Source organism: Vicia villosa, linkage group LG5 (assembly GCF_029867415.1).
Source record: "Vicia villosa cultivar HV-30 ecotype Madison, WI linkage group LG5, Vvil1.0, whole genome shotgun sequence".
In the NCBI taxonomy this organism is placed as follows: Eukaryota; Viridiplantae; Streptophyta; class Magnoliopsida; order Fabales; family Fabaceae; genus Vicia; species Vicia villosa.
Window position 1 is genome coordinate 150,107,177 of NC_081184.1, and position 144,179 is coordinate 150,251,355.

The 144,179-nt window shown below is 34.9% G+C and overlaps 8 protein-coding genes, 3 long non-coding RNA genes, 1 other non-coding gene and 2 pseudogenes across 23 annotated transcripts; 8 read left to right on the forward strand and 6 right to left on the reverse strand.

Annotated features, from left to right (window-relative positions):
* The first annotated feature begins 2,658 nt into the window (after positions 1-2,658).
* On the forward strand, positions 2,659-7,196 carry LOC131603141 (uncharacterized). Its single transcript, XM_058875403.1, has 4 exons — positions 2,659-2,971; positions 3,099-3,213; positions 5,909-6,077; positions 6,796-7,196. The coding sequence occupies exons 1-4, from the start codon at positions 2,747-2,749 to the stop codon at positions 7,013-7,015; spliced, it is 729 nt and encodes a 242-aa protein (XP_058731386.1). The 5' UTR covers positions 2,659-2,746; the 3' UTR covers positions 7,016-7,196.
* A 3,086-nt stretch (positions 7,197-10,282) lies between these two features.
* On the forward strand, positions 10,283-18,969 carry LOC131607771 (uncharacterized). Of its 2 annotated transcripts, XR_009285406.1 has the most exons (5): positions 10,283-10,686; positions 10,777-10,829; positions 10,972-11,009; positions 18,099-18,730; positions 18,923-18,969. XR_009285406.1 is itself a non-coding variant. In XM_058879731.1 (4 exons), exons 1-4 carry the CDS (start codon positions 10,338-10,340, stop codon positions 18,397-18,399), a joined length of 741 nt encoding a protein of 246 aa, XP_058735714.1. In that variant the 5' UTR covers positions 10,283-10,337; the 3' UTR covers positions 18,400-18,868. The 2 variants fall into 2 exon arrangements, 1 of the variants encoding a protein (XP_058735714.1); XM_058879731.1 differs by lacking the exon at positions 18,923-18,969 and having other exon boundaries at positions 18,099-18,868.
* Positions 18,970-22,270: 3,301 nt separating this feature from the next.
* On the reverse strand, positions 22,271-22,350 carry TRNAL-CAG (transfer RNA leucine (anticodon CAG)). Its single transcript has one exon. It is a non-coding gene; the product is annotated as a tRNA-Leu (tRNA).
* Positions 22,351-24,439: 2,089 nt separating this feature from the next.
* Positions 24,440-31,637, reverse strand: LOC131603142 (protein LNK1). 8 transcript variants are annotated; one of them, XM_058875411.1, is made up of 9 exons: positions 31,477-31,627; positions 29,465-29,533; positions 28,998-29,097; positions 28,559-28,915; positions 28,091-28,448; positions 26,170-26,922; positions 25,330-25,478; positions 24,828-24,963; positions 24,440-24,733 (listed from the first exon to the last, which is right to left on the reverse strand). In XM_058875411.1, exons 4-9 carry the CDS (start codon positions 28,903-28,905, stop codon positions 24,644-24,646), a joined length of 1,833 nt encoding a protein of 610 aa, XP_058731394.1. In that variant the 5' UTR covers positions 28,906-28,915; positions 28,998-29,097; positions 29,465-29,533; positions 31,477-31,627; the 3' UTR covers positions 24,440-24,643. The 8 variants fall into 8 exon arrangements, with proteins under 8 accessions (XP_058731394.1, XP_058731393.1, XP_058731392.1 ...); XM_058875410.1 differs by having other exon boundaries at positions 29,350-29,533; XM_058875409.1 differs by lacking the exon at positions 29,465-29,533 and having other exon boundaries at positions 31,477-31,637.
* Positions 31,638-33,778: 2,141 nt separating this feature from the next.
* LOC131607772 (uncharacterized) lies at positions 33,779-36,553 on the reverse strand. Of its 4 annotated transcripts, XR_009285409.1 has the most exons (7): positions 36,360-36,553; positions 36,050-36,111; positions 35,858-35,959; positions 34,776-35,759; positions 34,535-34,678; positions 34,240-34,423; positions 33,779-34,152 (listed from the first exon to the last, which is right to left on the reverse strand). It is a non-coding gene; the product is annotated as an uncharacterized LOC131607772 (long non-coding RNA). The 4 variants fall into 4 exon arrangements; XR_009285407.1 differs by having other exon boundaries at positions 34,240-34,678; XR_009285410.1 differs by having other exon boundaries at positions 34,240-34,678; positions 34,776-35,652; positions 35,858-35,974.
* A 10,972-nt stretch (positions 36,554-47,525) lies between these two features.
* On the reverse strand, positions 47,526-52,643 carry LOC131603145 (uncharacterized). The gene is made up of 3 exons (XR_009284247.1): positions 50,724-52,643; positions 49,129-49,188; positions 47,526-48,332 (listed from the first exon to the last, which is right to left on the reverse strand). It is a non-coding gene; the product is annotated as an uncharacterized LOC131603145 (long non-coding RNA).
* LOC131603144 (auxin-induced protein 15A-like) lies at positions 49,816-50,371 on the forward strand. Its single transcript, XM_058875412.1, has one exon. It carries the CDS (start codon positions 49,901-49,903, stop codon positions 50,180-50,182), a length of 282 nt encoding a protein of 93 aa, XP_058731395.1. The 5' UTR covers positions 49,816-49,900; the 3' UTR covers positions 50,183-50,371.
* Positions 52,644-52,688: 45 nt separating the features above from the next.
* On the reverse strand, positions 52,689-52,741 carry LOC131608309 (U6 spliceosomal RNA; annotated as a pseudogene).
* A 49,417-nt stretch (positions 52,742-102,158) lies between these two features.
* Positions 102,159-102,211, forward strand: LOC131608310 (U6 spliceosomal RNA; annotated as a pseudogene).
* Positions 102,212-102,256: 45 nt separating this feature from the next.
* LOC131603146 (uncharacterized) lies at positions 102,257-105,799 on the forward strand. Its single transcript, XR_009284248.1, has 2 exons — positions 102,257-104,176; positions 105,131-105,799. It is a non-coding gene; the product is annotated as an uncharacterized LOC131603146 (long non-coding RNA).
* Positions 105,800-113,435: 7,636 nt separating this feature from the next.
* LOC131603147 (pentatricopeptide repeat-containing protein At5g18390, mitochondrial) lies at positions 113,436-115,344 on the forward strand. Its single transcript, XM_058875414.1, has one exon. The coding sequence runs from the start codon at positions 113,520-113,522 to the stop codon at positions 114,891-114,893; it is 1,374 nt and encodes a 457-aa protein (XP_058731397.1). The 5' UTR covers positions 113,436-113,519; the 3' UTR covers positions 114,894-115,344.
* Positions 115,345-118,075: 2,731 nt separating this feature from the next.
* On the forward strand, positions 118,076-119,040 carry LOC131603148 (uncharacterized). Its single transcript, XM_058875415.1, has 2 exons — positions 118,076-118,463; positions 118,753-119,040. Exons 1-2 carry the CDS (start codon positions 118,136-118,138, stop codon positions 118,866-118,868), a joined length of 444 nt encoding a protein of 147 aa, XP_058731398.1. The 5' UTR covers positions 118,076-118,135; the 3' UTR covers positions 118,869-119,040.
* Positions 119,041-122,614: 3,574 nt separating this feature from the next.
* LOC131603149 (heavy metal-associated isoprenylated plant protein 45-like) lies at positions 122,615-124,053 on the forward strand. Its single transcript, XM_058875416.1, has 3 exons — positions 122,615-123,191; positions 123,493-123,565; positions 123,652-124,053. Exons 1-3 carry the CDS (start codon positions 123,186-123,188, stop codon positions 123,846-123,848), a joined length of 276 nt encoding a protein of 91 aa, XP_058731399.1. The 5' UTR covers positions 122,615-123,185; the 3' UTR covers positions 123,849-124,053.
* A 6,522-nt stretch (positions 124,054-130,575) lies between these two features.
* Positions 130,576-132,709, reverse strand: LOC131603150 (serine/arginine-rich splicing factor SC35). Its single transcript, XM_058875417.1, has 8 exons — positions 132,553-132,709; positions 132,401-132,479; positions 132,234-132,313; positions 132,084-132,150; positions 131,833-131,904; positions 131,305-131,514; positions 130,996-131,212; positions 130,576-130,883 (listed from the first exon to the last, which is right to left on the reverse strand). Exons 1-8 carry the CDS (start codon positions 132,626-132,628, stop codon positions 130,878-130,880), a joined length of 807 nt encoding a protein of 268 aa, XP_058731400.1. The 5' UTR covers positions 132,629-132,709; the 3' UTR covers positions 130,576-130,877.
* Between the last annotated feature and the right edge of the window lie 11,470 nt (positions 132,710-144,179).

Below are 144,179 nucleotides of genomic sequence, written 5' to 3' on the forward strand. Positions count from 1 at the left end.
GATTCTTTAGCCATTCTTCCATATGTGAATCTTATGTTGGCTTAATCAGTTAAAATTCCGACATTAAGTCTTGGAGTGTCTAATTAATAGATAGCAGAAGTAGAAAGGTAAATCCCCGCTCCATCAAGAACTGAGTCAAATCTTTTAGTCTAGGCGCCTTCATTCATGATATCATGAAATGCCTACATCATCAAATTAAGCATTAGAAGCAATTTTAAGAATCATAATCAATCGACAAAAATATAAAAATAACACTGCAAAAGATTTAAAAGTATACACAGTTCATTAACGTAAATTGGATCATTAATTCTAGCTTAACCAAACATAGCAATAGGGAATTGAATCAAATGATATTATGTTCACGAAATAACCAAACATCACAATGCAATACTGACTTTAGTGCCGATTCAATTAAACTTTCTAAACACTAATCATTTAACTACTATAAGTATTTCAAACAAAAACTATTTTTATAAATTGAATTTAGGTTTTACATCTCAGACTTAATAAGTTCTCGATAAGTAATCACTTCTATAAGCATATATCAGGGTTTTTTACCAAAGAAAAAAACAAAGATTTCATTTGCTGATATAACTTAGAAATTAATCCAATCCATATATATATATATATATATATATATATATATATATATATATATATATATATATATATATATATATATATATATATATCAAATTAAATCCCGTAAGCAACAAATTATGAGAAACATTAAATATCATACCCCATAAACATAATATGTATAGAATCTATCAAAAACCATCTCGTGTTGCGATCAAAAAAAAAATCAAAAACCATCTCGTGGCACTTAGACTTCAACAATGTAAAATACTATCATTTTCTTGCTTTGCCTAGCTTGACCATCAACAATTTCAGGTTTCTCAATTTCCTCACTCATCGATTCGCACTTCAAAAGAACCGAAAGTGATATTGTTTAATGTTGTTCACTCCTAGTAACTATTGTTAATTCCCCAATTTTACCAAAGATGAAAGATACGAAAGAAATGTGAAATAGGAGAAGAAATTTGTCCTATTTATATAATTGAAATCAACAGAAATCAATAGAAATTGAATTGAATTACCTAGAAAATTGAAGAAATGACATTGATGATGAGATGAACTTGCATTGAGAAGCTCAATTTGGAAGTGAACCGGCGGTGTTGTTTGAATTCACGGGTGGAATTGTAGGGTTTGTATTGGAAAACCAATTTGGAAGTGAACAAATTTATTTGTTCTCACACTCCCAAATAATTAATTTATGTATTAAGAAACTAAATTGGAGGGTTTTTTTAGAGAAAATGGGTGATGCACTGACAGTGTAAATCAATCAATCACACTCATATATCCAATTACACCACACTTTTATTTTAAAAAAGTTTTAATGACATGGCAGATTACTTGTTTTCTATTGAATGACAGTGTAAAACTATTTTGCATATCCATTAAACTTTTTTTTTTAATGTTTTCAAGGTCTAAATTAATCAATTATTATTAGTATTAATGAATAATTAATAATAAACAATAAAAATAGTAGTTCGGAACAATAAAGAAATTATTCAATAATAAAAAATAAAGAGATTACATTAGATTATGTGAATCAGTCCGATTTTTGTTTGTTTCCATGGTCAATTAATGAATAATAAATCATAAATAATAAATAATAAATAATAGTAGTTAGAAATTAGTGAAATAATTAATTAAATAATAATAAAATAATTAAAGTTAATTATAGAAAAATTACTATTAATAGCAAATTTTAAAATGGTAAGGCTTTTAAGAAGATGACATTTGACAAACTTGCCAAAGAACTCTTCTTACTTTATTATATATTGTATAATAATATACCTACTTTACACTTCAAAAAGGTTAATGCCTCAATTAGAGTTATTCACATTAATTTACATCAATATACTTTTGTGAAAGACAAACTAAAAAAATAAGAGAAACTTTCATTGAATAAATATTTAACTAAAACTTTTTTTATTAATAAATTAATAAAATATTGCTAATAAATTATAAAAAAATCTAAAAAATATAATTAAAAGAAAATTTCACAAATCTATTTTATTCTAAATTCTAAATAATGGTGTCAAACATTAAATAAACACAAGCATCTATCTGCTAGAATTTATTGATGACAATATTTTTTTAAAATATTTTTAAAATTCAAATAGTTTAAAATCATATATTATTATATGTTAAGAATACTTAATACACAGATGTAAAAGAGAATGAGAATATATATTGTTTTATCTTTGAAGATATATTTTTGTGTGCAACATTACATATATCTAGGAGTAGTATTTATACTGCTAGAATTTCACTATTGTTGAATATTCTCTCTGGCCTTATTTATAAGCAAAAACTCTCTTTTTAGGTTCATTGAATAATGAATGTTACTTGTCTTTTACATAGACTAGATATATCCATTATTCAATGAATCTAAAAAGAAAACTTTTACTTATAAATCAGGCCGGATTAAATGCAATGATACATGCTACCATGCAAAGTTTAAAAAATTTATAGATAAAAGATATCCACCGTTCACCCTATATTTCAAAATAGTAATAATAATAATAATTACTTATTATTATAACATTATACTATTTATTAGGACTCAGGAGTATGATTTATTTTGAGTTTTTCAGTTGTTGATATGACATAGTTACCCTTGTTATATGGTGGTGACATTGGAAGACTGAGAAGTGGTTACTAGGGTTCAGTCGCAATGAGCTTGTCTCTCATTCAAGGCTATTCCTCTGCCGAAGAAGACGAATCTCACCAACCTCCCATCCATGATTCCGACACCGACGACCAAGAATACGCCGACCAAAACGCCGGCGAACCCTCCGCCGCGTCCCATCCATCTTTAGGAGATAGATCCATCTTCGATCACCTCCCCCCTCCTCCTTCATCTTCCGGTCTTCCTTCTGCATTCGACGCTTTCTCCGAAGTAATTTGCTTGAAATTCGATAAATCCTAAAAAAAATCGAAGTTTTATCTCTTTTTTCTCTTGTGAAATTTGAATCTTGCTTCTCTTAGTTATTGAACCTCTTGTTTTTTTTTTTTTCTTAATTGAGATTCCAGGACCACCTCAATTCCTCAACAATAGTGTGGATGAGTTCAATCCAGCAAAAGAGGCTGATCAACGAGGCTCAAGGAGGCAACGCAGGGAGAAGAAGGATTTACCCACAGGTATTCTATCATTTTTCTTTTGTATTTATTTATTTGATTTCAACTATGCTTTTGTATTTCTGAGTATGAGCTTCTTTGGATTGGTTTATATAAGGTTATTTAGGGCCTGTTTGGATAATCAACTTATTTGTAACATAAATGTTTATTGAAATAAGCGTTTATGAATAAGCTTCTATAAACTATTTTTGTTACAAAAGATAAAAATAAATTTAAATTGTTTTATATTTGCTATAAGTTGTTTTCATAATTTATGTGGGAGAACTTATATAAATAAGTTAAAAATGACGAAGAGGCTCTTATGAGAAGTATAAAGTATATGACATCCAAATTGATAGTAGTTGAATCGCGTAGTTTCTAGAAGTCTTCCATCAAATTTTGGGTCCCTTAAAGTTTCTTTAGCTTCTCTACGATATCCACTCCAAAAGAATCAAGAAACCCCACTCATCCAAATGTCAAAGAAGGCACTAGTGCTTCTCCTATCTGATTTGCACCCAACAAATTTAGAATTAAAATACCTTACTAAACTATAAATTCCCCCTTTTTAAATACAGCAAACCCATCCTAGGTGTACTAAATAGGTACCTAAGGGTGTTTGGCATCTTTTATGTGAAAATTTGATACTTTGCACATATCTCTTTTCTATCCCATTGTCTTTTACTATGCGCTCTATTTTATTACTTACCTGTTATATCTCCTATTTCTATTTCATTATTCTCTCCTCTATGTTCAATTTTGAAAATCCTGCATGATTAAGTTTTGACCGGTTTACTTTACGGTTTTGTTGGTAATAAAAGCTTAACCACCTTGTTAGAAACATCATGCTTAATCTCCATGACAGAAGCAACAGCATAAGCCATATGACATAAGTTTGACCACCAAAACTATACCTCAAAGTTTAACCACTTACAAAAGCACAAAGTAAACAATAAATGTGAACAAGAAATCCGAAAATGAAATTAAACAATAATCAAGAACAAAGATCAAATGGAAAAGAACAAAGAATGATACATATGGGTGATCTAAACGGAAAAGGAAATTAGAAATGAAATGAGAGGATTTTCTCTGAAAAAAATTAGGAAAGGAAAATGAGAATGTGATTAGTGTTTAGAAACTGTGAAAAAGAAAAAACTGAAATAATGAGAGTTGGATCTTCTCGAGAAAATGTAGCGGAATTATACTTCAAGGAGTTAACCAATGCTTTAACACTATGTTGAGAAGCATGTCATCCATGGAAAGAGGAATGAAAAGCTTACAAATATATTTTATTCATGATTGTAGGAATGATGCAAAAATGAAAAAGGAAGGCACAAACAAGTCCACCCATATGACTTGTATATTATGTAAAATTGGATACCAACTAACGAGCATTCCTTACTGTATTTTCAAAACTTATACATAAACGCTTATACTATAACCTGCAAATTAAACTTTGTATACAAACATTTTTAGGGTTTGGACAATGTATGTTGTGTAATACTATTAATTTGTATTGGTATGTATGTTGCTATTACCCTGTAAACCCCACATTAGTTTATCTGAATGTAAATATATAATCCTTAAGAACCGTAAATATAATTCTCATTAGTTGTTCTTATAAGCAAACTGCCGTGTTCAATGTCTGAACTTATATTAGGATTAGAGTTGGATTTTTATATTCTCAAGAACTGTTGTGCCTGTCTGCCTTCGGATTTTCAATGACGTCTTTGGGTTTTACTCTTGTTATTAAGCATGAGTTCATTTTAATATGGCGTCAAACATAGACCTTCTTCCTTTTGTCAATGTAGCAAAATTTTTATGGTTACCGTTGGCTTTTTGTTGCTCTTATAGATGTATTGTGGTGTAGAACTAACTTGATGGATACCAATGTAAAGTTTTGGCTATTTTACCCTTGATTGCCAAATTTTTTACCAGAATAAGTTTACCTACCAGGCTTGGTTTTGGATTGTATTACTATTAAAACTAATTAGGTTCCCATGCTATAACTATGGGGTAATTTGGTAATGATGTGTATGAATGGGGGGATATAGTTTCCAGCTGAGCAATTGTTCCTGAAAGAAAGTTGTGCTTATGCTATGTATCACGAAGTAAAAATTAATCGGTTAAAGAAAGACATGTAAATGATTTATATTTTATATTGTACTTCTACCAAGTTGGTTCAGACTGCAGTAACTGATCATTCCATAAGTCACAGAATCACTTTCTGTAGTATAAAATATGCATATTAGATTTTCCATATGCTATGCTATTTGTAATTGGTGTGACTCCTCAAATCTTGGTCATGGACGGTGTTGGGATTAAAGTTCATAAAATCTGTTTATGATGCTTAAAAGCTCATGTACTTGATTTTCAATTTACGATATCTTTTACAGATGTTACTTTCTATTTGCATAGGTTGGGATGATTTCTGATATACAATAAATAAATCGCATAACTGTTCATCAAGTTTAAAATTTAAGTAGTATTGCTTTTCAGTACAAAATGCTTATGGCTTATGTTGCTTAAGCTGCTGCTGATATCTTAAATGTACTGATACTAAGGAAAACAACTAATGGGCAGTTAGAATATTTTTATGAAGAATATTCTATTAATTCTTATTGGGTCAAACCCGATGCAACAATGTCAAGTTATAGTGCGTATTTCCGTTCTTTTTGACTTGAGTGTTTAATATTTGTCGACCTGGGTAAATCTTTGATAGGTGCTGTAGTAGAGGCAAAAGCTCAACTAGTTGGGATTCACGAGCGAGTAAGAAGTGACATCAATGGTGGCCAACCAGCAACACCAGCTGCCTTGAGCACACCAGAAGTTGTTAAGCGGGTGCCAACTGCAACAAATCCTAATGCTGAAGATGCTGCAGAGCTTTTGAGGTATGCATTATTCCTTTCTAAGATAATAGTTAAAGGACCTGAATTTTATTTTATTTTTATACTCTAAACCCAAGTTGTATGCATGTAACTCCTATGCTATTTTTGCAGCAGGTATATCTCCCAATAGGTGTTAATAATAGGAGCTTTTAAAATACTCCCTCCTTTTTTTATTATAAGTCGTTTTAGACTTTTCACACAGATTAAGAAAAATAATAATTGTTGTATGAAAATGAGAAATTATGAGAGTTTTTACAAAATTATCCTTCATTAATGACATGTGAAAGATAAATTTATATAATTGAAATGAGAGAGAATAATAAATATTTAAGGATATAATTGGAAAAATAGCATTAATTATTCATTGGAATTGTAAAACGACTTATTTAAATACAATTTTTTTTTTCAAAACGACTTATAATAAAAAACGGAGGGAGTAGATAACTAGGAGCTTCCCCTTTATTTTTATAGCCGAGTTGCCTGCAGCAAGCAATATAAGCAATTTTTTACTAACATGTAATACTATGGATTTAATTCATTCGCCATCAATGTAAAAAGTTTTTACACTGACAACCAACGATTTCTGTTAGGTTATTATTAAGAAAAAAAAAAACTTTATTATAACCTCTTTTAAAGTTACACATATTTGGTTGTGGTGTAATTATTGACAATGTGTGGAAATTAAACTCTAATAACATTTTGTTTGTTACTTTCTCTATAGAATGTGCTTGCAGTGTGGAATTCCCAAGACCTACTCCAGTGCGCGTGGAATGGTCTGCCCTGTATGTGGTGATCGGCCTCCACCGGATCCAAATGCAGAGTCAAAGAAGAAAGGATCAACTATAAAAGATAAGGAAAAATCTAAAAGGATGAGGGGTCAATCATCTCATGCAAGTTGGAAAAGTGAAACAGAGATGCAGTTAAGGCAACATTTTGATTAGCATTATCTGTTTGTACTTGTAGGCTAGGTCTCCTTTGTATAATGTGACAACAAGTTTGGGACTATGTTGTTAAATTAGCAAAGTTTGTTGTTAATTATGTCAACCAAAGGAAAAGATCCTACATATGACCGGGCTTTATGATTAGATATTTTTTAATAGTGATTGGAGTTAGATTTTTTTTGTTGCTCTCTGGTATCCGAACAAGAGTACCAAATGTCACGTTGATAAATTTGTTACTTTTAACACTTTCAGATGTTTTGTCCAGAAAATCAGGAGCTGAACTCTTACCCCAATTATTAAACAATGTTCAGAAGGATTTACCTGACAAAATATAAGCTTTTTGGTCTAATTTAATTGGGAAGGAAAGGAAAGTTTGTTACCGGTGCTGATCCAACACTAAAACAAACCATATATTTTAAAAGGACCATTCAATAAGTTCCTAGTTTATGAAAAACCCATAGACTATCCTTGACCGAAAGATGGTAAACATTCTCATTAAATTCTGATTTTTTTTTTGTTAGAAGTAGAAGGAATTCTCAGATTCATTCCAAGATTTCTTAATTCTATCTCAATTTTTTTCTCCAAATATTTCAATTATGTTTGAGAATGAGTTTTTTTAATATTATAAGTATAAATAATTTAAACTATTATTGTTGATAGATTTTAAAGAGAAATATGCTCTGTTTGTGTGAAATTTATAAATAAATATTCTATATTTCTTTTAACATAAAACTCATTAGCAATAGAGAAAAAACGGGAGTGTGTGAGAGAAAAAATTGGTATGATATTTAAAATATAGATCCATTTAAAAATAGTGTCCGAAAGGTAAAATACATTAGAGAATTTTCTTCCTGACCTCTATGGGGGTGACCTCCAGCGAAATTTTAAACTTGCCCCTGTTTTGGAGATGTATCTCCGAAGTATTTTTTTTATAGATTTTTTCAGACTTCTGAAATACATCTCCGAAATGCATGAAAATTCGGTTTTAACAGTCAGGTATTATTTCGGAAGTACATTTCTGAAATAATCTGAGAAAATTTTTTATCACAAAATTTCAACCCCTCTTCACCTCCTTCCTCGTCACTACGAGTAAGGATCCACTCCATTTCCTAAAAAGAAATGGAGGGTCCATTACTATAGTTTTGTGCGTATAAAGTTAAATAAATAATAAATATGTGTCACATGTCTTAGAAATACGTGTAATATACACATAAAACTATAGTAATGAAAAAGAAATGGAGTTTAAGAAATGGAGTGGATCCTTACTCCGTCACAACCAATGCGAATAACATCAGCATCTTCATGCGACACAAAATACTCTTCATTTGGCTTCCCTTTTTTAGAGCTCAAACCCATAACACTTTTTCTACCCTTAGATTTCAATGAACACGAGTCAGGAAATAAAAGATCACCATTATCATCATCATCATAAATACAACCCTCAAAACTGTTCATTTCACAATCTTTCAACCCTCCTTCACCACCAATATCAACAATATTTCCACTTTGTTCCTCATTTTTAACATCAATGTCGTCAACCTCATCAGCATCACCATCAACATTTTCTACTTGTTCAACACATGCCTCAGAAAGTTTCTTATCGGAATACTTCAACCCCTCTTGATCTCCTTCCTTGTCACTGTCAATGCAAATAACATCTTCATGCAACACAAAAGGCTCTTCATTTGGCTTTCTTTTTTTAGAGCTCAAACCCATATCACTTTTTCTACGCTTAGATTTCAACGAACACGCACATGAGCCATGAAATAGAATACTACCGAAGAGTGGAACATTCCTACTTCGAGTACGACTCGAAACACCAGCCATTGTGACAAACACAAGAACAATAACAAAAGAAGAAAAAAACTTTAGCTTTGTATGGGTTTAATTGGTGTCAGTTTACCTTTGCTTGCATTAGTGGAGAGAGAGAGAGAGAGAGAGAGAGAGAGAGAGAGAGAGAGAGAGAGAGAGAGAGAGAGAGAAAGTGGAATAAGACAGAGCGTTAGGAATGTGATGTGATGAGATACTTTAAGAATGAAAGAGAGAAAGGCATGTTGGTAAGAGTACTAAAAAGAGAACATAGAGAGAGAAGGAAGTATGGCGCCAAAGAAGAAGAAGAGGAATCAATCAATCACTCAACACCAAACAAATTATACGCCCGATTCAAACTGACCGACTGTTGGTTATTTTGTGCAATCAATCGTGTTGGAGTGGGTGTCGGGTTAATTTAGTTGTTTAATTTGAATATTATATGGTTGTTTCGGTCGGACTCGGATAATTATTTTAGATCCGTTAAAATTCGAATCTAACCGAACTCATCGTCAATTACCCGTGTTTAACAATATGTAATTTTAATTTTATGTAATGTGATGTTTATAATCTTCATGCTTTAAATAAATCGAATCGTTGTTGTTTGTTATTTTTTTCTGTATCAGACATTATTTCGGAAGTACATTTTTGAATTCTTCTAAGGGGAGAAAATCGGAAATGCACTTCCGAATTCACCTATTTTTCTGGAAAATCAATTTATTTCGGAAGTGCATTTTCGAAACCATATTTTTTCTCATGAAAAGGTGACTTCGGAAATGTTTTTCCAAAATTTAGGGACATTTTGGAGTTTTCGCCGCAGGTGACCAAGAAAATTAGGGGGTGGGGGGTAGGGGTGTTCGCGGTGCGGTTTGGGCGGTTTTGAAGAAAAAAATCATCCGAACCGCAAGAGAAAAAATCGTGCAGTTTGGTTTGGTTCGGTTGTTTTTTTAAAAAAATCCGAACCAAACCAAACCAAACTAATACGGTTTGGTTCGGTTCGGTTGGTTCGGTTTTTTAAAAATATTTTATTGAACCATATAAGAATATAAGAGAGTAGAGGTTATAGAAAAATAGGGAAGATGTATATGGCAAAGAAGGCGCGATAATGCTATTAGAGATTTGAGAAGATCAGGACTAAAATCATATGTGTAAGGATGAGAAAATTATTCGTAATCATAAGACTAAGGTATAATAGATTTAACTTTGGGTTGGATGTGAGTTAAGTAAATTTAGGTCGTAACATAATGCGGTTTGATTCGGTTTGGTTCGGTTTACAAAATACAAACCGCAAACCAAACCGAACCATGCAGTTTTGTTAAAAGATGACCCAAACTAATGCGAACCAAATGCAGTTTTTTGCGGTTTTGGTTTGGTTTGGTTTGGTTTGCGGTTTTCTATTGGGTTGGTTTGGTTTTGAACACCCCTAGTGGCGGGTGAGGAAAGAAATTCTCATACATTATTACCTAATAGAATAGATAGAAGATGAGGAGTGAGAAGGTGCTGAAACTCATTCATGTTCATCTCTCAAATGTGTGTTGTTCACAGTCCCTTCACTCATGTTCCCAACAATCATAATTCACTCTTCAGAATTTCATCTCCAATAACACTCCACCACCTCTCCAAGGAACCAATCCCCAAATTAACATTCGCTTCTTCTTCTTCTTCTTCTATTCTCCACAACGTCGTCGTATCTAGCAATGAACGAGATTCGAAGGAAGACAGTGAATTTTTTGATGAAAATGAACAACATTTGAAGGAAGAGAATGAATTTGTTGAGGAAAAAGAGAGGACCAGAAGAACCAGAATAGGACTTGCTAACAAAGGAAAAGTACCTTGGAACAAGGGAAGGAAACACACTGCAGGTACTATTTTAGGGTTTAGGGTTCATTTTATCTTATTATTACTATTTATACCTTTTTTCTGTAACTAATTTGTTGCCAATATTATTGCAGAGACCCGTGAGTTAATCAGGATTAGAACATTAGAGGCTATGAGGGACCCCAAGGTGAAGTCAAGTAAGGTTTTTAAAATACTGTTGCCGTCGCGATTTCGGTGTCGCGACACTGATTGTGGTCGTCGTGACTACAATTTCTCGTGACTAATGATTTACTTTCAGTGATTTATTATGTTCCTCTAAAAAATTTCAGGTGAAGAAGAAGATGAAGGGGTTTACCCGTTCTCATAGGTAAACTGTTAGATAAAGCTAGGTTAAATTTAGATCTAAATGGCATAAAAAGAAATTGACATTAAACAAACTTCAGTTTTTCTTCATACCATTCAAAAGCACAAACATACAATATAAATAGTTAGGGTTAGACCCTCTAATTGGGCTAAGACAGCAAAAGGGCCCAAAAGCAACAGCCAAAAACAAAGTTAAAATAATACTATCAGCACCTATTTAATAGTAAAAGTCTTTAAGTAAAACTGAAATCTTCTTTTCTCTATTGGGCCTGCCCAACTTCTTATCAATACTCATGGGCTTGTTGAGAACCTTGTCCTCAAGGTTCACACTAGAAGAGTCCAAGTGCACAATTGTCTTGTTGGGCCGCTGGGAAGGTGGGTCGGGTAGGTCTTTGGACGAATTAGGGTTTGTGTAAGTCTTAGTGGGACACGTGTTGCTACTAGCTGCTGCCGCTGAGATACCATTGGGATACAGCTGTATATGGGCTGGCTTTTGAACGTTGGGAAGCAAAGCATAATCACGTGAAAGATCTCCTCGAGCCTTGTGTTTTTTTGAAAGTGCAGAACATGTGGGTCCCTTTGGTACTTGATAAGGTTGAAGTAAATCTGTGGAACTTAAAGACTTACGTATCACAATCTTTTTTTCGTCCTTCTCTCTCTCAGTTTCTTCAAAACTACTTTTTTTCTCTAAAACGTTTCTCTCTTCCTTTTCCAAAAACATAGAAGCTGTTTCCTTTTTTTCATCCTCACGATCAGTCTTCTTGCCAACCACCAGCAATGAATCTCCATCTTTAGTGGTTGCAGTTTCGGAAGCATGAAGATGGTGACCCGAAGGTAAGAGATCCCTCTGTTTGTTACTTTCTGAGTTTGTTAAAGGCTGTGATGCTAATGTCTGTTGTCTATTTTGTAGGTTCTCATCATTAGGTAACAAAGAGCTGTCCGGATCTGTAAGAAACGGAAGAGTGTGGGACGGAGGAAGAGGTTTAAAATTATTCATGGGGTCATTTCCGAAATACGGTCGCAGCAAAGAAACATGGAACACTGGGTGCACACGAGATGAAGAGGGAAGGTCTAGCAAGTAAGCAACTTGGCCCACTCTTTTAATGAAGGTGAACGGTCCACAGAAGCGGGATGCAAGTTTCTGTGAAGGGCGTTTCTGAACAGTTTGTTGACGGTACGGCTAAGCTTCAACAGAACACGGTCTCCAACTTGGAAGGTAACGTCGCTCCTTTTTGTGTTTGCTTGTTTTTCCATCTGGATCCTACTTTTCTGAAGGTTTTCATTCAGAGTTTTGAAGATCTGTTGCTTTTGTTGCAGGATGTCTCCAACTAATGTCTCCGAGGTAGATCCGTTGACATAGTCTGAGATAGATGGTGGGTCGCGGCCGTAAAGAGCTCTGAACGGTGTCATACCTATAGATGAGTGGAACGAAGTGTTATACCAGTACTCTGTGTGATGAAGAAACTTGTACCACTTACTCGGTTGGGAACTGACAAAACAACGAAGGTACGTTCCAATAGATCTGTTTATGACCTCTGTTTGACCATCTGTTTCGGGATGATATGCTGTACTGTATTTTAATATTGTGCCTTGTTCTTTGAAAAATGTTTTCCAAAAAGTACTGAGGAACAGGGGGTCCCGATCTGATACAATGGACTTGGGCTGGCCATGAAGACGTGTGATCTCCATTGTGAAACGCTTTGCCAGATCTTGTGCTGAAAAGTGAGAAGGCATTGCAATGAAGTGAGCGGACTTTGTGAGCCGATCGCAGACGACCCAGATGGTGGTGTGTCCAAAGGAGTTAGGCAGTTTGGTTATGAAGTCCATTGAGATGTCTTCCCAAGCTTGTTTTGGCATAGGTAATGGCTGCAATAATCCTTTTTTTTTTCTGTGTTAGGTATTTGTTCTGTTAACACACTTTGCACGTCTTAATCAAACTCTTTGCTTCTTTGTATATTCCGGGCCAACTGAAAGAGGTGGAAATACGGGCTAGAGTGGCTTTGAGACCTGAGTGTCCAGCAGATGGGGTAGAATGAAACTCCCAAAGAAGATGAGTCCGGATCTGTTCTGTTTCAGGTACGAAAATTCTGTCTTTGTAAAACAGTAACCCTTTTGAAAATTTGAAGTCTGGATGAGTAGTGTTACTGAGTAGTGTCCTGACTGTTTGTTTACCTCTTTCATCCTTTGCATAAAATTTGCGTAAACTGGAGATGATGTCTGGAATCGGTGAAGACATAGCTAGCAAGGTGGGCGTATCAACACTGTACTTTCGGCTCAGAGCATCGGCTACCAGATTGGATTTACCAGGTTTGTAAAAAATCTCAAAGTTAAATCCTTGTAGTTTTGAGGCCCATTTCTGCTGTTCTGGGGTTTGTATTTTTTGGAGCAACAAATTGCGTAAGCTCTTTTGATCAGTATAGATATGAAACTCTTGACCAATCAGATACTGACGCCACTTTTTTATGGCTTCTGTTACAGCGAACATTTCTCTAACGTAAACAGAAGCTGCCTGCATTCGAGGACATAACTTTTTGCTGAAGAAGGCAATGGGATGACCATCCTGGGACAAAACAGCACTGATAGCCACGCCTGAAGCATCTGTTTCCACTATGAATTTCTTTGTAAAATTAGGTAAAGATAGAACCGGCATGTCAGTCATTTTTCTTTGTAGTTCTGTAAAGGCTGCAGCCGCCTCTGTACTCTAAACTAATTTAGTGGAACGCAACAAATCGGTGAGCGGAGCGGCGAGAGAGGCGTATTTCTTTACAAAGCGACGATAGAATCCGGTAAGACCTAAAAATCCTCTGAGTGCCGTGAGTGTGCGTGGCTGCGGCCAATCTAGATTAGCTTTGATTTTTTCTGCATCTGGTGCCACTGCGCCCATTGAAATGACATGACCTAGGTAATGAACTTTAGAAACTGCAAACACACACTTTGACAACTTGACAATATAAAAATTGGTCATAAGTAACTGAAAGATAATCTGCAAATGAGCAAGGTGATCAGAAAAATTAGTGCTGTAAATTAGGATGTCATCAAAAAATACTAAAACAAATTTTCGCAAGTAGGGCCGCAAAAGATTATTCATTGCTGATTGGAAAGTTGATGGTGCGTTAGTCAAGCCAAAGGGCATGACCAAGAATTCATAGTGTCCGTCGAAAGTACGAAATGCTGTTTTATGTGTATCCTCCGATGCCATTCGGATCTGGTGATAACCTGAGCGTAGATCTAGTTTGGTGAACACTTTTGCTGAACCGAGTTCATCAAGTAATTCATCTATGGTGGGTATTGGGAATCTATCTTTAACGGTAACTGCATTAAGGGCGCGGTAATCCACACAAAAACGCCATGTGCCATCCTTTTTTTTTACTAACAGAACCGGTGATGAGAATGGGCTGTGACTAGGTGTAATTAGACCATCTTTTAACATGTCATCAATAATGGTGGTCATAGCAGTTTTTTGGGAGTGAGGATATCTGTATGGTTTTACATTAATAGGGGCAGTGTTGGGAAGAAGGTTAATGTGATGGTCATGGGTTCTGGGTGGAGGAAGGCCAACATGGTTTTGAATTTTTTTTGAGAATTTGTGAAGTAGGTTGGAAAGTTGAGGGTGGGTGTTTTTGGGTAAGTGTTCTAGCGGGTTGGGGTGTGGGGTAGACATAGATGTGGAAGTGGGCTGAAAAAGCATGAGATGTAAAGAAGCAATTGAATTTTGGTGGATAAGTTGTTTAAGTTGGTGAAAAGTTGTTTGTTGTGGGTTAGAGAAAGAATCCCCTTGGATTGTCATTGGGTAATTTTCGTGGTTGAATGTAATTGAGGGCACTGAGAAATCTGCTTGAATGGGCCCAAACGTCCGCAACCATGCCATGCCCAGAACGACATCTGCCCCTTCTATTGGAAGCAGATAAAATGGCAGACTGAACTGTTTTTCTTGTAGGATAAGTTTGACATCATTACAAATTCCCTCGCATTGTAGATGGGAACCGTTACCAACCATCACTGAAAACTGTGGAATTGGGGTAGTAAGAAGGTTAAGATGATGGGAGATTCTGGGTTGCAGAATATTATGTGTGCTACCCGTATCTACTAGAACCATTACTGTTAAGCCACCAATTAAACCTTTGAATTTAAGTGTTTGCGGAGAGAACTGACCCGTTAAAGCTTGGGTGGATAGTTGAAAATAAGTGTCTTCTGCTTCTGTCCCCATTACAGCCTCTTGTTGTTCGTCAACCAATTGAGTGTCTTCAATAATTGTGTCATCACATAATAGAATTAAGAATCTGCCCGTAGCACACCGATGTCCGGGAATGAACTTTTCATCACAATTAAAACACAATCCTTGGGCTCGTCGTTCTTGGATTTGGGTTTGAGACAATTTTTTAATGGGCAAGTTGGAAGGTTGTTGGGTGGAAGGGCTTTTGGGACAGAATGTGGATTGGGCTAGAGTATTATATGGGTGTTTTTGGTTTGGGGCAGCAGATGGGGTAGTAGTTGATTTGTGATATGGGTTAACAAAGGGTTTAGGGAATTTAGGCTTAGAATCATTAAGTTTGGCTTCAATCAATTTAGCTAACCCAATAGCTTGTGAGATATTCGTGGGTCTTTGAATTGCCATTTCATTTCTAATATCAACATTAAGACAAAAAATAAAGCAATTTAGTATAGCATCTTGTGGCAGGCCCACCACTTGATTCCCAACTGTTCAAATTTTGTTTGATACTCAACCACTGTTCCTTCTTGCTTTAACTTAAACAATTCTGCTTGATGATTGTCATAAGTAGATGGGCCGAAATGCAACTCTAAAGCTCTTGTAAACGAGGCCCAATCAGATAATAAATGACTATTATGCATCCATTTAAACCAACTTAAGGCATCATCTTTCATGTAAAAGGATATTAATGATAAACGATTTTCCGGAGGCATATTATAAAAATTAAAAAATTGCTCCGCTTGAAATAGCCAATCAAGAGGTCCGGAACCATCAAACATAGGTAATTCGAGTTTAGGGGTACGGGCTGTTGGTAATGGTGGTATATGGGAGAGATTGGGATAAGAGTGTTGGGAAGGAAATTGTGAGAATGGGGGCTGTTGGGAAAAAGGTATGGTGAAAGGTTGAGAGGAAGATAGAATAGTAGGAATAAGGGGGTATGGGACGAAGGGTGATGAGGTGGGAGGATTAATGTAACGGTTAGGTGTTGGCTGGGGGTGTGTAGTTGAAAACGTTGCAGAATTTCTCAAGGGTGTGTGTGTTGGTGACAGATTGTGCAAATTAGGTGGAGGAACCCTAAAATTAGAATATAGGTTCTGTATCATACCTGAAGTGACTGCTGTTCCATGAACAGTATTTGAGGTAATCGGAGGTACTGTTCCGTGAACAGTAGCGGACCCAGCAGTGGTCCCGGATCCGTGAACAGTAGCGGATCTGCTTGTTGTGCCTGTTCCGTGAACAGTAGCAGAAGGGGTAGTAAGGGTTTGCTGCAGCTCTTTTTGAAGAGAAATTTTGTGAATGGCAGCCATGAGGGAGTCAAATCTAGAGTCTTCCACACTTTTGTCATTATCAAACCGTGTTTGGAGGTTGGATAATTCGGTAGAGATTTGGTGGAATCTTGCATCCATTTGCTTTTGTGTCTCTTGCATTGCATTGTTTAGGTTTAAGGTAGTGATTTGAAGAGCTTCTTCTAAAATTTCTTTAGAAGAAGGGTTGGGTGGTTTAGGGGGAGCCATGGGAGGGATGAGAGGAAGGAGATGAAAGCACCAATGTTAGATAAAGCTAGGTTAAATTTAGATCTAAATGGCATAAAAAGAAATTGACATTAAACAAACTTCATACTTTCTTCATACCATTCAAAAGCACAAACATACAATATAAATAGTTAGGGTTAGACCCTCTAATTGGGCTAAGACAGCAAAAGGGCCCAAAAGCAACAGCCAAAAACAAAGTTAAAATAATACTATCAGCACCTATTTAATAGTAAAAGTCTTTAAGTAAAACAGAAATCTTCTTTTCTCTATTGGGCCTGCCCAACTTCTTATCATAAACACCATTCCTTCAATTTGTAACAAGTATTACAAAGGCAAACATTCATTACAATATTGTTGCATAAAGAACTCATCTAGATATCAAACTATTTTTTGCATAGTTGAGTAGAGATAAAACTTGTGTCTCTCCTCTATTGATAACTATCTTGCTGGGTCTTTTCAATCTACCAATCTTGCTTCTCAAAATAAGTAGGTGATATTTTATTTTTGGGTCAAGTAGCCTAGTGGCTACAATTCATCTTTTAAAGGTGAATAACTGGGATGTCGCAAGTTCGAACTTGCGTCCCTGCTTCTGATGTCCCCACACAACTACCAACTGAGTTGATTTAACAAGACCGACTACATAGGTGATATTTAAACGAGTTTAATTGTTTAGATTTAAATGCGTGTGATAGCAAGATGAGTTTAGAATTTTGGGTTGTTGATAATGGACACCGGGATTGTCAAAATTATAAATAAATAATGGATATAGGGAGATAATTCAAATGGCCTAAGAAGGTTTTCAAATACCTTTTTAACATAGTAAGTTTTGAGAGAATTGGATTGTAGAGCTTCAGGAGGTGTAAGTATTAGATTATATTTGTCAATTGAATTGATAGATGAATCAGAATTTATGATTGAGTGAATGTGAGTTAACATTTATGTCTCTGGTTTGGAGTATGCAGATCAAAGCAAAATGGGAGAAATGAGAATTTGTTATTATGTCAAAATAAGAATGTGCTTTAGAAGGGGTGATATAAGAAAATGTGTGATTTGGCACAAATAGAGCTCATGTCATGTGTCATTAGAACGGTGCGCTACTCTGATTTAATATATAGATTTTACTAAGGAAAAGTGTTCTATTCTAATATTATATTTGTAGACAGATATTGTTCATTCTGTTGCTCTCAAAGTCTCAATTTCCCTGAAAGATACTCTAAAGTAAAATCTTCACTTGTAAATATTTTCGAAAAGAAATTTTAAGCTTTTTTTTATTAAAATTCTTTGGTCTGAATATCAAATGAATATAGCCAATGACAATTCATTTTCCAATCTATTATCAACCTTCATGCAGTGAAAAAACCAAGGCAAAGATAAGTTATTCGCAGAGTCGTGTATGGCATGAGAAGAGACGTGTATGGCATGAGCAGCTGAAGTCAAAACGGGAAAGGGAGCTATTATTCCTCTTATGGAAACAAAACATAGCAAATGCAGCCATGAAAGGAGGGAGTGATCAGGAAGAGTTAGATTGGGACAGCTATGATAAGATAAAAGAACAATTGGAGCTCCAGAAAATTTTACGACCAGAGGCAAAGAAAAAAAGAAAAGCTGATGGCAAAGAAACTCATTCAGTCATGGACGGAAAACATAGCTAAAGCAGCCAAGGAAAGAGGGAGTGGAGAACAAGAACTAGACTGGGATAGCTTCGGAAAGATAAAAGAAGAAATGTTTCTCAATAAGCTTCGGCGTGCTTCAGAGAAGGCAAAAGCCAAAGAGATTGCAAAAATAAAAGCAAAAATAAAAGCAAAGAAAGAAGCACAGATAAGAGCAAATAAAAGGGTAATTCTTACTCAAAAGGAAAGAGATCTCCGAGAGAGGACTAAATCAAGAGAGAATAAAAAGAGTCAACCATACAAAAATACAAAGCAAGACAAACATGCCTTGGAAGCTACTCACAAATTCAAACTTGGCTCTAAATGAACTAAAGTAAGCATTCATTATTTCCTCGTTTATTTATTGTTTTTTATATAAATGTTACCTGGTGTATCAATTAAGAAGAACAGTAATGTAACTATGGGAGAAAAGGGAGATTACTATTAATTAAAGTGGCACTAATGTTGATATATCTGTCTTCTTTGCTACTAATGACAATATTTTTTTTTAGTTTCCTGTCTTCAGAATCATGTTAGTAACAACATCAGCAGTGAAGTAGCTGAAAAAGGAGAAGCTCAACTGATATCACATTTCTTGCATTCTAAGTTTTAACTAACTACTTATGTGTGTATTTAGTTTGCATCTTGTGACTACGTAGTTGACGAGTCTATATGTAGACTGACAAACTCGTCTGATTGTTTAATATCATGATATATGTACTTAAAATCTATAATGCTTATGGAAAATTTGGTCTTTTCTTTTACCTTCAAATGTTGTCTTATTTCACTTATTGGCCAAAATACTCAAAATACTGTGGCCTATAAAATCTAGTTCTAACATAGCCTCGTATAGTTATTCTCATAGTTAATGTATGTTTATTTTTGTTGCTAGGGGTGTATTTGATGCCTCACATTTGGCCATTTTCCTGCTATTTTGTTGCATTTTGCTTTTCTTATTGGAGCTTGCAATAGAACACTAAACTATGCCTCTGAAAAATAGTTGTGCTCCAGTTAGTGAAGCAACATACATGAAACACGAGTTATCATGGTGAATTGACTATGCAAGGAGATAAGATTTTCCAAGAGCCAGTGCTTTAGTCCCTTTTAGGTCAACTTTTTGTAATCTTTAGGTTTTTTACGGCTAGATAGTCCTCATGTGCCTATAAAACTTGAGTATCAATGGAATGGTCAAATGCATCCTTTCATCCTTTACGTTTTGTCATAATAACATTTTGTTTTTTTAGTATTAATGGAATGACCAAATGCATATAACCTTGAGTATTAATGGAATGACCAAATGCATCACACCGGAAATTTTGAGTATTAATAAAATGGCCAAATGCATTCCCACCAGAAGCATGCTGACATAAAGGATGATCTTTCTTCATTTATGTTGGAAATTTTGAGGTTGTTTTTTGTGCATTATGAATTTTTTGATCTTACTAACATGTTCATATCTTCATCACTTTAAAATTCTTTGACTTCTTCAACTTTCAACAAGACGATTGAGCTCAATTTCCTGCAGTTTACCAAACAAAGTAGCAAATTCTTAGAAGACAAGTCTTTAGGCTGCGGTTTAAGCACATGAAAACATTGTTAATTAAATCCTTATTTTGAAAGTTGTACCCAAAATTCTTAAGTGATTAAAAATATGAATGAACCGTTTTTTTCTTCATATCTTGAGTATTTTCTTCATACATATTCTTGTTCCAACATTTTTCAATCTTTCTCATAACTTTTACTCCACTAAATATAAGCTTAGCGCATCTCCCAACTTCTACGTCATTACATTCAAGTCAAGATCATTCATCTCTACCATTTGATAGGTTTCTCATTTCTATACTTTTTTTTAATTCTTGATGCATGCATTTCTTATATAGGTTATAGTTCATGTAAATAGGGTTGTTATATTTGTTTTGTCCTAAATTGGATTTGGTAGGAACTTTGAACAATTGAGGCATATGATTCGTAATACTCTATTTTTGTTTTTGTTTTGGGTTCGTGCAACTTAAATTTTGAAATTCAGATCCTTAGTTCAGATTAGGGGTGGCAAAACGGGCCGTGGCTCGCCGGACCGGCCAGCGCACTCGCCCTCCATAAAATGGCGGGTTGGGTTGGGATTTTAGGCCCGCAGCCCACCAAAACCCGCCGCCCGTCAATGCTCGCCCCTCCGAAACTCGTCGTCCGCCAAAGCCTGCCTCGCCTATTCGTTCAGCCTATTCCGCCTTAAGTCCGCCATTTTTTTAGTTACTTCTAGTAATTCTAATTCTTGATGGTTTAATTTCTACATTTATTTGTAAATATATGCAATTTTTTTTTTAAAAATAATATTTGTTAAAGAGATGTTTTATAAAAAATTGTTTTAAAAAATAAGTGAAAAAAAATTGAAAGGTAAAAAAGTATTAATCTATTAAAAGATATAAAAATAAATTAATAAAAAATTAGGCGGGCGAGCTTGATTTTTAGGCCCATTTTGACTTGTCGGACAAGCCCGTCCCGCCTTTTTTTTCACGGGCATAAGGCGGAGCTGGCGCAGGGCGGAGCTGACGGCCCGTTTTGCCACCCCTATTTCATATAGTAAAATCTGAATTTATCTGTTTTGTATTTTCTTTGTTAATCTGGCTCGCTATTACATTATTTTCGCTTATGATATGCATTTTCTTGTTTGATTATAAGAAAAGTGACTGACGACCAACAAAGAATGAGACATAGTAGAGCAACCCAACATGCTTCAGTGTGCATTTTTATATAGGTTATAGTTATGCTACATTAGGTTACATGTAAATAGGATTGTTATATTTGTTTTGTCCTAAATTAGATTTGGTAGAAACTTTGAACAATCGAGGTATATGATTCGTAATACTTTATTTTGTTTTTGTTTGGGGTTCGTGCAACCTAGATTTTGAAATTCAGACCCTTAGTTCACATAGTAAAATTCGAATTTATCTTTTTCATATTTTCTTTGTTAATCTGGTTCGCTATTACATTGTTTTCTCTTACGATATGCATTTTCTTGTTTGATTATAAGTAGGGATGAGAATAGGGCAGACCGGCCTACAGGGGCCTATAGCCTAGCCCGTTTAAGGTCAGGCCAGACCAACCCTATTTGATAAAAAGGACAAACTTAGGCTTTTATAAAAGCCTATTTAATTACATAGGCCAGACTTAGGCTATTAAAATATCATATGAAGTCTTATAGGCCGACCTATATATATATATATATATATATATATATATATATATATATATATATATTAGAAAAAAAAGCTAAATAGGTTAGTCTATATATGCATATATAATAGAAAAAATATAAAATAGACCGGTCTAAATATTCATATATAGACCGACCTATAAGGCTTCTTAAGTAATATGAATTAATTGAAAACCTTAATGAGAAAAAGGCTTTTAAATAGGCTTTCAGATCAGGCCAAGCTTATAAAAAGGCCAAGCCAGGCTGAAAAAAGAGCCTATAATAGATCAGACTCAGGTCTTGTAAGTTTATGGCAGGTCAGACTCAGACCTTATAAAGCCAAGCCTAGCCTATTCCCATCCCTAATTATAAGAAAAGTGACTGATGACCAACAAAGAATGAGACATAGTAGAGCAACCCAACATGTTTCAGTGCGCATAGAGAAAGATATACTCTCACTACCCATAGTTGGAGAATCGTCATTTACTAATGAAGTATCGTCTTCACGGGTACATGTATCTTCAGCTCAATTATAAAGCCTCCATTGGTCTAATACATGTTGTTAAGATTATTAGATCACTCTAGAATCAGTAGATCTGAGGCATTCAACGAGATTTTAAAAGATGATATAGAAAATAAACAAGCAATGACATACCATGCAATGAATGAAATGCCTAAAAATATTGACAGCTGTGGGATTTGAACCCACGCCCTTTCGGACTAGAGCCTGATTCTAGCGCCTTAGACCACTCGGCCAAGCTGTCTTTGATGTCTTGGTCCCTTAAGGTTGAAGATTCATTATTCAGCTTGAAAATTGTATAAGTTCAATATCTAATAGCATACATATTTGCTACACTAATTTTATTATATTTATAATTAAAAAAAAAGCTTTTCTGGATTAAAAAGGCTAAGCTTGTGACATAATTAATGTGACAAAAATACTGCATTTTTTATGGGATGGTCAAAATCAAAAGTGTAAGAAACATGATTACCACATTGAGGGATGGAGAAAATTTGTTAACCGATCCTACTAATTTGGTTGCACATGCAGTCAATTACTCACTAACATTTTTTGTTTTGCAGGTGAAGTTCATGATTCAAACTTGATTGATATTATTCCTCCTTTGGTTGATGACTTCATGAATGCTCTACTCACAACTATTCCCTCCATATAAGAGACCACTGCTGGAATTTTTAGTCTTAGAAAGGAAAGTGTCTTGGGCCCTGATGGTTTTAGTGGAGTATTTTTTCCAAACATATTAGAATATAATCCAAAGTGATGTCTCCAATGCATATGGGAGGTTTTCAACTCTGGATGGATACTCCCCAACTTCAATGCCAATATTATTATTCTGCTTCCTAAGACTAGTGTTGCTGACTCCATGGATATGTTTGATCTAGCTCTTTCATCTGGCAGTCTTACTTTCAAATATGCTTATAACATCTAAGTCTTCCCATTTTATCATGCTTGACTAGGCCAATTTCATTTAGAATTTGGATCTTCCTCCGTCAAAATTATTCATGGTTTGGCGCCTAATGCATGGCAAAATGTCTCCTGAAGTGTTCTGCTAAAACTTACATTCACACTTTCTTTCAATGTTCTTTTGCTTTCAAGCTTTGGCATTAGCTTGGCAAATCTCTCAAGTCTTCTCTTTTGATATCTTCTATCGATGATATCTGGATTTTTTACAACAAAAGTCGGTCCTCTCAAGGTTCCTTGATCTTAAGACAACTATTATTTTCACCGTCTCTTCAATTTGAAGTATTAGAAATTTGACTAGACATCAAAACAAAGTTCCTCATCTTCATTCAAAAATTTCTAATATCGTTGTTCAAATCATAATGGTTGGTAATAAAACTTTGCTCCTATCATCTTCTTTGATAACGAACTTTAATCTTCTCAAAACCTTCAAATGAACATTCATCCGTGCTCCCATGGTGAAAGAGGTTCTTTGGAAGCCTCCAATTTAGAATTGAAGTGTAATTGTGATGGTACCCTTACTCAACAATTTAATGGCTGTGGGGCATCTTTAAAGATATCGAAGGCAACTTTATGCTTGCATTTGCAAATACAACTCTTAGTATCACTTCTTTACATGTTGTACAGTCTTTAGAGCTATAAATATTAGTAGGAATAAAGCATTGTGTAAGCTATGGATTAAGTGTGATTTGTTTAGCAGTTCAGACTTTTTCAAAGGACATCATGGTGCCTTAGCAACTTCGAAACCATTTGAATCATTGTAAAAATATCATTGCAAATATGTCTTTTGTATCTCACACACATTTAAGAGAAGAGGATTCTTGTGCGATTTTTTTCCCTAACATAGAGCACATTTCTCCTATAAATCGAATATCCTCTGCACGCAATTACAAAGACTAACCCTTGAATCGGGAAAAACAATAATAGGTGACAAAACTCTATATCAAAAAATTTAATACAGCTACATACCCATAGTTAAGTTCGTACCCGGAATCTCTAATTAAGTTGGAAGAAATCTCTACTATCTCGCACTCTTGTTCATAAGAGTATCATATGTATGCATACATGTCTTTAATGCTTCAAATTTGTTTGCAATTTCATTCTTATCCTTAAAATTAATTGAATGATACTAGAAATATGAAATTGACAAAATCTCAATTTGAAATTAACCCTTAAAACACTTCAGCGTCTAGTTGGAGAAAGGGGAACTCTGATTAGGCAGCACATTTGAGCCAACTAAGTTGTAGATAATTGAACTATATATAATTTATCGAATCAGTTCCAAATTTCCTTGTTGTGCCTCTAATGGCAGTCTCAGCCTCTAGAGTTGAGGGCTGCCTGCTCCATAGTTATCACCCCCCAAAAAAGGTGTCTACATCATATACACTACCTTATATAAATTATCAGCCCAATTTACATTAGTGTAATGGTTATCAATGCAAAAACTGAATCACTAAAGGATCTGAGTAAGCCTCAAATAACTATATATACAATATGATGACTTAATTGAAAAGAAGACAGTGTACATCAGACTAGCATCAATATAATAAATTCAGTTGATCAGTATGTGATACCCTTCAAGATTTATTTTCTACTCCGGCATCAGATTCTTCCTGACAAACCTGTTTCTCAGTAAATATTGGTGGATTGGTCGCCGATCCGTGTATCTAGTTAAACCAAAAAAATGAGACTAGTATCAGAAAAATAAACTATCTAGTTCATTGAAACACTCATGCAATTTCATAATTCAGAAATGCATACCATGGAACTGGATTTTAAAGGTACATTATCACTAAGAGGCAACATTGATGAATCTGAGGGCCTATGGAACAGCAAGTGAGCTATAGACCGATCAATGGGATTTGTAGTAGTTTCCATGTTCACCAACCCCGGACACCTGTATATACAAATAGGTGTCATTACACTCTTCGATGAATCGTGGTAATTATCTTTTGATCTCAAAATGCTTCATTTCCAAATCATCAATATTTATCTTTTCACTCTGTCAAAATGAACTTCTACAAAAGCAGAACATGAAACTACTGCTCAATATTATGTTGCATCAGCATTTCAATGTTAGATTTTTGGTTCCTAGGTAAATGAATGTGATTTCTTATTCACATAATTAGCTATTGTTCTCCTAGGTGCATGAATAATTATACATATTCCAATGTATTTATTTATAATTCCAACAGATATGTCTATGGTTGTTGATTACTAACTACGAGAAATATAAAAGACAGATGAATGAAATAAGCCATACCTGTTAGAATCCTGTGTCATTACTCCTTTTGATGCTTCAACATCATTGCCCATTAAAGCACTTGCAGTAGCATCAATATGTCTTTGGTCAGCACTTCTGGCTAAGCGGTACAGGCTGTCCCTTATGCATAGTTTGACTTTAACATCCAACTGCAATCAAGGAAACTACATGTTTACAAAAGTACATTATGAATTTATAACCAACTGAGTGAAAAAAAATTTCAGGCTTCAGATTATGGTGGCCATCCATATAAACAGGTGTTGTGGCCTATGGGATGAACACTACGAATATAGGGATACAGTAAGTGTCGGTGTATGGCAGCTGGTAAAATCCGCCAAGCTATAACACCCTGGCAGAAATTTGACAATATTGGTAGATAATAACTATAACATGGAAATTGGATTTTCTAAAACAAGGGGTGCACTGTAGAAAAAGTATAGTTATAGTAGTTTATTTGAAGAAAGTAGATAGAATTTAACAATAAAAAGTAGTTATAGTTATAGACTTATAGTAATTACCGATTAAAGTGATTTTCTAAATAATAGTTTAAAAGAATAATCCTCACTTTAGAGTAGTTAAATCCAGCACAGAATAACTTTTCCCCCAAAAACTGGGCCTTACTCTGAATTCTAAACCATTCATAATAAAACCTCCTTAAACCAGATTTGGTAGATGCCTAATGTGCTGTGTTTTAGGAGCACCATATTTACAACACATTCATATGGCAAGCATAGTGACAGAATAAATGTTAACACAATCTCGAAAAGAATGTTAATCATTGTGAAGAAACTGAAATCAGAACACAGGATCGAAGAATAACATCGCAAAAGATTCCAATACCTGATCCAGGACCTGTTGCAACTGGCAAAAGCTAGCTGCTTCATGTGAAATTCCATCCAATGCAGAGCTCATAGATGAACTTTCCTGCACATTTGATGACTCTGTTTCTGGTGAAAATCCTTTGCTAACTCCCCCAACTTCACTATGGCCTTCTTTCACATTTTCAAACTGACGTCCTACCTGATGAGCTGAACCTGGACTTTTGAATCGCATAGAATTTTGCATTTTTTCACTTTTGAAACCCCTACTCGTAACTTTTGCATCATTGTAAAGATATTGATTTTCTTCTATATAATTTGTTTTCAAGGCAGTAGCCTCCAAAGGATTACCATGAGAACTCTCCATGTTTGATGCATATGATGGATATTCATCGTGTTCAGACCTTGATCCAGACGAGGCAGGGAGGGGGGTATAATTTGAAGTCTGGCTGCAATCTGGGTGCATTGCGGGAGTTTGCATCTGTACACAACCCAAAGAATCAGATTCCATGTTTGGTCTTTGTTTGTGAATGCTACTCTGGGAAGTGACCCCACTAGACGAGGCTCCATAGGGTTGCTTCAGATTTGCATGTTGCTCCTCGTGGGTATAAGGATGATCAGAATCCCTATTCTGGGAAGTGACCCCACTAGAAGAGGCTCCATTGGGTTGCTTCAGATTTGCACGCTGCTCCTCGCGGGAATGATCAGAATGACCATCTTTTAGAAAGCTATTTTTTCTCTTTCCCGCTGATTGCTTTAACAGTTGCCCTTGTATCTGCCAAACAACGAGGCTGTTCATAATATGAAATTCAAGAGACAATTTCTTTCTGTTTATAAATACCCCTGAATTAAATAGACTGGACAGTTAGATCACTTTTACCATAAAATAAAACACAAACCCAATGAGTGGTACAAAACACCAAAAATATAACAGCTGAAATTGAATAAAGGTCAAGCCCAATATTCTACTTTAAAACATAATTTACATAAAATAAAAGATGTAATCACTTGATTGCTGTCAAAAAATAGTTATCACTTGATCCCATTGATGAACTATATTATGCAGCAACTCTAATTAGGATAAAAATGAATACATCACATATTGTCTCCATAATTAAACTTTTTTTTAATCCAATGGAGTATCCATTTATACTATTGTGTTAGAACATATAAACTATATTTCAGACTAATTTAAAATGACTTAAGACTAAGTTACATATTTCCTTTATAATGATCTGCTTCCTTATTTAATTATGATTAGAAGTCCTATAAAAGTATAAATGATGACTATTGTCTTCTCTTCACATAACATCACTTTTATCTTTCTTTTCCTCCTCATATAGACCTCCTCCATCTAAGCCTCTATAACATCAAAAGTAATAATTCTACTACAATGCATAAATTCTGGCATCGTCAGTTATATCATTGAAATGTCAATATTGATTAGGTCTAATGCAACATTGGTTTGTTCAAATTCTGCTATGCTATGGCAACATTGATTAGGTCTAATGCCATACGTGTAATGCCAGAAATAAATCTATAAATTCAAAGGCTTCAACAATTTTAACAAGTTTAAAGATAGATCTTAAACTTATTATGCAACATTTATATGAGGTTCATTTGGTGGGTGCATATCATAGAGCAATAGTGGTTTGATTGAATTCTGCTATACTATGGTGTCACCATTGCTACTATTTGACAACATTGATTAGGTCTAATGCCTTCATCATAGCGTACATGTACTGCCAGAATTGAATCTATAAATTCAAAGGCATCAAAAATTTTAACAAGTTAAAAACTGAACTTAAATTTATTATGCAATATGTTTATGAGGTTCATTTTAAAAGAATCCCACACAAACGGCAACTACGTATTTTAAAAGTGACAAATGCAGAATCCAAATTAAAATTTGAATCTTCTAAATAAAATATGGGATAGCCAACCTTTTGTTCAGGCATCAAGTCATCCGTAATACCCGATTTCATGTCTGATTCCCCAAATGTTGATAGTGAAGTAGGAACCACGTCAAGATCAACCTCCATTTCACACCTCAGTTTTTTATCAAAAGGAGATGATTTTTTGTCACAATCAAGAATTGGCAGACCTTCAACATTGTCCTTCAGATCCATATTATAATCTGATTCTGATATACTTTTCAGTGGACTTGCATCAGCAGGTGAAAACTTGAAGTCAGATTTCAGGGCATCGCCAACAGTTTCTTCAGTTCCATGTGATGATGAGAGCCAGCAGAATTCATCTTCATTATCTAGGCTCCCCATTCCAAAAGTTGAGTCATAATTTCTGCAATTTTAAAAACTAATATTCAGGTATTTAGGGTAATCATTATGAATTGACTAGTAACTCATACAAATCAAGTGGTGAAAAAACTTCTGTCGAGAGAGAGATCTTACAACATCATCCTATCAACATCTTCAAAGTTGTCTATGTCAAGCCATCTATCAGTATCAAGAAAGCTAAGCTCATTGTCAGGTTGAGATATATGATTAATTGAATATTGAGACACACTATCATCCTCCAACAAACTCTTGTTTCCTAAGATACTACCATTTGCACAAAGCTCACAATTGCTAGACTCTATATTGCTGCCCTTGAAACAACGATCAGACATACTTGGTGATGCTGGCCTTTTCTGTTCTTTGCTTGAGTCACAATTACACGGAGAAAACAGATCTTCAGGTTTACAAGACCATGAACCCTTTTCCACCATTCTTTCTTTCTGGTTCTGATTTGGGAGCATTGCTCTTTACCTTGAGTACAATAGCTCCTCAGGTAATCGGCAGTTTAATGTTACTTTTGATACAATATATAATTCATGAAGTAATTTCTTACTATCAGACTGTATTGCAAACTGGTCCTTAAGTTTGTCATCAGCGTGGAGCACTATCTTATCATCCGTTTCAACAAATTCATCCAACACATTACCTTGAAGCTGTAACACCAAAAAAGTTTAGAAAATTACTTGCAATAACTTAGCATCAAGAACATAATAAATCCATGCACACATATCATCAAAACCATTAAAGAGAGAAATGCAAGTTTTCATTGTTTCCCAAATTTCAATATATTTTAGAGAGAGAAAAGCGACTAAAATACATGATGGGATAAAAACATTTATCCTTCAATGAAAAATATTCGAGTAATATATTTCTAAAGCTCACAAGAAATGATTTTGATATCATACCAAACAGCATAATTCAACTTCTTAATTTGTGGAGTGGCAAACTAGTGAAAATTTTACGGAAACACCCTTGCATAAGAGCCTTTTGAACTTGAAGGATGGAGAATGCATAGCCTACCTACCTTATGTTGAAACTCATTTAAATTTCATGGAAGAATGAGATAGATAACTATCAAATTCACACCCACTGCATTGGAAATTTAAAATAGAAATGATCAATGAAACAAAAAGCAAATGTTGGTTGATTCACAACTGCCAAAGATTACTAAAATATAAAGTTCAATAGGAAAGGAATGCCCACACTATTTATTTATTTTTGAAAGGTAAAATATTATATTAAATAAAGAGGGGAAAATAGCCCATCAAAGTACAAATGTAATCATATAGTACAAGACGTACCAAATGAAAACACTAGATAAAAAAAAATAGAAACGGATAACGAAGCAGCGAACAAAAAACCGACCACCGGCAGAAGAAGAGAAGAAGGGAAACAGTAATAAAACACATTGTACGAGCCCCACTCCAAAAAAGAAACCAAGTTCAAGTCAACAACACCACCATCAACAGATCAGCAACCACCAAGAAAAGAACTCAAACCACAGGCACTCCCAGAGCAGGCCAAAAAATCTCGATCCGCTATTGGTTGACTCAGAGGATAGGGTTCTGAAGTCATACCAAAAAAAATACATGAGTTCCTCGATGATCTACCCAAAATCCATTTCCAAACTAGAAAAATATTTTTTCCTCCACTTCTTTCACGTTTGTCGAATAACCAGAAAAGATAATGTCATTTCAATTCCTCCAAACGGTCCAAATCACATCAGGTAAAATCATAGCAAAAATCCCCTAGTCTTCGACCTCTTGCCTAAAGAGAGAAAACTCTGAAAAAGGAGACTGTGATCCCTAGGAAGAACTACCTCAACCACTTAAAGATCCTATACCACACAATACTGACTAAATCACAAGTGACGAACAGGTGGGAGACCTACTCTACCAAATCACTGCAGAAAGGACAGCAGATATCATCGGGATCAACAATCACTTTTCTCTTAAAAAGATTTAGCCTACATGGAAACCTATCAAGTGCAAAGAAAAATCAACCACTTTAGAAGGAGACCTAATTGTTGAGAATCAAGTGTGAGGAAGAAGTCTCACATTGATTAGAAAAGGGAAGAATGAACACTTTATAAGTGAGAGAACCCACACACCTATAACCTTAAGGTTTTGGGTGAGTATGTGGTGTGTCTCTCACAAAGTGTGTCCCAAATATAAAATGCTCTCTCGTTGAACCCCATCTTCCCATTGACCCATCTTACCCATCGAAAACAACCTATAGAGGACTGTCCCCAATCCAAGAGTCTAAATAGAACCTAATTTTAAGAGGACTGTCCCAAATCCAAGAGTCGAGGTATCAAACCTGATCCCATTTTCTTAGAGATACCATCGGCAAATCAATTAGAAGAATCTTCTTCTTTTGAGCCGAGGAGAGACACTCCTTTCCACCAAGAGGAAGTGTTTCCTGAACCTCCACCAAGACACTCCTTTCCTACCACCTTTTGTTCAAGAAATACAATACCCACACATACCCATATTTTTTTGGAACTTGGCTCGAAAGTCACAAAATAGAGCTCAAATTATTTTTCTTTCACCATCCCAACAAACATAAAAATTATTTTCAGTGTTAATAAGTTCTATTCTAATAATTACTAAAATTGAAATGGAATTTTTACATAATTTACACCACCAATTATTACAAATGAGTTGAATAAAACAGTTATTTAACTAAGGAAATTCTAATTTACAGAAGAAACATAACTTACTTCCACCCTATAATTTGCTATAAACCATCAAAATAAAACAAAATCACCACGTCAACTGTCAATAATAAATAAATAAATAAATAAATAAAAAGGATTATCATAAAAATAAGAAAAAATTAGCCACTGTCTAATTTAAAATTGAAGCATGAACTATAACCTTAAAAATAAAAACTAGCATAGAAATTTCTTAGATACAAACACAGTAAGTTGAAGATCTAGAACGCAAAACTACGTTCAAATCGTCATTTAGTAGCTCTCAGTCTCAATCAGTTGCATAATTTAATAAGAAAGAAAAGAGCAAGGAACGAACCTGAAATTAGAAGTAGGTTAATCTAATTTTACAGTGAGATTAGAGAGAGGGTTGATTTTGTGTTGAGGCTGGTTCTTCTGCATCGTTTTGATGAGTTTCTAGATGATTCTTATTCCATCGAAGCAAAATTTTATTTTTGTTTATTAATTTGATTGATTGATTAATTAATTGAATTAATTAAGAAAGTTGTTTTGAAAGGTATGAAGGTGGAAGCGACGCGTGGATACGAGAAATCGTGGTTCGTGGATGGGAGTAAGCACTCAGATCCGATCAGTTGCGGCGTTTTCATTCGTCCACGTAGCCCTTTATGATGGTGATTTTGACACGTTTGAAGGGACCACTGCGCCGCACCCTACCTCCTATGCATTTTTGTTTTTAAATCCTAAATCTTTAGGAAAGAAATTAGCTAAAAATTATTTTTAATTAAATTATAATAAATTGTAGAGTGTCATTGATTAGTAAAACAGCACTCTCTCCATAACAATTTATATTTCACATTTATCTAAACTAGTAACAAACCCGTGCGTCCGCACGGGTTCTGGTATGGGACGCGCATTTGTTTCAGATATATATTTTTTAATAGAAAAATGTCTGGTACCTGTGAAAAGTAATAATTGAATGTATAGAAAAACGTATGATACCAGTGAAAAAATAATAATTGAATGTATTGAAAAATGTCTGGTTCCCGTAAAAAAATAATAATTGAATTTATAAAAAAATGTTGTGAAAAAAATAATAATTGAATGCATATAAAACTTTTTGGTACCAGTAAAAAATAATAATTGAATGTTTAGAAAAATGTCTCTACCCGTGAAAAAATAATAATTGAATGTATAGAAAAATGTCTGGTACCAGTGAAAAAAAATAATAATTGAATGTTTAGAAAAATGTCTGGTACCCGTTAAAAAGTAATAATTGAATGTATAGAAAAATATTCGGTACCCGTGAAAAAATAATAACTGAATGTATAGAAAAATGTCGGGTAGCCGTTAAAAAATAATAATTGAATGTATAGAAAAATATCTGGTACCCGTGAAAAAATAATAACTGAATGTATAGAAAAATGTCTGGTACCCGTGAAAAAATAATAATTGAATGTAAAGAAAAGTGTCAAGTACCCGTGAAAAAATAATAAATGAATGTATAAAAAAATGTCGGGTACCCGTAAAAAAAATTAATTAAATGTATAGAAAAATGTCTGGTACCCGTAAAAACATTTAGATCAATAAAAAATTTAATATAAAATATGTGAATAATTAAAAAGATAAAAAATATAATAAAAAATAAAAGCTAAAAAAATTATGATGGAATGTCATGACATCAACTCATGACATGGCGCCTGCAGAACTGGAAGAAAGATTCAGTTTGTACTTAACAGATACAGAATATTCTATGTGAATATTATGTAATCCTATGTGGCGCATATTATGTAATCTTATGCGTTTGTACGGGTTCTGGTACGGGACGCGCATTTGTTTTAGATGTATATTTTTTAATAGAAAAATATCTAGTACTCGTAAAAAAAATAATAATTGAATATATAAAAAAATGTCTGGTACCTGTAAAAAAAATTGAATGTAAAAAAAAAATCTGGTTCCCATAAAAACATTTAGATCAATAACATTTTTAATACAAAATATAATTTTGTTATAAAATATGTGAATAATAGAAGTAAAAAATGTAATAAAAAAATAAAAGCTAAAAAAATTTTGAATGAAAAAGTATGAGAAAAATTTTAAAAAATCTTGTAAATATAAAAAAGAAAATAATATTTAAAAATATGAATAAAAGGTAGGAATATATATTAATTCCTATATAAAAACATTTATAAGGAACTGATTGGCAACATTGGTGGTGATGTGAAGTTGGCAATATCTCATGATAATTATGTATAGATTTTTATTATTATTTTTCTTTTTTTGTCTTTTTAAAAGGAACTGGTTATTAGAGATTAAATCCCTAACTTCCAGAGTAATACTTATCATGAGGTGGGTTGGTGAGAGAAAGAAAAAGATGTTCAGTAAATGGTTTTGTTGCTAGGTTAGTTTACTTATCCAAAATGTGACATGAAAATAATTCGGTTATACTCTACAACTCACAAATTATTGATTGAGTTTAGACCCCAAAAATGTCGCAGGGAAACTTTATAAATAGAGTGCACAGCAATTCACAAGTTTAATTTTGTAGATTCATCCTAACTTTACAATTCAAGAGGGAGTATGGATAGTTAAATAATGATCCTAAACAGAAGTAGAAATGTGACAACGAAATACGTCACCAAAAAAAAAAATTGAAAGGTAGATGAAAACGCAACAGGATATTTGCATTCAACTATCACACAGACATGGTCAAATTAGTTTCATGGTACTGGTCCCCCAACTACAGTAAATACAAATGTTCTAGAGACAATGATACATATATTATATCCTACTAAACAAATATATCAGAAAAAGAATTATAATACAACACTTTAATGTCTTAGTAGATTGGAGATTCATCCTACAAAGTCATGCAAAAGTTGCCCTGCAATAAAATCCCTCCCAAACTGTCTATTCTGCAACTGAAAACCACTTGCGACGTTATTATACTTGTGAACTGCAAGAATGTAACGCTGAGCAGCAATCATGTCGAATGGCTCGAACAATCCATCGATTAAAACCATCCAACACAATACCTCTGCAGAGTACAACGACAATTTAAAACCATCGATTAATAGTACATATGAATAATAAGAGAAGGTCAAGTATCAAAGTATGGTCTTACGTAGGAACGATACGATTCCGGTCCCAACAGTGAGGTAAACAAACAACAATGAGAGTACGGTGTGGATCAGTGTTACCAAAGGCATTGATAATTCTGCCAAGGATAAGAGTCATGATAGGTTGTGACATTCCATTAGCAATGGCAGAGATATTACCAATGATCATCAAACTCACATCAACAGCATCTGCAAAAGTGAAGAGTTTGTAGAATGAAACTTTTTGGTTGGTTTTGTTCTCTCTTCCATTATCATCAACCTCAGTATTCAGTGTCATTACTATAAATTTCTGTCATATACCTTCACAACCACAGATCCTGTTTTCACATCAATAAGGATGAATAAATTCAGAGTTGAGTTCAATGTATTTGCCCTTCATGATGTAAGCAGAACCACCCTTAAAACCATACAATGTGCTTCCTTTTGCTCTATCTTAAAGGTAATCTAAAACCAAAATGAAAATGAATAAATTGAAATCCAACCACTTAAATTTCCATAAATGTTGACTAATTCTATTGAATTAAAAACTATCCTTACTAACCGAAAATTCCAGAAATCACATTGTGTCCTCCAGGAGCTTGACCACCGGACAAAACCACGCCAATCTTCAACTTCTGATTAGGCATAACAGTATCAGAACCACTCGGCACCAGCATCGCCGACGGTTACCCGAACAGGTTTGGAAACAATGCAGTAGAAGTTACCAATGGTTGTCAACACCTGATCGCCATAGCTATCAAGATCCATCTTAGTACTGATTTTCATTAGTAATCAGCATATATTACCGAGCAAATTTCGCAATAATATTGAAGACATATCGGTAAGAAATAGACAAATTATGCAGCGACAAACCAAACTTTTTTCTCGCTAGATAACATTGAATTACATGGATCAAACAACTTCATGCTAGTCCCACCACCATGTTTTATATATATTACATCAGACACATTCCTTTGCTACCAGTAGGAGGTGGCCTTGGAACCTGACATGCTTGTGATAGCCATTCATTTTGTAAAGAAATAATTTCCGCACTATTTTTGACATTTAGAGTAGGCCTTCAGTAATTCCTTGCATTGGTTAGAATAAAGTAAATATAGAATAAAGTAAATATTGGAAAGTCTTAGAAGCCACGGGTAATTGAGAATCAAATTCAGTGAATCATATGATAGTCATGGATCTCATGGAGACAAAACAACTTTAATGAATATACATCACCATAAACTCCTTTGAATACATAGCGGCTTTACATAGAAACAAAATACCATATTGAAATTGTGTGCTAGGCTACATATTATATCTCTCAATTATGGTTCGAATACAATAAGATTCAAGAGTAATTAGGGGAGGAATTAGGAGCTAACGACTTGCCCAAAACCTAACAAATAAGTCACAATGGTACCAGAACCCAAAAGCAGCTCCTGCAACATAAATAAAAGGCATATTATCTCACCTATCCACTTACCAATTAGTATCTCTAACAAAACATCCCCAAATTCGTATACATCACTTTTCACATACAAATGACCTGTTTCATTGGCATAAGAAGATTAACTTAGGGTTCCAGTCACCATGCTTTCAAATACATTTAAGAAGGAATTTAGAGGATGTTTGTAGTGACAATACCTGTGGAAATGTACTCCCGGGAAGTATAGCCACATGTTCCTACAATCTGTGCTTGATACATAAGTGCGATCATCAGAAGGAACAGATTTGGCCAATATGGAACTGACATTAGTCGCCCTACGGTGGTGTTAGCTCTATCATGTTACTCAACATTCATCTATAATTTATGGACTGACAAGTAAAGTACAATACCTTCCAGCACTTTAATCAGTAGTTGTAATAGCTGATACATGCTCACCACCTCCAAGAACCACCTACAAAAGAACATATGTAAAGGAATAGAGAAAACCATACAATAACTTGAAAAGTATACCCTGAATAAATGTAAAAAACAAATAAGATTTTCATGCAAAACTGTCAGCAACAACAACGGTCTCGCAAAACATGAACAGAAACAAAATTGAATCATAGTAATGTTGAATGCTAGTAATTAAGAGTGAAAATAATGTGTTATTAAAATTGTCCATTTAATATTATAATATATGAAATAAATAGTCCATACTTTCCTCAAAATCCTGCCTTTGGTATGTTCTACCAGCAAGGGAGAACTCCTTTTCCAGACAGTCTCGTGCTAAAACTCTTGATCTTTCAATTCTTTTTTCTGCACTAAATTTTCACTCTTGATCTTTCAATTCTTTTTTCTGCACTAAATCGTAACCCAAAATCAACAGATTAAAATCACAATAATGGCCCAGATGCAAAAACAACATCAAATCACTCATCATTTCATCAACAAACCGATTCAAATAAAAAATTCTGCAGCAGCAAACATCACAAAAACCAATAGATGAAAAGCCAACAACATGCTTGATAACATATATATCATAAGATACATATCAAACGATATTTTCAATTGAAATGTCACTAATAAACTATTGAAATGCCACAATTCAGATGCATATATAACAATCAATTAGCATCAAAGTATATAACAATGCATTGATATCAAGCATTCAACACTATTCATACTCATAGCAGTCAACATTTTACATTTCAGATGCAGTAAGTACTATTATAACTGAACTGAGGTCAATCAGTATAACTTGTGTGTTATCATTTGATAAACTAAATTTCCTATACGAAAGGAAATAAATTACCACATGATTCAGATGGAGTTTCAACCTCTTTGTTGTCCCTATACCGCGAACTCGTTCTCCACTCTGCATAATACACAAAATTCAAACTGAGACATATCACAGAAAAACCAAAATGAACATGAATCCTCATTCATCACATAAGACTCGGTCTAAACGTGAAACCAAACATACCCAGAATTTTCCTAAATCCTTTAAACGATTAGATGATTCTATATATTTTTAACAACGGGAAGCACCTTACCCGGAAGCACCTTGCTGCACATGATTCTATATATCTTACCCAGAAGCACCTTGCTGCACATGACATCCCCACAAAGCCAGACCAAAACCCCCTACACCAGACAAAAGTAACACATTAGATGATTCTATATATTTTTAACAACGGGAAGAAAAATCAAAACTGGTGAGATCCAAATAATCAGAAAAATCAAAACTTTACGATGGATATGTCGTCGCAGTGACCGTACAACAGATAAAACCCCACAAAAACACAACACTGTATATGTCAAATGAAACAAAGTCCCGTAACCCTAATCCCATAAAAGGGTCGGATTTGGAAAACAGTCCTGTTAATGAGAAATGACAATGGATAAGGTTAAAAATCATCAAGAAAACAGCCGCAGAGCAAAAACAACCAAAACCCTAGTTCATCCCAACACTCATAAAAAAACCTAAACAATTTGTTCATCATTTTCCTTAAAATCAAAACCCTTCAAAATCGTGAAAGAGGAGGAGAGATCAAGAACAAAAACCAGAAATACCTCACCCGTGATTCAGAATCGTTGATGTCCTTAATTTTTTCCATCGGACGAGCCATGCAGAGGTTGAAGATAGAAGATGGAGAGGTTGAAGATGGATGAAGATGGAAGGTGGTTCGGATTTCAAATGGCTCGTGTTTTGGAGAAAGAGGAAAAAGATTGAGGTAGATAGAAAGAGTGTAAGAAAACCTGTTGAAAAGACTATGAGAAAGCCTTTGAGTATGGCAGAGGGTATAATTGTGGAACCCAAGAAATATAGCAATCTAAAAAGATTTTGATTATTATATTTAAAAATTCGAAAAGGGTTTATTTGGGTCTTGCAAACAGAATCGATGGTTTTCAAAAGAAGAGCAACTAAGGTGTCCATGTGGCAGCTTGGGGAAGAAGAGGGGCAGTATGGTCTTTTCCAGAGCAGTTAACTTTCTTATATTGTAGATGAGCAGTTATTCATTTAATTATTAATTATATTGTATAATTTATCTCTAATATAATTATTAATGATATAAAAGTGTATTTGAATTAATATAACTAATTAAATTAAAAAGTATTTTTGATATGATACGCAACATTAAAACGGACCGTGGCCCGCCGGGTCGGCCCCGCACATGTCAAAAAATAGCGGGTTGGGTTTAGATTTTAGGTCTGGCGTCTGTCAAAGTCCGCTTTTCCTCCAAAATTCCCTCTTTTTTAGTTAATTCTAGTAATTCTAATTCTTGATGATTTATTTTATATATTTATTCGTAAATTATGTAATATTTTTTAAATAAAATTAATTAAAAAGTTGCTTTTATAAAAAATTGTTTTAAAACATAAGTGAAAATTTTAATTAAAAGGTAAAAAAACCTATTAATCTATTAAAAAAATGAAAAAATAAATAAATAAAAATAGGCGGGCAAACCCGCCGCCCACCAACCCGCCATCTTGGCGGGGCGGACATGATTTTTATGCCCATTTCATTTGGCGGGCATGCCCGCCCCGCTCGTTTTTTGGCGGGCTTAAGGCGGGGCGGGCGGCCCGTTTTGCCACCCCTAACTACACGTATAGAGTAATTATTAGACTAGAGTAATTATTAGAGTATTCATTTTTTTAGGTTATAAACATCGGTTTAGTCCAGTTCGAGTGTTAGTTCTGGCATCAAGTAGTTCCAGCCCCTCCCGATCGTAGTTGCGGAAAACAAATCGTGGTTCTCCTTACGAAGTTCAGCGTCAATTCACTTTGATACATGATATATCAATGTAAAATTTGTTAGACATAAATAAAATAATACATTAAACTGATGTATTATTTATTAGACAAATTTTCATCATAACGTAAATATGTTTCTTTGGGTTTTCAAGTTCAAAGCTGCAAATTTAATTCAAACATCTCTTTATTTGAAAAATAATAATAACAATGTGGGATGACATACTAATCTCAGTGAGTTCTTGATCTAAAACTTTGAATCACTCACTATCATTCTATCTGATTCAAGGTACAACTTGTATAATACATCAAGGTAACTCACATAGCTTACATAACCCAAACTCGTCTACCAAAGTAATCATTAATCTTCCGTAGAATCCAAAGAGGCGTCAACAACCATATAACCCCTAGATAACCCACCTGGGTCACGACCCCCTACGATTTATCTCATAAGCATAACCTCTAGATCTTACTACCACTTACAAGATATACACCATGTATAATCCTTTACATTTGAGTATAGAACCAGGAGCGTAACCATCCCATATAACTCGTAGGCCATGGCCTATACAGATAATACTCGATTATCAAATGTGGCGTACAGATCATTGACCGTCCAACTATAACTCATGAGACTCCACTCTCGGGGGAGTTATACGTTATGACCAGGATAACTCTCATCCAATCAAGGTTAACTTCTCGACTCACATTCTAAGGTCAACAATTCATTACTCATGAACTTGACTTGATTATAGGATAACATTATATCCAGAAATTGGAATATCGGGAATAAGATCCATATTCCTCTACTGGCTCTATTGAGACAACTCAACATGTCTTACGACTGGATTGTGGGATAACACCATATCCACATTACCGAACCACCAAGATAAGCTCCATATCCTCCCATGAATAATTTAATATTCATGGGAACATCATAATAATCACATATTCCTCTATCGAGGATTGTCTTGATACATCGCATATCATCCAATTAAGTTATTGGGATAAATCGCATATCCTTCAGTAAGTCCTCAAGATGATCGCATACCCTCCAATTGGATAAATGGGACACATCATGTGTTATAAATTATTAACAATAATTAATAATATGATCGTGTTCCAAAATGACAAGAAAAATATGCTAGTGAATTTGAATTTTGAATTCGAAAGTTAGCAATACTTCATGAAGTGTTGCAGAATGAAAACATGCAACTCTTGGTAAATGTTGCAGTAGGCCAAGCATTATAACTTTTGAAAAAAGGGATTGTTTCACCAAGGGTCGCTACCTCGTGTAACAATACTAAAGTGACCTATAAAAACCTCATTCCAGATTCAGAAATTCACAACAACAAATACCGCATATCCTCTAAAATAAATTCCAGACAGTACTCTTTGCTACATTTGAGTTTTCATTCGTCTTGTGCAAACTCGAGAAGGAAGAATTATCCGAGCTATTCATGCATCTAAACTCTAAGACATTCAATAGTGCTTGAAATACTATAAGGAAAGTGTCTCATCCACGATTCAAGCCCGGATCCGTTCAATTTTAAAGCGTTAAATAACATCATGTACATGTGATTATAATCCACTATCGCACTGGACGTCTCCATGCATTCACTTTGACATACTAAATGTCATCTTACGATTGTAACTCTGTTGTCGTTTTCATCCATGTATTATATCTATAATAATACATGTAGGACTCTCGCATCGACTATATTCTAGGTATTTACCTTACTAGTTGTGAGATATTGGATCAAACTCTAATATGGTCGACAGATTGCTTCTTGGTTCGACAATTCGAAAAGTTCATAGCATGTCGTCGAAGTCTATTCTCATGTTGTAGTCGAAGTATGCTAGGATTGTTAGCATATCGAATTGGGACTGTTTGTTATGCCCAATTGTTTAAATTAGCTTGTTCTCTAGGTTAGCTTGTGTAATGAGGCAGTGTGAAAAAGCTCATTAGTTTAGTGTGTTAGTTTTCATATAAATAGCATATTAGTCTCTCATCATTGCATAATGCAAATTCTAATTAGGGTGAGAGATGTTATTTGTTAGTTTGTAATACTTGTAATCTCGTTTCAAAGAGAAAATAAAGAATAGCATTTTATAATCAATTTATTGTGTTCTTCTTGCTTCCTTTTTGGCTACCCTTGTATGTTTCTTGTCGATAAAGAAACTGATTATACTTTGTTATTTCGACATCATTTTCGCAACAAATTGGTGCAGTGAGTGTGGAGAAGATGTCGTCAACAAAGTATGAAATTAAAGAGTTCATCGGAGTGAACGATTTCGGTCTATGGCGCTTGAAGATGAAAGTCCAACTGGTTCTGCAGGGTTGGTTAGAAGCGTTAAAGGGAGCCGCAGCCATGGACGTTGCGTTAACGTAGAAGGAGAAAATGACTAAGGTTCGACAGGTTTTGAAGGAGACAATGACAGCGAGTTTCTGGTCAAAACTCGAAAGTTTACTCATGACTAAATCATTGGTCAATCGCCTCTACCTAAAGCAAGCTCCGTATTCATTCAAGATTAGTGAAGACAAAATCTTGGCTGAAAAGTTGGATATGTTCAACAAGCTGATTCTTGATCTTGAAAATATTGATGTCAAGATCGATGATGAAGATCAAGCGTTATTGTTGTTGTGCGCTTTACCATGTTTTCATGCCCACTTCAAAGAAGTCCTCTTGTATGGAAGAAAATCTCTGATCTTTGAATAAGTTCAATCATCCTTGTGTTATAAGGATTTGAACGAATGAATGGAGCATAAGCCATCTTCGATTGGTGAAGGTCTGTCGATTAAGGCGGGATTCACAAAGAGAGATGGCAAGTTCGACAAGAAGAAAGGTAAGAGTCAACAGAAGTCTTATAGTGGTCATGCACCTGGTATTCGATGTTATCACTGTAAGAAAGAGGGTCATACCAGAAAGGCATGCCCTGAACGTCTGAAAGATCATGGAGGAAAGGATAATGGAAACACAACCATTATTCAAGATGATTTCGACTTATTTGATGTTCTTCTGGTTTCAAATAGCAACTCGAGTAAGGAGCGGATTATGGATTCAGGTTGTATTTGACACATGACTCCAAACAAATACTTGTTCGAGGAACTATGTGATCAAGATGGTGGATCTGTACTGTTGGGAAACAACAAAGCTTGTAGGACTAAAGGTGTTGGATTTGTGAGATTCAAGCTCCATAATGAGTTAATAAGGTTATTGACTGAAATCAGATATGTACCTAATTTGAAGAGAAATTTTATTTCTCTTGGTGAATTCGACAAGAAAGGATATGTTTTCCAAAGAGAGAAAAGTATCCTAAGAGTCATGAAAGGGTCGAAGGAAGTCTTGAGAGGCGTGAAGAAACAAAACTTATATACCCTTGAGGATGAAGTTGTAAGTGGTTATGCAGATGTTGCATCCACGAAACCTTTATCGAAACCTTTATCGAAGACAGAAATCTACTGAATGTAATGAACATGTTATTCATCATAATATTCTTTCATAAGTAAATGAAAATGTTTTCATCTATATGTAAGGACAATCATGCTCAACATATTTAGTTGGTGCAATACTTGTCATTTCTCTAGATTGTCCACTTTTGTGATTTGTGTTCTTTCAACAAAAACTCAAATACAAACAGTAGTAGATCACCATTCACAAAACTTTATATTTACTTCCTAAGATTTTTCATAACTAAAACTTATATTAAAAAGGTTTTTGGCTCAACCATATATTTTAAATCGTTTTAAATGTAGAAGTATGGGATAAATTCATCTCTTAAATAATGAAGAAAACAAAACTTGGGTTTCTATCCTTTTTTTTTAAGTCACCAACAATTGACCAGTCATTGTTCTCTATGTCTGCTAAACTAATTTATAGAATAAACTATCATACATAATAATAAAGCAAAATGAGTTTTTGGGCAATTTTGACAAGTGTCATGCTCATATCAATTCTCATGTTTTACAAACTTTCTAAAAAAGGAAATCTTTTATTTAAATTTTTTTTAATTATTTATATTAAGTTTTTTTATTTTATTTATTAATTAAAGTATATGGAGGGATTCTTGATACACTCAATAATAAAATCCTATTTTACTGCTTCCTATTTATTATATTCCAAATTCCAAATATTCACATATTGGTTACTATATACGTGATCTCTAAACCCTTGAAATTTGATATTTTTATTGAAAATAATTACAACCCTTGCCATTCCTCTACACTCATTAAATAATTTCAAATAACTTATTTAAAATGCACCGTATTTTCTCAAAGGAAGGGGAAACAACATTGGAATGCTATTCATTTCAATTTTTAAAGCAAACAGCTGAAGCACTCATGTGTGGTCTCATTCTATTTCCTTTCTTTCATCTTCCCCATCCTCTACTATAATGAATTCAAACAATTTCCAATTTTTTTATTCTTCCAAGTAATTTTTGATTTCAAGTAGTGGGGTAACTATAAATTGATAATCTGTTTTTCTTTTTACCTATTTTGATTTTCTTTTCTTTTAATTTCTGTTTGATTTTGTATATGTTTTGTGAATGAAGTTCTAGGGTTTTGTTGTTTGTGTGATTCGTTTTTTGTTTGTTTGATTTGGTGTGTTTTTTTCTTCAGTAAGCAGGATTATGATTATGGGGCGTACGGAAGTTTGGTAGGGGAAATTGATTGAAGGGGTTCACGAAAATATCAAAATCCTTCAATCTGTGAAGAATTAAATCTGCGAAGAATAAGGTGAGTTATATGTAGATTTTTACCTTTTTTAACAAAGAAGAGTGCTTACTTAGACACACTTTGATTTTTACAATCACATTACAATATGAATTATTTTTATTTATCGATTACTAATGTAATAACATGGTTTTCTAAATTTTACTAATTTTTATCTGCTTGATATTATTTTGCAATCAGTTGTGGAACACTCTATCTGCAGGACTGATCCTCATTCCCTCAAGTATGGTAACATCGGTGCGGTGATTACAATGATTACAGTGGGTAGCAAGAACGGATTTGATCAAAAAATGGGACAGAGAAAGAGTCGTACCGATATATATTTACTTATCTACTTTAATTTGTTGAATAACTTTTATTAAAATTGACTCAAAGAGAACCAAAACAAGTTAAGATCAAAATTTGGTGATTAGAAGTCGAATTTGGATGCATGTTTTCAGGAGAAGATGATAGTTCTTTGATTTTAGTTCTACATACCTTATGTGTTTCAATCCTGTTTTGATTTTTGTTATCTGAGTTAATTCTGCTTCCGTCAAAATTTCTATGTAAATGCAGAATTCTCAAGCAAAAGGAAATGTCTATGTTGTTGAATCTAATCCTATTCCTCTTCTAACTCCATACAAAATGGACAAATTCAATCTCTCTCATAGGTATTTCTATCTTTATACATAACTTTACAATTATGTTAATTTAACTGTTATTTACATTATTTGTCTTTGGGATTCAGGTTCTCATTCATATGATTTTTGCAAGGTATGTGATCATTTAAAAAAAAACGCGTTCCTTGATGGTACAACGATGAAGAAGATTGAAATCCAAAATATCCATAAGCAATATTTGTTTTAAGATTTTGGTGAAATGCTTGAAAGGGAATCTAAAACTGATAGGCTTGATGGTACTTTTCGGTATGACAAGATTTGATTATTTTAGTTTTTTTTATAATTTTTTTTTATTATATGTGAAGGATAATGGAGATGAATATGTGAAGGGTAATGAAGATGAAGATGGAAGTGAGACATAAAGATTTAAAGGAGATTCTGAATTCAATTAAGGAGATCAAAAAGTTGTTGCTAGAGATCAAGTGGCTGTGATGCTTGAGATTGTGGATTACTTCTTTGTTTACTTCTATTATTTCTTTCATTTTTTATTTTTTTAAAAATAATAGAGACTTTATGTTTTATTTTTTATTTTTAAAAAAATAAAATAGTTTTATGTTTAATGTACACTTATTTTCAATTTTCAATGCATCATGTTCATTGTCTTTGTATGTTTCAAAGCAATGATAATAAAAAACTCGATTAATTCATTCCTTTTTTTTACCTTATTCCTGTTTTACATTTCAATTAACATGTAAAAATGTTTATATAATAATAATGAGTATAAAATAATTTAATTGTGAATAGAAAAAATAAAAATATATTTATTACCAAAATTAGAATGAGATTAATTCAGAAATAATGTGTCACTATACGGTCATTTATGAACCATTAAAGGTTATAAATGAATGACCATTAAAGATTATAAATGAATGTAATTATAAGTGAAATTTATTGGTGTTATTTTATTTTTTAAAATTTTGTTTTGATTTAAAACGGGAAATCTTTTGACTAGATCATTTTGCATCTATAAAAATTGATTCAATCAAAATGATTTTTTAATAAATTTTTAAATAAGAAAAATACATACTTGATGAAAAATCATATATGATATTATGATATGATACAAGAAAAAAATTAAATTAACTTAACTCCTTCTAATAAAAAATCATTTTGCTTCTATAAAATTGATTCAATCAATTTAGTATGATTTTAAATCTAACAAATAATAAAATGATAGTATTCACACTACAAAATGCTACAAATGTTTATTTTTATTAAAAAGGTATGAGATATAAATGGTGAATACACAAATTTCTTATAATAAAAAAAAATACAAATTTATCATTTTTTTCAATTTAAAACATCACCAAAAGATAGTGAATAAATTTTCAAAATTAAATGTCAGGCTCTTCCACAATTTTGTTAAAAAAAAATTATACCTCACTCTATTTAAAAAAAAATGAATCTTAATATGATATTTCTAAAAATCATATTTATAAATGAACAAAACTTAGGTACAATTCTATACGTATGGTTCTTACTATTTTCCAATAAAAATATTCCTAAATTTTGTCCTTTATAAATTATATTTAATTACTTTTAAAATGCATCTTTTATGACTATAAGACAATTTAATTTACAAATTAAAAATTACACCTATTAATATATCTACGATATTTTTGAAAGATTAATAAATAAAATAATTTTATTAAATTTATTGACCTTTTCTTAAATATGTGAAAAAAATTACTTTATAATAAGAAAAAAGAGTACATATTTTAAAATTATAAAATACAAAGACAGATTCTTTCATAGTTTTGTTAAGAATATAATTTATATTATTTTAAATTATTTAATTCATATACTCTTTAATAGATTTTTTTATGTCTCACTTAAAAATAAATAAAAGACACAATTAAATAAAAAATAATCAGTCAAAATAATTGTTATTTACCATGGACGGTTCTTTGTAGTTTTTTTTTTGTTTTTTGGTTTTATTTTAAAAGATTTAACTTTTTTTTGTAGATTTAATTTTGTTTTTGTTTTTTTATTTATTTTAATTTGTTTTTTATTTAGTTATAGATATTCATTAATTAAATATTAATCAGTCAAAATATTTTTTTTTTGCCATGAACGGTTCTTTGTTTCTTTTTTAGGTTAAGTTTGTTTTTTAGTTATTTTTAAATAAAATAAAAATTAAATATTTTTTTAAATTATTTGTTGTTTTTATTAAATAAAATTTTTAAAAAATTTAGTTAAAGAAATTTTAATTTTTTTTTAAAGAATGGGGTGCTTCTTTCCCCTTTTGTAGGATAGTTTCTATTTTATTTAATTGTTATTCATTTAATTTAATTTTATTAATAAATTTTAATTATTGATAAATAAATGAATCATAATAGTTTTGAATTTGGTCTTTTACTTTCTTTTAAAAAAATAATAATCAAACTTTTTAGAACCTGAGTGCCCCTTTCCTCTTTTGGTCTTTTGATTAATAAATAAGAAATGTCCAAATTATTTTATGATTTAAAAAAAAAATTAGTTAAATAAACTTTTTATATATACTATCAATAACAATAATATTTTATCTTCTTTGAATGCATGGAATTTCGCAAGATTTGGTTTGCCATTCTCCAATGGTTACATATAGATTGTGAGCCTAAACAATGGGATGAAGAAGTTATTTGGCTTATGTACAAGACCAAAGGCAAAGGCTGGAGGGCATCTCTTCTCAAATTAGCTTCTGCCGAAGTAATCTATGGTGTTTGGGCTCATCGTAACAAGAAGATTTTTGGATCTCCTAATGATACTTCTCAAACTATTAAGACAATTATTGACAGAATAGTTTATATGGGTTGGAATTGTAAAGGCCTTAAACCTCAGATTGCTAACCTTATGATTGGTTAGTTAGGTTTATTTTTTGTCCGGTTTGCTGTTGGATCCTTGTGATCGCTTTGTATTCACTGTTTTTAGTAAATAAAAGTCAATTATTTCCAAAAAAATAATATTTTATCTATACAATGATGATCTTACTATAAATAAAATTTGTAAATTATAAATATTTTTTTTACTTAAAAAATATTTAACCCGTGCCTCGCACGGGTCTAAGTACTAGTAAGAGTTAAATTAGAAAATGCCAGTGTATGAAACATATCAAAATTAATTGTTGAAGAAAATTAGAGATGTCTTAAGCCTGTCTGAATCATAATAATAATGTCTTTGCAACGGATTAAAAATCAGTAGGTATTCTTGTATGTGCATATTTACTTTCATGTTGGCAGAGCTTCTTAATGTGGGACATACATGTAATTACATTCTCAAAGACCTCTAGACACTATCATGTGGTCTCTTGAGAACTATAGTTTCCAACTAAGAACTAAGTCAAGAACAATAAATATTCACAATTCATAAATAGTTTTTTAGTTTATGGATGATATTTCTCAAAATTCTTCACTTAAGATATCAACATTATGTGATCAAATGTGAAGATAACATGTGCCATGTTTGATGCATGTCTGAAAAGAAATGAGTAGGCATCATACAAGCATTGAGTTATGAGCCTTTCATTAAGAAGGAGTGGTTGGCACTCTATCGAACTAGTCGATCTTTGACAAAGGCGTCTAAGACAACACCATGTGATCTCTCATCTCATGGCCCCCATCATTAACTAAATAATTTCTCTAGCAAAGGTATTTCAAGAAACTCTTGGAAACTATAAATATAGTGTCCTCCTCAAAACCATCACAAATCACTCAAGCAATCAAACACAGATACATTTTTCTTACATCTGAGAAATTCAGTTTTTTCTTCAAAACATTTGATATGGGTTTTCGTTTACCTGCAGCTATTAGACGGTCATCACCTAGCAGTATCCAAACATCCTCAAAAGCATTGAATGTGCCAAAGGGGTATCTTGCAGTGTACATCGGAGAGGAAAGGAAGCGGTTTGTTATCCCCGTGTCATATTTGAACCAAACTTCATTTCAAAACTTACTGAGTCAAGCAGAGGAGGAGTTTGGATATGATCATCCAATGGGCGGCCTCACAATTTCTTGCACGGAAGATGTTTTCTTGCATATTACTTCTCGCTTCAATGTGCAATAGATCCTACAATGAAGGATACTGACATAGATTAGCAGACATTTTGTACAATAGTCATAATTTTTTACTTGTAAAGGTTTTTTTCCCTTTCCTACCTTTGGAATGGGTTAGAATGTCCATCTGAACGAAAAGTTCAGAAAGAGATTATTTGTTACTAGTTTTCTAATCATAATGACACAATATATTCAACAACTCAACTCAATGGTCTCCAATATGCTTTGCGTATAAATTATAAATTACAAACTGGTGATTCTTTGCAAATTTCTCAGACAGACTTAAGCTTACAAATTTCTTAGATGACTTAAGCTTCTATCAGCTGCTTCTTCATCTAGGCAGAGCAATTAAGCTGTGATAAATTTTAAAAAAAAAAAAAGCTCCTTCAACTATTCCAACTTCTGTGAGATTCAATCATCAACTTACATGAACCCGGCCTTTTAAACCCTAAACTCTACAGAATATATTACCGTTTGTACTCATTATTTTGGTCAATTTCTCTTTAACTTTTGCAACAAGGATGCTGCAAAAGAACTGTATAATCACTCTAGGGAAGTTTTTTCTTTTTTTTTTTACTTTTAGCAAGCAACATAATTCATTTTTGCACTGAAGCATGATAATTCAAGTGACCACTTTTTTCTTCTACTTTTTTGTAAAGAGACTGACTAGACAAAAAAAAATTGCAGACTATATGTTTCAGGGGCTGAATTGCATGACTAAACAAAGAATGTATTAATATTATAGATGCACAATTAATTAGATTCTAAAACAGAAGCTAATCCCATCAAATAATAGAATTCAGATTTACCACTTCTTAACCCAATTTTGGAAAGTCTCCCACTGCCAGTTCTCTGGGTTCAGCTATAATCTACAAATAGAATAGATGTAAAAGAGTTTAAATATTCAAATATCCATTCAGAAAATGCCAGGGTATGTAACCATCGGAGTTAATTGTTCAAGTAAATTTTAGACATTTTAAGCCTCTTTAAAAGATAATAATAATAATAATGTCATTGCAATGGTTTCAAAATGAGTAGGTTTTCTAACCTGTGCATATCACTTTCATTTTCAAAGTTGAAACAGCTTTGTAATGTGGGACGTAACTTTAACTCACTGCAAACTCTTAAGAAAGACCTCTAGACAGTTTCATGTGATCTCTTTTTACTGTTAGTGTATGACCGATAATTTTCTCATAATTCTTCAGGTCATATATCAACATTAAGCTTTGTTGTCAATAAGAAGAGAACATGTGCCATGTCTGATGCATGTCCGAAAATAAATGAGTAGGTATAGTCCAAGCAGTTGGTTTAAAATTAGCCTTTCATTCAGAAGGTGGGGTTTGCACTCTTATTGGGCTTATTGATCATTGACAGAGGCATCTAAGACAACACCATGTGATCTCTCATCTCATGTCCCCCATCATTCAAAAATCATTTCTCTAGCAAAAGGGATTTCAAGAAAATCTTGGAAACTATAAATACAGTGCCCTCCTTCACTACCATCACAAACCACTCAAGCAAATAAACTCAGATACATTTTTCTTCCATCAAGAAATTCAGCTTTTTCTTCAAACATTTGAAATGGGTTTCCTTTTACCTGCTGCTATTAGACGGTCTTCACATCGCAGTATCAAAACATCATCAAAAGTATCAAATGTGCCCAAGGGCTATGTTGCGGTGTACGTCGGAGAGGAAATGAAGCGGTTTGTCGTCCCCATTTCATACTTGAACCAACCTTTATTTCAAAACTTGTTGAATCAAGCAGAGGAAGAATTCGGATATGATCATCCAATGGGTGGCCTCACAATTCCTTGCAGAGAAGATGTTTTCTTGGATATTACTTCTCAGTTCAATAGCCTATAAATCTTACACTAAAGGAGGCTGGCATAGATTAGCATAGAAATTTTGTACAATAGTCATCATCTAGATTTGTATAGATATTTTTCCTATTCCTATCCTTGGAACTGGTTAGAATTGTCCGTCTGAATGACAAATTCAGGAAGAGATTATTTGTTATGACTTATTCCTAATCATAATGACACAATATATTCAACAACTCTATATTCGTCTATTTTTAAGCTATAAATATAAATATAGTTTTCCTTGGTTTATTATAATGATGACATAAGGGTACTACACGCTGTAACCAAAATCTAGCTCGAATGTTTTTGCAAATTTCTCTAACCTAATAAAACAGACACACGAAATCGTTGATAAGCTATCTTGTATCTAAGCTCACGAGTCACATGTTTACATGTCTTGAGTTTTCTTCATCTAGGCAGAGCAATATTTATGGTCTAACATATAAGAAAGCTCCTCGAACTATCGTCATTTTGTATAGCACGTGATAGAACATTGGAAGCAGGTCAGTAGAAGTGAAATGAAAATGAAAAAAGAAACATACCAATAATTTTGTATGTTGCATTTTTCCTTTGATGTTTAACGAAGGTGGTAGAGACGGAAATCGCAAGGACCTTCATGTGTACTCAATCAGCAGATGCACTCAGTTAGAGGCAACCCTTTACTTTAAGCTCCTAGCATCCTCCACCATTCATAAAAGTGTATATTATTATGTATTTTTCTAATCAAAAGATTATCATGAAGACATGAACTGCTTGCATTGGAGTATTCACTTAAATTAAAAATATACTTTTAGTGAAGAGACTAACTAGACAATAAAAGTTTCAGCTCACATGTTTCGGGGGCTGAACTGCATGACTAAACAGAGTCTGCTGCATGACTAAATAGAGTCTGCACATAGCATGTATTAATATCATAGACACACAATTAGTTAGATTTTAAAACAGAAGCCAATCCCATCAAATTATGAAAAGTCTCCCACTAACAGCCATAATCTACAAAAAGAATAGTAGTAAAACATGAATTTCAAGTATCAAATAATCTCATCTCATTTAGAAATTTGAAAGTTCCTAAAGGCTAGAAACTCGTCCAGTCTATGCAATGATCTCTTGATTAGCCTGCTGTTTCCTTGTATATCTTATCGGTTTTAAACGGAGAACTTGACATGGTCTGATACTTGAAAGCAGCAGTAACCTAGTTTGGCACTTATTCATGGCTCCTGATACTTGAGTAGGAAAAAACGTCGTGCCTTATCCTACAAGCTAATTATTCCTAAGAGAATTTCATGAATTAAGAAGGTTCTACTGGCTAATTATTCTTATATGCAGAAAACAAATCATTGGACAGCGGAGTTGCTGCTAGACATATTCAGAAGACTGCAGATATATAGGACTGTTGACTTGAAATTGAATATTCAGAATAGCATATTTTTGTTACTGGTAGTTGTGGGTCCAAACTCCAAACATATACTTATCTCTTTTTGGAACTGTTGTTCAATTGCTATGTACCTTCTGGTCAGCAGCATGACTAATGACCAAGCCCTCTATATGTGTTCAATGTAGCCTCCCTAATATTGAAGATTTGTAGCCAACTAACCATTATAATACACGCTAACAAGAGAATTATTGGTGGGTAGCTATATACGGGTATTGAAGCGCATTATCGATATGAAGAGAACATGTGACATGTCTACAAAAGTATGAGTAGCAAATTGACTTCCAAGTGGTTAATCCTTTTATTGAGAAAGTGATGGAGAGACATTAAAAGACAATAGCATGTGGATCTCTCATCTCATGGACACCATTCTTTAACAATAATTAATTTCACAGAGAAGAGGATTTCAAGAAACTCTCGAATGAAGACTATAAAAATACACAACTTTCCTTCACATCCATCACATTCACAAATCACTTACTTACTCAAGCATCAAAAGATAGATACCTTTTTTTTCCCATAAATTTTGAGAGCTTTAGATTGTTTGTTGTTCAAAACATTTGAAATGGGTTTCCGTTTACCTGCAGCTATAAGACGGGCATCATTTAGCAATAGCCAAACATCATCATTAAAAGAAGAATTCAGATATGATCATCGAATGGGCGGTGTCACAATTCCTTGCACGGAACATGTGTTTCTTGCATATTACTTGTAGCTTGAATGGTCTATAAATGTGCAACTGCAAGAGAGTAACATAGATTAGTATTGAGATTTTGTAGAATATAGGCATCTTGTAAATATTTTCCTTTTTCCCTTTGATTGGGAAAATGGGTGAAATTTGCGTATATGAATGAGATACAAACACAATTTGGCAATCTATTATTTGATGTTTTCTCTAACACAGAATTCAATTGAAAGCTATGATGTTATGTATATAATGAATTTGATGTTTTCTCTAACACAGAATTCAATTGAAAGCTATGATGTTATCCATATGGTGAACCATTTGAGTGAAATGAAAGTATACATAACAATGAAAGTAAAATAACCAAATCAGAAAAAGAATTTAAGTATACATGCTAATCTTCTCTGTATCGTTCCAATTTTATCGGATGTCCCCGAAGGGACAAACTGGTGTCACTTGACTGTGTTATATAAATGCTTCAATATAAACTTATGTAAGCGATGTGGGACTAAAAGCAGGTAACCTAAGTAACATAATGCAAATACTAACTTCTCAACATTCACCTCACATCAACCATATCATACAAGATGCATCTCCCTCTCCCTCTAAGTGAGTTGAGTTTCAGATTAAATAAACCAAACAAGATTCTCCCTCAAACTCTACAAGCATAGTTGACACCTTATATTAATTCTATTTGTTTATTTTTTTTAATTGTTAATTCAATTTGCAATATTTTTCTATGCAGTTTATTTATTTTTTTTTTGTCACAAAGTCTATTCAGTTACTTTTATTTTACTTTATAACAAACAACTCTAAACTAGTATATGAATCATTTTAATATTGTTTTTTATGGGGTTTCAACTAAACCCCTTTAGTTACAAGATTAGTAGCTAGTGTAAATCCAAAATATGTTTGGAGTCAAAAAATTAATTTAGGTCCTGAGATAGTTCAACAACTAACATTGTTGATTAGGATAGTTTATAGGAATATCTCCTCTACAATATTGAAGGTAATCAATAAATTTAGTATTGAGGAAGTAATCCGAATATGTTACAGAAAAGTATGAAGTATAAAAAAGATAATTCAAAGTATACAATAAATTTTCTCTAAGGATGTCATTACAATTAACTCCAAGGATATCAAGTAGTAGCACATTACATATAAAATATCATTAGAATTAACTCTAATGATAGAAAGAAATAAACCTTATCTAAGTAATGTAATTTGATTTGATGACCAAGACAACTTCTTTTTAAATGTTTTAGATCAAAATCAAATAGAAGAACACAAGAGAAAACCTCGAGGCACGTTGCAAGGTAAGTTGGAGGATTTCAAATTAAGGGATTTAAGCTTGGATGCTCCTTTCATTTTCTATTCATCTTGTAAAGCTACATCAATTATAGTTAGCTACTTTTTTTCCTTGTGTCTCAGATTAAATTAGTCGTTATGATTTCTTGTAAATACTCTTGGTGTTGTGAAAATGATGTCAAAAACAAAGTATAATAGGGAACACAAGGGAAAGCAAGAAGAACAACAAAAAATTGGTTATAACTGTTATTCTTTACTTTCTCTTTCAATCAAGACTACAAGTGTTATATGAATAACAAATAACTCTCTCACCCTAAATTAGGATGTGCAGTATGCAATGATGAGAGACTAATATGTTATTTATAATAAACCTAACATACTAAACTAATGGGCTTTTCACAAATACTCATTACAAGCTAACATACTAATTAAACTAGCTTTCGTCATGCAGCTTTATCAACTGCATACAGTGGAAAAACTTGCAACTCGACAATGTCTTGGTGATCATATCAGCATTATTGTGATATGTCGAAACCTTCAGCACTTGGACTTCTCCACGCTCGATTACTCCTCTGACGAAATGCAACCTCACATCGATATGCTTGGTTCGCTCATGATATGTTGAGTTCTTCGACAGGTGTATAACACTTTGACTATCACATTTAACAGTGATACATCGACCTTGAAGTTTCAGCTCCTAAGCAAAACCTTCAAGCCACAATGCTTCTTTCACAGCTTCAGTGAGGGCAATATATTCCACTTCAATGGTTGATAAAGCAACAACCTTCTGAAGTGTTGCTTTCCAACTAATTGTTGTGCCAAACATAGTGAAAACATATTCAGAAATAGATTTTCTGGAATTCATACAACTTGCATAGTCAGAGTCGATATATCCTTCGATTACTACTTTACTATCTACACCCAAGGCTCCACCATAAATTAGGACTCTATTTCGAGACCCATTTATGTACCTTAGAATCCACTTTAATGCTTGCCAGTGAGCCTTTTTCAGGATTCGCCATGTACCTGCTTACAAGACTTACGGCGTATGCTATGTCAGTTCTAGTACAAACCATAACATACATCAAAGAACCTACTATATTAGCATATGAGATAAGCATAACTTCAACTGCTTTCTATCTCTTCGAATATCAGTCCCAAGAATCCTGGATGCACCTCCCAGATCCTTCATATCGAACTTCTTATTGAGTTCAGCCTTCACCCTCATTACATCTTCAACATTGTTGCTTGCTATGAAAATATCATCCACATAAAGCAACAAAATAACAAATGAATTACCAAGTAGAAATCAAAAGTAAACGCAGTGGTCGAACTGGCTTCTAACGAAACTTATGTGTGCCATGAACTTGTCGAATCTTATATTCCAATGTCTAGGAGATTGTTTTCAGTCCTTATAAAGATGTTTTTAGCTTGCACACATAATCTGCCTTCCCCTTTTCGACATATCATGCAGGTTACCTCATCAGGATCGTTTCATTTAGATCACCATATAAGAATGCAGTCTTCACATCCGTTTGTTCCTGTTCAAGATCAAATTGTGCCACCATGGAAAGCAACATTCGAATGGACCTATGCTTCACAATAGGAGAAAACACATCATTGAAGTTGAAACCTTCTTTCTGAGTGAAACCCCTTGCGACCAATCTTGCCTTGTATCTCTTTGATGTCACTCCTTCGATTCCTTCTATAACGACCGTTTTTCTTTTAATTATTTATGTTATTGTGTGTTGTGTGAATTATTTGATAATTATGTGTTAATTATGTGATTAATTGGTTTGTAATATTTTATTGGGAATTTTTAGTAAATAACATGATTTAGTGAGACTATTAGTAATTGGGCCTAAGTTAGAATTAGTAATTAAGAGGTGCTAATTAGATCTCATTAGCATTATGAGAAGTTAGTAAGGGTTTAACAAAACAAGGAAATTAGGGAGAATAGAAATTAGAATTCATTTGGTGAAAGAAAAGAAATAAGAGAGAAGAGAAAAGGAGAAAGTTAGGTCAACCCCAAGATTGAAGATTAGAGTTGTCTTCAATCCAAACCCAAGTTAAGGGTGGGATTCCTTCAATATAAGAGTTTGTATGTGTCATACCCCAAAATTTGTCCATCATACTTTACACTCAAACTCACTTGAAAATCCAAGGCTCACTCTCCTAATCAAAGACTTCCTGAACTAGGGTTTTGCATTCCTTCAAGAAAATTGATAAATAAAAGTCTCTAATAGGTTTCATATGACTTATTATGTCTCAAACAATCCCTATAACAAATTCAAGCTTCAATTCCAAAGATTGCACAGTCAATTGCTCAGATAGTCAACAGTCGACTAGTTTGACCTAAAAGTCAATTGTGGTCAAAGTGTTGTCAAAATTCCTGATTTTTGGTCAACATCCTTGTTTTGAAGTATCATTCATCATTTGATCAAGGATTGATCATGATTCATCAAGAAAAGTTCAGAAATCAACAAAATCCAAAGTTTCTAAATTAGGGTTTTTTTGACCTAAAGTCAACTGAACTTTGACCAGCCATAACTTTCACATGGAACATAAGAAATTTTCTATCCAAAGCTTATTTTGAAGGAAATTGAATTCTCTACAAATTTTTATCTCACATGCCAAATCTAAAAATGCTTCATTTGAGAGATATGGATCAAAACATTACAGGTCCTTTTTGAAAGTCAACCAAAAGCAGTTTTTTTGTCAAAGCCCATAGCACCACGATAAAATCCTCAAATTGAAAAACGCTTCCAAAGTGGCTTATAGAGGACATCTTGAGGTTTCCAAAAAGTCCTAGAACTCCTCCATACCTAAAAAATTGAGGGAGATATGCCTTGTCAAAGTTGGACAATCTTGAAGGAAAAAATGTGAAATAAAAGGCTTCAAAATGGATTTTCATGCAAAAAGGCCCAACTTTTTAAAGCCCAAACTTGTTTCCCAAGTATCCAAGTGTCTCAAATCTGAAGGCCACGAAAATTTGATGAATCTTTGATTTTATTTTAATTTTTATTCATAAAAATCATGATTTAAATCAAGTATTTGGAGAAAATTTGAAAAGATATGATTTGCTTCTAATTCCAATCAGAACCAATCATGAATAAAATCCACATTTGATGCAAATTTCGTGCAAGGCAAGACTTGGAGAAAAAGATTGAAATTGGCCATAATTGGAAGTTTCAAAAATCAAGAATCAATCAATCTTCAATTACATGATTCAACAAGATTTAGTCCAATTTCTTTGCCCTAAATCATTCACTTATAAATACATAACACAACCAAACCCTTAGACAAGGGCTCTACAGTCAAGAACACGATAAAAGCTTCAAAAAATTTCAAGAAAAGTGGAAACGCGAATTTGGAGTTGGATGAGGAATCAAGCTATTCTACACATCTAGAAAGGTTCCTTGAGGCATTCTGAAGTTGTTGGGATACTCACACGCGATCAACACCCTCTGAATTATCTCCGATAAGTCACGGTATGTTGTAAAAGAATTCGGTTCGATTACAATAATTCATGCATCCATATTGAAATTTGTTTGTGTATTATTGTTTGTAATGATGCATAGATCAATTATGAACAGTTAGTTGCATTTTCGTGTACGTTTGCCGCAGATTACCATTTTAGGGTGAAGGATAGAAAAACACTTAGAAAGGGGGGGTTTGAATAAGTGTAGCTTTAAAAAAAACTTGACAGATAAAAATAAATTGCACAGTTATTGTTATCCTGGTTCGTTGTTAACTAAACTACTCCAGTCCACCCCCGCAGAGATGATTTACCTCAACTGAGGATTTAATCCACTAATCGCACGGATTACAATGGTTTTCCACTTAGTCAGCAACTAAGTCTTCCAGAGTCTTCTGATCACACACTGATCACTCCAGGAACACTGCTTAGATACCCTCTAAGACTTTTCTAGAGTCTACTGATCCACACGATCACTCTAGTTACAACCTGCTTAGATAACTTCTAAGACTTCCTAGAGTATTCTGATCCACACGATCACTCTAGTTCCTTACAACTTAATGTAATCAATTCTAAGAGTATTACAATTGCTTCTTAAAAGCGATAATCATAAACTGTGATATTTCTCTTAATCGTTTAAGCTTAATCTCACTAATATATTACAACAGCAATGTAGTGAGCTTTGATGAAGATGAAGATTCTGAGCTTTGAGTTTGAACAGAGTTTCAGCAAGTTAATAGACGTTGTTTTTGTTCAGGATCGTTAATCTTGCTTCTCATCAGAACTTCATATTTATAGGCGTTGGAGAAGATGACCGTTGAGTGCATTTAATGCTTTGCGTGTTCCGTACAGCATCGCATTTAATGTTATACGCTTTTGTCAACTACCTCGAGCCTTGTTCACGCTGTGTCTACTGACGTAGCCTAGAATAGCTTTTAACGTTCCTTTTGTCAGTCAGCGTAGCTTGCCACTTGTACTTCCTTCTGATCTGATGTTTGTGAATACAATGTTTGAATATCATCAGAGTCAAACAGCTTGGTGCAAAGCATCTTCTGATCTTCTGACCTTGAAGTGCTTCTGAGCGTGATACCATCAGAACTTCAGTGCTTCTGTTCTCTTGTTCTTCTGATGCTTCCATAGACCCATGTTCTGATTCTGCTTCGACCATCTTCTGATGTCTTGCCAGACCATGTTCTGATGTTGCATGCTGAACCCTTTGAGACAAAGCTTCTGAGCGCTGAATTATGCGTACTCTTTATATATATTTCCTGAAAAGGAAATTGCATTGGATTAGAGTACCACATTATCTAAAGCAAAATTCATATTATTGTTATCATCAAAACTAAGATAATTGATCAGAACAAATCTTGTTCTAACAATCTCCCCCTTTTTGATGATGACAAAAACATATATAAATGACATGAATTTGCGATCAGAAAGAACAGACGGCAAAAGACAAATTACACAGCTATAGCATAAGCATATGAATATGTCTCCCCCTGAGATTAACAATCTCCCCCTGAGATAAATAATCTCCCCCTGAAATAAATACTCGAAGAACTTTAATAAAAGACTTCCCTGATTATTTCGGTAGAGACGATCATATAAGCTTCTGTCTTTAGAGAATTCCTAGCTTCTGACTTCTGCTTCCATTGGACAGCTTCAGAACTAGAATTTCCTTAGATCCCTAGAACACTCACAGCTTCTGATTCCTGCTTCCATCTAGGACAGCTTCAGAACTTGAATTTCTTTGATCTTCTGAACATTCACAGCTTCTGACTTCTGCTTCCATTTAGGACAACTTCAGAACTTGAATTTCTTTGATCTTCTGAACATTCACAGCTTCTGATTTCTGCTTCCATTTAGGACAGCTTCAGAACTTGAGTTTTCTGGATCTTTAGAACATTCGCAGCTTCTGATTTCTGCTTCCCTCGGATAGCTTCAGAGCTTTGAATTTCTACCAACATCACTTCATGCTAGATTTGTATCAGAACATTGTTGAATGTACCAGAGCATCATCTGAGCATCTCTACATCCTGAAATGTTACAGAACAAAAACTAAACGACAAAAGTCAGCATGAACGAGTTAGAACATAAAATGTATATTCGAACACATTATATGTATCAGAGCCATATAGGCTAAAATAATGTATCAGAGCAAATAGAATTTTGTCAGATCAAATAGACAAATATGGATCAAATTCTATTATCAGTGCTTCTGATTCATTCTTCTTTCTTGCTTCTGATTTCTGAAGCTTGACAGCACTCAGCTTGCTTTAGTTTCCATGGTTTTGCTTCTTGTGTTTGCTTTGAAGATTCTCTTCACTTCTTTATACCTGCAAAACACTTAAACCATATAGAACTTGCAGTTCTTGTTAGTAAATGTGTGGGAGCTTTACCCAGCAACTGATAGATTAAATCAAATCATTTATCATTTATCTTCTCCCCCTTTTTGTCATAACATCAAAAAGAATAATTCAAAAGATTCAGAGACAAACAAAACGAAACACACGGAGGAAGAAGATGATTTCATTGAAGTTCAAACAGCAGGTACAGAAGTACAGGAAGATAAGAAGGATCAGATGCACAAAGACAGATGCAACGAAAAGAAAGAAACAACACAGACTCAATCTAAGATGGCCCTAGTCTTGACAAGATCTTGGTCAGCATCTCTTGAACCATATTGTTGTGTCCTTCTTGCCTCACCATGAAAGCACTATACTCAGCATTGAGTGAGTTTTGCTCATCCTGTCTTTTCTGAATTTCTTCCAGAGTCCTTGCAAGACGAGAAGATTCATCAGAAGAAGCTTCACCGCTTTCAACCACAGGAATAGCATGTTGATCTGCAGCTTCCATAGATAGATCATTTGCAGGGATTTCCTCAACAGGATCTGTTTTAACAACATGATCTTCAGCATCTGCTTCTTGCATAGAAGCATCTCCATACTCTGCAGCAGGAATATCCGAGTCTCCATTCTCAAGTGCCTGAAGAATGGCAGCTAGATTCCTGGGAGCAGAAGGACCTTCAACTACTGGTGGGTCAACAACTTCTGGAATGACCAAGCTTGGGTCTTTCACAGACGGGTTTTCCCTCAGATAGTCAAAGAGAGTCTTGAAGTCTCCTAGCAGAACAGGATATTGAGGAATAAAGATAACAATATCCCTGCATGGATTTGCTTCCATTTCAGCAGCCAGTCTTAATACTTCCAATTCATCCACAAAGGGCTTCTCCTCAGCAGCAACGCAATTTCTGAGAGGATGGTAGTATATACCATTATCTTCCTCCAGAAGGTAACCAGGGTAACCAGGGGCAGCAGCCACTAGTCTTTTCTGTACTCCCATTGCTTCTACTTGAAAATCCTTGCGAAATCTTCTCCAGAGATTTCTTGTAGAAACATCATCCAGACCATTTAGAAATGCATCCTTCAGAAGGTCTAGACTGCTAATCACCTCATGTCTGAAAAGTTCCAGGTAGGTATAGGGTTCAGGTTCAGGCGGATTGAAGGTGAATTTGTAGTCAGGATAGAGAAGACAGTAAGGTTTGGATTTTCTGGTAGGCAAGGGATGGAATATGGAAGGTGGAGGTACGGTGGATGAGGTAGAAGGAATATCTGAGAGAATGATTGATGAGGGTGGAACATCAGAAGGGATGGATTGAGGAGAAGGTGAAGTATTTGTAAAGGGAATTGGTGAGAAGGATTTATCAGATGGAGTTGGGGGAAGAATACTTAAAGGTGTGGGGTTTAGAATAGGAGAGGAGAAGGATGATGGAGAAGGTTTTGGTAAGGTGAAGTTTACTTTTGGTTCAGAAGGAGGTGATTGGAAAGATGGTTTAGGAACAGAAGGAGGTGGAGTAAAAACCTTTCTGGAGATTTGTACAGAAGAAGAAGATCTGGTTCTGCGAAAGGATTCTCTGATCCTTTTATCTCTTCTTTCTTCAGAGTCCACCTTGTCAGGATCATAGGTGACCCTCAACTTCTTGGCTTTCTCAGCCTCATCTTCTTGGGCTTTTCTTTTTAGCCTAGCCTTTAGTTCCTTCTGATCCTTCTTCAGAAGATCAGCCTTGGACGGAAGTAATCTGCCACGGATCCAAGCAGGATCAATATCTGATTGCTTCCTAACACAATCTTCCAGGTAGGACTTGACAACCTGATGCAGTTCTTCTTGAAACAGGGAGGCAAAACCTTCAGCAACAACTCTTCTTGAGAGAATGTCAGGAAAGCTTGGGCACACAGAAGGTACATTTTTGATGAGTTCTAATCTGAACAAATCCACACCATTAAAAATGGGACCTTGAACTACTCCAAGCAAATGGGATGCATTGAGTTTTCTGATGGAGTCCAGCACTTTGCTTTCAGTAATAATGTCTGAAATCATTCTTCCAAACGGAATAGTCGTTCTTGGAAGATGAGGGTACTTCGCCCTTTCCTCTTCTCTTGACTCAAGGATTGAAGTTTTCAGATTCTCAAACAGAATGTGAGAGATGTTGATCTCAGTCCTTTTGCCAATGCAGAAAAGAGTGTGCTTGTGATCTGGACTGATGTAAGAGGAGGAGAGCATCCTTTTTCTGTGGTGAAGAGAACCCAGAATAATCTCAGCCCATACTCTATAAAATGGCCTCAAGGTGCCTGTGTTATTAGAGTCAATCCCAGAAGACTTAGAGATTTGTTTTTCAACTATTGACCAGTCAACAGATGTATGTCGAAAACCAGACCAACCTTCTTCATCATTCAGATTGTATAGCTTCCTGATCAGTTTTTCAGAGATAACCACTTCATGCCCTAGCACGAATGAAATGATGGCCGTTGGGGTAACCGTTGCATGTACCCAGAAATCCTTCACAAGATCAGGATAAATTGGACCAACCAATCTATTGAGATACTTGGACCATCCTTGCTCAAGGATTCTTGCATCACACTTAAAGCCATTCGCTTTAAGATTGTTGAAGTCCACAGCAGTTTCACATAAAACCTCCAAGTCCTTCGTGGGTATCAAGCAAGTTTTCAAAGGAGCATATTCATAATTTCGTAGAAGGATTTGTGAAGAAGTAAGTCTCTCTTTTGAGGAAGATGAACAAGAGGAAGAGTTCATGATGATAATGCTTTGAGATCAAATCAGAGAACTAGGGTTTGAAGAGAAATGCAACGAAGTGAATGCACAAAATAGAGAGAAAGAGAGAAAAAGAGGGAATGAAGGTGAAGCGGGTTATTTAAAAGATTTAAAAAGAAATCATTATGCATTTAATGAGAAATGACATTAGGAGAGAGAACACAGTAAATGAAATGATTTAATACAGTTACCTAGGTCGGCGTCTTTTCAACTGCACGCTTTGTACTAACCGTACAGACACGTGTTCACAATCAGATAATAGATGACAGCTGTAAATTTCAGAATAGACTTTACGCCTTCAGATTCTGATCACTGCTTCTGATCTGATCAAGTTTCTCTTCTGGAAACACTCCTTCTGAAGTGTGCTGATATAAATCTGAATGATCTTCTGATCCATTACTTCTGATATACACAGCTTCTGGAGGTTCACTTCTTTGTTCTGCAGCTTCTGATACGACAAAATTGTATCTGCAGAAATCCTTAAGCGCTTTGTTTCATTAGAAACAAGTTTATCATCAAACCAGATGTTTATTGATTCGTCCACAATCAATGTTTCAATTTTGTATATTCTGTAGCATTTAGAGCATTTAGAATACTCAAGAACAAAACACCATTGCTTGAGAAACAAACAAAACAGATGATTTCAAGACTGATAAACTATCTTTTCTGATCTCCTTCAGACAAAGTTTCTTCAACAGATTTAAGCACCAGAACTTGGAAGACAGTCTTTCTTCCCTTCAAGTGTTGAGACCAACTTGAGTCCAGGAGACATGTCATGTTGACTTTTATCTTCTTTGTCACCAAGAGAATCTGCAAAAGAAATAGTCTTTTTCTTTGGTACCCACATTTTCTTGAGTCCTTTCTTGTTAGATTTTCTCAAGTTCTGATTGAACTTGGGTTTAACATTGTAAGCAATAGGAGGAACAGCATGATAATTCTTAATGTGAGTTTCATGATATTTCCTAGGTTGTGTCACATGCTTTTTGGTGTGTGTTATGTGAAAACTTTGAGCATGTGAAGTGTGCCTAATATCATGGGAGTGGCCATACTTGAACTGATCATACAATGGCTTGTATGTGAATTTCATTTCATCAACAGGTTCAAGTTTGTATGGGGTTTCACCCTCAAAACCAATGCCGACTCTTTTGTTTCCAGACACAGCATATATCATAGAAGCTAGCTGACTTCTGCCAATACTTCTAGATAAGAACTTCCTGAAACTTAAATCATATTCTTTCAGAATATGGTTTAGACTAGGAGTGGATTTTTCTGAATCAGAAGGAGATCCAACATCATTGGATAATTTTAAAAGTTTTTCTTTTAATTCAGAATTCTCCAACTCAAGCTTCTTTGTTTCAAATTCAAATAGCTTTTTCAGCTTTTTGTATTTGAGACTAATCTGAGACTTGAGTTCCAGAAGTTCAGTTAGACCGGAAACTAACTCATCTCTAGTAAGTTCAGAAAATACCTCTTCAGAATCTGATTCTGATGTAGATTTTGATTCGTCATCTTCTGTCGCCATCAGCGCACAGTTGGCCTGCTCATCTTCAGAGTCTGCATCATCTTCTGACTCATCCCAGGTTGCCATAAGACCTTTCTTCTTATGAAACTTCTTCTTGGGATTTTCCTTCTGAAGATTTGGACATTCATTCTTGAAGTGTCCAGGCTCATTGCATTTATAGCACATGACCTTCTTCTTGTCAAATCTTCTGTCATCAGAAGATTCTCCACGTTCAAATTTCTTTGAACTTCTGAAGCCTCTGAACTTCCTTTGCTTGGTCTTCCAGAGTTGATTTAGCCTTCTGGAGATCAGGGACAGTTCATCTTCTTCTTCAGATTCTGATTCTTCAGGATCTTCTTCTCTAGCCTGAAAAGCGTTAGTGCATTTCTTGATATTGGATTTTAATGCAATAGACTTACCTTTCTTTTGAGGCTCATTTGCGTCCAGCTCTATTTCATGACTTCTCAAGGCACTGATAAGCTCTTCCAGAGAAACTTCATTCAGATTCTTTGCAATCTTGAATGCAGTCACCATAGGACCCCATCTTCTGGGTAAGCTTCTGATGATCTTCTTTACGTGATCAGCCTTGGTGTATCCCTTGTCAAGAACTCTCAATCCAGCAGTAAGAGTTTGAAATCTTGAAAACATCTTTTCAATGTCTTCATCATCCTCCATCTTGAAGGCTTCATACTTCTGGATTAAAGCTAGAGCTTTAGTTTCCTTGACTTGAGCATTTCCTTCATGAGTCATTTTCAAGGACTCATATATGTCATAGGCCGTTTCCCTGTTAGATATCTTCTCATACTCAGCATGAGAGATAGCATTCAGCAAAACAGTTCTGCATTTATGATGATTCCTGAAAAGCTTTTTCTGATCATCATTCATTTCTTGCCTTGTCAGCTTTACGCCTCTGGCATTTACTGGATGTTTGTAACCATCCATCAGAAGATCCCATAGATCACCATCTAGACCAAGAAAGTAACTTTCCAGTTTATCTTTCCAGTATTCAAAGTTTTCACCATCAAATACCGGCGGTCTAGTATAACCATTGTTACCGTTGTATTGCTCAGCAGAGCCAGATGTAGATGCAGGTGTAGACTTTTCACTTTCATCAACCATCTTTTACTGAAGCGTTTTTCTCTTCCTGAATCTTTTCTAAACACGGTTAAGTGCTTGCACCTTAGAACCGGCGCTCTGATGCCAATTGAAGGATAGAAAAACACTTAGAAAGGGGGGGTTTGAATAAGTGTAGCTTTAAAAAAAAACTTGACAGATAAAAATAAATTGCACAGTTATTTTTATCCTGGTTCGTTGTTAACTAAACTACTCCAGTCCACCCCCGCAGAGATGATTTACCTCAACTGAGGATTTAATCCACTAATCGCACGGATTACAATGGTTTTCCACTTAGTCAGCAACTAAGTCTTCCAGAGTCTTCTGATCACACACTGATCACTCCAGGAACACTGCTTAGATACCCTCTAAGACTTTTCTAGAGTCTACTGATCCACACGATCACTCTAGTTACAACCTGCTTAGATAACTTCTAAGACTTCCTAGAGTATTCTGATCCACACGATCACTCTAGTTCCTTACAACTTAATGTAATCAATTCTAAGAGTATTACAATTGCTTCTTAAAAGCGATAATCACAAACTGTGATATTTCTCTTAATCGTTTAAGCTTAATCTCACTAATATATTACAACAGCAATGTAGTGAGCTTTGATGAAGATGAAGATTCTGAGCTTTGAGTTTGAACAGAGTTTCAGCAAGTTAATAGACGTTGTTTTTGTTCAGGATCGTTAATCTTGCTTCTCATCAGAACTTCATATTTATAGGCGTTGGAGAAGATGACCGTTGAGTGCATTTAATGCTTTGCGTGTTCCGTACAGCATCGCATTTAATGTTATACGTTTTTGTCAACTACCTCGAGCCTTGTTCACGCTGTGTCTACTGACGTAGCCTAGAATAGCTTTTAACGTTCCTTTTGTCAGTCAGCGTAGCTTGCCACTTGTACTTCCTTCTGATCTGATGTTTGTGAATACAATGTTTGAATATCATCAGAGTCAAACAGCTTGGTGCAAAGCATCTTATGATCTTCTGACCTTGAAGTGCTTCTGAGCGTGATACCATCAGAACTTCAGTGCTTCTGTTCTCTTGTTCTTCTGATGCTTCCATAGACCCATGTTCTGATTCTGCTTCGACCATCTTCTGATGTCTTGCCAGACCATGTTCTGATGTTGCATGCTGAACCCTTTGAGACAAAGCTTCTGAGCGCTGAATTATGCGTACTCTTTATATATATTTCCTGAAAAGGAAATTGCATTGGATTAGAGTACCACATTATCTAAAGCAAAATTCATATTATTGTTATCATCAAAACTAAGATAATTGATCAGAACAAATCTTGTTCTAACATAGGGTTCATAGCTTTTAAATTAGGGCTCAACGACTTAGGAATAATTAGGCTCTGAAACAGGTACCATTGAGTTCGTATGAAAAAAACAAGTGGAATTGTGGTCTTGAATTTCGTTTTTCATGCGTGTACGAAGTTTTGGTGATTAGCAGGTGTAAAAGGTAAGGTTTTTTACAGCTTGTCTGCAACAAGCGCTGAAAAAAACGTGTTGTAGGTTTCTTGTGAAGAAGATGATCACGTGGCGCCTCCCTATTGGTCCAGTCGCGCGTGCTTTTTATTTTTGAAACAGACAGATTCGCTGCTTCTTGGCTCATGCGCGTGTGATGCGTCCTCCTCGTTCCAGCCGTCAGATCTCCTTCTCCCCAGATCCAACGCATGCAAACTGGAAGTCCACCGTGATCCCTCAGCAACGAGTCACACCAGATTGGACGCCAGATTTTTTATTATTTTTTTTATTTTTTTATTTGATTTTGTCTATTCTCTTATTCCTCTTTTAATGTTTTTTAGTAATTACCTTTTTTCAAAAATTAACTTATTTACTTTTTCATAAACTTTTTTTTATAAATTATTTAGATTAATGTTTTTTTTAATTAGTTTTAATATTTGATAATTTAATTTTTTTTAATAATTAGATAATTAGATTAATTTAGTTTAGTAATTAGATTAATTTAGTTAAATAATTAGAAAATTAATTAAAAATCATGTTGATTAATCAAATAATTAATTTAGGTTAATTTCTTAATTAAATAATTAATTTAAATAATTAGGGGAGATAACTAATTAATTTAATTTAGGTTAAAAATTTTATTTTAATTTAGTGTTAACTAATTTTAGGCTAACTTTAGGTTAATCAAATTAGGGTTTCCAGGTCACTTTAGGTCAATGTCATTAGGGTTTGACGAATTTAGGTTTCTATTATTAACATTATTTTTGGTATTAACCTTTTGCCTTCTAACCCTGATTTTATTTTGCCTATTATAAATTGCTTTCTATCACTATCACTATCACTTGATTTTTTGCAGATTTATCATCTACTTTATTATTTCTTGTGGTTTGCCCACGAGTTGTTTTTGCCTTATTATGTAACTGTTCATAGGATGTAATAGTTAATTAGGGTTTTATTTTCCCGCCTTATTTTCTGTACAATTAACTGTGTGGTTAGTAATATAGGGAGTGGAAACCTTGAATTGAACTTAGAATCATTAATTTTTACAAGATAAAATTATTTGAATTTAATCACTTGATTGTGCACCCACACACCTTTAGGGTAACCTCTCTTGTTGCCTTATTGCCTGTTGCCTGTTGCCTTGTGAATTTAAAGATAGTCAAGTCCCTCGATTACGAGGATACCTTAGCAAATGTTGCCCTCAGTTCATTATCATCACTAAAGATCACAAGTCCCTTCGATATTGCCTTCGGTTATATGATCTTGTCCCTCGAGGTTGCCTACGATATGATGATGATAGTCCCTTTCGATTGCTGAGGTATCCTCACTGGTTGCCTAAAAATGACTATTAAATCCTTCCCTTAGACTACCTGCCCTCTTCATGGCAGGGACAGTCTTGTGGCGAACGATAATTTTGATGACCCTTTTTAAATCCAATGAAATGACTACCTGCCCTCTTTATGGTATGGATAGCCCTTTCCCATTAAAGTCTTAAAGAACATAAAATTTTAATTTAAGGGTAATTACTTTTAATTGCTTGCTCTGGTTTAAATTCAAAATTTCTTTTACACTATCTTTTCAAAAACCTTCAAAAAGGCTACGCTTATTTTACTAGCTAAAGTCCTTAACATTTTCAAACATTTCAAAGTGAGCTAAGCAATTAAGAGCCCATGGATAACCATGGATGCAAAGGGTGCTTACACCTTCCCTTTGTATAATCTACCCCCCGAACTCAATCTCTTTCAAAAAGGTTTTTTCTGTTCTTTTAGCCTTTCTTTAAATTGGATAAAATAAAAGTCGGTGGCGACTCTTGCTTAACCGCGAAATTTTAAAAAAGTCAGTTCTCCTAACGTATTATAGTATGATAGTAGTTTATGGTGGGGATTGATTGTATGTTTGTTATCCATGAATGTGTGAATTGAAATAGTTAAGGTTTTTGATAGATTTCCATGAAATTGTGATCTAAACATGTTTTTGATGATGATTCCTGTTAATGGATGTTCAATACTGGTTATATGTGGCTTAAATTGTTGTTTGAGAATGGTTTTGGGTGGTGGAAGTGTGGTTATGCTGGTATGTTATCGCTGTTGTTTTTCTGCATAAATGCGCGTCTGCTAAGCGGCCCCTGGGAACAAATTTAAAAATTCGCGAGCTCGCTAAGCATAGCTGGTCCGCTAAGCGGAGCTGCGAAAACTGTTCACTTCTGGATTTAGTTCTGCGAAGCGTGCTTGAGCCCGCTGAGCGAACCTTGTTGTTGAAAATTTTGTTGAATCTTCTAATTGATGTATCTTTTGAACTTTAAAGAGACTTGTGAAGAACCTATATTTCACATTTATTCATTTTTAGGATTTTTCACATCTAAATTATAGGTTAGGTACCCAATATGATTTGGGTCTTTGAGAAATATCACTTTTCTCTATCCATATATATTTACCTATAGGTACACTAAGTTTTTTAATATAACATGCATTAGGACTAAGTCATCATATAATTAAATGATAACTTCTTTCTAAATTATAAAAAAGGTAGTAACCATTAAAATAGACATTAAAACTTGAGTTTTCAAAAGTCTGAGAAGGCAGTAATCAACTACACACTTAAGGTAACCAATTACAAGCATTGGAAACAATGGTCGTCGATTACCACATACATGTAATCGATTACATGATGATGGAAATGAATACTTTCTTACATTAAAGGTGTGTAATCGATTACCATGTATCTGTAATCAATTACATGTTGAAACAAACTTTTTCACGAACCAGAGTCACTTTCAAGTTTTGCGATGGTTCACGATGTCTCTTTAAAGTGTTGTATTGAATCATGGTGCCTTATGTGACTCTATAAATACTGGTTTACAAATCTGAAAAATCATTGAAGAACTTTCAAACAAGATTAAAGAGCCTATATTTATCATTTACTCATTTTTAAGTGATTTTTCATAATTCCATGTTTTAAGACTTTGTTAAATGTTTTAAAACCCAACAAAAAGGTTTTGAGCAGATATTAATTTGAAAAGTGATATTGATAAGAAGTCTATAATCCTAGTTTGAGATTTAAAGATTATTCATCCTACAAAATTCTTCATCTCTTAAGAATTAATGTGATTCTTAATTCATCATAGTGTTTGGTAAAAGTTGGACTTAAACCGCAACCAGAACTTCTAGTGGATGCAAGTGCTAGTGGTTCTTTAATGCCTAAAAGTGATAAAGACACAATTGCTATTATTGTCTGAATGGAACTCAGTGACAATAAGGGGCAGTACAATAGAGGTAATCCACATAGGAAAGCTGGAATCGTTTAATTGGGAATAAATGACACAATCTTGGCTCAGAATAAGTTACTTACTCAAATAGTGGAAGAACTTACCAAGCAACTATCAAAACTTCCACAACAACAGAAGGAAATGCAGGAAGCACCTAGTAAACCTCAATAGGATTATGGTCAGGAAGCATCTAATTGGCTTTTGTCCTCCAAGCAATGAAGAAGTAAACTATGTGGGAAATCAGCAGCAAAGGCAAACACCGTACCAAGGTAACCAAGGCTATCCACACGGAAACTACACGAATTATGGTCAGGGGTGGAGGCAAGATGCAAGATCATTAAATATACAGAATCAAGATTAGAATTTTAATCATAATCCTCCACAATTAAATAGAAACTCAAAGTTGGAAGACACCTTGAATCAATTAATGTAATTGTCTATTATGAATAAGAAAAATAGAAATGCATCGATCAAGAATCTCGAAATACAAGTAGGGAAATTGCAAAGTATTTAGCTGAACAGCAAGGAGGAACATTCACCGCCAACACTAGGATAAATCCCAAGGAACATTGCAAGTCAATAACAACCAGGAGTGGGAGAGTGATTGAAATAGGAGTTGGTGAGAATTTAGAAAAAGAAAGAGTTGTTGTTGATTCGAGAGAAAAATAGGAGGGAGAGCGAGAAGAAAGTGAGATAGAGGTAGAAGAACAAAATAATGAGGAAGATTTAATTGAAAATAAAAAGAAGAAGAAAAGAAGAGAATGAGAGAAAAGTGAATGAAGAGCGGCATTCGAAAAATCAGAAATAGAGAGAAGTGAAAAGATTAATGACCACTCCGCTAGTGCAATATTTATTGTATCCTTGTGCTCCTACCAAAAAAGAAAAAGAGAGGCAGTATGCTAGGTTTTTGGATATCTTCAAGCAATTACACATAAACATTCAATTCGCTGAAGCACTTAAACAAATGCTAATGTACGCTAAGTTTATGAAGGAGATCCTCACAAATAAAATGAGGTATACGGATGAAGAAAGCATTCACTTCTATGCGAGTTGTAGTGCAATTATTCAAAGAACCCTTCTGTAAAAAGAAAAAAGATACAGGGAGAGTTATGATACCTGTCACAATAGGAAACGTAAACATTGGAAAAGCATTGGTTGATCTTGGTTTAAGCATCAATCTTATACCAGTATCAGTGATTATGTGGATAGGTGATCTTGATATGAAAAATACGAAGATGACACTAAAGTTAACCGACAAATTCATCACCCATCCATCTGACATAACTAAAGACGTTTTGGTCAAGATGGAGAAATTCTTATTTCTGATTGATTTTGTTGTGATGGATATTGAACAGGATGATATGGTACCTCTTATCTTGGACCGTGTAACACCACATTTACCCGACGAATATTAATAAAATCATAATTACGAAATTTCAACATACAAATAGGATGCTACACTTACTACTTAAAACACCGGCATTTAATCGCATGTACAGCAGATACATAACACTTAGAATCTCGGATGAACCATTAACAACATAATTTAGTCTTTAAAACAAAACAACTTTTAAATTAAGCAGCGCAATCACAATTTCAACTTGAATGGCATAACATCTTTGTCCAACTGAAAACGCCTTCAAAACAACAAAGTAATCAACAAAATCAACTTAAAATTCAGCAACTAAATACAATAATAGCGATAAAATAACAAGCGTTCATCCCCCCGAGTGTTATGTATCAGAGCGACGACACCTGACTCAAACTAATAAAGGTAAACATCCTTTACTCTGGATTACCTGCATGTTACCAACATAGGGGTAACATTCAAACAGAAGGGGTGAGATATCAAATAATATAATCGGATGTATTATAAATACTATATTAGAATCAGTTCATGCAAAGTCACCACTTCACATGTTTTTAAAAGCATTCATCATAACACATTATTATCAACAAGGTCAGGGCCGGTCCTTTGAATTTGGATGCCCTGGGCGAATTAAAAGAGTGGTGTCCCAAAAATTGTTTTTAACAATAAATACATAAGGATAAAAGAAATAATTGGATAAAAACACATTTTCATTTGACATCGTGCAAAATGAATACAAATATGGATCTTTGAATCAATGTTTATACTACATCAAAACATAAATCACTTTAAAGAGACTTATTCTTCTTCTTCTTGATCAAATATTTTTTTCTATAAAAAAGTTTACCAAACCTTTAAAATTATTTAAATATCGTCCTCTTAGTATTTTTTATTGCAAAATCATTAATAATTTGCTCATACTTAAGGTTCTTCAAAAAATGATTTTCAATTGAAATCAACGCAAGACTATTTAATCTATCTTGTGACATAGTAGATCTCAAATAAGATTTTAATAATTTTAATTCAGAAAAACTTCTTTCAGCAGATGCAACACTGATAGGAATAGTCAATATTATTCTATAAGTTATGCATGCATTAGGAAAACAATTAAAAGTATTTAAAGAACTCAATATCATATAGCTTTATTTTGATTCAATTGTTAAAACTTTTCTAATAACTTTAAATTCTTCAAACAAAATTTCACCATCAAGATCAAGAGAATCTTCATGTTTTAAACAAGTTTCACGATGTTTACAACATGCTTTCAAGTCCCTACCAGATAATGATCTAAGCCTTTCAATACTAAACAAGAATTCAAAAATATTTTCATATGTGTTATACTGCTCAAATCTCCTATCAAGTGAACCAATTGTTTGATCTACAATATATAAGAAATAGTTATTTCGGAAAGACTCTTCAGCAGACTCAAGATTCAGTTGCGTGAGTTGAGATGGATTTTCATCATAGTGTTGTTTTTAGGGGATTTTCATCATAATATTAATTGATTTTATTTTAGGGGAATTAATTGATTTTATTCTACTTTATATTTTATTTATGGAAAATTACATTCTTTTATTAATTTTGACATTGTAGTGCCCCTATAATTTTGTTAGTCAGTATTTTTCAAATATAAAATTCTAGCTAGTATTTTTATATTAGGGGTAAAAAAAAGTTTTTGGTGCCCCTAAAATTATGGGGCCCTGGGCTCCTGCCCCACGAGCCCGTGCTCAGGGCCACCCCTGAACAAGGTATAACAACTATTTCATCATCACATCAACATAAATATGCGACTTGATATACGACTCGTTACGATGCACATGCATGTGGTACCAACACAACATAAGCTCCCAACTTAATATAATCGCCAATTAATAGAGGCATCAACAAGGCATAAGCCTTCAACTTCAGTCTGCCAATCCAGGCCAACTTACCGAGCATTAGCTCCCAACTTTGATATGCTATGTATGCGACAATGTTATGAACAGAACGACAACAACAACTATCAACAACAACAACTACTTAACACAGTTCAACGTTTGGCGTAAGCCTACAACGTGGTGTTTGCCAATTAGTTAAAGGCAACATATCAACAACAACATTCATCAATAACAACAATATAGCAACAATTTAACAATTATCATAAACAACATAGCAACAACTTAACACCACATGTAACTTTACAACCCATCCATATTAAAGCAAATACTACCCACTGTTAATATCTTATCTACTACTAAACTATCTCTAGTATTAATTCATTACTAACCCTGTAATATAATATCAACTCTGTTACAACTAGCTTTACTATTTCCTATAATTACTCTGTAATTCAATTAAACTACTCTGCTATATTACTACTAACCTGGCTTTGTTATAAACTAACTCTATACGCATTACCAACACTGCTAGTTTACTAACTAACTCTTATTATTACTAACTCTGTTATTTAATAATATTGTGATAAATTAATATTAACTCTGCTATTCAATATTAAGTTTGTTACAAAACATTAACTTAACACTAACTATGTTATCAATATATATATATATATATATATATATATATATATATATATATATATATATATATATATATATATACACACACACACACACATACACTAGTGCCTTTGTTACTTAATATCAACCTGTTACTAAATATTACCCTGCTAAATTAACATCAGGTCAATTACTAAATATTAGCTCCGCTAAATTAATATCATATATTATCCGTTCTCGAGCCATTATTGAATTTCCAAGTCTCAGACTACCACATTCCGCCGCTCGTCACGCTAACCGTGTCATCCATCACTTTCCTCTTTCCCAGTGTGCTGCTCGGCGCAACACATGTGCCCCTCTGTAGCAACCTGCTTAAAATTTATGTTCAAACGGAGTCGCCACCCACTTTATTTGGGCAAGTGAGAAACCCTTAAAAAAAGAGAGATAGATTTTGGGTAAGTAGGTTAATTAGGCAGAGGGAAGGTGTTAGGCGGTTGATTTGGAGATCCACGGAGCTGAGATCGGTGATGTGGTGGAAGCTCGCGGCGGTGTACGGTGGTGATTCGCCGTTCTTGCATCTTCTTTGTTTTTAATCAGTAAATCTGTAAATGGAAATTAAAGCAATAATACAATGAACAATTGTCAAAATTTGCTGTTACTTATCTTTCACTTTGATTCAAACTTTTGCACCATTACTACTGTTATGTTTGTGAATGGTTATGTTATTTAAATTTGCAGGTGATTGTGAAACGGAGATGTCGGTGAATCATGGTGAGTATGCTTGTTGCGATTGTGCTGTGTTCATGTTCTGTAGTGCCATTGGTGTGGTTGTTGTGCTTCCGTTGAAGGTAGTTGCGAAGGATACAGGAGGTTCGATGTGATACCGATCTTGAATGGAATCAATTTCAAATCTTCCTACGGACTAACACATAACAATTAGAAAAACAACAATGATTATAAATTGACGCTGTCAATTTGATTCGACTCTCTTGCTTTGATAACCTGTACAATAAATAAGCAAAATACATATGCAAATATTGAGATTGAGTTATAATTTTATATGAGATGCTTGTGATGTTAGTTGTATTAACATTTTTGTGTTAATGGTTGAAGTAAAGCTGGTTATGATTTGGTTTATGTTATATATGGTTAAAAAGTATTAGTAAACAAAAAAAAAGTTTGAGTATGGTATGAAAAAAAACATTTGTTAGTTTTAATGAAATATTTATATGTGAATGTGGGTGAAAATTTGTACGTGAAATAAAAAAACAGAACCATTAGACGTTCATCATTTGGTTAAAAACTAATTAAAATAAAAGAGGGCCTCATATTGAAATCATCGGCTGAGGACGTTGTAAAAATTATTTTAAGAAAAGGGAGGCCTCATGTTAGGTGTCATCATTGGCCGAAGTTAAAAAAAAAAGCGTAGAAGTTTTGAAATAAGTGTTTTTAAAAAACATAGAAGTTTCGAAATAAGTGTTTTAAAAAACAGAGACGGAGGTTTTGATTGAAAGAAAACAGGATTTGTGGTGAAATTGTTGATGAAAAATGTTAGAGTGGAGTGCTCTATTTATAGAGTGAAAATTAGGTTAAAACTACTCCTAAAAAGGAAATGATCCAACCCAAAGGCCCATGGACCTTCCTTGATGACCAATATTAAGAACCTGGACGTACTTGTGTCCAGGTGCGTTCAGGTGCAAAAAAGATCAAAAAATAGTTTAAAAAGATGGAAATGCACCAACCAGAAGTTGAACCCGTGACCTTTTGCTTGTAACCCTTACTTCTTAACCAACTGAGCTATGTTATTTATTTGAAATAAAAAGCCAATTGAAGGTGTATGAAGCATCGGCCAACATTTTTCATTTATTAAAATATAAGCAATTTAAGAGTAAACTACTATATTTTTAAATAGACTTTAAATCGAATATTTATAAAATTCAGGATGTCAATGTAAATGAACCCAAGATTTTATAAAAATCCAATTTTGAAAATAATTTCAAAAATCTTTGTCACTAAAAAGTGTGGGCAAATTTTGGGGTATGACAGCTGCCCCTGTTCAATCTTCTTAAACCTGAGGATGTAGATTGGCCTGTGTGCCTGTCGGAATCTGAAGGTGGAAGAGGATTGAACACTAGAATACCCAGAAATTTTCCATTTCTGATATAGGAACTTTTGTTGCAGATGGGCTTAAAGATGCCATCCAGGTGTTGACAGAAAGTTGTCGGAGATGGGCTTTAGAGATGTCATCCAGATGTTGATCAAGATATTTGTCTAAAGCATATGCTTTTCAGACTGGATCATATACATTGGTTGTATCTAAAGAGGAGATTCATCAAAATAAAGTAATGTCTTACATAAGACTACCTGGAGAGGTTCCTGCATAAGGTAGATCAATGACTGATGTAGAGAAGATTAGGCTTTAAACAAAGCTCAGGAAGAATTATTTTAGAGAAGACTGACTAAAAAGTTTCCTGAAAGAGTAAGTGATATCTTAGAAAATACTGGATAAGTATGTTAAAGAAGATTGCCTAAAAAGGTGGAGATATGTCTTAAAGAAGACTACCTAGACAGGTCCCTATAAAGGATATGAAATGTCTTAAACAAGACTAACCTAGAAAGGCTCCTATAAAGGATATGAAACGTCTTAAACAAGACTACCTAGAAAGGCTCCTAGAAAGGATACAATACGTCTTAAACAAGACTACCTAGAAAGGCTCCTAGAAAGGATATGATATGTCTTAGAAAAGACTACCTAGAAAGGTTCCTGGAAATGATAAGATATGTCTTAAACAAGACTAACCTAAAAAGGTTCCTAGAAAGGATAAGAAACGTCTTAAACAAGACTAACCTAGAAAGGCTCCTAGAAAGGATGATAAACGTCTTAGAGAAGACTACCTAGAAAGGTTCCTAGAAAGGATGAGAAATGTCTTTGATTGTTTCTGAATTATCTTTGTAGAAAGACCCGAAATGAAGCATCAGAATTGTATTCGTCTTGAATGAGTGTGAAGATTGAATCGTTGATACGATCGTCTTTGCACCTTATCTGGATGATAATGTTATTTGGATTGTGAAATGACCTGAAAAAGGAAAAATTAGTTTTATGCAATGTCATGATGCATGTATTGTGTAATGAGGTTCTCGAAATAAACGAGAATGGTGTATGTTATGTATGAATGATGTATGGATGGACTATATAGTCGAAGCATATTGGTAACTTTGTATAGCAATTACTGGTTGAGAAAATAAATCTCTGTATGATGCTGGAGATGATGACAAGAGGATTGAGAATTCTTGTCTTCCATTCGAGGACATCCAGCTGGGGAATTTTAATCTTTGCTTGGGGATGAAAGTAGCTTGAGTGATTTGATCCTGATGTATCCTAACCGGGGACAAGAGAGAAGAATAGTCTTTTGAGTGCCTTCTTCTAATGGGGATAGCGAGTTTGAATAAACCTTGTTGGAGAAGAAGATTATGTCAGAGAACCGACAATATTGGAGATGTAAACTGTATTGGGGAACCACGTATCTGTTGGGAAGAGAATATTTGAAGATAACTTCTCGAGGATTACTCTGGGAAGATATTTTGTGAAAATAACTCTATGGGGAAGATTCCCGGAGATTTCAATTTTTCATTGCCCCATGTCTTCAGGTACCATACGTGGTCTTTCGTTTATGGGAGTCTACCTGCCCCTGGGGTCGATAGCCTGATATACCTAACGCTTGAGATAATTGGAACCAAAACTTTGAATGAGAGGCTGATACTGACACCATCTGATACTAGTAGCTAAACAGCTCTTGCTGAGATTGGTGACCAATGCAATGTGCCCCCAATGATGGACTAGCATTTCTGGTTATTCAACTCCTTCGAGAGATTCTATGAACCATTGCCCCTGGATATCTGAATGCTTACTCAACATAGTATTTTGACTGCTTTTGTGCCCCTGAGGGTGATTAGAATTTGAGATATTCTTGCTCGAACTCAACAAAGTTCTGAAGACAACATGTCCCTTGAGAGGATTAAAATTTTCATCAGCAGCTCATGATGGAAGCTTTCCTGGTGTCAAGTACTTGTTCATATGCAAAGAATGTTTAGTATGAGAAATATAATTCTAATGCAAAGTTCATGTTTGTCTTGAAGTTTAAAGAAGGAATTTTTTTTTTTGAAAGGATGTCAAAACATCAATTTTTTGTGAAAGGTGGTGTGATACCAACTCAAGCGTTTAGCAAAACTCCTAGGAGTCAGTTTACTGTATTCTCGTTATAGTATGTTTTCGAATTAACCCTGCCTCAATTAGAACTTTTGACGGTTGTAACGTGGTCAGGTTCACGGTTTTTTAGAAGAAAGGATTTTTAGGCTCAAAATTTTGTTGGTGTCCACCCCCTTCGTGATGTTCTCCAACCTAAGTTCAGTTAACTTGATGCAAGCATTCATCCTTCAAGAGGAGTTTGAGACGATTGAGGAATCGATGAGGTGGCAGTCACTCTACCTTTTGCATTTGGTGTCTGATCACACGATCTTGAATTTATAGTCACGCGACTTTGCCCTTTTGTTGAGGATCCTTTTTTGTTTCCCTAACTTTTGCTTGGACAAACTCTTTTGAATTCTGGGTTTGAAGTCCAGCGGGATGCCCTAAATTTTGCCTAAGTCATTTGTTTTCAAGTTGTCAACTTAGAGGGCTTTCTTTTCTCTTTTTTCGATTCATTCTTTTTTTTTAAAAAAACAAGTCGTATGATCCTGAGGCGTCTTTGATTTGTTGGAAAGATTGTGATTGCGTCATTTCTTGGCTGACGAGGGATAATCATTATGGTATCGTCATATTTTGATCTCCTAATGTGAGGGATAATCATTGCGGTTTCGACTTTCCTCAATCTTTTGGAGGATAACCATTGTTGTATCCTTAGATGCAAACTCCTGATGAATTTTGAACACTCAATCACGTTAACTGAACACTACCCTGCCCCTGGGTTAAATGTGAGGGTTTTTTCGTATCGAAAGGAAACACCTACTTCAAGGCTCAAAGGGGTTGACAGGGGATTAACTTCCTTATATCTCCAGTGTTTGGGAATTTGAAACAATGCCTGTACATCATCAACAGGGTTTTTACTCGAAAGCACACCATTTGAGATTATGAGTATTATATGTTCGTCATTCTCCCTTCAGAGTCATCATGCTTTATCACCGAGAGTTTGGTATCACAAGCGAAGAAAAACATATTAGAGCGAGAGCGAATGAATTTTTTCAAGACAAACATATCAAATGCATCATTATTATAGTTCAAAAACAAACAAGCATTGCATATAAGCAGTATTGAATCAAAACAAGAAAGACTACGCATGAACATGCATGATGATATAGAGATTGTCAAAGTTGAGGATATTTTCTCCGTATGGACTTATTGCTTTAGAAGATCCAATGAGTCGAAGGAGAACTTCAAATCTGGATTGTAGGTGTGAATGTGATGACCTTTGCATCAATCAAGTCTTGAACCTTGTATCGGAATGGCTGACAATCATCAATCGACTAACCAAGTGCCCCATAGTGGAAGATAAGCCAAGCGTTAGTGTCTGAGCCTGTAGGACACTTTAGATTACTTCTAGGAAGAAGATTCCGGCGAAGTCACACAAGAGTTGTAAGTATCCAGCTTTAGGGATTTGAGGAAGAAGATGGGAAACTCGTTGTCTGAAAACCTGTTATGCAATGATATGTATGTCAATGCCTATGCAATGTCTGCAACTTTAAGAATGAATTTGGTTGCAGCTTTTTCTGAAGAACTTTGACTTTTCATCTTTGAACGTCCTTCTATAAGAATCAAGCTCACCATATCTTATGGGCCATAGCCTCTGATTCAGGGTACGATACTTTTGAGTTTGAAGGCATCCGGCTAGAGGAAAATAAATCCTCTTGTCCCTTGATAGGAATCTGGCTCTTGATGATGGCACCTGGAGTTGCGCGTCCAAAATACTTGAGATCCTTGAAAGAGGTTAGTTAGGTGATGAGGATGAGTAGGTCCTACAAAGAGTTCAAGTTGTTAGCGTACACATAAATCCTACAAGGAATTCAAGTTGTTAGCGTACACACAAATCCTGCAAGGAAACCAAACGGTTAGTGTATAAACAAATCCTGCAAGGAAACCAAACGGTTAGGGTATAAACAAATCCTGCGAGGAAACCAAACGGTTAGATAATGAACACAAACAAGTCACACAAATAGCCTTAGGTTTAAAGGCTTGCATGAAGTCCATAGGTAAGTACCCTCCCCACTGAAGTTTAGTTGGTTCAACCTGTCCTAAAATAGTAACCGGGTTCTATGGTGCTCATATCCCTGATCTTTCTCGCGGGCATTATCTCAACATGGCACTCGAACGGCCAGCCAAAAACATCCCTAGAGTCCAATCTCAATGAGTGTAGCATCGAGTATTAACCGGCTTCAGTCAGGAATCCAAAGCCAGCCATCTTGCTACTTCCTATAGGCCAAAGTCAAGTTCAACTAGGGTTCTAAGGGCAAATTAGTGCTTAATGACACCACGCGGCAGTCAAATGTCTCCTTGATCACTTTCAAGGGCCATCAGGACAAACCAAAGTATCACACTAACGGTGGCCACCAGATCAACCATATTGATACATGTCGTACAGTTTCCTTGGTCTATTGCCACATACCTAAGGTACACTAGATCCGGGTGTAGGATCTTTCACACAACAAAATACCCAAAACAACCTTTAAAAATAATGCAAACAAACAAATAATTATTAAAGTGAACTAGCTATAAGGTAACCCCTCTTTTTATTTAGTCCCCAGCAGAGTCGCCAGCTGTAGCAACCTGCTTAAAATTTATGTTCAAACGGAGTCGCCACCCACTTTATTTGGGCAAGTGAGAAACCCTTAAAAAAAAGAGATAGATTTTGGGTAAGTAGGTTAATTAGGCATAGGGAAGGTGTTAGGCGGTTGATTTGGAGATCCACGGAGCTGAGATCGGTGATGCAGTGGAAGCTCGCGGCGGTGTACGGTGGTGATTCGCCGTTCTTGCATCTTCTTTGTTTTTAATCTGTAAATCTGTAAATGGAAATTAAAGCAATAATACAATGAACAATTGTCAAAATTTGCTGTTACTTATCTTTCACTTTGATTCAAACTTTTGCACCATTACTACTGTTATGTTTGTGAATGGTTATGTTATTTAAATTTGCAGGTGATTGTGAAACGGAGATGTCGGTGAATCATGGTGAGTATGCTTGTTGCGATTGTGCTGTGTTCATGTTCTGTAGTGCCATTGGTGTGGTTGTTGTGCTTCCGTTGAAGGTAGTTGCGAAGGATACAGGAGGTTTGATGTGATGCCGATCTTGAATGGAATCAATTTCAAATCTTCCTACGGACTAACACATAACAATTAGAAAAACAACAATGATTATAAATTGACGCTGTCAATTTGATTCGGCTCTCTTGCTTTGATAACCTGTACAATAAATAAGCAAAATACATATGGAAATATTGAGATTGAGTTATAATTTTATATGAAATGCTTGTGATGTTAGTTGTATTAACATTTTTGTGTTAATGGTTGAAGTAAAGCTGGTTATGATTTGGTTTATGTTATATATGGTTAAAAAGTATTAGTAAACAAAAAAAAAGTTTGAGTATGGTATGAAAAAAAACATTTGTTAGTTTTAATGAAATATTTATATGTGAATGTGGGTGAAAATTTGTACGTGAAATAAAAAAACAGAACTATTAGACGTTCATCATTTGGTTAAAAACTAATTAAAATAAAAGAGGGCCTCATATTGAAATCATCGGCTGAGGATGTTGTAAAAATTATTTTAAGAAAAGGGAGGCCTCATGTTAGGTGTCATCATTGTCCGAAGTTAAAAAAAAGCGTAGAAGTTTTGAAATAAGTGTTTTTAAAAAACGTAGAAGTTTCGAAATAAGTGTTTTAAAAAACAGAGACGGAGGTTTTGATTGAAAGAAAACAGGATTTGTGGTGAAATTGTTGATGAAAAATGTTAGAGTGGAGTGCTCTATTTATAGAGTGAAAATTAGGTTAAAACCACTCCTAAAAAGGAAATGATCCAACCCAAAAGCCCATGGACCTTCCTTGATGACCAATATTAAGAACCTGGACGTACTTGTGTCTAGGTGCGTTCAGGTGCAAAAAAGATCAAAAAATAGTTTAAAAAGATGGAAATGCACCAACCAGAAGTTGAACCCGAGACCTTTTGCTTGCAACCCTTACTTCTTAACCAACTGAGCTATGTTATTTATTTGAAATAAAAAGCCAATTGAAGGTGTATGAAGCATCGGCCAGCATTTTTCATTTATTAAAATATATGCAATTTAAGAGTAAACTACTATATTTTTAAATAGACTTTAAATCGAATATTTATAAAATTCAGGATGTCAATGTAAATGAACCCAAAATTTTATAAAAATCCAATTTTGAAAATAATTTCGAAAATCTTTGTCACTAAAAAGTGTGGGCAAATTTTGGGGTATGACACCCTCGACACAACGTGTTTTCCATTCTCCACACACACTTCTTCAGTTTGTTATCAGCGTTAACACATATACAATTTTCCCACAATCGTCAACAGTATTACAATATTCAGGGACAACATAACATTATAACAATTATATCATCAAAAATAATTATTCACCGACAGATTCAATGATTTTGTTTGTATGAATTATGCAGACAACTCATAAACATTTATAGCATAAGAACAGACAATCAACCCAACTACAACGTGGTAACACACAATTTCAGAATTAATCACAAACACAATAACAGACAAAGCAAAAATTCTACACAACCCCAATTCCCTACATAATATTCATCATAATTCCATTATAGAGTCAGAACCCCACCCTTACCTTGGATTGAAGGTTGCTCTATAACTCTACTATGAAACCTAGCTTTTGCCTCTTCTCCCTTTTCTCTTCTCTGCAACTTCTCACAATCAATTCTCCAAATCCTTTTCCAACCCTTACTAATTACCCTAATTCTCCTCTTTAACTTAACCTTATAATTTTTATTATTTCTATTGGGTCTAACTTCCACACCCCAACTTTACTACAACCAACCACCCAAACAAGCCCAACAATTAATCTTATGACTATTCTAATATTATTCAACTAATATTAATCAACTAATAATAATAGCAACTTTTATCAACATATATCAACATTTCAACAAATAATTCGGAAATAATTTAATTAAATAATTAATTAAATTAATGGGTGTTACAGACCGACCATTCATGAAAACCGCAAGAATGATGATTGATATTAATGATGGTTTAATGAAAGTCTGAGTATAAGATGAAAAGGTGTTATTAAATCTATTTAAATCTTTGAAACATTCAAAAGAAAAAGGAGTCTGTTTCAAATTGGATGACATCGATGAAGCCATCATGGATGTGCAGAAACAAGTGCACATACCGACTCCTTTAGAAAGAGCTCTCATGGATGCGCTTAACATCCTTAATGCAAATGAAGAGAAAGAAATCAATGATTGTTTGAAAGAGCTTGATTCATCAAAAGAAGTTCTTCATAAGGTATAAGATATTGAAGAGTTAAAATAAGACCCAAAAAAAGATGACACCAAACTTTAGTTGAAGATGCTGGCATCACATTTAAAATAGGTAACAAACCTGTGATCATCAGCAATTCATTATCCTCTCAGAAAAAAACATAAATTGATTCAATTTCTAAAGGAAAACAAGAAGGCAATAAGTTGGGTGTTATCATATTTGAAGGGAATTAGTCCATCGTATTGTATGCACAAGATTATGATGGAGGAGAATTTTAAACCGGTAGCCCAACCTCAAATGCGGTTAAATCCAACCATGAAAGAAGTGGTGAGAAAAGAAGCGGTGAAGCTGCTGGAAGCCGATATGATTTTACCTATCTTAGACAGCGCATAAGTGAGTCTCGTCCAGGTGGTTTCAAAAAAGGGAGGCATGATAGTGGTTACAAATGACAAGAATGACTTGATTCAAATAAGAACCGTTAGAGGCTGGAGAATGTGTATCGACTACATAAGGCTTAATCAAGCAACCAGAAAAAGATCATTTTCTGTTAATGTTCATGGATCAGATGTTGGAAAGATTGTCAGGTCAGCAATTTTATTATTTCTTGGATGGCTATTCGGGATACAATCAGATTATCGTCAATCTAATTGATCATGAGCAAATTGCCTTCATATGTCCCTTTGGTTTCTTTGGATATAGACGGATATCGCTCAGATCATGTAATGCACCGACAACATTTTAACGTTGTATGCAAGCAATCTTCTTTGATCTAATTGAGAAATGCATTGAAGTTTTCATGGATGACTTTTATGTATTTGGAGCCTCATTTGAGTTATGTTTGAATAACTTGGACATCATACTGAAGCAGTGTGTAGAAACAAATCTGATGTTGAACTAGGAGAAGTGCAACTTCATGGTGACCGAAGGTATTGTACTTGGGCACAAAATCTATTCTAAAGGCATCGAAGTTGACAAAGCAAAATTTTCTTTGATTAAAAAACTCCCGCAACCATTAAATGTCAAAGGATATGGAGCTTTCTTGGCCATGTCAGGTTCTACAGGAGATTTATCAAAGATTTCTCCAGGATTTCAAAACCGTTAAGCAACCTACTTATCAAAGATAAGCCTTTTAATTTTGATATTGATTGTTTACTTGCTTTTGAAAGATTGAAATAAAAATAATAACTGCACCCATAATCACAACGTCCGTTTAGAAACTCAATTTTGAACTTATTTGTGACATGAGTGATTATACGGTTGGTGCAGTTCTAGAATAGAGGAAGAATAAATTTTTTCATGCTATACACTATGCAAGCAAGGTATTTAATGATGCACAAGTTAATTATTTTACTACATAAAAATAATTTCTTGCTATAGTGTATGCATTGGAAAAAAATTCAATCTTACCTCATTGGTTCAAAACTTATTTGTTATAATGACCATGTAGCGATCAAATACTTGATCATCAAAGTTGATTCAAAGCCCAGACTCATTAGATAGATGCTTCTTTTGCAAGAAAGGATTGGAAAATTTGGTAGCAGATCACTTGTCTAGGTTGAAAAGAATCTCTTGCTATAGTGTATGCATTGGAAAAAAATTCAATCTTACCTCATTGGTTCAAAAATTATTTGTTATAGTGACCATGCAGCGATCAAATACTTGATCATCAAAGCTGATTCAAAGCCCAGACTCATTAGATAAATGCTTCTGTTACAAGAAAGGATTGGAAACTTTGGTAGCAGATCATTTTTCTAGGTTGGTGAATCCATAGATCACCGAACAAGAATGTGAATTCCTAGAAGAGTTTCCTAATATGAATATGGTTATGCTCTAACCAATTCATACCCAAGATCACATCCAATCCTCTCAATGGCAAGCAAACAAAATCAACAACAAAGTCTCTGTCGAAAATCGACACGGGACACTTTAAACACACGAGACAAGTAGTCACCGATCCCTTAGCTGGAGTATTGACGACCATCTCTCCATTCATAGCAGACAACACAAGACCCAATCTTTCAACACAATTAGCAGAGATAAAGCAATGAGTAGCACCAATATAAATAATAGTAATTAAAGGGATACTATAATGAAACATGTACCTCTGATGAGTGCATCCTCACTAGTGGTATGAGTTCCCGACAAGGCGAACACTTTCCTACTGGCTTGCTCCTTCTTGGGCTTCTGACACTTACTTCCAATGTGGCCTTCTTTACCACAGTTGAAACAAACCATCTCCTTATGTGTGCACTCAGACGACGCATGTCCAAACTTTCCACACCGGAAACACCTCTTCGCTTCAACAGTACACAATGTGCTCTTATGACCATCTTTTCCACATTTGAATCACACAATACCAGCAAGAGCATCTCCCCAACTAGTTCTCTTACTCTCAATAGCTTTCTGCTTACCCTTTCCAGCAGGAGCATCATAAGGCTTGCCACGGCCTTGTTGACTCTTGCCTCACTTCTCACTAATGATCCTATAATAAGCATTGTTGTCCTCCTCATAGATTCGACAACTATCAACCAAATCAGCAAAGACACGAATCTTTTGGTAACTAATCGCCTTCTTGATTTCTGGGCGTAACCCATTTTCAAACTTGATGCACTTCGAAAATTCACCAGTTGGTCCATCATAATGTTGGTAGAATTTAGCCAACTCTCTAAACTTAGCAGCATACTCCACAACCGACTTATTCCATTGTCTCAACTCAATGAACTCGATTTCCTTCTTGCCACGAACATCCTGTGGAAAGTACTTCCTCAAGAACTCCCCACAGAACACAATCCAAGTGATCTCTTTACCATTAGCCTCCAACCTCTGACGAGTCTCTAGCCATCAGTCATCAGCCTCGACTGCTAGCATATAAGTCCCATACCGAACCTTCTGATCTGGAGTATAATCCATCCCATAGAAGATTCTCTCAATCTCCTTCAGCCATGTCAACGCGCCATCAGGATCATGAGTGCCCTTGAAGACAGGTGGATTCTCTCTTTGGAAGGTAGCCAAATTGCGAGACGCAGCATTCTCACCAACATTCGGCTGATGTTTCAAAGCCTAAGCCATTGCTTCCAAAGCAGCAACAATTGCAGCTTCGTTCCTTCCAGCCATCACAACTCTCCACTACAATATAAAAGCAATCAGAACTAAATATCAATACTCGATTGTTAGACCACACTAGGACACGAAACTTGGCCGAATGGACCGACCTGCTCTGATACCACTAATGTAACACCCAAAATCTACCCCGCAATTTAATAAGAAATTAGAATGCAAAGTCTCAAAGACAACAACACATTTGAGGCGTCACATTTTCAACTTAAACAAAATCTCATGCAAGCTCATTAATAAAGATACATAACACAATCAACGAAGGAATCATAATCCAATAGTCATTCAAAAGCAAAACAACTTGTAAACATCCCAGCGGAATCCACAAAACTTATAAACTTCAAGTTATAACATTTGTGGCAGCATGCCAGCAACTAAACAACATGTCTCCATAAACGATAACAAAATCCAGTCATGCATAATGATATAAAGCAAGCAAGCAACAAATCCCTCGAGTGCTACGTATCAGAGCAATAGACACCGACTCGAGCTACAAAGGTAAACGGCCACTCCTCATCGTTACCTGCACGTTACCAACAAAGGGTAACATTCAAACAGAAGGGGTGAGATATCAAACAGTATAAAGGAACGTATGATAATACTTATAGCAAAGAAAGATTATACATCGCTCACCACTTCTCATCACAAAGCCACTTTCATCTCAACAACAATGTTATTAACCATATACAATAACATATTTAAAAGCACAATTATATCATCAATACATCATAACCTTCACATCATAAACACAACCATTTAAAGTGCAACTCAATATGCGACTTGACTTTATGCACATGCATGTGGTACCATTGGAGTAAAACTCCCGTCTCAAACATTTTCCACTTGGGCCGTCTCAAACATTTGCCATTAAGACCGTCTCAAACATTTGCCATTTGGGCCGTCTCAAACAATGCAATGGATGCGACTCAAATGATGCATATCCACAAATACAACAAATACAACATAAAAAACATGTCACAACATTGTCTCAACAACATCAACTCAATGCTAAGGTTCTATGGCAACAACCATATCATTACTATGATAGTAACTTATCATATCTCAATCACGTCTTTATGGTATACATCTATACACATACATTCAACTTCATAAAATATCATCAAATCGGCAACATACAATTTAAGAAAAACTTTCAAAAAGGTTTCCAAGGTTTTCAAATCATTTTAATTAGATGAACATTGATTTAAGCTTCACGGAAGTTCAAACGACACTTAAAAATGAGTTACGGATCAAAAAATACATCAATTAGAAGTTTCAACAAAATTTTCAACAGCAAGGTTCGCTCAGCAGGCTCAAGCGCGCTTCGCAGAACTAAATCCAGAAGTGAACATTTTTCGCAGCTCCGCTTAGCGGACCAACTCCTCTTAGCGAGCTCGCGAATTTTCAAATTTGTTCCCAGGGTCGCTTAGCGGACACGCTGTAACAACCTGCCCTAAAAATTAATGTTTAGAGTCGCCACCTATTCTATCAAGGCGAATAGGAAACCTATGACATTAAGAGATCAGGGTAAGATACTATATTCAGGTCGAGGGAAGGTGTTAGGCACCCTCAACCCTTTCCTATGGCTTTGAATCTAAGGTCAACAGTGTTATGGCTAAGAGTATTAAGGTAAGGTTTATGCCTTCGAGGATTAAATAATTAAGGGGAACGAATCGGGAAAAATGAGATTTAGGAGGAAGGGGACTCGCCTTGGTTATCCAAGTGCCTACGTATCTCCTTAGGGAGAATCAGAGTCAACGTAGTTCGGGCACAGGGTAGTACGCCTTAGAATTTGATTTGAATGGTTTGAAGGCTTTTTGAATGGCCTGTCGTAGTTTTGGAAGTTGTGATTTGAAAGGCATTTTGAATTGCCTGATTGAAAAGGATGAAAATCCGTAGTGTCGTGGTTTAGTGTGTTTTAAGATTCGGGCGTACAACCCTGATTTTAATTTGTAACCATTAGTTGCAATAATCAATAGGTTTGATTACCATGGCTAACGGATTAAAGAGAGGATTGCTAACCACTATAACCGATAGATTCGATTATCACGAATAGCAAATGCGCGTATTTTAATTATCGTTACTTCTCATAATCGATAGATTCGATTACAAATAATAACGAATTTGATAGAGGGAGAATGCTAATCATCGTAACCAATAGCTTTGGTTAAAACCATTTAGCAGAATAAATTGTATTTTAATTTATATTTAATTACTTAAAGGATTGATTATTACCCACCGCGATCAATTGATTTAATCGAAGCGAATAATAAATTAAATTGTTTGGTTAAATACCTAAGTCGGTTGGAAAACCCTAATCCTAATACTTTGTCGCTGGCCAATGGGATTGAGCGAATCCTAATCACCTTAATATATTTCTCTAGGATTTTTATGGTTTTTATAATTAAAATTAATTAAATTAATTGTTCGAAATAGTCGGATAAATAATCGGGGAAATAATTCTAAGTCCTAATTATAATCCTAATTATATTATTAATAGGATTCTAAAATAAATTATGTATAAAATAATAATAATAATAATAATAATAATTAAAGTTTATTAGAAACTAGTAAACTACCCGTGCTGCCGCACGGGTACATTTATTTGATATTATATATAATTTGTTTAGATATTTAGAATATTGAATGATAAATATAATTATATAAAAAATTAGATATTTATAAATTTGTACAGGTTAAAATAATTTTGTATAGTTAATTTGTATTCAAATGCATATTGAAAGCAATTTTTATCAAAAACAAATTTGCGTGAATTTAACTAATCGTATCCCGTTACAAATTTATTTAATACGATATAGATTAGATTTAAATATACATGTAAATTTGAAATGAGTTATTTAATTATAAAATGAATAATAATAATAATAATTTAAATTTAATTTGAATATTTGAAAATAAGAATTTCATATCTCAAATAAAGACAATTATTAATTAAAATAAAATGGTTATTTTATTGATAGTGCCCCGTGAGAAAAATAGAAAATTTTGACATTTGAAAATAAGAATTTTGTGTCTCAAATAAGTATAATCTTAATTAAAATAAAATAGGTATTTTGTTCATAGTGATCCGTGGGAAAAATATAAATTTTAACATGTAAAAATATTTTTTTTAAAAATTATGAATAATTTTGACATTTGAAAATAATTTTTTTAATAATTATATTAATTCAATTTATTAAAATTTTGAGAGAAAAAATTAAAATGAAAGTGAAAATATTGGAGAGAAAATTGTAAGAGAGAGAGAAAAGTAAATAGAAATGAAAAATAAATGTGGAGAGAGAAGTGAGATAGAATAAAAGTAATATTATAAGAGGATGAAATTTGAAGGAGAGAGAATGAATGGAAGATAGGTGGCAAAAGTGGGTTGAATGTGGGGTGAATAAAATGAGTTGATTATGAAATGACAAAAATAACCTTTTAGCTTTGAAAATTATTTTTAAGAAAAGGGCATAATTGGTAGTGTGGTGGACTTTAACTTTAATTGCTTGATAGTAGAGTAGATTATATTAATTCAATTTATTAAAATTTTGAGAGAAAAAATTAAAATGAAAGTGAAAATATTGGAGAGAAAATTGTAAGAGAGAGAGAAAAGTAAATAGAAATGAAATGAAAAATAAATGTGGAGAGAGAAGTGAGATAGAATAAAAGTAATATTATAAGAGGATGAAATTTGAAGGAGAGAGAATGAATGGAAGATAGGTGGCAAAAGTGGGTTGAATGTGGGGTGAATAAAATGAGTTGATTATGAAATGACAAAAATAACCTTTTAGCTTTGAAAATTATTTTTAAGAAAAGGGCATAATTGGTAGTGTGGTGGACTTTAACTTTAATTGCTTGATAGTAGAGTAGATTATATTAATTCAATTTATTAAAATTTTGAGAGAAAAAATTAAAATGAAAGTGAAAATATTGGAGAGAAAATTGTAAGAGAGAGAGAAAAGTAAATAGAAATGAAATGAAAAATAAATGTGGAGAGAGAAGTGAGATAGAATAAAAGTAATATTATAAGAGGATGAAATTTGAAGGAGAGAGAATGAATGGAAGATAGGTGGCAAAAGTGGGTTGAATGTGGGGTGAATAAAATGAGTTGATTATGAAATGACAAAAATAACCTTTTAGCTTTGAAAATTATTTTTAAGAAAAGGGCATAATTGTAACACCCTTCTAAAACCCCCACGGAAAATATAATAAAAATTCAGAGTAAACATGAAATACAAGGATGTCACAACTTCTTTAACATAAAATACTATAGTCATTTGTCATGCCACACGAGGAACCATTTAACATAAATACAATTCATGTTCAACACAGCGGATTATAATTCATAACATTGCATAATCATCATCATTCATGCAAGTTCTCTAATACAATTATAAACAACAAAGACCGACATAATAATTCGTCTCTAAACTAGCGTTCCCCAGTGTTACAATCAGAGCATGACTCGACACGAACTAAGGGCTAGCCTATAAGCTATCTTCACCCAATCAAGACGCCGCTACATCCTTAATCTGAAATCATCAAAGTAAGGGTGAGTTTCATTCGAATTAATAAGCATTATGCAATCATAAGCAATAAAATCTCATAGTAATTATCATCCACTCAATCATACATATAATCAGAATTATTACAACAAGTAAACATCAATCCAACAATATTGGCCATCGGCCCACAACTCATCAATTATACCAATGATCAAGTTATATTAACAACATATTCTTAATACATCAATCATATAAACACACCAAGGCATAACACTGAATTCCATCCAATCATGTTATAACCAATGCATATGATTAAACTGACACTATGCATGTGGTACCATACATGGGATATACCCATCCAACTGATATCCTCATCACTGAGATACAGTTTAACCAGCACCGATTCCACACACAGGGAATCATGCTCACCAAATATCCAGCACCGATTCCACACACTGGGAATCATGCTCACCAAAATATCCAGCACCGATTCCACACACTGGGAATCATGCTCACCATTTTATCCAGCACCGATTCCACACACTGGGAATCATGCTCACCATTTTGATCCACTTTCATCACCGGGATCCATCACCAAAAATGTATGCCAATGAATGCAACATATAACATGCTTACAACATCACCAATCCGATGTAACACATCGTCTCATTATCATCACCAAATCATCACCAATAAGCATGTATATATTCTTAGCATTCATACAAACATATCACACATACATTCACCACAGTTCACATGTTAATATTAACAGTATATTAACATTCATAAATCATCAATCATCACCACGTTCATGCATCGTTACATCTAACCTCATTGCACACAATGTAACCAATTATCAAACAACCCAACAACATAATCACAAAACATGTATTCATTTACGACATGTTATAAACCAACATCACCCAATGAATATCACAATCTCATCACCAATACAGAACATGCATCAATAGTCATGTATATAAGCACATATACATATACTATCTTTCAATTCATTAATAATTAAATCGAGTTTAAAAAGTAAAGTTGGATATTGTCCATTTTATCAATTCATCAGATAAAGCATCTCATTAGCTTCGCAACGCCCAAAACGGCACATAAATCGGATACTCAGATCAAAAGTTATGAGTTTTCAAAGATAAAACATTTTTAGAAAAATGCTGCAGGAACGGGGTTGTCCCTACGTGGGAACCGGTTCCTGGCAGCTTCAAAATCACGTCTCTGATTTTTACTATGGGGAACCGGGTTGTCCCTACATGGGAACCGGTTCCCAGCTACCCAGAACCCATATTTCTCTGTTTTTACAAGGGGGAACCGGTTCGTCCCACATGGGAACCGGTTCCTACGTACCTGCACAGCAAAAATCACCATTTTGACAGCATTTACCATATCCCAATACCCCAATTTCAAGTACATACGAACATACACACAATTATCATTGTTTTTCACACAATTACACATTTCAAACAAGTTATTGACATGTATTAACATCATATATCACAAGTATCAACAAAATCATGTCAATTCATACAAGATTATCAAAACCTAACAAAATTCCCAAACCCGACACGTACGATTGAACTAGACAACAATCCTAATCAATCATACTACCTACAATCACATAAGGAATACTAACCCGAAGAATCCCCCCTTACCTCAGAGTCGAATCTTCGAAGTTCTTCTCCCCCTTTGGCTCTTCTCACTTTCACGTGTTCTCCTTTTCCAAAATCTGCTTCTACTGCTTCTGCTTCTTTTTTTTTCCAATTCCTTTATTTTATGAAAAATAAAATAAAATATTATAATGGGCTTGCTTAGTCAACACCCCCTCTTCTGCTAACCACCACTCTAGGCCCAAAGCCAATATTTCATCATTTTCCAAATAATTCCCAATAAAAATACTAAAATTCCAATTATTTAATTTAAATCCAAATTAAATTAATAAACTGAAATTATGGGGTGTTACAACTCTCCCCCACTAAAAGAGTTTTCGTCCTCGAAAACATACCTTAGACGAAAAGTCTCGGGATAGGAGTACTTCATTTGACTCTCCCATTCTCCGTTAACACCTTCTTAGTCGAGTCTCAAAATTCATCTGACATAACCAACATAAGCATACCTCATGCATTCAATCTCAGCTCTTACGTCGCATTTGACCATTCCCAAGGTATACCACTCGCTATAACTCCAACGGTTAACAACAATGAAACTTCGAGGTGTGATCCATACAATACACTCAATAACTGAATAATACAATTACACAATCCATGGTATGATCACAACTGATCAACACCGTAGTAATGGATTCCATTTACCCATGTACTAACCTTAGGCACACTCTTCCAATTGAGCGATAAAGTAATACTTACACCCTTTACCAACTGCTTCCTTCAAGAACCCAATACTCATATTTCTATACCATTGAATTCCAATTGTCTGGCTCCTCTTAGGTCACACCAGAATTACTCAACACGCTACATTCTGCTTTTGCTGCACTATCCTGATTACTCATTGCAACCATCATTATCAATTAGACTTCTAGGTTATACCCAACTCTGGCCCTCTTTACTCATTCGTTCAAGAATCATTCTTTACCATCCATGGTTCTAACTCACCACTCGTCAATACTTACTCGCACTCAAAAACAAATTCCTGATTTACTTCATCTATTAAACATTCCAACTATGGAAGTGAGTGCACATCAGTAGTTATAATTACATAGCTCATCATCCTCAATATACCATTGCTTACAAGATAGCTCAACAGAGTCCCACTCTTCACTAAGAATGAAATCAACTTCGTCCTTCGTAGAGTATAATCCTTCATTTCAATTAGAAATCCACACAATACCTTACAACATTACAAGATTATTAGAGCGTCATGTAATATCAATTCTTCTTCTTAACTCCTCCGAATACATACTCGTTAGCTACGTACAACCATAACAACATATCCATCGTCTCGGCAATTATTCAAAAGGTCCTAATCCTTTGGCACGATATCCTTATGTCTACGAGATTCCAAATCCAACCTATAGATCAACATATATTCTCCATGTAGGATTTCCGACATATTCATTCCTCACTGCTCACGAGTAGCACTCATAACACCCCTCTACATCATACTTTCGCTGTACGACTACGACTACTCGTCTTAAGTCACCGTCCAATGCTTTGCACTCCTTCATATTCAATCCCTCATAAGTTCCCACAATATGGTGAGTGGTTGTTCTCACATCTCAGCATTCATCACATCTCTTCGCTTCCAAACTTCTTATAACTTAAACAACACATTTCATCGCTGAAGTTCGATTTCTGCAACATCCTGAAACCAAATTCATGTACGCCATCATCAACCTTCTTATCCTTGGGATCATATTCGTCTCTTTGCATTAATCGCACTTCAAAACTTTCTCAACAACATCGATAACCTCTACTATCATCTCAATTAATTACTAGTAATCCTACGACAAGGTCTACGACAATACTTCCTTTAACCACTGCTTCAACAGCGACCTTTCACATAGGGCTACTCATACAACAACATCGCAGTACGTCAGTAGCACTTGAAGCATCACAACTTCCAAATTCCATTTCTCATAAATAACCATCATCTACTCCGAGACACTCCGACTGAATAACAACCACAGTTTTCAGCCCATGTCACCTTCACTTCAGAAAACAATAACTCCATCCTCTTGTACTGCTGCTCTACGCATCACTCTAACATCTTGCATCTGAGACATATCCGAGAAGCATGACTTCTCCCCCACTACTTTCAATCCCACTTCTGCAAGCAAACCGTTAGAACACACTGGGTACCGACAGTGTTTCTCACACATGTCGCATACCGACAGGAATTAACAACAAGACTCTGGTCACAAGGACCGACTATGCTCTGATACCACTATTGTAACACCCTTCTAAAACCCCCACGGAAAATATAATAAAAATTCAGAGTAAACATGAAATACAAGGATGTCACAACTTCTTTAACATAAAATACTATAGTCATTTGTCATGCCACACGAGGAACCATTTAACATAAATACAATTCATGTTCAACACAGCGGATTATAATTCATAACATTGCATAATCATCATCATTCGTGCAAGTTCTCTAATACAATTATAAACAACAAAGACCGACATAATAATTCGTCTCTAAACTAGCGTTCCCCAGTGTTACAATCAGAGCATGACTCGACACGAACTAAGGGCTAGCCTATAAGCTATCTTCACCCAATCAAGACGCCGCTACATCCTTAATCTGAAATCATCAAAGTAAGGGTGAGTTTCATTCGAATTAATAAGCATTATGCAATCATAAGCAATAAAATCTCATAGTAATTATCATCCACTCAATCATACATATAATCAGAATTATTACAACAAGTAAACATCAATCCAACAATATTGGCCATCGGCCCACAACTCATCAATTATACCAATGATCAAGTTATATTAACAACATATTCTTAATACATCAATCATATAAACACACCAAGGCATAACACTGAATTCCATCCAATCATGTTATAACCAATGCATATGATTAAACTGACACTATGCATGTGGTACCATACATGGGATATACCCATCCAACTGATATCCTCATCACTGAGATACAGTTTAACCAGCACCGATTCCACACACAGGGAATCATGCTCACCAAATATCCAGCACCGATTCCACACACTGGGAATCATGCTCACCAAAATATCCAGCACCGATTCCACACACTGGGAATCATGCTCACCATTTTATCCAGCACCGATTCCACACACTGGGAATCATGCTCACCATTTTGATCCACTTTCATCACCGGGATCCATCACCAAAAATGTATGCCAATGAATGCAACATATAACATGCTTACAACATCACCAATCCGATGTAACACATCGTCTCATTATCATCACCAAATCATCACCAATAAGCATGTATATATTCTTAGCATTCATACAAACATATCACACATACATTCACCACAGTTCACATGTTAATATTAACAGTATATTAACATTCATAAATCATCAATCATCACCACGTTCATGCATCGTTACATCTAACCTCATTGCACACAATGTAACCAATTATCAAACAACCCAACAACATAATCACAAAACATGTATTCATTTACGACATGTTATAAACCAACATCACCCAATGAATATCACAATCTCATCACCAATACAGAACATGCATCAATAGTCATGTATATAAGCACATATACATATACTATCTTTCAATTCATTAATAATTAAATCGAGTTTAAAAAGTAAAGTTGGATATTGTCCATTTTATCAATTCATCAGATAAAGCATCTCATTAGCTTCGCAACGCCCAAAACGGCACATAAATCGGATACTCAGATCAAAAGTTATGAGTTTTCAAAGATAAAACATTTTTAGAAAAATGCTGCAGGAACGGGGTTGTCCCTACGTGGGAACCGGTTCCTGGCAGCTTCAAAATCACGTCTCTGATTTTTACTATGGGGAACCGGGTTGTCCCTACATGGGAACCGGTTCCCAGCTACCCAGAACCCATATTTCTCTGTTTTTACAAGGGGGAACCGGTTCGTCCCACATGGGAACCGGTTCCTACGTACCTGCACAGCAAAAATCACCATTTTGACAGCATTTACCATATCCCAATACCCCAATTTCAAGTACATACGAACATACACACAATTATCATTGTTTTTCACACAATTACACATTTCAAACAAGTTATTGACATGTATTAACATCATATATCACAAGTATCAACAAAATCATGTCAATTCATACAAGATTATCAAAACCTAACAAAATTCCCAAACCCGACACGTACGATTGAACTAGACAACAATCCTAATCAATCATACTACCTACAATCACATAAGGAATACTAACCCGAAGAATCCCCCCTTACCTCAGAGTCGAATCTTCGAAGTTCTTCTCCCCCTTTGGCTCTTCTCACTTTCACGTGTTCTCCTTTTCCAAAATCTGCTTCTACTGCTTCTGCTTCTTTTTTTTTCCAATTCCTTTATTTTATGAAAAATAAAATAAAATATTATAATGGGCTTGCTTAGTCAACACCCCCTCTTCTGCTAACCACCACTCTAGGCCCAAAGCCAATATTTCATCATTTTCCAAATAATTCCCAATAAAAATACTAAAATTCCAATTATTTAATTTAAATCCAAATTAAATTAATAAACTGAAATTATGGGGTGTTACAATAATTGGTAGTGTGGTGGACTTTAACTTTAATTGCTTGATAGTAGATATATATAAAAATATAGAAATAGAAAGAGGAAACCTGGGTATGATTCAGTATGATGCGCCTTGGGAGGAGTATGGTATGCCTTAGTTCCGTGTGCGTTAGATCCGGACCTGGGTGCAATCCTATGGCTGACAACGAGTGCGTACGGTGCGCCATGTGTGGGACGAAACACTGGATCAGGGAATCTGCGCTTTCATTAAAAATAATGCTAGGGGTGGGGATCGAACCCATGCCCCTTACCTCAAAGATGTCTCTTACCATTCCCACCAGACAGCTTTTCTGATTATAATATGCGTTAAACACAAAATATATAAAAAACAAAATCCATTAAGAAACGCGCGCGAGAATTTTAAACCCACCACTAACACCTTGTCAGCTCATCGTCTTCTTCAATTAAACCTGTGGAAAGGCTTTTACAGCGCTTGTTTTATATAAGCTATAATAAACGCGTACCTATTACACCTGACAATTCGTAACCGCTCATATCAACACCAAAATTGAAAACATGGCCGTGAACAGACTCGTCTCGTTCGTGCGATCTTGATGGCGCCATTAATTCAACCGAATCGTCCCTGTATTCAAAAACCCTAAACACAAACCCTAAGTACCAACAATGGCATATCACGATATGAACACGTAACAATCCAATTAAGTACCCAGAATCGTTCGAAACACCACCATGAACGTTTATAAACAATCAAAAGCTGTTTATGATGCCCGAATCAAGGCAATCGAAGAAAATTAGGAAGAGGCAAACCGTAGCTTATTATGAACACTTCCGGGAGTTTTCAAACCTGCTAATGATTGGAATAGCTTCGAATATGCTCTAGGAGTGTGCCTGAATGCTCAGAACGCCTTGAATTGACCTGGTTCTTCAAATTCGAGTTTGACTTTTTTTCTCTTATTTTTTCATTCGGTTCTGCCTATTGGAGGCCAAAGAAAAAAACCCCTTTGCATCTGGTATTGTTGTATTATATATAGACATTGTATTAGGTCAACAATCTTGCACCAAATCCCTTCAAATCTTGTTCTTTGATGACAAAAAAAATGATTGGAACTTGATTGAAATACCATGAAATCTTTCCTATTTTGGCAAAATTTTGATTTTCTCTTTTTAATCCCCTTTAGCACACGAAATTATACCATAAATATGGTGTTTGGATGATTGGGATTGGTTACAAAAATCAAATCTTTGACTTAAAACTAATTTTTTTATATTTATAATAATTTATCCACATTTAAATGAATTAAAAATTCAAATAAATAAGGTAAATATTATAAAAATAAAATAATTAATAAAAGATCATTATAAGGCCCGTGATCATGTTTGGAATCCATATTTTAGGCCCAATGGTTCAAAATACCAAACTTCTCCACTTTGCTTTAAGCGCATCTTCTCTAAATCGCCCCACTTGTGCAAGTCATAACTTCTTCAATTTTTAACATATGGAGGTGTTCTTGGACTTTTTGGAAAGCTCAAAGAGTCCTCTAAACACTCCTTTAGGTTTCATCCCAATTGAAGCTTCCATGCTCGAGTTATGAGCTTTGACCCAAAAGGTATATTTTATTGACTTTTTGGAGGACCTATAATCTCTTGGACCATATCTCTTGAATGAAGCATTTTTGGCCTTGGCTTGTGAGAGACAAAGTTGTAGAGAATCAAATTTCCTTCAAAATAGGCTTTGAGTGAGTAATTTCTGATACTCCATGCAAAAGTTATGGCCAGTCAAAGTTGAGTTGACTTTCTCCTATAAAAACCCTAATTTGAACCTTTGAATTTGTTCATCTCTGAGTTTTTATTAATGGATCATGATCAACCTTTGATCAAATGATGGATATAACCTCAAATACTTTATGTTGACCAAAAGTCAGGAGTTTTGACTGTACTTTGACTATAGTTGACTTTTAGGTCGACATAGTCGTTTATTGGTCGTCTGAGCCATTGAGTGAGCAATCCTTGGAATAAAAGCTTGATAATTGACATGGAGATATTTTGAGACATATGATATTCAATGAGATCCATTTGAGGCCTTAGAGATTCAGAATCCTTTGATAAAATGTGAAACCCTAGTTTTGGATATGAGAGAGTGACTTGAGAAAACCTTAGAGCCTTGAGTTATTGAAGATGGAATGAAGAACCTCTGATTGAATATAGGAGGGCAAATTTTGGGTATGACACACGCGATTATGCAGAAAAACAACAGCGATAACAGACAAGCATAACCACACTTCCACCACCCAAAACCATTCTCAAACAGCAATTTAAGCCACATATAACCAGTATTGAACATCCATTAACAACAATCATCATCAAAAACATGTTTAGATCACACATTCATGGAAATTTATCAAAAACCCTAACAATTTCAATTCACACATTCATGGATAACAAACATACAATCAATCCCCACCATAAACTACTATCATACAAACCCTTATATTGAAGGAATCCCACCCTTACCTTGGGTTTGGATTGAAGACAACTCTAATCTTCAATCTTGGGGTTGACCTAGCTTTCTCCTCTTCTCTTCTCTCTTCTTTCTTTTCTTTCACCAAATGAATTCTAATTTCTATTCTCCCTAATTTCCTTGTTTTGTTAAACCCTTACTAACTTCTCATAATGCTAATGAGATCTAATTAGCACCTCTCAATTACTAATTCTAACTTAGGCCCAATTACTAATAGTCTCACTAAATCATGTTATTTACTAAAAATTCCCAATAAAATAATACAAAACCAATTAATCACATAATTAAAACATAATTATCAAATAATTCACACAACACACAATAACATAAATAATTAAAAGAAAAACGGTCGTTATAGAAGGAATCGAAGGAGTGACATCAAAGATGGTGAAGCATAGGTCCATTCGAATGTTGCTTTCCATGGTGGCACAATTTGATCTTGAACAGGAACAAACGGATGTGAAGACTGCATTCTTATATGGTGATCTAAATGAAACGATCCTGATGAGGTAACCTGCATGATATGTCGAAAAGGGGAAGGCAGATTATGTGTGCAAGCTAAAAACATCTTTATAAGGACTGAAAACAATCTCCTAGACATTGGAATATAAGATTCGACAAGTTCATGGCACACATAAGTTTCGTTAGAAGCCAGTTCGACCACTGCGTTTACTTTTGATTTCTACTTGGTAATTCATTTGTTATTTTGTTGCTTTATGTGGATGATATTTTCATAGCAAGCAACAATGTTGAAGATGTAATGAGGGTGAAGGCTGAACTCAATAAGAAGTTCGATATGAAGGATCTGGGAGGTGCATCCAGGATTCTTGGGACTGATATTCGAAGAGATAGAAAGCAGTTGAAGTTATGCTTATCTCATATGCTAATATAGTAGGTTCTTTGATGTATGTTATGGTTTGTACTAGAACTGACATAGCATACGCCGTAAGTCTTGTAAGCAGGTACATGGCGAATCCTGAAAAAGGCTCACTGGCAAGCATTAAAGTGGATTCTAAGGTACATAAATGGGTCTCGAAATAGAGTCCTAATTTATGGTGGAGCCTTGGGTGTAGATAGTAAAGTAGTAATCGAAGGATATATCGACTCTGACTATGCAAGTTGTATGAATTCCAGAAAATCTATTTCTGAATATGTTTTCACTATGTTTGGCACAACAATTAGTTGGAAAGCAACACTTCAGAAGGTTGTTGCTTTATCAACCATTGAAGTGAAATATATTGCCCTCACTGAAGCTGTGAAAGAAGCATTGTGGCTTGAAGGTTTTGCTTAGGAGCTGAAACTTCAAGGTCGATGTATCACTGTTAAATGTGATAGTCAAAGTGTTATACACCTGTCGAAGAACTCAACATATCATGAGCGAACCAAGCATATCGATGTGAGGTTGCATTTCGTCAGAGGAGTAATCGAGCGTGGAGAAGTCCAAGTGCTGAAGGTTTCGACATATCACAATAATGCTGATATGATCACCAAGACATTGTCGAGTTGCAAGTTTTTCCACTGTATGCAGTTGATAAAGCTGCATGACGAAAGCTAGTTTAATTAGTATGTTAGCTTGTAATGAGTATTTGTGAAAAGCCCATTAGTTTAGTATGTTAGGTTTATTATAAATAACATATTAGTCTCTCATCATTGCATACTGCACATCCTAATTTAGGGTGAGAGAGTTATTTGTTATTCATATAACACTTGTAGTCTTGATTGAAAGAGAAAGTAAAGAATAACAGTTATAACCAATTTTTTGTTGTTCTTCTTGCTTTCCCTTGTGTTCCCTATTATACTTTGTTTTTGACATCATTTTCACAACACCAAGAGTATTTACAAGAAATCATAACGACTAATTTAATCTGAGACACAAGGAAAAAAAGTAGCTAACTATAATTGATGTAGCTTTACAAGATGAATAGAAAATGAAAGGAGCATCCAAGCTTAAATCCCTTAATTTGAAATCCTCCAACTTACCTTGCAACGTGCCTCGAGGTTTTCTCTTGTGTTCTTCTATTTGATTTTGATCTAAAACATTTAAAAAGAAGTTGTCTTGGTCATCAAATCAAATTACATTACTTAGATAAGGTTTATTTCTTTCTATCATTAGAGTTAATTCTAATGATATTTTATATGTAATGTGCTACTACTTGATATCCTTGGAGTTAATTGTAATGACATCCTTAGAGAAAATTTATTGTATACTTTGAATTATCTTTTTTATACTTCATACTTTTCTGTAACATATTCGGATTACTTCCTCAATACTAAATTTATTGATTACCTTCAATATTGTAGAGGAGATATTCCTATAAACTATCCTAATCAACAATGTTAGTTGTTGAACTATCTCAGGACCTAAATTAATTTTTTGACTCCAAACATATTTTGGATTTACACTAGCTACTAATCTTGTAACTAAAGGGGTTTAGTTGAAACCCCATAAAAAACAATATTAAAATGATTCATATACTAGTTTAGAGTTGTTTGTTATAAAGTAAAATAAAAGTAACTGAATAGACTTTGTGACAAAAAATAAATAAATAAACTGCATAGAAAAATATTGCAAATTGAATTAACAATTAAAAAAAATAAACAAATAGAATTAATATAAGGTGTCAACTATGCTTGTAGAGTTTGAGGGAGAATCTTGTTTGGTTTATTTAATCTGAAACTCAACTCACTTAGAGGGAGAGGGAGATGCATCTTGTATGATATGGTTGATGTGAGGTGAATGTTGAGAAGTTAGTATTTGCATTATGTTACTTAGGTTACCTGCTTTTAGTCCCACATCGCTTACATAAGTTTATATTGAAGCATTTATATAACACAGTCAAGTGACACCAGTTTGTCCCTTCGGGGACATCCGATAAAATTGGAACGATACAGAGAAGATTAGCATGTATACTTAAATTCTTTTTCTGATTTGGTTATTTTACTTTCATTGTTATGTATACTTTCATTTCACTCAAATGGTTCACCATATGGATAACATCATAGCTTTCAATTGAATTCTGTGTTAGAGAAAACATCAAATTCATTATATACATAACATCATAGCTTTCAATTGAATTCTGTGTTAGAGAAAACATCAAATAATAGATTGCCAAATTGTGTTTGTATCTCATTCATATACGCAAATTTCACCCATTTTCCCAATCAAAGGGAAAAAGGAAAATATTTACAAGATGCCTATATTCTACAAAATCTCAATACTAATCTATGTTACTCTCTTGCAGTTGCACATTTATAGACCATTCAAGCTACAAGTAATATGCAAGAAACACATGTTCCGTGCAAGGAATTGTGACACCGCCCATTCGATGATCATATCTGAATTCTTCTTTTAATGATGATGTTTGGCTATTGCTAAATGATGCCCGTCTTATAGCTGCAGGTAAACGGAAACCCATTTCAAATGTTTTGAACAACAAACAATCTAAAGCTCTCAAAATTTATGGGAAAAAAAAGGTATCTATCTTTTGATGCTTGAGTAAGTAAGTGATTTGTGAATGTGATGGATGTGAAGGAAAGTTGTGTATTTTTATAGTCTTCATTCGAGAGTTTCTTGAAATCCTCTTCTCTGTGAAATTAATTATTGTTAAAGAATGGTGTCCATGAGATGAGAGATCCACATGCTATTGTCTTTTAATGTCTCTCCATCACTTTCTCAATAAAAGGATTAACCACTTGGAAGTCAATTTGCTACTCATACTTTTGTAGACATGTCACATGTTCTCTTCATATCGATAATGCGCTTCAATACCCGTATATAGCTACCCACCAATAATTCTCTTGTTAGCGTGTATTATAATGGTTAGTTGGCTACAAATCTTCAATATTAGGGAGGCTACATTGAACACATATAGAGGGCTTGGTCATTAGTCATGCTGCTGACCAGAAGGTACATAGCAATTGAACAACAGTTCCAAAAAGAGATAAGTATATGTTTGGAGTTTGGACCCACAACTACCAGTAACAAAAATATGCTATTCTGAATATTCAATTTCAAGTCAACAGTCCTATATATCTGCAGTCTTCTGAATATGTCTAGCAGCAACTCCGCTGTCCAATGATTTGTTTTCTGCATATAAGAATAATTAGCCAGTAGAACCTTCTTAATTCATGAAATTCTCTTAGGAATAATTAGCTTGTAGGATAAGGCACGACGTTTTTTCCTACTCAAGTATCAGGAGCCATGAATAAGTGCCAAACTAGGTTACTGCTGCTTTCAAGTATCAGACCATGTCAAGTTCTCCGTTTAAAACCGATAAGATATACAAGGAAACAGCAGGCTAATCAAGAGATCATTGCATAGACTGGACGAGTTTCTAGCCTTTAGGAACTTTCAAATTTCTAAATGAGATGAGATTATTTGATACTTGAAATTCATGTTTTACTACTATTCTTTTTGTAGATTATGGCTGTTAGTGGGAGACTTTTCATAATTTGATGGGATTGGCTTCTGTTTTAAAATCTAACTAATTGTGTGTCTATGATATTAATACATGCTATGTGCAGACTCTATTTAGTCATGCAGCAGACTCTGTTTAGTCATGCAGTTCAGCCCCCGAAACATGTGAGCTGAAACTTTTATTGTCTAGTTAGTCTCTTCACTAAAAGTATATTTTTAATTTAAGTGAATACTCCAATGCAAGCAGTTCATGTCTTCATGATAATCTTTTGATTAGAAAAATACATAATAATATACACTTTTATGAATGGTGGAGGATGCTAGGAGCTTAAAGTAAAGGGTTGCCTCTAACTGAGTGCATCTGCTGATTGAGTACACAGGAAGGTCCTTGCGATTTCCGTCTCTACCACCTTCGTTAAACATCAAAGGAAAAATGCAACATACAAAATTATTGGTATGTTTCTTTTTTCATTTTCATTTCACTTCTACTGACCTGCTTCCAATGTTCTATCACGTGCTATACAAAATGACGATAGTTCGAGGAGCTTTCTTATATATTATAGCTGAACCCAGAGAACTGGCAGTGGGAGACTTTCCAAAATTGGGTTAAGAAGTGGTAAATCTGAATTCTATTATTTGATGGGATTAGCTTCTGTTTTAGAATCTAATTAATTGTGCATCTATAATATTAATACATTCTTTGTTTAGTCATGCAATCCAGCCCCTGAAACATATAGTCTGCAATTTTTTTTTGTCTAGTCAGTCTCTTTACAAAAAAGTAGAAGAAAAAAGTGGTCACTTGAATTATCATGCTTCAGTGCAAAAATGAATTATGTTGCTTGCTAAAAGTAAAAAAAAAGAAAAAACTTCCCTAGAGTGATTATACAGTTCTTTTGCAGCATCCTTGTTGCAAAAGTTAAAGAGAAATTGACCAAAATAATGAGTACAAACGGTAATATATTCTGTAGAGTTTAGGGTTTAAAAGGCCGGGTTCATGTAAGTTGATGATTGAATCTCACAGGAGTTGGAATAGTTGAAGGAGCTTTTTTTTTTTTAAATTTATCACAGCTTAATTGCTCTGCCTAGATGAAGAAGCAGCTGATAGAAGCTTAAGTCATCTAAGAAATTTGTAAGCTTAAGTCTGTCTGAGAAATTTGCAAAGAACCACCAGTTTGTAATTTATAATTTATACGCAAAGCATATAGGAGACCATTGAGTTGAGTTGTTGAATACATTGTGTCATTATGATTAGAAAACTAGTAACAAATAATCTCTTTCTGAACTTTTCGTTCAGATGGACATTCTAACCCATTCCAAGGGTAGGAAAGGGAAAAAAACCTTTACAAGTAAAAAATTATGAATATTGTACAAAATGTCTGCTAATCTATGTCAGTATCCTTCATTGTAGTATCTATTGCACATTGAAGCGAGAAGTAATATGCAAGAAAACATCTTCCGTGCAAGAAATTGTGAGGCCGCCCATTGGATGATCATATCCAAACTCCTCCTCTGCTTGACTCAATAAGTTTTGAAATGAAGTTTGGTTCAAATATGACACGGGGATAACAAACCGCTTCCTTTCCTCTCCGACGTACACTGCAAGATACCCCTTTGGCACATTCAATGCTTTTGAGGATGTTTGGATACTGCTAGGTGATGACCGTCTAATAGCTGCGGGTAAACGAAAACCCATTTCAAATGTTTTGAAGAAAAAACTGAATTTCTCAGATGTAAGAAAAATGTATCTGTGTTTGATTGCTTGAGTGATTTGTGATGGTTGTGAGAAGGACACTATATTTATAGTTTCCAAGAGTTTCTTGAAATACCTTTGCTAGAGAAATTATTTATATAATGATGGGGGCCATGAGATGAGAGATCACATGGTGTTGTCTTCGACGCCTTTGTCAAAGATCGACTAGTTCGATAAGAGTGCCAACCACTCCTTCTTAATGAAAGGCTCATAACTCTGCTTGTATGATGCCTACTCATTTCTTTTCAGACATGCATCAAACATGGCACATGTTATCTTCACAGTGATCACATAATGTTGATATCTTAAGTGAAGAATTTTGAGAAATATCATCCATAAACTAAAAAACTATTTATGAATGGTGAATATTTATTGTTCTTGACTTAGTTCTTAGTTGGAAACTATAGTTCTCAAGAGATCACATGATAGTGTTCTTAGTTGGAAACTATAGTTCTCAAGAGATCACATGATAGTGTCTAGAGGTTTTTGAGAATGTAATTACATGTATGTCCCACATTAGAAGCTCTGCCAACAAGAAAGTGCTATGCACATATAAGAATATACCCACTAATTTGTAAACCGTTGCCATGGCATTATTATTATGTTTCAGACAGGCTGAAGACATCTCTAATTTTCTTCAACAACTAATTTTGATATGTTTCATACACTGGCATTTTGTAACTTTTAAACTCTGATATGCTTCATACACTGGCATTTTCTAACTTTTAAACTCAAGTTGGAGACATTTAAAAAATAGGATAGAAACCCAAGTTTTGTTTTTTTCATTATTTAAAATCTCACCAAACCATATCAGAATAAATTGATTCAAGAAACAAATCTCATTCAACTTAGAACTTTCACACAATCAGAAGTTCTAACCATTTTCGTTGCCTCATATTCAACTCTTTTTATCAAATAGATACTTTAAACTCTTGTGATCACTGAATACTTCGAATCTGGAACCATAGAGATAATGCCTCCATATCTTTAGCACAAACACTATTGCAGCCAACTCTAAATCATGAGTAGGATAGTTTCTTTCATGAATCTTCAATTGTCGCGAAACATAAGCCACTTTGTCGTCTTGCATCAGCACACCGCCTAAACCCATCTTAGAAGCATCACAATACACTACAGACGATTCATTAGGATCTGGCAAAATCAAAATTGAAACAATAGTCAACTTCTTCAGCTCTCTGAAACTCTCCTCCCAATGGACATCCCAAACAAATGATTTGCCTTTACAGGTCAGTTGGGTTAGTGGAAGTGCTAACTTAGAAAAACCGTCAATAAATCTGCGGTAGTAACCAGCCAAGCCCAAAAAACTTCTAGTCTCAGTAACTGACTTAGGAGCTTCCCATTGCAGTACTGCATCTACTTTGGACAGATCCACAACGATACCATTACCTGAAATAACATGTCAAAGAAAACTAACTTCTTGCAACTCAAACTCACACTTTGACAACTTTGCATATAACTTTTTCTCTTTCAACACTTGTAACACAATTTGCAAATATTCGACATGATCTTCCTTCAACTTGGAATAATTCAAAATATCATCAATGAAAACCACCACAAACTGAACCAAATAAGTATGAAATATACGATTCCTGATTCCATAAACACTTCAGGTGCATTAGAAACTCCAAACGCCATAACCGAATATTCATAATGTCCATACCGAGTTCTAAAAGCCGTCTTCTGAATATCTTCATCTTTCACCCGACGTGCATGGTTATCCAAACTACATGAACCAATCCATCTATTTGGTTACGGTTTATAAACCAAACCATTTTATTAATATGGTTCAAAATCAGTTTAGAACCGGTTTAAAACTAGTTTTTCCCAAACTAGTCTTCATGAATCTTATATTTATTGGTTTTAAGTAAAGTAATTGATTTTCAAAAAAGAAATTAAATAAATTTTTAAGTCAAGTTTTTTTTATCTTCTAATTTATTGAACATTAATTTTTTACATATTACATCGTAATGAACATAAAAATAGTAAAAAAATTATAATACAAATTAATTGAAAAGAGAAACTAACTATATTAAAAATAAAGTTAGTAATATAAAATCATAAAGAAAAAAACAGAAACTTATAAACTAATTGAAAAGAGAAAAACAAAAAATAGGAACTGATTTATGTTTATCTAACTATTTTTCTCATACATTTTGAACAAATCGAACCCCAAATTCATATTCATTTCTTCCATATTGTAACGCGTATTCAGATATTATTCGGCTCCAAACAAAATTCGACTTAAATGGAATAACATTTTAAGAAGAAATGATAATCAGAAGATTATGAGAGGATGAGAGAAGAATGAATAATTTAAATTGAAGAGAGAGAACAATGAAACGTAGAATGAGAAACAAAGGAAACGACTACTATCCATCTAAAATGATATTAGGGTTAGGAATTGGTTTATAAAGTGGGTACCTGATTTTATTGGTTTTAATTAAATGGATTCGGGCTAGTTTTTATGCAAAATAATCTGGGCTTTTAAGATTGGGCCACCGTTTTTTTAAATATGGTTCTGTTAAACCAGTTTATTTGCACACCCCTAAAAACACACACATCCACCAGTTGGTCCATCAAATCATCTATTCTCGCAATTGGATATTTATTCTTAATTGTTAGTTTATTCAGTTGTCGGTAATCCACGCACAACCTCGTACTACCATCTTTCTTCTTTACCAACAACCCTGGAGCTCCCTAAGGTGACACACTTGGTCTTACAAATTTCTTTTTCAACAAATCCTCTCGCTGCTTTTTTAATTCAGGTAATTTTGATGTCGACATCCTATATGATGCCATAGAAACAGGTCTGGTACCAGTGATAAGATCAGTAGAAAACTCCACCTCTCGCTCTGGCAGTGCATCTGACACATCATCCGGAAACACATCTAGAAATTTACGCACCACTGGAAATTCATTAATCAAAGCCTGACTTTTAATAGATAAAGACACAAACAATGCAAACATGTGAGCTTCATTTTATAAGAGTTCTTCTACGTGCTTAGCAGATAAAAACATCGGTTCTTCGCTGTCACCAAACTCAAATCCACACTCTAGAGGCAATTCGCAGATATCTTCAAGAAAAACATCAGGAATTACACACCAGAGTCATATCACTAGTCATCACTTGCTCTCTATTCTCCAAGGAGCAACCATTAGTATTACCTAATTGTTCTCCCTTAAAGACATCTCAACCTAACTGGTAACAAGAATCATGAATTCGTACTCTCTCCGAGTTCGGGAAACAACACCACCTCAACAACACCCGCGCTCTTGCAATCAGCAGTACACTATACCAACTCCCCAAACCTAAAATATCTCAGAGAAGCACAAGCTTCTACCCTACTTGTTTCAATCCCACTCCTGCAGAGAAGTGGTTAGAAAAGCAAGCAAGTACCAACAGTGTTTCACACACATGTCACGTACTAAGGAACAAACAACATTAAACAACCTGGCCGAACGCACTAACCTGCTATGATACCACTATGTAACACCCTAATTTCCCCGACGTAATTTAAAAATAAAAATCATAGTAAGTTAAAAACAATTAAGCAATTAGGATGCTAGATTCAACTTTACTAGCTCATACTTTAGGATATGTAACACATATTGCATAAAATTCAATAGTAATTATAACAATCATTCAATTAGGATGCTACAGGAGAAGTTGTCCTCCATCCATAAAGAGATGACTTGTTTATCTTGCCTTTAGAAGGAGGTGGATACCCATAACTTCACATCCACTCGTGCTGCCAGGGTATTCGAGGTACGTGCATCTTTAGAGGACAAAGATAAGGCACTTGAGGAATCAAATTCCTCTTTGGAGATGTTGACCTCTCAACTGACTATGGATGAAGATACCCTGAAGAAAGAGAAAGACTCTTATGCCAAGGAGCAAGAGGTTCTTACTGAAAAGCTGACGACGATGTAGAAGAAAGTCAATAAAGCTATTGATGAGGGCCTTAAGACTATCTTCGATACTTTTAAAGATGTAGTGGTTAGGTGGAACTGCTATATCCTGGAACTCGGGTTCCTCAATCGGAGTTGGACCCATTTAAGATAGACCAGGATGGATCCATTGTAGGAGACAACGAAAACCCTAAAGGAGGCCCTGATGAACAATATTTTGTATTGGTTCAGTCCGCGCGCCTTTGGTGCGCTTTCAGGCCTTGTTATGACTTTATCATGCTAATTAAACTTCTTTCTTGTTTCTAGGTTACTTTAATGGTTTAATCTCTTTGAGTTAATTTCTTTTTCATTGACCCGTCTACCCTTGGATCCCACGTTTTTCGGGTTGGATTTGTTTTGCGTTTCCTCCTTGTCGAGAGTATGGGAGCTTGTTATATCTTAGTTCTACTATCCTACTTGTTGGGAAGCGACATGATCTCTTAGCATTTCTTCATTACTCGTCCCACCTACTGAGAACTGGCGTAATTCTTATCCACCCCGTTTGTCGGGAGGATGCATAAGCCTTACCCCTTGGTTCATTGGGAACCACTTACGCCCTTGGAGTGGATATCTTTTAGGGGGTGCACCAACTACGACTTAATGCACTTTATTTCATTAACATTGCTTTTAAAAAAATTAGACAATTTACCCTATTTTGACAGTGATTATAATGTTATTCATATTAAAATATAATAAAAATGCATTTCCTAAAATACTTAGCTTGGATATTGATCGGACTCCTCAATTTGGAATAGATTGCTGGCATGTCGTTTCTTGAAATGGGGTTGAGGCAGACGATCTTCCAAACTGCTTTGGTCGACAACGAGTCTGCGCCACTGCATTTACAAGACATTGTCTATTTTAGGTATGAAAACCCTTACACTTTTGTCCTTTAGAAAAGGAACCTTGTTATGTGCTGCCAACAACAATAATGATCATCTCTTTTACATTTGTCATCGATGGATTAAGGGTAGTTTTGCGTCTGACACAACTGAATACAATCTATTTAATGGCATTGTTGACGACTTTTCAGAAAGTATAGCGATAGAGCATACTCTCGCTGCTTTCTATGTGTTTGCTTTATGACCGACTTTGGCAGGTTGATGCTCTCGAGTTGATAAATTCTCTCACATCGACCCACACTATGTGTTTGTATTCTCGCAATCTAACCATCTCAAGGCATGTTGAATAACCAGGATTTCTGTTACTGTTGGAGTCATGGTTCAAAGATGTCATGTTGAGGTTTTTCGCCAATCCTTTCATGATATAATGGTCATAGACTCTATTTGACGCTATATTTAGATGGATCAAAGAGAATTCAACTACATAAACTACTCTTTGTGTGGTGACCCTTTTTGGCCTCACCGATTCCAGAAATTGGAAAGAGCCTCAGGTAGAAAGATACGAAGGAGTTCTAAATAGAGGTCATCCTCGCTTATCTTGGCGTTCAGTTACAGTGAACAAGCTTTCACATTAGACAATATATGATAGTGGAAGTTTGCAAGAATCAATACTAGATTTCCACAGATGGTGCCACTATTTCAGATCAGAACAAAAATTATGCTTGAATTATGATGTTGAACACCTGGTATAGTGTTACAAGTCTCCGACACGGTGGATCATTGGATCAATCTGTAAGGTTAGCACTCTGACACATAAATAAGTTAATGAATTCAAAAAAGGATATAGTGAAATATGAAAAATATGTGTATCTTAGGTCTTACGTGCGTAGCAGTATTTATACCCTAGAATTAAGTAATTATTGGATTTTTTAAAAGTTAAGGTGGACTTCCCCATATTAGAACTTTAACCCATCATGAATAAATTTTTTTTGGTAGAATGATCAAGAATAAATTTTATATAAAATATTTTTATCAAACCAGTTCCTGAAGAACAATGTGATATTTCCCGAAGCTGGTAGGGAGAAGTCACATTATATTTAGAGTTTTTGTGATTTTAGGATTGCTTGGCTTTACTGATTCTAGACTACGTTTTTTATAGTGCTTGTCTAATAATGGCATAATATCATATTTCACAACTCTTAAATGCAGTGGTTCCCTTGTCGCCTGGAAAGTCATAAAGGACGTTGAACTCTGTTTTATGAGGATGTCTTCCGTATTAAAGGGTTATTTGGTAGAAGGGACAGACTGGGTGGCTAGGTATAACGGGTGGCTTGGTTTACTCTGGATTTATATCCTAGATGTACATAAGTCTCCCAAGCGTGAGACCTAGAAAGGGCGAGGCACTTAAGTTATCTGACGGTTTCAAACTTCAGCCGAGATATGCATCCCGGATGTACATGAGTCCCCCAAGAGTGAGGCTTGGGAAGGGTGTGGCGCTTAAATTGTCTGGCAGTGTCGAATCCAATTCGGGATATGCATCCCGGATGTACAAAACCCTAAAACAATAATAAAAGTTTAATAAATTATTAAGTGACATTAATTTTTATTTAATCTTTTAACTTAAATATTATTTATCAAATTAAAGTTAATATATTTGTTGAAAAGTTTATATTTATATGAAATAAATATTTATATTAATATATATAATATTTTAAAGGTTATGCTAACTCGTGTATTTAGACACAAATTAATAAATTTTAAATATTAAAATGAATGATTAAATATTAAATACTAAAATATTTTTAATTTTTAAAAGTAAATATATATTTAAGACAAATATTTAATATTTTTAAATTGTTTTTTTATTATTGACTAGTTTAATAATACAATTTTACTCCGTCAATGAATCGTGAAAAAATTTACACTGAGAGTGCATAGTAATTAATCTTTTAATAATAATGTATTATGTATTCCCTCCCTTCTAAGTTTTATCATATTTTAGTTATTTTAAATAAATTATAAAATAGAATTAATTACAAAAAAATTGTTTATTATTAATAATATTAGAAAAAAAATTTAAAAGAAAAAAGAAGAAAGAAAAGAGATTAGTAGATTACAAGAAATCATCTTCTTTTATTTTTTTAAGAAAAATTAATAACAAAATCGTCCGTTTGAACAGGTTATGGTACGAGACGCGCATTTGTTTCAGATATATATTTTTTAATAGAAAATGTCTGGTATCCGTAAAAAAATATTAATTGAATGTATAGAAAAATGTCTGGTACCCGTAAAAAATATTAATTGAATATATATAAAAATGTCTGGTACCTGTGAAAAAATAATAATTGAATGTATAGAAAAATATCTGATACCCGTGAAAGATTTTTCCAGTATTTTTTTTTTAGTGTTTACACCAATGACACATATTTATTCATTTATTTTAATTATATAAATTTTTATAAACGACACATTATAATAATTATTATGATGATATAAATTTCGATAAGGCAACATTTATAGTGATAAATATAATTTCAAATTCATAGTGATCGTGACATATTTTAATGGTATAAATTAATGATATAAATTTTTAGTGATCACAAGACATTATTTTAAGTATATGAAGAAAATGAATCATTTTTTTTGTACAGGTCAGAATGAATTGATTGTGGAGAAAAGATGAAGTTGGAAATTGAAAGAAAACATAATGAAGTAGAAGAAAAATAGAAAAGGCGGAAGTAAATACTTGCAAGCAGTCTGCTCCTACAAATTTGATGGAAAAAGATGCTAATAAAATATATAATGGGTCATGCTAACGAGTGCCCCTGGGGCACTGGTTAAGGACTCAAAATATAAAAGTATTCTATAAGTAAATAAAATATTTTAGTTTACAATGCATTGAATGCAAGTAGTTCTAAGAAAACATACCTTTTATTTCTTAAAAAAGTCAATTATTTCTATTTTCATTACATTGAATACAAGTCTTTAATAAACTAAACATACCTTTTTAAATCCTTAACCAGTGCCCCTGGGGCACTCGTTAGCATTTCCCATATATAATTGATGTTTTTAAAAAACAAAGCAAAAAAAGAAAAGAATAGCTTAAGGGCATAATGGTATTTTCGTGAGCATAAAACAAAAAACAAGAGTGTGTGAGTGATAGTGCAGTGCAGTAAACAAGGGAAGAATTGTAGCATCACGAACGGGAATCCTACCCCCATCACGAACGCAATGCAATGCTTCAGACATTTGCAAAACTCATCCGCACAGCAAACACACTCTCAAAATCAAAACCACCTCTCCACCACCACAAAACCCTAACCACCGCCACAACCACCACTTCCAAAGATGAATACTTCGCCGCAATCCAACACGTGGCAAACATCGTCCGTCGCGACTTCTACTTGGAACGAACCCTCAACAAACTCCGCATCACAATCACACCGGAACTCGTCTTCCGTGTCCTCCGCGCCTGTTCCTCTTCCCCAATCGAGTCCCTCCGTTTCTTCAACTGGGCTCAATCCCTCCACCACCACCCTACCTACGTCCCAACCTCTGTCGAATTCGAAGAAATCGTCACCATCCTCGCTAACTCCAACAATTACCAAACCATGTGGTCAATCATTCACCAAATGACTCACCACCACCGCCTCTCCCTTTCCCCGTCCGCCGTCTCCTCCTTAATCGAATCCTACGGCCGCCACCGCCATATCGACCAATCCGTTCAGCTTTTCAACAAATGCAAAATCTTCAACTGTCCTCAGAATCTGCAACTCCACAACTCCCTCCTCTTTGCCCTCTGTGAATCGAAACTCTTCCACGCCGCTTACTCCCTCATCCGCCGCATGCTTCGGAAAGGTATCAACCCTGATAAACGTACATACGCGCTTCTCGTCAACGCGTGGTGCTCAAGTGGCAAAATGCGTGAAGCTCAACAGTTTCTCAAAGAGATGAGTGATAAAGGGTTTACACCTCCTGTTAGAGGCCGTGATCTTCTCATTGAAGGCTTGTTGAACGCGGGCTACATTGAATCGGCAAAAGGAATGGTGAGGAAAATGGTGAAGGAAGGAATCGTCCCTGATGTGGGAACATTCAATGCATTAATGGAATCAACTTGTAAATGCGGGGAAGAAGAAGTTAAGTTTTGTGTTGGGCTTTATCATGAGCTATGTAAATTAGGAATGGTTCTTGATGTTAATACTTACAAGATTTTGGTACCTGCTGTTTCGAAAATTGGGTTAATGGATGAGGCTTTTAGGTTGTTGAATAATTTTAGTGAGGAAGGTAGTCGTCCATTTCCTAGTTTGTATGCACCTGTTATGAAGGCTTTGTTTAAGAGGGGTCAATTTGATGATGCTTTTTGCTTTTTTGCTGATATGAAAGCAAAGGGTCATCCTCCTAATCGACCTCTTTATACCATGCTTATTACTATGTGTGGTCGTGGTGGAAGGTTTGTCGATGCTGCTAACTATCTTTTTGAAATGACTGAGATTGGTTTTGTACCTATATCTCGTTGCTTTGATATGGTTACTGATGGATTGAAGAATTGTGGGAAACATGATTTGGCTAAGAGAGTACAACAACTCGAAGTGTCTATACGGGGTGTTTGAATTTTAAATATATTCAATTCTAATTGCATTTTTCATCAATAGACTTAATGGAAGGTGAATGCTTTCATTGTTAAACATAGTAGACTACCTGCAACTGAGAAAAATAGGTTTTGAAATATATACATGCATGAAAAGAGAAAGCCATTCATCTGAAGTGAAGTTGGCCAATGGCCAGTATCCTCATGTTATAAATTATTGAATAATTTGTATGAGGGAAAAGTTTTCAGAGGGAAGAAAGCTTAAAGCTTTTCTCTTTAGCAGAATTTCTGTGTTTTTCCATAAGTTCTCAATCCATTGATGACTGGAAAAGAGAGACTGAAAGAAAGACGAAGATAATAATTCTCCATGTTCATAGATGTTGCTTCTTTTGTCCCTTGAATTCTGTAATCTGTATACTCTGATGGAAAACTTTTATGTATGGCTCTGGAAAAAACAGATTTTCTGTTTGAAATTGAATTTTTGTCTGTCATCATGTCACGTCTTAAAATTCGTTACAATATGTAGGATTAATTATTTGTTTCTGCAGCAGCAGCTCCAATCTGAATTATTTGTTTCCTTCCAATAATTTACAAATGAAAGCTAAATCTTTGGCCGCGAATTTGGGAATTAAGTGCTCCAGGGAAGATTAAATTCATCATCTGGTGTGCTAGTCTTCCAGCCATACCATACCATACCACTTTCCATGTTGCGGAAAAGGAAAATTACTCAATCCAGCTAATGTCCCGGATGTTTGACAGAAGAAGAGACTGTTATTCACTGCATATACTTGACTGTTTGTTGGCCAAAAAATATGGGCTGCTTTTGGTTTTACTGCAAATAGTTTCTTTGATCATAGTTTCTTTGGATCAGGAGAATTTCTTTTGTTGGATTAGAGAAGAAATTATTGCACATAATACTAGAGTGTTTCTAGCTTGTTAATGGCGGAGTTGGAGATCTTGAAACATTGGGTGTCGCCGTGTCGGCGTAGAATCTTTACACATTCATCAAGTTTGATTTTGGATCTTCCGGAGATTTGTTTTTAATATTCCAGAAATATCAATAAACCTAAAGGATGGTTCGACTTGGCATGGCATTGCATGCACCGAGAGAGAACTGCGTTTGCGCAATGTTGATGGCAGCTGCCTAGGTGATCCAAGGAAAGCTGGATTTGGAGGCTTGATTAGAAAAGGGGGTGGAACATGGCTAGCTGACTGGTTTCAGTGGTTATATTGGTACTCATTTGATGTATTTTTATTGATCATAATTTACATATTGCGCATTATCATATCATGTATTCTTCATAATCTTGAGTTTAAAAGAAATGAGTAATCTTATTATCCAGATCATTACAAACAATATATCCATTTCATGAAAGGAGGTTTCTCTCTATGATTATTACAATTGCTACACTATACTATCACAAATAAAAATTGTTTACAAGTAGAATCACTTTACTTAATTTAGCTAGAGCCTTATATAGTTTGAGCATGCTTTTGAAAAGAATTAACATTCAATGGCAAATTACTCATGAGTTACATCTAAACTATCCATAACTTTTTTCCAATCTTTCCCATTTGTTTATGAAGTTAGTCACATATCTAACTAACTAACCTAAGGGATTATGTTGGTGACTACCTATGACTGATTCTTAGCGTAATTATTGGTTCTTAGTTTTGTTGTGAAAAAAAAAAGAATAATTCAAAGCATTTCAGGAAAATGATTGAAAGTTCAAACACAAAAATTTGATTTGTCGCGATAAAATAAATGGTCTAAAGCAACAAATAATTTGTCAAAAGTGAAAGCAAATCCACAACAAAACAAAAGAAGATAAAAGACTAGAAACACAATAATTTGTTTACTCAATTCGATCAAATCATCTACTCTAAGAGAGAGAACAACTCTCTGATTCACTATATATTCAAAAGTTGATACAAAAAATTACAAATGAGTTATAAGAAAATAGGTAATAAAGTTTCCAAGAACAAACCTTATTTTCCAAGTCTAATGGTATGTTTGGATACTCGTCCAACTTCCGATTCGCGCGTTTCAAGGCTATGCCATCGTGAAAAGAGAAGTTATAAAGTGTAGCTTTTGGGCCAAATGCATGTTTGTTGGTTTTCCACCGCCTAAACAAACATGCCGCATTTCAAAGGCTATGCCACCGTGAAAAAGATAAGCTATATAGTGTAGCTTCTGGGTCAGACGCACGGCTGTTGATTTTTCACCATGCAAACAAACATGCCGCGTTTCAAGGCTATGTCACCGTGAAAAAAGAGAAGCTATAAAGCGTAGCTTCTGGGCCAGACGCGCGTCTGTTGGTTTTCCACAGCGCAAACAAATATGCCATAGGTTGTTCATAAGTGTTTTTCAATACCTTTAGATACCTCTACAAATTTCTCGATTTTCAAAAATTTCAAGGAATTTCAACCTTTGCCTCTTTAAATTTATCGAGAATTCTTAACTCTTCTTCAACCATAAAATTCTAAAAATTGTAAAGATAAAAATGATAGATACATATTTATAATTGTCAAAATTCGATAAATTATTAATGAATCCAAAACACAATTTATTAGTTTTTAAATTAAAAAAAAATTATATATATTTTTTATATTAATTTAAAATATTATAAATCTTTTATAATATTTTTTATATTAATTTGGAATATCTCTAAGTATGCATTTTGGTTCCTCTCCTCTATTTTGGATCCAAGTCCCAGGGGCGGAGCCAAAGCCCAGCTAGCTCGGGCTCAATCCCTATTTTTTTTTTTGTACTTCTCCTAATTTAATAGTCGATTTTTAGATAAAATCAGGGGCAAAATTAGTAAAAATAGAGTGTGAAAATTAAAACAGATGAATAATTAATGATGTAAAGTTTTTGTCCAGGCTGCCTAAAATTTCTGGCTCCGCCACAAATGTATCAATGATGTAGGTATTCAATACAACCACACAAACGTTATGGCATGATTGAATCTAAATTTTTAAATTGTTATCTTAAATGAAAATATATAACCTAAATTTAAATTGCTATCTTAAATTGTAAAGTACATTTTTCTAATATAAAAAATACCAACTAGCTCCAGAAAAAAAACTAGCAAACAAGATTTTTGGTAACCAAAAAAATCACTTGTTATTGGCCTAACTTTAACTGCTTTACCGTATAATTTGTTAATATTTGGATAAACAGAATACAATTTTAATTTTACAAAAAGTAAAAGCAACGAGAATGAAATCAGATAGAAAGGTTGTTGAAGCAACAACAAAGAGATGGACGACAAAGAAAAAGGAGAACGATGGAGCGGAGCGATGACGAATCTATCAGAGATGAGTTCCAATCTCGAATCCCTCCAGAAGCTTCTCCTCACAAAATCCGTTTTCGTCGACGACGACACCTTCGCTAAAGCTTCTCTCGCCGCCGATCAAGCCCGCACAATTAAGCTCCTCGATCAACGAGTTCACACTTTGGAAAGAGAACTCGACGCCGCCATCACCGCCGCCGCTCGCGCTCGTTCCGAAAAACGACAAGCTGAAGCGTCACAGAAAGCCGCTGAGTTACGCGCTCATGAAGTCACCAAAGAGCTCGAAAACACCACAAGTATTAACCTATCATCACATTTACTAAATTAATTTAATGTATCTATCTTAGTTTATGAAGATTATTGATGCTGTTGTTCCTAATTATGAATTCTAATTTCGAATTTTATGATTATGAATTTGAATATTTCTGATCTGTAACCTAATTAATAGTTTCTGATTTATTTTTTGAAGCTGTTGTTCCTAATTACAAATCGTAATTTCAAATTTTATGATTATGAATTTGAATATTTGTGATCTGTAACCTAATAAATAGTTTTTGATTTATTTTATTTTATTTTTTACTTCAGAGGTGTTTGAGTTGCATATGGAAGAACTGCGTGCAAAGCAAGAAGAAATCGCAAAGCGCGATAATGACATCAAGCTTTTGGAAGCTATTATTCAAACTCTTGGAGGAAAAGCATAACACTCTACATCTCTGTAAAACACTAAACCTGTTGTTCTCAGTTTAGTCGATTTTTTTTTCCTGGGTAAATTGAGCTATTCTAGTTCTAGTAAGTAAAGACTGATTGTTATGTTAAACACTGTAATAAATTATGATTTTCTTATATGAATGAGTATTGTTTTTTAGTTGTTTATTTATCTGGTGCAAGGATTGACTGTGAAGGTGATTGAGAAAATAAGTTTGTGATAGATTGAATTTGAGGGTGCTGAGAGAGTTTTCTTTTCTTTGGCTTAATGCTTTTGTTACCAGTGTTTTAAAATACGGTTAAGTTTGCTTTGCAATCTTTTGATATTACTGGTAATTGTGGTTACATGTAGTTGATGCGGCCTTAATTATGGTTGTAGACTTTCTTTCAAAACCCTGTTCTTTACATGGAGGGAGGACAATGGCTGATCATATTGCTCTAGAACATTAGGAAACAAGATTTGGTTGTTTTCTTTGATGAAAGACTAAATTGACACGAACTCTATCACTCAAAATTAACTGCGATTTGAGATGTAATCAATGCTCAACCCGATGACCAATTTAAAGTACCGATATAGCATATCTCTCCAAAACCTTTAGAAATACCTCACATCAAGTGTCTAGGTATGACATATCCAAATTCCTGGCCATATTTTCATGTCTTCCTTTCATTTGTCGTTTCTTTTTCTCTGTACAAAACAAATGCTTTGTTCCAAATATTTTCGTTGATTTTTGTGCTTCTCTTACAACCTCTTTTTCCCTTTATTTGGGACAACACTGACAGTGTTTATAGTTATACTGGTTGGAAAATGCAACAATGAAATGGCATGCATATCTCCAAACTTTCACAATACATCTTGACATTTAAGTGCAGGCGCTGTGCAAGATGGAGTATTCAACCTCTATCTCTCTCTCATAACAATATAAATGTAAATTTGATATGCAACATTTGATGCGTCTAGGTTTAATTTTCTTCGTTTTCATATTAACAATTCAATCAAAACAGCATGAGTATAAGCATGCAGGTAAGATGAACACTTACTGAAATTTACTACGTGAAAACATTTCTTATTGCAATTAAAAAATCAATGATCATTCTATCTCATCTCTTTTGAGTTTGAAGCATCTCACTGTCTGATTTTTCTTTGTATTTATAACATTTCTTCAGGCTACCTACAATCTACCCTCAGATCTCAGATCTCAGCTTCTCCTAGCTGTCACTCTACTATGCAGTACACACTAGCTATTTTCGTTCATTTGCCTCCTCTGTTCCTTCTGTTATAACTCACACAGGCAATGAGATCTTTAAAGATATAAAGCCTTCATGAAGCCAATGGATTCACTATAGGACAAATACAAATCTCGTATCTAATAAAAAATTTACATAACTTTGTCAGTTTTAGTTTTTTTATTTCCTTCTCTATGTCATGTTCGAGTCTATTTTTTCTTTATGGACACTTATAAATCTTAATTATGCTTCACCTGTTTAACAGGGTGAGATTCATTGTCAGACAAACTATTTGAAAAACTAAATTTGACTGATTCTAAATTGCTTATTTTCATCATTTAATATAAATTATTATAGTAAGATTTAAATTCTTAGTTATTTTATCATATTGAACTCTTTTTATTATTTTTTAATGAAGAGAGAATGAGACTAAGGGTGTGTTTGGTTAAGAAGAGAAAATGAAAAGAGAGAAATAAGTGAGAAAGAGTATGAGAAGAGAGAAATAGGTGAGAAGTATAGTGATTTTGAAGAATTGTTTGTTATAAGAGAAATATGATAGAAATAGAAGAGAGAGAAGTGTGGTTATTTTTTGAAAAGTCAATTTTATCCCTAAGCTAAAAAGTATGCAAATAGTTAAAATTAATTATTAAAATAAACTAATACAAATATTTAAACAAAATTATACGTACAAAATATTTTAAAAAATATTACTGTACTTTTTTCACACATATCAAACATGCTGAAATAAAATTATAGGTGCAAAATGCTCTAAAACAAATTATTATGTAGATTTTAATAAACAAATTAAAAAAAAGTGTGCAAAACAAAGACTAAAATGGAAATGAGGAAAAAATTGTTTCAGCTAGCTAGTCTCTTCGCTCTTTCTCTTCAAAAGTGGAGAGATCAAAAAAAGTGTGGGCCCCCCAGCCTCTCTCCTCTATTTCTTGGATGCTCCAAGCAGAAGAAACAGCTCTTCTCTCTTCAACTTCTCTAAATCTATTATACCAAGCAGACCCTAAGAGAGAGGTAGAGAAGAAGAGAAATTGAAAGAAAAGTGAAAGAGAATATCCAAACTTTAGTAGGGGCTAGGCAAAAGTACAGTATCCCCCAATTATGCAAAACTTGTTGTTTGGTCTGCTTCTTGTTGTCATTCATATTGTGTGCAAACATAGTAGAGGTTTGTTTCTATTCCCTTTTTCTTTTCTGATCTTTTTTTCCTTTCTCTTGCAACATGTGCTTCACAACGGCTCCAATAGGATGCCATATCTTGGACAAGCAAAGAATTAAATACACTTTATTCAAGTACTACCATGTGAGAACATATTACAGAGCAAGCATTTTTCTCTCACTTTTTTTAAATGGAAAATTATGGATGCTTACAATGATATCTAAATTACATGAACATTAAATGTAGCAGGTGGACAAAATATAAAATTACTCATTATCTGCAAATGGCTAGTTTATCTGTTACCGGAGGTAACAACAAAGCATATAGATTTTGAAGATTAAATAATAAATTATCCAAGAAAAAAAATCATGTATGCATTACCTACTATTAGGACTGTTAAAAAAAAGACCAAACCAAATCAAAAGACCGAATTGAAGTTAAAATACCTAAATATTTATGTTTGGTTAGTGAATCGAATCGAACTTAAGTTAAATTAACTTAACTATTATGTTTGGTTTTGAGTTGTACAAACCATAGTCACACGGTTCGCAATTCGCTTCGGTACGTGGTACGCTCAAATGTAATAATCGGGACGTTATGGTTAAAATATATTTTAATTATTTTGAGATTAAGATGGAATGAGTAATTGAATTTATACATTTTATTAATTCCACAATTAAATCTTAGAAATGAGTGAGAAATATCAGAATTGTTGAACATTATATATTGCTGTGAGTCCCACATCGAGTAAGTTCTTAATATTAAGTGCCAGCATAGTTATAAATATAGAACGCTGCACTTTTTCCTTTAATATTCCGTTAACAAGTATCTGTACCATTAATTGGGGAACAGGTAATAGTTTAATAATATTTTTTTACGTTTTAAAATTATTTGTGAATTATTTGTGATGAACCGGGTTCACAAAAGTACCGCGAACCGGTTCGCACGAACCAATTCGCAGTTCTCTAGGGGGTTCAACGAATTATGTGACTATGGTACAAACTGTTTTAGAACCGAATCAAATGGCAAATAAACCGAATTGAAACTGAAAAAAAAAAACTAATTTAAAAATTTTAAATGGCAAATAAACCGAATTGAAACTGAAAAAAAAAAAACTAATTTAAAAATTTTAAAATTTAACAGTTCGGTTGGTTCTTTAACAAACTGTTTGGTTTGGAAAAAATTGTTTTTAACATTTTGGTACAATTTAGAATTCCGAACCGGTATACCAAACCAATCATTTTGATTCGGTTAAGTTCTGGGTAAATTGAAATGGCCCGATTCTGTTCGAGTGACCTTTTAGTATGGTTCGATTTAGTTCCATTCGGTTTTCTGACTAAACTGTAAACCTAGTACTACTTCTGTTGGAAGCATATGCAATGAGCAGTAACATGTAAGGAAACCAGCTTATCCAACAATTGAAGGTAAATGCCAGATGTTCAGCATGCTGCATGGATCTGTCATTAAAGCCAAGATCTCTGTTTTTTTAGGGTCCATTCTCTATCTATGTACAACTTCGGTCAAAAGGAAAAAAAAGAATGTTAGATCTGTCAAAGCCAATGATTTCAAATTCTCATACACTCATTACTTTGCTTAGATGGAAAGCATTGGGACTTGGATCGCATATTCTAAAGCTGAATTTGCTTCTGCCCCAAAAAAAGCATTTAGGTTTGCCTTGCAGTAGTACTACTACTAGTTCAAACAACAAACTGACTCAAAACCCAAGACAGTGACACTTACTTTAATGTTTCTTCCTACTTTAATTGAGCTTCTATTTTGATTAACATAATTATAAATAGCCCTCCATCTCTGTGTCATTAGATAAACCTTCATATCAATTGTTTTTGAACCATTCTGTCTCCCTTTGTCCTGCTCTTCTATAAACCATAACTCGCATAATCTCATCTCAGCAGTATTAATGGAGGTATTATTCCTTATACTTTTTAACCTAACAGATTGTTATACAGTTTATTTTAGACATTTCTTCCATTCTTGCATGTTTTGCCATTACCAATTAGGTACAAAAGGTTACAAAATTTTTTAGACTGATGGTATTTAATTAGGGAAAGCATGGATTCTTAATCAATGAGTTGAGTTCATGGCCAGATTATTTGAGCAATAATATCACTTTCATGCACTCCATTGATTATTAGCCCAAACCCTTATTAAAAAGTGCGGAAAATTATGTTCAATTATTAATATTCGGTTACTGTTTTGCTTTGCAGATTGTTGAATTAAAAGTGGAGATGGTTTGTATACATGAAAAAAGACTAAGGAAGTGTCTCTCAAAATTAAAAGGTTTGATTTGATTCATACAAATATAGCTGATTAGTGCCACATTAATCATGAGTTAGTTGTTGATTTTATGTTGTTGATGAATGCAGGAATAGAGAAAGTGGAAGTGGATACTAATTGTCAGAAGGTAGTAGTAACTGGATACACACACAAAAACAAAATCCTAAAAGCAGTCAGAAGAGGGGGTCTCAAGGCTGATTTTTGGTCTCCTCAGAATGAGTTGCTTAATGCTTATGTCAGTGCCAATTATGCCAGATTTAGATTCAACCCCTTTAGTTTCTTCTAGTTTTTCTCATCACCAACCCCACCAAGGCCTTTTTGTGTTTGGTTTTTTCCATGTTTCTGTATCTTCTGCCTAGTGTGAGGTGATAGATATATACACTAGCATTATATTCATTAGCTTTGCTATTTCCATAGAAATCATATCAACAATCAGAAAAGTTCACAATGAGGATATCTCAGATACATATAATAGAATAAAGACATCTCTTCCGGAATGAATTTTTGAAAATATACAGAGTGCCTATCGATTTTAATATTTTTGCTAAAAAAAGATACGTCCAAAGAGATATTTCTGCAGGTAAATTCTTAGGGTGGTTTAATGTATTGATTTAGCTACCTAACTTTATTATGATTTCTTATAAACGAATGATGGATTTGTTCGCTAGATGACCAGGTTGTCGCTATTTATAGTTGCACTAACTTTCAAAACTGGAAGAAAATGATATTAAGTTTTACCCTGTAAAATCCAAAACCAAACAATAGCGAAAAGCACAAAATTAGAAGTTCAATAAAATGAAACTTCTCAAGAAAAAATGTTTGAAACTATATTATAATTGATCCCATAGTTAACAAACCGCATATTTTTCAGGTTAAGATGATAATAGTGTCATCATGGGTATGAGATTAATACCACCATTAAGAGTAGCACTAGAAACACTATTTTTGACCGTCTTATAGGTGAAATTGATGTGCACCACTTTGTGAATGAGTCCCAAAAATGGCAACTCTTCATTTACAGGGCTATATCGGTAATTACACTAAATAAATACATTTAAATTAATTCCAATTCACACCCCCCTTAAATTGATGCTGCTTGTCAATGAGCATCAATTTGCTAACAAGAAACTGATGACGTGGACGCGGAACAGCCTTGGTAAGAATATCTGCAATCTGCAACTGAGTACTGACATGAGGAAGTGATATTATTTTGTCATCATAAGCGTCACGGATTGAGTGACAGTCAACTTCAATATGTTTGGTGCGTTCATGAAAAACAGGATTCGCAACAATTTGGATGGCATTTGTATTGTCAGCATAAAGTGAAGTTGACTCTATTTGAGGAAATCCAAGTTCAACCAAAAGACCACGAAGCCAAATTATTTCAGAACAAGCAGCAGACATGGCACGATACTCAGATTCAGTAGAAGATTTAGAGACTCTCGCTTGTTTCTTACTTTTCTATGAGATCAATGAAGAGCCAAGAAACATGCACCAACCAGTGACAGATCATCGAGTATTAGGGCACCCTGCCCAATCGGCATCACTATAAGCACTCAATTTAGGAGGAACTCCAGTTGGAAAGAATAAACCACGATGAGAGCTTCCCTTCAAGTAACGAATTATACGTCGAACTGCTGCCAAGTGAAGGTGGCGAGGAGAGTGCATGAATTGACTTACTTGTTGAACAGCAAATGATATGTCAGGGTGAGTAATAGTCAAGTAATTAAGGCTACCCACGAGTTGACGATACAATAAGGGATCATGCAACAGATCACCATCATCACGAAGATATTTAACATTAACCTCAAGAGGAGTATCTACTGGATTAGCCGATTGCAGACCAGCCATAGAAATTAAATATGTGGCATACTTGTGTTGATGGAGGAATATGCCCTTGGATGTAGAATGAACCTCAAGCCCAAGAACATAATGCAAATTACCAAGATCTTTCATATGAAATGCTGCTTGTAACTGTTGTTTAAGGCTTTGAATTGAAGCATGATCAGAACCAGTAATAATCATATCATCAACATACAGAAGAAGTAGGACAATTCCAGTAGATGTTCTATGAATAAATAGAGAAGAATTGTACTGACTCTGAGTAAAGGAAAACCCAAGTAGAGTGGAGCGAAATTTTTCATACCATGCTCTAGGCGCTTGTTTCAAACCGTATAAGGAGCGTTTGAGCTTGCACACACCCTTAGATGACGGAAATAAACCTTGAGGAGGAGTCATATAAATATCTTCCGCCAGGTCACCATGAAGAAAAGCATTTTTCACATCTAATTGATGAAGAGCCCACCCGTTAGAAGCAACTATAGAGAGTACCGTACGAACAGATGTCATTTTGGTAACCGGTGCAAATGTCTCATCATAATCAATTCCATATTCCTGCTTGTTTCCTAAGGCAACCAAGCGAGCCTTGAAACGGTTGAAGGACCCATCAGAATTCAATTTCACAGAATACACCCATTTGCAGCCAATGAGTTTAACATCAGGAGGACAAGAGACAATATCCCATGTGAAATTCTCTTGAAGAGCTTGAAGTTCCGCATTCATTGCTTTTATCCAACGTACATCTTCAACAGTCCGTGAATAGCAAGTAGGAATAGATATGCTAGAGAGTGTGGCAGTTAGAGTAGTATGTGAGGAATTATACCTGTCTGGTGAATATCTATCTAGTGCTCGAGATATTCGACCAGAACGTCGTGGTTCAGCCGTTACAGGATCAGATGGCGGTTCAGCGTCGGGAAGGGGTGTGAGAACCTGCTGTTTGTGTTTTCTGACATATACATGACCTGGTTTATAGCGTTCTATAGATTGAGGCATAATAGAAAACTTAGGAAGAGTAACAATATCATTCATGACAGGAGAAACACATGGAAACATAAACTGATTATCAAAAAATATCACATTCCTAGAAATACGAAAACGATGGTTAGTGACATCATAACACACAAATCCCTTATGAGAGTGACTATACCCCATAAACGCACATTGAACAGACTGCGCTCCAAGCTTATGCCTTTCAAATGGAGGTAAGTGAACAAAACAAACACATCAAAAAGTATGTAAATCATTATAATTAGGCTGAATTTTAAAAAGACGAAAAAAGGAGAATCGAGATCAATAACCGTAGAAGGAAGACGATTGATCAAGAAGACAGTTGTGGAAAGAGCCTCCACCCAAAATCGGGGTGGTACAGAAGCTTGAAGAAGTAAAGTGCGTGTCACATCAAGCAAATGACGATTCTTGCGTTCTGCCATCCCATTTTATTGGAGGGTATAGGGACAAGATCGTTGAGACAAAATGCCTTTTTGTTGAAGAAATTCTTGAAACTCACGAGACATGTACTCACCACCAGAATCAGAGCGAAATTTTTTAACACTTTCATGAAATTGAGTTTCAACATATGTCAGAAATTTCTTAAACATAGAAAACACTTCAGATTTAGACCGAAGAAAATATATCCAAGTAAAACGACTATAATCATCAATAAATATGACAAAATATTTATAGCGAGCATGAGAAACTACAGGAGACATACCCCATACATCACTATGAATCATTTCAAAACAAGAGGAAGCCCGATAAGCACCAGACGGAAAAGGAAGTGTTTTACTTTTAACTAATTTGCAAACAGAACATGTAAGAGATGCATTAGAAACAACATTTTTATTTCCCAACAAACCATTTTTAAATAAATGAGATAAAACAGCAGAGTTAGGATGACCCAATTTTCTATGTCAATCCTCATAAGAATTCAGGACATTATTACAAGCAAGAGATAAATGAATAGAAATAAACTGAAGTGGAAACAGTCTTCCCACTTTAGGCCCCTTCGCAACCACCTTCCCCGACACCTGTTCCAGCACAAAGCAACCATCACGAGAAAAATTTACATTACAATTATTATCAACCAATTGACCAACAGATAATAAATTGGAAGCAAGTCCAGGTGATACAAACACATCCCGAAAATCAGAGTTGAGGTCACCAACATTAGTGATAGAGAGACCATCCGCAATTTGAATTTTCTGATTACCATGGTAAGAATGTAAATTGTGCAAGTATTCAGAAGAGGCTGTCATGTGATTGGATGCACCAGAATCAAAAAACCACGGGCAGGAGACATTCGAAGACTTACCCAGAATTCCCAAGGTTGAAAGAGCGAAAAGTACCATCTGTTGGATTATTTCAAGTTGGAGAGCACCACCATTAGATGGATTGGTGATGGAAGGACCAACTGCAGAGCTTGTACTAGCAGGAAATGCTTGCACCGAACGTTGTGCTGATCGTGGAGGACGGGTGGGACAATCAGAGATAATATGGCCCCGCTACTTGCAATAATTACAAAACTTCTTACTGCAACTCTGGGCAAAATGTCCAAATTGTTTGCAAGAGAAACATTGGACATGTCGAATATCACGACCTTTACCTCTTCTCTAAGGAGCATATGCAAACATAGCAGACTCAGAAATGACAACATCATGAGACATGGATCCTTGAGTAGCAAGACGTTGTTCCTCTCTGAGAAGTTCACTAACACATGTATCTAAAGAAGGAACAGGATTCCTATTCAGCAAAGCACCTCTGACAACCTCAAATTCTGCACGAAGCTTCATGAGAAATTGATCTCGCATACTAGTATTGTAGACCTCTTGGACATCCGCGAGAGAACTCTTGGGAACCTCAACATGTATAATCACAGAGTGTTCTGTCCACAAATTCAAAAAACCAGAATAATATTCTTGAACAGACATATTGCCTTGTTTGTAATTGGCAATGTCTAACTCCAACTGAAAACATTCGGCCGCATCTAGGTTATAGATACGCTTCAAGTAGTTCCACATTTCTTTGGCAGTGGAAAAAGATCGCAAATTATTAATCATGTGAGGATCAATAGTACCAAGAATCCAAGTGATAATATGAGCATCTTCTATTTCTCATGCATCTAAGTCAGTTGTCTCTAACGGTGCCAAAGAGACATCGTCCAAGTGACTCCATAATCCTTTCCCTTTGACATACATCCGAAACTGAAATTCCCAAACAAGATAATTTTTTCCGGTAAAACGAACACAAATATGATCTATCTCTTCTTCGAAAGCCATAATATCAGAGATGACTTAAGAACAATTTTGTTAACGTAACAATTTTGTTAACGTGAAACAAAAAACACCAACGGAACACTGAAGAAAATACTTGCCGACACCAAATCAACACCCCAATTTAGGATACTCGCCGACACCAAATCAAAACCCTAATTCAAAATACTTGCCGACACCGATACGATAACACGATCAAAGCAAACACGATTTGCAAACAAGGAGGAATAACAAAATTGTAACTTATGAACACTACCAGAAACACGATTGTAAGCACCCGAGATTAGAAACGCAATCTTGGGAGAGATTACCGAGAACCGAGATGATTTCAATTACCGAGAAACAAGATCTACCGAGACGATTTCAAGAGCGACCCTGTGGGGTGTCGCTGAATAAAAGCCAAGATTAACCTAAAACTCACAGGTTTGATCGACAACCTACTGATACCATGTCAAGAATTCTTGGCTTGATACTTTTCTCATTATTATTTCTCGTATATATAAAAGTTACAAGACTATATCGGTAATTACACTAAATTAATACATTTAAACTAATTCCTATTCACATACACTACTCAAACCATTAGTATAATTAACTCCACTCACCCAGGGTACAAGGCTATCACAAGTTCCAACACATTGTCATTACCACAAGACCTAACACATTGCCACATCTAGTGAAAATTTTGTATTCAATATCATGGCGCTAAATCTAGTGCGGCTCCTCCAAAAAATTTAAAGGGAAAAACTAAAATATAGTACTCTCGTGACTAAAAAAAACTATCATAAAGGAAACCTTAACAGTGATCACAAAGTTCCAAGGAACAAGTGACAAGCAATAAAAAAATATATAAATATCATGCCATACAAATGACTGAATGAATGATTGAAGTTGAAACTTCGAAAAAACAACAAGCATAATATTGAAGGCGGCTTTGGAATCAACAGAAAGGAGCAGCACAGCTAGACAGCCATCCTCAGTACCAACACCTAACATCTAATATCATTGTCAACTCGACCCTGGCAAAAAAAGGCAGCAACAGTCTGCTACGGTAATTTGTTAATTCTTCAAATAACTCACGAGCACACATTCATATTAAAGATGCATCAGCAACCAGCTCACAGCTACAATCACAGAGCAGTGTAGTGTGCTACAGCAAACACATCTCACTACATTAAGTAGCATATATTATAAACTTGAATATTAAGTATCCAGTAAAATACCCTAAAAAGTAATCTTGAACAATTTATCAATGACTTCTTTAATGTGATTATTATAAGTAACATACCAGCAGCAAATTAGGGTTCATATCTAGTACCAGATTATATTTAATATCAGCCTCTGAATGAACAAATGACAGGTCCAACTCCTATGAGACATCAACCACAAGTTCAACTTGTGTTCACAGCTTCAAGAATTCCAGAATTAATTTTTTATGGAAACCGTTCATGATTACCAGATCAAAATTCAGAATTCTCAGAAGGCATGTAGGATTTAAAAAATAAAGTGAACAAAAAAGCTTACCAAAAACCAGATCAATTGGGTAAAAATCAAGCAATTAAATGTCTTTCTAACCAGCACACTGTTAAAACAACCAGTCCTAAAACCAGCACACTCTTGCAACGAGCATCAGACTCACGAACTATCATCAATGACATAGAAACAGCATCAAACTCACGAACTATCATCAATGACATAGAAACAGCATCAAACTCACGAACTATCATCAATGACAGAAACAGCATCAACAGCAACAATTTCAACATGCGCCTATCAGGCCCCAATCACTTTTCCCGATCATAACTATAAAACCCAATAAGTTAATTATAAATTAACTGAGATTTAACTAGATCACAACCATTCTGACTATAACAAAGGAAATGGAAATGTAGAAGCAGAGAGAGATAAATGCAAACACAATAGAGTAAGGCTGAAATAGAAAAAATCCCTCGTACAGAAATATTAACCTAGCAGCTACAAGTTTCAAAAGCTACCAAACTCATAAGTAAACAACATAATAGATCAAAACAGAGAAACATCAAGGAAATCCGACCCTACCAAACTGCACTTAGATCATAAAATGTTTCCAAGACTTTGATAATACCATCACATCAACCAAATCATCCAATATTTTCAAGACAGCAACAGGTACACTGGTACACTAGTCTGAATGTCTCTGGAATACTTCAAAAAAATAGCTTAGTAGCTTATTCCTGCAATTATATATAGAACTGAATGGTCAAAACAGGTTTAAAAAATGATTTTGATAGCAAACTTGGCTTTTTGATTCATTTCTAAGTTCAAGAATAACATTACTTTACTTACATCACCATTTGAATTTCGAGGAGATGGGCTTCGGGAAGCATCAGGGCGACCTCGTGGCGAGACACTGCGAGGCGTAAGAGACCTTCCATCACGGCTACGATTATCAGGACTTACACGACGTGGACTTTTCCTGGGGGAAGCACTCCTTTGAGGGGAAATACTCTTATTAGGAGAAGGGCTCTTTCTAGGACTAGGACTGCGCCGTGTAGGGGAGCGGCTATCAAGAATAATAAAAAAAATGCTTAAATAACAATAACTAAGGTGGTGGAAAATCACTGCTGAAAAGGTCAAGTATCAATGAATATAGACCTGTCCACTGATCTACTCCGGCTTCTACTACGACGCTCGTCATCATGGCGCCCCCTCCCACGGCCCCTGTAACCAGGACTAGCACTACGACTTCTGCTTCGGCGACGACTGTCCCTGTCTCTCCCGCGATACCTGTCACGTTCATTTCTGTCATAACTCCTGCTGCGACTTCTCCTCCTATAATCCTTGTCTCTGTAATCATCACGATGCCTACAAACAATCGGATATTAGTCAATAAAAAACTCTATCATTCAATCATGAATATAGAAACACCAAAGGCTGCCAGAAATAAATGTCAATAACCATAAGAAAATATCAAAATGAACACATAAAATCCAGAAATAGTTTTGACTCTAAAATTCAATGATCACTCTGAACTTAAAAACAAAAGCAAGAAACCACGTGTATTGAAACATTGCTCATCACACTCAACTTTTCATAGTTCTCAGTACAAAATAGACGCCACTGAAACTCTCCTATGATCACAAAAATCTAAAAGCAGCAAAGATATTAAAAAGTGGTACACACCTTCTCCTGCTGGGACTGCGGCTCCTCGAGGTCTTTGATCTCGGAGATGTTTCAATAATCCTTCCTTTCTGACTGTAAGTTAAATAAATAAACTTAGCTACATAAAAATGCAAATTATGCAATGAGAAAATAATAACCAGCATCCACTATCACGCGATGCCAAACTCATCGCCAATCCAAACACACTAATAATTTGAACACGACACCACCCTTGTAACAAAAAGGGGAAAATAAAAAACAATTGAACTTACATTCTCTCAGCATTAGGTCCATATTTTGCAAACTGGACGGTTATTTCACGACCATCAACCATTCTTCCTGAAAAATCAATTCTTTCAAATAAAGCCAATTTTAAAAAAATGAAATCAACAGAGAACACAATGAAATGAAGAAGCATATACCGTCGAGCCTATCAACAGCCTTGGAAGCTTCATCAGCATACTTGTAACGAACAAAAGCAAAACCTCTCGACTCACCAGTTCTAAAAAACGGAAAATTCAATTACAATAAGCTAAAATTAAGGATTTGATGAATGAATAAAAATTGGGGGAATCAGAAAAAAAAATACCTTCGATCTTTGGGGATGAAGATGTCAACGACCTTACCGTACTTATCAAAGAGCGGAAATAGGTCGTCGGCGGTTGTACCTTGAGGAAAAAATTATAATGTTAGATAAGAGGAAGAATTGAATTGAAAATAGAGAGAAGAGATAGGGCTTACGAAAAGTGATGTTCAGGACGAGGAGAGAGTAGGTATCGGCGATGTCTGGGGGGCCTGACCTTCCGAAGTGAGACATGGTTGATTCAGAACTGGATTGGATACACAGAAGGTGGGAGATGATAACCAGATGAAAACCCTAATGAGAAAGGGATGACGCGGAATGCAATTTAAACATGAGAAAAGTTTTACACCGTCAACCATGAGAAAAGTTTTACACTGTCAACCAATCACCACTCATGTATCTAATTAAACCACTTTTTTATTTAAAAAAAATTAATGACATGGAACATTTATGATTTTCTATTGGATGACAGTGTAAAACTATTTTACACTCTCAGTGCACTACCTTTTAACTCTTTAAACATATTTTATCTTTAAAATACCTCTCAATTCAATTTGTTTTATTTTAATAATTGTTATACATTCTTATCGTAAAATATTTTAGAGCAATCACATAATACTGTTCTCCACCCGACGCAATTAAATTTATGTCCTCTATTTTCGTAGAGTTTTTTCGGATATGCTTAAATGTATCTATGGAACAAATCAACATAAAATTTAAAAAAAAAAGTGCTTCCGGAAATATACTTCCGGAAGCAGAATGGTAAATTTGGCAACGCACATGGTGTGGGAAAACCCCATGGGATGAGGTATGATATTTTCATATTTTAAACCGTTAGTGTATTCTAATTAAGATTAGTTGTTATTCATGTTCAAGAGAATATTTGTAAATATAACACTACATGATCCCTCTGACACGAGTCATTCTAAAGCGGGCGAAGTGTTTTTTACCTGCGGCTAACGAGAGTATTCCGATAACTAATGTTTTTCCTTATGAGGTTCTAGTTGACCTTTAGCAATCCAAGCCTTTACAATTTAATGTAATGCATCTCTGCCGAGAAGGCGCTAAGTCCTTTAGTCGAAATGTATCTCCTTTTGGGCGGGACTTCCACCAGTTCCTCTAGCAAGACTTTACACCAAGTCTCTAGGGCTTAGTACAAGTTGCTCCCCATAGGCGTAATTTTCAGAAGCAATTTCGCCCAAAGAGATATTGAGTCCCTCAAGCGAGAGCTTTTTATTAACTCTGAGGACTTTAAGTCCCACAGAGGTTGTATCATGTAGCCCGGTTGAGGAGGCGTTGAGTCCCTCATATATGATGTTTAACCATTCAGGCATGACTTCCATCGATCCATCTCGCAAGACTTGACACCAAGTCTCTGGGACTTGATATAGGTCGGCCCCTTATGCGTGATTCTCGAAAGAAATTTTTCCCGAAGAGATACTAAGTCTCTCAGGTAGAGTTTTCGTCAACTATAGGGACTCTAAGTCCCTCAAAGGTTGTATCATGTAGTCCGGGTGAGGAGGTGTTAAGTCCCTCGGATGGGACATTTACCTTTTTTGGAAGGACTTCCATCGAGCCCTCTAGCAAGACTTGATATCAAGTCTCTAGGGCTTGATATAAGTCGTGCCCTTAATAGTGATTTTCGGAAGGAATTTCGCCCGAAGAGATATTGAGTCCCTCGGGCGAGAGTTTTTATGGACTCTAAGGACTCAAAGTCCCTTAGAGGTTGTATCATGTAGCCCGACTATGGAGGCGCTGAGTCCTTCAAACAAAACGTTTAACCTTTCAGGCGAGACTTCCATCGAGCCCTCTAGCAAGACTTGACACCAAGTCTTTATGGCTTGATATAGGCCGCGCCCTTTAGGCGTGATTTTTGGAATCAATTTCGCACAAAGAGATACTGAGTCCCTCGGGCAAGAGCTTTTATCAACTCTAGGGACTCTAAGTCCCTTAGAGGATGTATTATGTAGCCCATCTAAGGAGGCACTGAGTCCCTCAGACGAAGCATTTAACCTTTCAGGCGAGACTTCCATCGATCCCTCTAGAAAGACTTAAGTGTTTAAGGCGCTAAATAGGTCGCGCCCCTTATGCGTGATTTTCGAAAGCAATTTCACCCGAAGAAATACTTAGCCCCTCAAGCGAGAGTTTTTATGAACTATGGGGACTCTAAGTCCCATAGAGATTGTGTCATGTAGCTCGAATATGGGGGCGCTGAGTCCCTCGGACGAGACATTTAATCTTATAGGTGGCACTTCTATCGAGCCCTCTAGCAAGACTTAACATAAGTCTCTAGGGCTTGATATAGGTCGCGCCCTTCACGTGTGATTTTCGGAAATAATTTCACCCGAAGATATATAGGGTCCCTCAAGCGGGAGCTTTTATCTTGATCAACTTAGTATAGTCTGAGAGGGCGGCAAAGATCCTTCAACGAGGCTTTGACGCTCTAATAGCCTCGAGGGATGGCAAAGATCTCTCTGTGAAAGTCCAGCATATGTATATTGTCTTGAGAGGAGACAAGGATCTTCCTGTGGAAGCCATATATGTGATTACCTCGAGGGATGGCAAGGATCTTGTTGTAGATGTCCAACATATGTATATTAACTTGCGAGGCGATTAGGATCTTCTTGAGGAATTCCAACATATGTATATTTCCTTGAGAGACGACAAGGATCTTCCTAAGAAAGTCCAACATCTGTATATTGCCTTGAGAGGCGACAATGATCCTCTTGTGGAAGTCCAGCTATGTGATTGCCTCGAGGGACGGTAATGATCTTCCCGTGAAAGTCTAGTTATGTGATTGTCTCGAGAGGCGACAAAGATCTTCTTGTGGAAGTCCAAAGATATCGGTTAAACAAGAAATTTGAAAGATTATCCAAAATTACACAGGCATGATGTTTATTGGAAATTTACAATAACTTTAACTATAATAATATCGAAGATGAAGTGCGTTTCAACTCCGAGGTAAAAGCGATCCTTAAAGCTCTTGCAACTTGTACGTTCCTTCAAGAAACTTTTGGTATATGCGAAATGGTTCTTTCAGTTGGGTTGTAGCTTCCCAGCTGTGCAGGTATAGCTACTTCCTTTAATACCAGATCACCCTTTTGCATCTCCTGCGGCCTTACCTTAGAGTTGTATCTCTTGGCGGATCTATGATTGACAATAAACTCTCAGTCGTGGGCAGCTTCTCATAGCTCGTCGATTAGATCCGTTGAAAATTTAATTCCTAACTCGTTCGCTTCCATGTTGAAATGGGCTCGTCGCTATGACAGTGTCTCTATTTCTACATGCAACATTGCACTCGCCCCATAAACCATGGAAAATAGGGTTTTCTTGGTGGTGGATTATGGCATTGTGTGGAAAATAGGGTTTTCTTGGTAAGACCATGGCATCTGCTCCTCTCTTGCAGACAGAGAGGTACCTATCTTTATGGCTTAATGGGCGTGAGGTCCTATTTGGAATTCCTTCAGATCTTCTATGGGCATGAATCGTTTTGCCTCTGTGCTCAATCTTGGGTTCCAACTCTCAAATTCAGTATTTAGAACTTTATAAAGATGGGTATCACTGGGGGCAAACTCTTCTATGGTCATCTCCAGGCTGCTCAGATAACATTCACGAACCACTTGTTGATCTCCACAAGTAGTGCCCACTCTACCATCTAGGAATGGATATTTCAAGAATAAATATCAGATGGATACGACCGCTTTAAAGGCATTGGTGGTCGGGGGCCCAATGATAATGTTGTAAGACGACATGATGTCCATGATGAGGTAGCAAACGTTTATGGTTTAGGCGTCAACTCCCTCACTGCAGGTGATTCTCAAAGTCACATAACCCATTATCTATATATGTTCCCCTGATAATCATGTTAGGAGTTTGTGAACCCTTATTCATCGTCTAGATTCTGTCCCGGGATCGGGATTCTTACGAGCCACGACCTACAAAGACAAACTTCCTAGAACATGCCTCATTGACCTAACCCGGCGATAACCTTCAAGGTTGGTCGAGTATACAATCCGGAGTGAGTAGTCGCACGAGTCTACCTGGGTTACTTTGACCAGAAGTTGAGAAGTCATGAACAAGTATCAGCCGAATACTGGTAAAGGCCGCGTAGGGAATGAATATTGGGGGTCAAGGCATAACTCGGGGATAATGCCTAGCAGTTACGCACAAGTCGGCCGTAACTGATGATTAAATACATCATCATTGAGCCTTGCATTCAATGATGAAGCCAACGTCTGTAACGTTGAAAGGCCAAAAGGTGCTTCTTTAATGAGGCATTGAAGGCCAAACGTAGCTATAAAAAGGGCTCCCACAAGAGGGATAAGCAAGACACACTTCTTGGAATTCAACGATCAACTCACTACCTTCAAATCCCCTAAAATACGCATAAACACCATCCCATTCAAGCTGCCTTCACCTCTGAGGGTAGGATCCATTAAACTCAGTTTTTTTACACAAGAACAGATTCAATTGTAACTTTTGAAAGACATCCCAGAACAGGACATTGACTGAGCTACCTAGGTCTATCAGGATGCGCCTAATAACCTAGTTGCCATGCAGGACAGTGATGACCAAAAGGTAATTGTCATGAGACTTGATGCCTAAGACATCTTATTTTAGAGAAAATAATGTCGGCCTCGGTTGCTCCTGTAGTTTTCGTAGAAAAATCAGAGAATATGATGTTTGCAGCCAGTACTGCCTCGCATTTCTTCATCGAATGACCATAGAGAGGCCCTTCCCGGAGATACCTCCGACAATGGTGTTTGTTGCATGATGTAGGATTGTGTTAGTCATCTTCCTAAAAAAGGGGATGAAATGGTCGGAGTGAAAGGAGTGACCCTTGTTAGTTTTACCGAATCCTGTGATGTGCACCATTGTAATGTACAAAAAATTACCGGTGTTCGTATTCTCTTTGCAAGGATAAAAAGACTTAGAGGTCCTAGTAGGTATAAAGACTTGCACGATGGTTTTTAAGGTTGTTTAAAGGACCAACTCACGTGAGGTGAAAGGCCGTACTAATGGTCGGCACTGATGGGCTAAAAATAGGAGATTAGGGTGATGTTTGTTAGGATTACTCTAAACGAAGTGCTCTCTTAGTAGTGTTGGATAGTAGTAAATGTGTATGACTTGAGATATCACTTATCCCCTCGAAGGTTAGTGAATTTATAAGAGTTCCAGATCTCTGTTTTTTTTTTTTTTGGAAAAGGTCGCCAGCCACCTAGTCACGAGGTGGACAATTGAATTTCTATTTTCAAGGAAAACATGGCTAAATATCGACTATAACTTTTATTTTATCCAAGACAAGTCTTATTCCACGTTTCTTTTTTTCGAAGACGAGAAAAACATAAGGGCGAGGCAATACGGCCCTTCAGACAGTGTTACATCATCGCCTTTCCTATAGCAATCCTAAATTATCACCCTTATTTATAAAAATAACACTACAATATTTTATAAATCATAACATTTGATTTACTATATTTTTTAAAAGCAGCCAAGGTGTGAAGACAATCTTTCTACAATTTGGTTTTGATGAAGACAAGATTTCAATTGCAAAAGGAATGGATCAATTCATATGAAAGCATAAAGATTCAAGCATTTCAAAAGAGCTTAAACTTCATTGATCAAAAATATTAAGGTATATGATATACAACTCTCTTAATGCATAAACAAGTGTTCTCAAACATTCATACATGTTCCATAATATTTGCAATTCATTAGAAAATCATTCAAGCCATTGAAAATGAGTTTTTAGTATTTTTTGCATGTGGGAACCGAGTTCCAGTTTGGAGGAACCGGTTCCCAGTTCCCACTGCCCAGCATTTTTTCGTTCATCAAGTCCAGGAACCGAGTTCCACTTTCTGGGAACCGGTTCCCCAGTTCAAATTTTCAAATTTTATTAACGTTGCATATAGGGAACCCGGGTTCTGTTTTAAGGGAACCGGTTCCCACGTGAATTTTTTAAAAAAATTCAGAATTCTTTTCATTCTTCAAAAGGTACCTCTTCATCTTTTATTCTTGCATCCTTCCATACAAAATAACCATTTGTAAAGGTGTCTTAGAGGCTATATATTTCAGATTTTTCATAATTTATTTTTTACCTCTTTCATTCAAATAATTCAAACAATTCAAGTGTCCATATCTTTCATAAAAATCATTCAAGTGTCCATACTTCATTTTTATTTGAAACTTTGTTCATACAACTTTCATTCAAATATCAAAGTTTCATATCATACATCCATTGAACACTTGTTTATCATTAAAAAGAATTGTATGCTTGAAAGGGAAGATCAATCCAAGATTGATATATTATTCATCTTCATAAATTCTTGTATCATTAAAAAAAAAATTATTTCTCCTTACTATCCAGGATTGTTGGAAGTAAGTGTTGTGTTTGAAGAGGATTGTTCTTCATTCACATTAGTGTTGTTTTGGTCTTAAAGGTGTTAAGAACCTTTGATCACCCTATAGGTTAGATAGTAGGCATAGGCTTGTACAATAATTCTAACTATAGTGAAATCTCTTTCGTGTTTGAAAGGGGACTGGAGTACTCTCGGATTGTGAGGGGAACCAGTATATATCGTTGTGTTCTTTATCTTTTCGCTTTTACCGCTTTCATTACCATTACCAAGAAAAAGATAAAAACCATCAAAAGCCTTCAAACACTTAACCAAAAATTATTAGAAGTATTCTCATAAAACCGATTAAATTTTTGAAAACCTAATTCACCCCCCTCTTAGGCGCAATCTTATACTTACATTTGGCATCAGAGCAAGTTATAGGTAACTTGTTCCTAAAGATCCAGAATGGCTTCCGCAAATCAAAGACCAGTTTTCAAAGATGGTGGTTCTAACAACAAGCCTCCATTGTTTTGTGGTGAATATTTTGACTTTTGGAAAATCCAAATGAAGGCTCATCTAGAAGCACAAGGAGAAGAAGTTTGGGAGGCTGTCCTACAAGGTCCTCATGTTCCTACAACGGTCGTTAATGGTGTTGGATCGGAGAAACCTAAAGCGTCATGGGATGATAATGATAGAAAAAAGGTTCTTGCTGATAAAAAGGCGATCAGTCTTCTTCATGGTGCTCTTAGTATGGATGAATTCTTCCGAATATCAACATGTACAACATCAAAGGAAATTTGGGATACTCTTGTAGAAACTCATGAAGGTACCGCTGAAGTTAAAAGATCAAGGTTGAATACTTTAAGCCAAGAGTACGAACTGTTTAGAATGAAGCCCGGAGAAACTATTCTCGATTTGCAAAAACGATTCGTACATTTGACAAATCACTTGAAGGCACTTGGTAAGACTCTTACTACCGAAGAACTTAATCTTAAAGTGCTCAGATCTTTGACAAGGGAGTGGCAACCAAAAGTGACGGCGATATCCGAAAAGAAGAATTTATCAAAACTTACTTCCGCAACACTATTTGGAAAACTTCAAGAATATGAGACAGAACTTGGAAGATTGGAAAAGCATGAGAACTTAGAGAAGAAATCCAAAGGCATTGCATTAAAAGTAGATTCAATAGAAAGCAAAATGAAAGATGCATCGGATGAAGATGAAAACTTCTTGCTTCTTGTAAAAAGGTTAGGCAAATTTTTTGGTAATAAAAATAATATTGATAATACTAACTATGTCAAAAGAAAGAAATTCTCAAAGCATAAAGATAAAGAAGCATCCACTTCATCACAAGAAGTTACATGCTATGAATGTGGGAAACAAGGACACATAAAGCCGGAATGTCCAAAGCTTTCGAAGAAGAATGGATTCAAAGGCAAAAGGGAGTTCAAAAATAAAAAGGCCTACATAGCATGGGAAGATAATGAAGTAAGTTCCTCATCGGACTCCGATAGTGACGAAAGTGCAAACCTAGCACTAATGGCATCACACCACTCCGACGATGAAGAAGGCGAGGTTAGTTATGATGATTCTCTTTTTGATAATGGTGCACAAGGTGCAATAGAAGAATTATTAAAAGAATGCAAAATTCTCTATAAAACTATCTCATCTCAAAAGAAAATAATATCATCATTAGAAGAGAAGGTTAAGATAATTGAAGTAGAACATAAAGATGACAAAGAAAAAATGATTAGTGTTCAAGAAGATAATGTTGCATGCAAGAATTGTGAATCACTTTCCTTCCAAATTGTCCAATTAAAACGTGTTTTAGAAAGATATGAAAAAGGGCAAATTGGATTGGAAAATGTTCTTAGCACACAAAGATACTCCAATGATAAGAGCGGACTTGGTTTCTCTAAATTTGATAAACCAACATCCAACAAGACTATCTTTGTCAAGGCTAGTAACCAACCAATTCAAGAGAAAGTGATCAAGCCTAAAGTAATGCAACATTATCCTAAAAGGAAGAACTTTGTTAAGAAGAAATCTTATCCTCCTAGATATAGAAGTAACTTTGAACCTACTTGTTTTTATTGTGGTATTATTGGTCACACACCCAATGCTTGTTATGTAAGGAACTTTAGTGTTCCTAGTGGACATTATGTATGGGTGAAGAAAGGAACTAACTATGATGGACCCAAAGCCATTTGGGTACCTAACAAAACTTAATTTGTTTTGTAGGTATGCTTGAAGACCACTTCAAACCTATGGTATCTAGATAGTGGTTGTTCAAAGCATATGACGGGTGACTTAAACCAATTTTCAAATCTAAGGTTAAAGGCCAAGGGTTTTGTCACTTATGGAGACAACAATAAGGGAAGAATTCTTGGCAAAGGCAAAGTTGGTGCACCACCTTTCACATCCATTGAAGATGTTCTTTATGTTGAAGGACTAAAGCATAATCTTCTAAGCATTAGCCAACTTTGTGACAAAGGATTCAAGATCAAATTCACTAAGGAAGAATGCTTGATCATCGATGAAGTCACCAATGAGGTAAAACTCAAAGGTACAAGAATTAATAACATTTTTATGATTTCTTTAAATGATTTATCTTTGAAAGTAAAATGTCTTTTGGTAAACAATAATGAATCATGGTTATGGCATAAAAGAGCAGCCCATATTCATATGGATCATTTAAATAAATTAACCAAACATGATCTTGTTATTGGCTTACCTAAGATAAAGTTTGTCAAAGATAAACTATGTGATGCTTGTCAAAAGGGAAATCAAATCAAATCATCTTTCAAACCAAAGAATGTGGTGACTACAACAAGACCACTTCAATTGTTGCATATGGATCTATTTGGTCCATCAAGGACAAGAAGCTTCGGAGGTAATATATACGCTTTAGTTATTGTTGATGATTATTCTAGATATTCTTGGACTTTGTTTCTTGTGCAGAAAAGTGATGCTTTTAGAGCCTTTAAGAAGTATGCAAAACAAATCCAAAATGAAAAATCATTAAAGATTGTATCCATAAGAAGTGATCATGGTGGAGAGTTTCAAAATGCATCATTTGAAGAATTTTGTGAAGAACATGGTATCTCTCATAATTTTTCAGCACCAAGAACTCCACAACAAAATGGAGTAGTTGAAAGGAAAAATAGGTTTCTAGTGGAACTTGCAAGAACAATGCTTAGTGATGCAAATCTTCCTAAATATTTTTGGGCGGATGCGGTTAGTACGGCATGTTATGTTGGAAATCGAGTAATTATTAGACCTATCTTAAAGAAGACTCCATATGAACTCTTCAAAGGAAGAAAGCCAAACATTGCTCACTTTCACATTTTTGGATGCAAGTGCTTTGTTCTCAACAATGACAAAGACAATCTTGGTAAGTTTGATGAGAAATCCGACGAAGGTATATTTCTTGGTTATTCTCTTTCTAGTAAAGCATATAGAATTTATAATAAAAGAACTTTAACTATTGAAGAATCCATGCATGTATCTTTTGATGAGACTAACACTTCCAAAGAAGAAATAGTTGTTTGTGATGATGATGATCCTTTAGATTTACCCCCAGAAGAACTTTCAAATGATACAATTGTGAAGGTACCGGAAGAACTTTCAAATGATACAATTGTGAAGGCACCGGAAGTTCAACAAGAAAGTGTTCAACAAGAAAGTGTACAACAAGAATCAAACACCAATGATCTACCAAAAGAATGGAGAACTCATAGAGATCATCCTATTGATAAAGTTATTGGTGATATTAGTCAAGGAGTTGCAACAAGATTAAATCTCAAAGATGCTTGCTTACACATGGCTTTTGTTTCTCAAATTGAACCTTCCAAAGTTAATGAAGCCTTAGGGGACGATCAATGGATAAATGCAATGCAAGAAGAATTAAATCAATTCGAGAGAAATCAAGTTTGGGAACTTGTGCCTAGACCAAGTAATAAACACATCATAGGTACTCGATGGGTGTTTAAGAACAAACTTGATGAGAATGGTATAATTGTTCGAAACAAAGCAAGATTGGTGGCCCAAGGTTACAATCAAGAAGAAGGAATCGACTTTGAAGAAACATTTGCTCCGGTTGCAAGGTTAGAAGCTATTCGTCTTTTACTTGCTTATGCATGTTCATTAAATTTTCAGCTTTATCAAATGGACGTCAAGAGCGCATTCTTGAATGGCTACATCAATGAAGAAGTCTATGTCAAACAACCCCCGGAATTTGAAGACTTCAAGAATCCTACACATGTCTTTAAGTTGAGAAAGGCTCTTTATGGCTTAAAGCAAGCACCAAGAGCATGGTATGATAGACTTAGCAATTTTTTGTGTGAAAAGGGTTTCGAAAAGGGTAAGGTTGATAAAAATTTGTTCATTAAGAAAATCAAGAGTAACACTTTATTGGTTCAAGTCTATGTTGATGATATCATTTTTGGATCGACTAACAAAGAAATGTGTGAGGAATTCTCATTAATGATGCAAGGAGAATTCGAGATGTCTATGATGGGAAAGATGAACTACTTTCTTGGACTACAAATTAAGCAACTCAAAGATGGAATCTTTATCAATCAATCCAAATACTGTAAAGAATTATTGAAGAAGTTTGATATGGATAATTGTAAAGCAATGAATACTCCAATGGGCTCCGGTACATATGTTGATCAAGATGAATCCGGTACTCCAATTAATATTACTAAGTATCGAGGTATGATTGGTTCCTTATTATATTTGACGGCAAGCCGTCCTGACATAATGTTTAGTGTTTGTCTTTGTGCTCGCTTTCAAGCAAATCCAAAGGAATCACATCTTATGGCGGTTAAAAGGATCATGAAGTATCTTAAAGGAACGACCAACGTTGGCCTATGGTATCCTAAAGGTAGTGTTTGCAATTTAATTGGTTATTCTGACGCGGATTATGCAGGTTGTAAAACTGATCGTAAAAGCACAAGTGGTACCTGTCACATTCTTGGAAATGCATTAGTTTCATGGGCTTGTAAAAAGCAAGCATGTGTTGCTCTTAGCACGGCCGAAGCAGAATACATAGCAGCGGGTAGTTGTTGTGCACAAATTCTTTGGCTTAAGCAACAACTTCGTGACTACAGACTTGATCTCGGATGCATTCCTCTTCGATGCGACAACACTAGTGCAATTAATATTACAAAAAATCCGGTCATGCATTCTAGAACCAAACACATAGACATTCGACATCATTTTCTCCGAGACCATGTCCTTCAAGGAGATGTCGAAGTAACATTTGTGGATACTCATAACCAACTTGCGGATATCTTCACCAAGCCACTCGCAAAAGAACCTTTTTACAAAATTCGGCGAGAACTTGGAATTTTAGATGAAAAAGATATATGATTCTTCTTTTGGTAAAATAAAGGTACACATATATCTCATACATTTCTAGAAATATATGTACTATAATCATG

Coding starts and splice junctions, on each gene's coding strand:
- LOC131603141 (XM_058875403.1), top strand. CDS start 2,747: ATGAGCTTGTCTCTCATTCAAGGCTATTCCTCTGCCGAAGAAGACGAA. Junction 2,972..3,098: donor CATTCGACGCTTTCTCCGAA/GTAATTTGCTTG, acceptor TTCTTAATTGAG/ATTCCAGGACCACCTCAATT. Junction 6,078..6,795: donor GATGCTGCAGAGCTTTTGAG/GTATGCATTATT, acceptor CTTTCTCTATAG/AATGTGCTTGCAGTGTGGAA.
- LOC131607771 (XM_058879731.1), top strand. CDS start 10,338: ATGTTCATCTCTCAAATGTGTGTTGTTCACAGTCCCTTCACTCATGTT. Junction 10,830..10,971: donor AGGCTATGAGGGACCCCAAG/GTGAAGTCAAGT, acceptor AAAAAATTTCAG/GTGAAGAAGAAGATGAAGGG. Junction 11,010..18,098: donor GGGTTTACCCGTTCTCATAG/GTAAACTGTTAG, acceptor ACCTTCATGCAG/TGAAAAAACCAAGGCAAAGA.
- LOC131603142 (XM_058875409.1), bottom strand. CDS start 28,905: ATGCTCCCAAATCAGAACCAGAAAGAAAGAATGGTGGAAAAGGGTTCA. Junction 28,449..28,558: donor GATGTTGATAGGATGATGTT/GTAAGATCTCTC, acceptor TTAAAATTGCAG/AAATTATGACTCAACTTTTG. Junction 24,964..25,329: donor ATGACACAGGATTCTAACAG/GTATGGCTTATT, acceptor TTGTATATACAG/GTGTCCGGGGTTGGTGAACA.
- LOC131603144 (XM_058875412.1), top strand. CDS start 49,901: ATGGGTTTCCTTTTACCTGCTGCTATTAGACGGTCTTCACATCGCAGT.
- LOC131603147 (XM_058875414.1), top strand. CDS start 113,520: ATGCTTCAGACATTTGCAAAACTCATCCGCACAGCAAACACACTCTCA.
- LOC131603148 (XM_058875415.1), top strand. CDS start 118,136: ATGGACGACAAAGAAAAAGGAGAACGATGGAGCGGAGCGATGACGAAT. Junction 118,464..118,752: donor AGAGCTCGAAAACACCACAA/GTATTAACCTAT, acceptor TTTTTACTTCAG/AGGTGTTTGAGTTGCATATG.
- LOC131603149 (XM_058875416.1), top strand. Junction 123,566..123,651: donor GTGTCTCTCAAAATTAAAAG/GTTTGATTTGAT, acceptor TGATGAATGCAG/GAATAGAGAAAGTGGAAGTG.
- LOC131603150 (XM_058875417.1), bottom strand. CDS start 132,628: ATGTCTCACTTCGGAAGGTCAGGCCCCCCAGACATCGCCGATACCTAC. Junction 132,480..132,552: donor CGTCCTGAACATCACTTTTC/GTAAGCCCTATC, acceptor TTTTTCCTCAAG/GTACAACCGCCGACGACCTA. Junction 131,515..131,832: donor CGCAGTCCCAGCAGGAGAAG/GTGTGTACCACT, acceptor GATTGTTTGTAG/GCATCGTGATGATTACAGAG.